The sequence below is a fragment of the Salmo trutta genome, chromosome 24 (genome assembly GCF_901001165.1).
Source record: "Salmo trutta chromosome 24, fSalTru1.1, whole genome shotgun sequence".
Classification (NCBI taxonomy): Eukaryota; Metazoa; Chordata; class Actinopteri; order Salmoniformes; family Salmonidae; genus Salmo; species Salmo trutta.
The window spans coordinates 45,939,758-46,083,936 of NC_042980.1; the positions used below are offsets into that span (position 1 = coordinate 45,939,758).

The 144,179-nt window shown below is 42.2% G+C and overlaps 1 protein-coding gene and 1 pseudogene across 1 annotated transcript; one reads left to right on the top strand and one right to left on the bottom strand.

The window, feature by feature from the left end:
* The first annotated feature begins 36,750 nt into the window (after positions 1–36,750).
* On the top strand, positions 36,751–118,378 carry LOC115161393 (interferon-induced GTP-binding protein Mx-like; annotated as a pseudogene).
* Positions 118,379–134,327: 15,949 nt separating this feature from the next.
* Positions 134,328–139,368, bottom strand: LOC115161398 (interferon-induced GTP-binding protein MxB-like). The gene is made up of 3 exons (XM_029712356.1): positions 138,789–139,368; positions 138,247–138,441; positions 134,328–134,967 (listed from the first exon to the last, which is right to left on the bottom strand). Exons 1-3 carry the CDS (start codon positions 138,906–138,908, stop codon positions 134,746–134,748), a joined length of 537 nt encoding a protein of 178 aa, XP_029568216.1. The 5' UTR covers positions 138,909–139,368; the 3' UTR covers positions 134,328–134,745.
* Positions 139,369–144,179: the final 4,811 nt, after the last annotated feature.

Here is a 144,179-nt window from a genome sequence, read left to right on the forward strand (position 1 = left end):
ATATCCATCCTCCATTTTGTTTGACACGTTATGAGTTACAATTCATCCAGATTGTTACGGATTTGCAGTATGATATATTACGAATTCAAATTTGTTATGGCTAACACTGGCTAGGTGGCTAACGCTAACATCAGCTAGGTGGTTAAAGTTAGCTAGTCAAGTGGTTAGGGTAAGGGTTAGGTTTAGTGTTAGGGTTACCTACAGTGCCTTCAGAAAGTATTCAGACCCATTGACTTTTTCCACATTTTGTTACGTTACAGCCTCATTCTACTTTTTTTTTTATAGTCCGCAATCTACACAGAATACCCCAAAATGACAACGTGAAAAAGGGTTTTCAGAATTTTTTGCTAATGTATAAAAAACAAAACAGAAATACCTTGGATTGTATACATATTCAGACCCTTTGCAATGAGACTGGAAATTGAGCTCAGGTGCATCCTGTTTCCATTTATCACCCTTGAGATGATTCTACAACTTGATTGGAGTCCACCTGTGGTAAATTCAATTGATTGGACATGATTTGGAAAGGCACACACTTGTCTATATAAGGTCCCCCAGCAAAAATCAGCCATGATGTCAAAGGAATTGTCCGTAGAGCTCCGAGACAGGATTGTGTAGAGGCACAGATCTGAGGAAGGGTACCAAAAAATGTCTGCAGCATTGAAGGTCCCCAAGAACACAGTAGCCTCGATCATTCATGAATGGAAGACGTTTGGAACTACCAATAACTCTTCCTAGAGGTGGCCGCCCGGTCAAACTGAGCAATTGGGGGAGAAAGGCCTTGGAAAGGGAGGTGACCAAGAACCCAATGGTCACTCTGACAGAGATCTAGAGTTCCTTTATGGAGATGGGAGAACCTTTTAGAAGTACAACCATCTCTGCAGCCCTCCACCAATCAGGCCTTTATGGTAGAGTGGCCAGACGGAAGCCACTCCTCAGTAAAAGGCACATGACAGCCCGCTTGGAGTTTGCCTAAAGGCACCTAAAGACTCTCAGACCATGAGAAACAAGATTCTCTGGTCTGGTGAAACCAAGATTGAACTTTTTGGCCTGAATGCCAAGCGTCACGTCTGGAGGAAACTTGTCACCATCCCTACGGTGAAGCATGGTGATGGGGATGTTTTTCAGCGGCAGGGACTGGGAGACTAGTCTGGATCGAGGGAAAGATGAACAGAGCAAAGTACAGAGAAATCCTTGATGAAAACCTGCTCTTGAGTGCTCAGAACCTCAGACTGGAACGAAGGTTAATATTTCAACAGGACAACGACCCTAAGCACACAGCCAAGACAATGCAGGAATGGCTTCGGGAAAAGTCTCTGAATATCCTTGAGTAGCCCAGCTGGAGCCCGGACTTGAACCTGAACGAACATCTCTGAAAATAGCTGTGCAGCGACGTTCCCCATCAAACCAGACAGAACTTGAGAGGATCTGCAGAGAAGAATGGGAGACACCCCCAAATAAAGCTTGTAGTGTCATACCCAAGAAGACTCGATGCTGTAATCGTTGGCAAAGGTCCTTCAACAAAGTACTGAGTAAAGGGTCTGAAAACTTATGTAAATGTAATGTTTCACTTTTTTATATTTCATAAATTTGCCCCAAAATACAAACTGTTTTTGCTTTGTTATTATTGGGTATTGTGCGTAAATTGATGAGAGAAAAAAAAACATGTCACGACACCTATGGAAGGTGGCGCCCCTCCTCGCCCGGGCGGCGCTTGGCGGTCGTTGTCGCCGGCCTACTAGCTGCCACTGATCTATGTTTCACGTTCTGTTAGTTAGGTCTAGGTTAGTTACGCACCTGTTTTGTATTAGTTGTTAGTGGGGAGGGGTATTTAGGCTAGCTAGTTAGGTTTGTGGGTTGTGCGGAATTGTTTGTTGTCAGGGTTCATGTTGCTGATGAGGGTTTGCATTTTTTCTTCTTGGGGTTACGAGGAATTATATTTGGGCTGCGTCCCTGGGTTTCTTTCGTTGAGGGTAGTGCCTTTTATTTTGCACATCCTGCACTCCGTTCTTGTGATTTTTTTCAGTGCGAATATTTATTAAAGTTTATTCCCAGAATCATCTGTCTCCTGCGCCTGACTCCACCTCTCCTGATTACTCAAGCCACCCATTGTGACAAAACAATTTAATCAAATTTAGAATAAGGCTGTAAGGTAACAAATGTAGAAAAAGTCAAGTGGTCTGACTACTTTCCCAAAGGCACTGTATATATTACTCTATATATTACTGTAAATATTACTGTATATATTACTGTAAATATTGATCACATTCCTATATTTTTATACATTGAATGTTAATATTGTTATGTATGTTATGTATTTTTTTTACCTCCTGTTTCAGGAAGTGATGTCACTGAGTACTGCCCCTATATATAGGACTTTCCACCCCCACCTGGGATATGGATGCCTGATAAAGACCTAAGGGTCGTAAAGTTTATATAAATAAATATCACCTGGGATCATAAGCAGCAGTGTGCAACGTTTTTTATTTCTGTTTTCCTTGCATGGTTCTTGCCATTCTCCTTCGACCTCTCATCAACGAACTGTTTTCGCCCACAGGACTTCCGCTGACTAAATGTTTTTGTTTGTTGCACCATTCTAGGTAAACCCTGGACACTGTCGTGCATGAAAATCCCAGGAGGCTGTCCGTTTCTGAGATACTGAAACCTGGCACCGACAATCATACCACACTCAAAGTCGCTTAGGTCACTCGTTCTGCCCATTCTAACGTTCAATCGGACACTAACTGAATTCCTCAGTGGCTGTCTGCCTGCTTTATATAGCAAGCCTCTGCCACGTGAATCACTGGCTGTAGGAGCAAACCATTTTTGTGAACGTGGTGGTATATGTCTAGAGGTAGACTGTCTGTCTAGAGGTAGACTGTATGTCTAGAGGCAGACTGTATGTCTAGAGGTAGACAGTCTGTCTAGAAGTAGACTGTATGCACAGAGGTAGACTGTATGCACAGAGGTAGACTGTCTGCACAGAGGTAGACTGTATGCACAGAGGTAGACTGTCTGCACAGAGGTAGACTGTCTGCACAGAGGTAGACTGTATGCACAGAGGTAGACTGTCTGCACAGAGGTAGACTGTCTGCACAGAGGTAGACTGTATGCACAGAGGTAGACTGTCTGCACAGAGGTAGACTGTATGCACAGAGGTAGACTGTATGCACAGAGGTAGACTGTCTGCACAGAGGTAGACTGTCTGCACAGAGGTAGACTGTCTGCACAGAGGTAGACTGTCTGCACAGAGGTAGACTGTCTGCACAGAGGTAGACTGTCTGCACAGAGGTAGACTGTCTGCACAGAGGTAGACTGTATGCACAGAGGTAGACTGTATGCACAGAGGTAGACTGTCTGTCTCACTGATCATGTAGAGAATTATTTATAGCATTCACTAAATCAAAATAAATCGGTTTAACTTCTGGCTGAGTTACACATACAGAATGTAATCCCCATAACCCACAGTCACAAAAACGTAAAATATAACATATAGTAGGGTACATTCTGCCAGAGTAACGGAGGAGGTTTGATGAAACATGTACATGCCTTGTCTCAGAACAGAAGACTTGCATCAGCACGCTGAACCTAGGCTTTTGCTCAGTGGGCTAACATATTTTTGTGTCTTTATTTGGTTGGAGGCAGTTGGTTACATCATTCTTACATCATTCAGCGCCAATATAATCAACTAACACACTGTCCAGGTACTGTCAACTAACACACTGTCCAGGTACTGTCCAGGTACTATCAACTAACACACTGTCCATGTACTGTCCAGGTACTGTCCACTAACACACTGTCCAGGTACTGTCCACTAACACACTCTCCAGGTACTGTCAACTAACACACTGTCCAGGTACTGTCAACTAACACACTGTCCAGGTACTATCATCTAACACACTGTCCAGGTACTATCATCTAACACACTGTCCAGGTACTATCAACTAACACACTCTCCAGGTACTGTCCACTAACACACTGTCCAGGTACTGTCCACTAACACACTGTCCAGGTACTGTCCACTAACACACTGTCCAGGTACTGTCATCTAACACACTGTCCAGGTACTGTCAACTAACACGCTGTCCAGGTACTGTCCAGGTACTGTCAACTAACACACTATCCAGGTACTGTCAACTAACACACTGTCCAGGTACTGTCATCTAACACACTGTCCAGGTACTGTCCAGGTACTGTCCACTAACACACTGTCCAGGTACTGTCAACTAACACACTGTCCAGGTACTGTCCAAGTACTGTCCACTAACACACTGTCCAGGTACTGTCAACTAACACACTGTCCAGGTACTGTCCAGGTACTGTCAACTAACACACTGTCCAGGTACTGTCAACTAACACACTGTCCAGGTACTGTCCACTAACACACTGTCCAGGTACTGTCCACTAACACACTGTCCAGGTACTGTCCAGGAACTGTCCACTAACACACTGTCCAGGTACTATCAACTAACACACTGTCCAGGTACTGTCCACTAACATACTGTCCAGGTACTGTCAACTAACACACTGTCCAGGTACTGTCCACTAACACACTGTCCAGGTACTGTCAACTAACACACTGTCCAGGTACTGTCAACTAACACACTGTCCAGGTACTGTCCAGGTACTGTCAACTAACACACTGTCCAGGTACTGTCCACTAACACAGTGTCCAGGTACTGTCCACTAACACACTGTCCAGGTACTGTCCAGGTACTGTCCACTAACACACTGTCCAGGTACTGTCCACTAACACACTGTCCAGGTACTGTCATCGAACACACTGTCCAGGTACTGTCCAGGTACTGTCCACTAACTCACTGTCCAGGTACTGTCATCTAACACACTGTCCAGGTACTGTCCAGGTACTGTCCAGGTACTGTCCACTAACACACTGTCCAGGTACTGTCATCTAACACACTGTCCAGGTACTGTCAACTAACACACTGTCCACGTACTGTCAACTAACACACTGTCCAGGTACTGTCAACTAACACACTGTCCAGGTACTGTCATTTAACACACTGTCCAGGTACTGTCATCTAACACACTGTCCAGGTACTGTCATCTAACACACTGTCCAGGTACTGTCCAGGTACTGTCCAGGTACTGTCCACTAACACACTGTCCAGGTACTGTCAACAAACACACTGTCCAGGTACTGTCATCTAACACACTGTCCAGGTACTGTCATCTAACACACTGTCCAGGTACTGTCCAGGTACTGTCCAGGTACTGTCCACTAACACACTGTCCAGGTACTATCATCTAACACACTGTCCAGGTACTGTCAACTAACACACTGTCCAGGTACTGTCCAAGTACTGTCAACTAACACACTGTCCAGGTACTGTCCACTAACACACTGTCCAGGTACTGTCATCTAACACACTGTCCAGATACTGTCAACTAACACACTGTCCAGGTACTGTCATCTAACACATTGTCCAGGTACTGTCCAAGTACTGTCAACTAACACACTGTCCAGGTACTGTCAACTAACACACTGTCCAGGTACTGTCATCTAACACACTGTCCAGGTACTGTCCAGGTACTGTCAACTAACACACTGTCCAGGTACTGTCAACTAACACACTGTCCAGGTACTGTCAACTAACACACTGTCCAAGTACTGTCAACTAACACACTGTCCAGGTACTGTCCAGGTACTGTCCACTAACACACTGTCCAGGTACTGTCAACTAACATGTACATGCCTTGTCTCAGAACAGAAGACTTGCATCAGCACGCTGAACCTAGGCTTTTGCTCAGTGGGCTAACATATTTTTGTGTCTTTATTTGGTTGGAGGCAGTTGGTTACATCATTCTTACATCATTCAGCGCCAATATAATCAACTAACACACTGTCCAGGTACTGTCAACTAACACACTGTCCAGGTACTGTCCAGGTACTATCAACTAACACACTGTCCATGTACTGTCCAGGTACTGTCCACTAACACACTGTCCAGGTACTGTCCACTAACACACTCTCCAGGTACTGTCAACTAACACACTGTCCAGGTACTGTCAACTAACACACTGTCCAGGTACTATCATCTAACACACTGTCCAGGTACTATCATCTAACACACTGTCCAGGTACTATCAACTAACACACTCTCCAGGTACTGTCCACTAACACACTGTCCAGGTACTGTCCACTAACACACTGTCCAGGTACTGTCATCTAACACACTGTCCAGGTACTGTCAACTAACACGCTGTCCAGGTACTGTCCAGGTACTGTCAACTAACACACTATCCAGGTACTGTCAACTAACACACTGTCCAGGTACTGTCATCTAACACACTGTCCAGGTACTGTCCAGGTACTGTCCACTAACACACTGTCCAGGTACTGTCAACTAACACACTGTCCAGGTACTGTCCAAGTACTGTCCACTAACACACTGTCCAGGTACTGTCAACTAACACACTGTCCAGGTACTGTCCAGGTACTGTCAACTAACACACTGTCCAGGTACTGTCAACTAACACACTGTCCAGGTACTGTCCACTAACACACTGTCCAGGTACTGTCCACTAACACACTGTCCAGGTACTGTCCAGGAACTGTCCACTAACACACTGTCCAGGTACTATCAACTAACACACTGTCCAGGTACTGTCCACTAACATACTGTCCAGGTACTGTCAACTAACACACTGTCCAGGTACTGTCCACTAACACACTGTCCAGGTACTGTCAACTAACACACTGTCCAGGTACTGTCAACTAACACACTGTCCAGGTACTGTCCAGGTACTGTCAACTAACACACTGTCCAGGTACTGTCCACTAACACACTGTCCAGGTACTGTCCACTAACACACTGTCCAGGTACTGTCCAGGTACTGTCCACTAACACACTGTCCAGGTACTGTCCACTAACACACTGTCCAGGTACTGTCATCGAACACACTGTCCAGGTACTGTCCAGGTACTGTCCACTAACTCACTGTCCAGGTACTGTCATCTAACACACTGTCCAGGTACTGTCCAGGTACTGTCCAGGTACTGTCCACTAACACACTGTCCAGGTACTGTCATCTAACACACTGTCCAGGTACTGTCAACTAACACACTGTCCACGTACTGTCAACTAACACACTGTCCAGGTACTGTCAACTAACACACTGTCCAGGTACTGTCATTTAACACACTGTCCAGGTACTGTCATCTAACACACTGTCCAGGTACTGTCATCTAACACACTGTCCAGGTACTGTCCAGGTACTGTCCAGGTACTGTCCACTAACACACTGTCCAGGTACTGTCAACAAACACACTGTCCAGGTACTGTCATCTAACACACTGTCCAGGTACTGTCATCTAACACACTGTCCAGGTACTGTCCAGGTACTGTCCAGGTACTGTCCACTAACACACTGTCCAGGTACTATCATCTAACACACTGTCCAGGTACTGTCAACTAACACACTGTCCAGGTACTGTCCAAGTACTGTCAACTAACACACTGTCCAGGTACTGTCCACTAACACACTGTCCAGGTACTGTCATCTAACACACTGTCCAGATACTGTCAACTAACACACTGTCCAGGTACTGTCATCTAACACATTGTCCAGGTACTGTCCAAGTACTGTCAACTAACACACTGTCCAGGTACTGTCAACTAACACACTGTCCAGGTACTGTCATCTAACACACTGTCCAGGTACTGTCCAGGTACTGTCAACTAACACACTGTCCAGGTACTGTCAACTAACACACTGTCCAGGTACTGTCAACTAACACACTGTCCAAGTACTGTCAACTAACACACTGTCCAGGTACTGTCCAGGTACTGTCCACTAACACACTGTCCAGGTACTGTCAACTAACACACTGTCCAGGTACTGTCATCTAACACACTGTCCAGGTACTGTCAACTAACACACTGTCCAGGTACTGTCATCTAACACACTGTCCAGGTACTGTCCACTAACACACTGTCCAGGTACTGTCCACTAACACACTGTCCAGGTACTGTCCACTAACACACTGTCCAGGTACTGTCAACTAACACACTGTCCAGGTACTGTCCAAGTACTGTCAACTAACACACTGTCCAGGTACTGTCAACTAACACACTGTCCAGGTACTGTCCACTAACACACTGTCCAGGTACTATCATCTAACACACTGTCCAGGTACTGTCCACTAACACACTGTCCAGGTACTGTCCAGGTACTGTCCACTAACACACTGTCCAGGTACTGTCCAGGTACTGTCCACTAACACACTGTCCAGGTACTGTCATCTAACACACTGTCCAGGTACTGTCCACTAACACACCGTCCAGGTACTGTCATCTAACACACTGTCCAGGTACTGTCAACTAACACACTGTCCAGGTACTGTCAACTAACACACTGTCCAGGTACTGTCCAAGTACTGTCAACTAACACACTGTCCAGGTACTGTCCAGGTACTATCAACTAACACACTGTCCAAGTACTGTCAACTAACACACTGTCCAAGTACTGTCCACTAACACACTGTCCAGGTACTGTCAACTAACAAACTGTCCAGGTACTGTCCAGGTACTGTCATCTAACACACTGTCCAGGTACTGTCAACTAACACACTGTCCAGGTACTGTCAACTAACACACTGTCCAGGTACTGTCAACTAACACACTGTCCAGGTACTGTCCACTAACACACTGTCCAGGTACTGTCATCTAACACACTGTCCAGGTACTGTCCAGGAACTGTCCACTAACACACTGTCCAGGTACTATCAACTAACACACTGTCCAGGTACTGTCCACTAACATACTGTCCAGGTACTGTCAACTAACACACTGTCCAGGTACTGTCCACTAACACACTGTCCAGGTACTGTCAACTAACACACTGTCCAGGTACTGTCAACTAACACACTGTCCAGGTACTGTCAACTAACACACTGTCCAGGTACTGTCCACTAACACACTGTCCAGGTACTGTCCACTAACACACTGTCCAGGTACTGTCCAGGTACTGTCCACTAACACACTGTCCAGGTACTGTCCACTAACACACTGTCCAGGTACTGTCATCGAACACACTGTCCAGGTACTGTCCAGGTACTGTCCACTAACTCACTGTCCAGGTACTGTCATCTAACACACTGTCCAGGTACTGTCCAGGTACTGTCCAGGTACTGTCCACTAACACACTGTCCAGGTACTGTCATCTAACACACTGTCCAGGTACTGTCAACTAACACACTGTCCACGTACTGTCAACTAACACACTGTCCAGGTACTGTCAACTAACACACTGTCCAGGTACTGTCATTTAACACACTGTCCAGGTACTGTCATCTAACACACTGTCCAGGTACTGTCATCTAACACACTGTCCAGGTACTGTCCAGGTACTGTCCAGGTACTGTCCACTAACACACTGTCCAGGTACTGTCAACAAACACACTGTCCAGGTACTGTCATCTAACACACTGTCCAGGTACTGTCATCTAACACACTGTCCAGGTACTGTCCAGGTACTGTCCAGGTACTGTCCACTAACACACTGTCCAGGTACTATCATCTAACACACTGTCCAGGTACTGTCAACTAACACACTGTCCAGGTACTGTCCAAGTACTGTCAACTAACACACTGTCCAGGTACTGTCCACTAACACACTGTCCAGGTACTGTCATCTAACACACTGTCCAGATACTGTCAACTAACACACTGTCCAGGTACTGTCATCTAACACATTGTCCAGGTACTGTCCAAGTACTGTCAACTAACACACTGTCCAGGTACTGTCAACTAACACACTGTCCAGGTACTGTCATCTAACACACTGTCCAGGTACTGTCCAGGTACTGTCAACTAACACACTGTCCAGGTACTGTCAACTAACACACTGTCCAGGTACTGTCAACTAACACACTGTCCAAGTACTGTCAACTAACACACTGTCCAGGTACTGTCCAGGTACTGTCCACTAACACACTGTCCAGGTACTGTCAACTAACACACTGTCCAGGTACTGTCATCTAACACACTGTCCAGGTACTGTCAACTAACACACTGTCCAGGTACTGTCATCTAACACACTGTCCAGGTACTGTCCACTAACACACTGTCCAGGTACTGTCCACTAACACACTGTCCAGGTACTGTCAACTAACACAATGTCCAGGTACTATCATCTAACACACTGTCCAGGTACTGTCCACTAACACACTGTCCAGGTACTGTCCAGGTACTGTCAACTAACACACTGTCCAGGTACTGTCAACTAACACACTGTCCAGGTACTGTCCAGGTACTGTCAACTAACACACTGTCCAGGTACTGTCATCTTACCCACTGTCCAGGTACTGTCATCTAACACACTGTCCAGGTACTGTCAACTAACACCGTAACGGTCATCGTTCATAATGGATCAAGGCGCAGCGGGTTGAGTGCTCATCTTAACTTTATTTGAACACAAACGGGTGAAACAGGGCTACCTAAGTATGACTCTCAATCAGCAACAACGATGTACAGCTGTTCCTGATTGAGAGCCATACCAGGCCAACACAAAGAAATACACAACCTAGAAAACCATAGAAATACAAAACAAGAACATTACCCAAAAACCCCGGAAAACATAAATCAAACACCCCTCTTACATAAATACACATCCCATTAAAACCCGAACCACATAAATCAAATATCCCCTGCCATGTCCTGACCAAACTACAATAACCAATAACCCCCTATACTGGTCAGGACATGACAGTACCCCCCCTCCCCCAAAGGTGCAGACCCCGGATGCAACTCACACAAAAATAAACACAAAATAAACCCCCCAAACTAAAGGGAGGGAAGGGAGGGTGGCTGCCATCACTGACGGTTCCCGTTCTACACCACCCCTCCCCAATCTTCCTACTGTGGAGGTGGCTCTGGCCTTAGTCCACCACCTAACCTTTCCACCCTTGCTGAATACCTCTGGCTGAGGCACGTCGCTGTAGACCTCGGGCTGAAGCACTTCGCTGTAGACCTCAGGCAGAAGGATGATTCTGGGAGCTCCGGACTGTAGGGAGACTCTGGGAGCTCCGGACTGTAGGGAGACTCTGGGAGCTCCGGACTGTAGGGAGACTCTGGGAGCTCTGGACTGTAGGGAGACTCTGGGAGCTCCGGACTCTAGGGAGACTCACTCGGTTCCGGACTGTAGGCCGTCTCACTCGGTTCCGGACTGTAGGCCGTCTCACTCGGTTCCGGACTGTGGGCCATCTCTAGACGGGGCACTGTCGCCAGACACTCTGGACGGGGCACTGTTTCCGGACACTCTGGACGGGGAACTGATGCCGGACACTCTGGACGGGGCACTGTTGCCGGACACTCTGGACGGGGTACTGTCGTCGGACACTCTGGACGGGGTACTGTCGTTGGAAGCTCTGGATGGGGACTGCGCACTGAAAGCCTGATACGTGGGGCTGGTAGTGGAGGTACCAGACTGGAGACACGCACCCCAAGGCTAGTGCGAGGAGCAGGAACAGGACGAGTTGGACTGGGCTGACGCACTGGAGGCCTGGTGCGTGGTGCTGGCTTTGGATGTGCCAGACTGGAAACACGCACCTCAGGGCTATTGCGAGGAGCGGGAACAGGATACACTGGGCCGTGAATGCGCACTGGCGGTATTGAGCTCAGTATTGGCACCACCCTTACTGGCTGGATGCCTGCTTCCTCATGGCAAATGCGGGGTGCGCAAATGCGCACACCAGCCTGTGAATGTTCGGCCTTGAAGACGTGCGCATCACCCCATAGCACGGGGCCTGACCAGTAACAAGCTGCCTCCGATAAGCACGGGGAGTTGGCTTGGGGCTTAACCCTGGCCCAGCCAAAGTACCCGTGTGCCCCCCCAAAACATGTTTTGGGCTGCCTCTCATGCATCCTACGTTGGGCCCGCTCTTTGCTCCACTTTCACCATTCCTCCCTCGCTGCCTCCACCTGTTTCCATGGCAGGGTCTTGTCCAAAATGTCCTCCACTCCATTCTCTCCCTGGCCCAGGATCCTTCCTCTTCCTGGGCCCGCTGCTTGGTCCGTTGGTGGTGGGAAGTTCTGTAACGGTCATCGTACGTAATGGACCAAGGCGCAGCGGGTTGAGTGCTCATCTTAACTTTATTTGAACACACACAAAACAAGAAAACGATCTAAAGAACAGTATTGCAGGCTACACAAACAGCTATGCAACAACAACTTCCCACAAAGGGACAGGTGAATCAGGTCTACCTAAGTATGACTCTCAATCAGCAACAACGATGTACAGCTGTTCCTAAAATAAATCAAACACCCATCTTACATAAATACGTATCCTATTAAACCCTGAACCACATAAAACAAATACCCCCTGCCACGTCCTGACCAAACTACAATAACCAATAACCCCTTATACTGGTCAGGACGTGACAAACACACTGTCCAAGTACTGTCAACTAGCGTACTGTCAACTAACACACTGTCCAGGTACTGTCAACTAAATCACACCAAACAATTATATTAAGTCAACAACTAGTCACAGAAAAACACAGCCATTTTTCCAGCCAAAGAGAGGAGTCACAAAAAGAAGAAATAGAGATAAAATGAATCACTAACCTTTGATGATCTTCATCAGATGACACTCATAGGACTTCATGTTACACAATACATGTATGTTCTGTTCGATAAAGTTCATATTTATATCCAAAAATCTCAGTTTACATTGGCGCGTTACGTTCAGTAATGTTTTGCTTCCAAAACAGCTGGTGATTTTGCAGAGAGCCACATCAATTTACAGAAATACTCATCATAAATGTTGATGAAAATACAAGTGTTATGCATGGAACTTTAGATAAACATCTCCTTAACTTCTCTAGGGTAGGAGGATGAAAAGTGTGCCCGTAGTAAACTGCCTGCTACCCAGACCCAGAATGTAGGATATGCATATTATTAGTAGATTTGGATAGAAAACACTCTCAAGGTTCTACAACTGTTTGAATGATGTCTGTGAGTATAACAGAACTCATATGGCAGGCAAAAACCTGAGAAAAATCCAACCAGGAAGTGGGAAATCTGAGGCTTGTAGTTTTTCAAGTTATTGCCTATCTAATACACAGTGACTTAGGGTTCATTTTGCACTTCCTAAGGCTTCCACTAGATGTCAACAGTCTTTAGAAAGTTGTTTGAGGCTTCTATGGTGGACAGAGAGCGAACAAAGGAAGTTGGAAGTTGTTGACTCAGGAAAGGACATGAGTTCATTGGCGCACATTCACAGAGGAGGTAGCCGTGTTCCATTACATTTTTCAAGACATAGGAATCGTCGGGTTGGAATATTATTGAAGTTTTATGTTAAAAAGGCCCTAAAGATTGATGCTATACATCGTTTGACATGTTTCTACGAACGTAAATATAATTTTTTTCGACTTTTCGTTGTGAAATTTTTGGCGCACTTCCTACATTTGGAGTAGCTTACTGAACGCGCCAACAACAAGGAGGTATTTGGACATAAATTATGGACTTTATCAAACAAACAACATTTATTGTGGACCTTGGATTTCTGGGAGTGCATTCTGATGAAGATCGTCAAAGGTAAGTTAATATTTCTAATGCTATTTATGATTTTAGATGACTCCAAAATGGCGGGTATCTGTATTGCCTGCTGTTGTCTGAGCGCCATACTCAGATTATTGCAAAGTGTTCTTTCCCCGTGAAGCTGATTTGAAATCTGTCACAGCGGTTGCATTAACCTGCCTGGGCAAGGTGGGACGTTTGCGTCCCATCCTAGTCAACAGCCAGTGGAATCGCGTCGCGCGAAATACAAAACCTCATAAATGCTATAACTTCAATTTCTCAAACATATGACTATTTTACACCATTTTATAGATACACCTCTCCTGAATCGAACCATGTTGTCCGATTTCAAAAAGGCTTTACAGCAAAAGCAAAACATTAGATTATGTTAGGAGAGTACCCTGCCCAAAAAAATCACACTGCCATTTTCAAAGCAATTAGATGCATCACAAATACCCAAAACACAGCTAAATGTAACACTAACCTTTGACAATCTTCATCAGATGACACTCCTAGGACATCATGTTACACAATACATGCATTTTTTGTTCGATAAAGTTCATATTTATTTATAAAAACAGCATTTTACATCAGCGCGTGACGTTCAGAAAATATTTTCCCTCAAATGCTTCCGGTGAATCAGCGCTACAATTTACAAAATTACTATTCGAAAACATTGTTAAAATTTAATATTGTCATTCAAAGAATTATAGATTAACATCTCGTGAATGCAACCGCATTGCCAGATTTAAAAATAACTTTACTGGGAAAGCACACTTTGAAATAAACGACGTGGTATTCTCAGAAAAATAGGTTAGGCGATACATGTTAACGCCATCTTGGAACCATCTAAAATCAAAAATACTATCATAAATATTCCCTTACCTTTGATTATCTTCATCAGAAGGCACTTCCAGGAATCCCAGGTCCACAACAAATGTAGTTTTGTTCGAAAAAGTTAATAATTTATGTCCCAATAGTTCCTTCTTGTTTGCGCGTTCTGAAGGCTACTCATAATGTACTGAAGCGCGCAGGACTTGTCATCACGAATGTGCATTTTTTTTTTATTTACGTTCGTTCAAACATGTCAAACATTGTATAACATAAATCTTTAGGGCCTTTTTCAACCAGAGCTTCAATAATATTCAAGGCGGACGATTGCATTGTCTTACTAAACGTTTTGAAAGGGGAGGGTAGCCATGGGCACCCGCGTCATAGTAGTAAATGGCCCTCCCCCTGTGACCAACTTCCCAAGCCTCTCTTTGGGTCAGTTTCTACCATAGAAGACTCAAACCACTTTGTAAAGACTGTCGACATCTAGTGGAAGCCTTAGGAAGTGCTAAATGATTAATAAGTCCCTGTGTGTTTCAATGGCAAAGGTTTGAAGTTATTCCACACATCAGATTTCCATTTCCTGTTAGGATTTGTCTCAGGGTTTTGACTGCCATATGAGTTCTGTTATACTCACAGACGCCACTCAAACAGTTTTAGAAACTTTAGAGTGTTTTCTAACCAAATCTACTAATTATATGCATATTCTAGTTACTGGGCAGGAGTAGTAACCAGATTAAATCGGGTACGTTTTTTTATCCGGCCGTGCAAATACTGCCCCCTATCCCCAACAGGTTTTAAGGAGATGTTTGTCTATAATTTGTTGAATAACAGTTTAATATTTTATCAACGTTTATGATGAGTATTTCTATAAATTGATGTGCTCATTCACCGGAAGATTTTGAAGGAAAAACATTTCTGAACATTATGGGCCAATGTAATTTAAAAACAAAAATATAAATATGAACTTTATTGAGCAAAACATACATGTATTGTGTAACATGAAGTCCTATGAGTGCCATCTGATGAAGATCATCAAAGGTTAGTGCTTAATTTTAGCTGTATTTCTGGTTTTTGTGATGCCTCTCCTTGGTTGAAAAATGGCTGTGTGGCTTGAATTTTTTAGGCGCTGTCCTAACATAATCTAATGTTTTGCTTTTGCCGTAAAGCCTTTTTGAAATCGGACAATGTGGTTGGATTAACGAGAGTCTTATCTATAAAATGGTCTATAATACTTGTATGTGTGAGAAATTTGAATTTTGAGATTTTTGTCGTTTTGAATTTGGCGCCCTGCTATTTCACTGGCTGTTGAATAGTGAGTCCCACAGGTGGGACGGTCACGTCCCACATACCCAAGTGCGGTTAATGCAACCGCTGTGTCAGATTTCAAAAAGCTTTACCGAAAAAGCACACCATGCAATAATCTGAGTATGGAGCTCAGACACGAAAACAAGCCATACATATATCCGCCATGTTGGAGTCAACAGAAGTCAGAAATAGCATTATAAATATTCACTTACCTTTGATGATCTTCATCAGAATGCACTCCCAGGAATCCCAGTTCCACAATAAATGTTTGTTTTGTTCGATAACGTCCATCCTTTATGTCCAAAAACCTCCTTTTTGTTCGCGCCTTCAGTTCACAAATCCAAATTCACGACGCGCAGGCCAGACGAAAACTCAAGAAATTCCATTACAGTTCGTAGAAAGATGTCAAACGATGTATAGAATCAATCTTTGGGATGTTTTTAACATAAATCTTCAATAAGGTTTCAACCGGAGAATTCCTTTGTTGTTAGAAATGCAATGGAACTAAAAAAATAAATTAAAAAAAAGCTACCTCTCACAGGTGCGCACATGACTGAAGCTCATGCCCTTCTGGCAGACCCCTCACTCAATCAGCTCTTATTCTCCCCCACTTCACAGTAGAAGCTTCAAACAAGGTTCCAACGACTGTTGACATCTAGTGGAAGCCTTAGGAAGTGCAATATGACCCCACAGACACTGTATATTGCATAGACCAAGACTTGAAAAACTACAAACCTCAGATTTCCCACTTCCTGGTTGGATTTTTTCTCAGGTTTTTGCCTGACATATGAGTTCTGTTATACTCACAGATACTCACAGACATCATCCAATGTTCACTATTAATTCGAGTCAACATTCACTATTAATATTAGTCAACATTCAGTCTTTATTCACTATTGATGCAAGTCAACATTCACTATTAATATGAGTCAACGTTCACTATTAATTTGAGTCAACATTCACTATTAACATTTTAGTCATTTTGCAGATGCTCTTATCCAGAGCAACTTACAGTAGTGAGTACATACATTTTTCATACTGGTCCCCCATGGGAATCAAACCCACAACCCTGGCATTGCAAGTGCCATGCTCTACCAAGCGAGCCACACGGGCCTACAATACGAGTCAACATTTACTCTTTATTCACTAATAATTCGAGTCAACATTCACTATTGATACAAGTCAACATTCACTATTAATAAGAGTCAAAATTCACTATTAACACAAGTCAACATTCACTATTAATGTGAGTCACCATTCACTCTTTATTCACTATTTAGATGAGTCAACATTCACTATTAATATGAGTCAGCATTCACAATTAATACAAGTCAACATTTACTCTTTATTAATTTTTAAGATGAGTCAACATTCACTGTTTATTCACTATTAATTTGAGTCAACATTCACTTTTGATACAAGTCAACATTTACTATTAATATGGGTCAACATTCACTCTTTATTCACTATTTAGATGAGTCAACATTCACTATTGATTAGTCAACATTTACTCTTGATTCACTATTAATACGAGTCAACATTCACTCTTTATTCACTCTTTAGATGAGTCAACATTCACTATTAATATGAGTCAACATTCACTATTAATACGAGTCAACATTCACTCTTTATTCACTCTTTAGATGAGTCAACATTCACTCTTGATTCACTCTTGATTCACTATTAATACACGTCAACATTCACTCTTTATTCACTATTAAGATGAGTCAACATTCACTCTTGATTCACTATTAAGATGAGTCAACATTCACTTTATGAGTCAACATTCACTCTTTATTCACTATTAAGATGATTCAACATTCACTATTTATTCACTATTAAGATGAGTCAACATTCACTTTATATGAGTCAACATTCACTATTTATTCACTATTAAGATGAGTCAACATTCACTTTATATGAGTCAACATTCACTCTTTATTCACTATTAAGACGAGTCAACATTCACTTTATATGAGTCAACATTCACTATTTATTCACTATTAAGATGAGTCAACATTCACTCTTGATTCACTATTAAGACGAGTCAACATTCACTTTATATGAGTCAACATTCACTCTTTATTCACTATTAAGATGATTCAACATTCACTATTTATTCACTATTAAGATGAGTCAAAATTCACTCTTTATTCACTATTAATAGGTGTCAACATTCACTATTAATATGAGTCAACATTCACTATTAATACGAGTCAACATTCACTATTAATAGGTGTCAACATTGACTATTAATATGAGTTAACATTCACTATTGATTAGTCAACATTCACTCTTTATTCACTATTTAGATGAGGCAACATTCACTATTTTTTCAATATCCTGCCGTGACCTTTTGGTAGTCAGGATCGCAGGCCAAACTCTGGACCGTACTTGAAGAATCATGACTGTTGCAATACAAAGCATGCCATAAATCAGCTTACCCTCATGACACACACACACACACACACACACACACACACACACACACACACACACACACACACACACACACACACACACACACACACACACACACACACACACACACACACACACACACACACACACACACACACACACACTCCATAAATCTGACGTGGCGTGATACACACTTGTGTGATGGATAGGTTCTATAACAAGGTTTAGAGCGAGAGAGACCCTGACCTGTCCATTTAACTTCTGTGTTCCCCCTGTCCACCGTCCTTGCCCTGGACTGCCTTATTTATGTTTCCTTCAATATGGTTTGACCTCTCAACTTTAAACCTCACTCTTAATCAATGTCTGCTTACCATTGTACACTGGGCACAACTCCTCCCTTCAGGATAGAAAGAAGGGATCAGCTTAATTTCAATGTCTTCCGTTTCTGAAACACACAAACATCTATTTTAATTGATAGTACGAGGATGTTCTTTTCTTTTAGTTTGATATTGATGCAGGGTCATGCTCCATTGATCTCTTCATTGATCATTATGGATGGACAGCTGCTGGGTTAATTGGTTGATTACATACAAAACCTGTCCAATCAAATCTAATACTCCTAATTCCCACATCTAATTCCTACTAAACCTTATTGGCTATTCAGCTACACAGACCATTGAATCAATAAAATGTATTTTATAAAGCCCTTTTTACATCAGCAGTTGTAACAAACTGCTTTACAGATACCCAGCCTAAAACCCCAAAGACAAAGTAATGCAGAATCACAGTGGCTAGGATAAACTCCCTAGAAGGCAGGAACCTAGGAAGAAAATCTAGAAATGAAACAAGGGGTTGGTCAGTCCTCTTCTGGCTGAGACCTCAATCACATGGCAAAGATAATAGGAACATGAACAATAAACATCATTCCTATGTTTTTTCCGATCATGCATCAGTTAGCGTTGAAACCGCTTAGGAACTAAATATTTGATTCCTTTTTCCCTTCTCTTTCCCATACTGAACCTGACCATTACTAACTCATACTAATGATGATGAGATCTGATAATGCCATGTCTGCCTGCCTGCCTGCCTGCCTGCCTGGTGGATGGCAGGCAGATGGAAGTGTTCCTGCAAGCAGTATTCTATCCTTGGGGTCCCAGGGAGCAGCCATGTGGCAGAGCCGTTGGGAAGCGTCTGTCTCCAGCCTGTCTCAAGCCTGTCTCCTGCCATTCCCCCAGTCTGGCTCTGGATCCACTCAGCCATAGAAAATCAGGGAGGAGAGGCCCAGCCCGCGCCCAGAGGAGGGAACCTGTAGAGGGAATAAGATATGGAGGGAAGCATGGCTGTATATGTGGTATTGCTTAAAGATAGGTGTCTGTGAGGTGCAATGAAAGGCGTTTTGTTTGCTGGATGCAGCTGGTCGGTGCATAGCATGCCAATGAAGCCGGTTAGCCACCGGACTACATGTTAGCAGTAACTGTTGTCCGGTTAGCTACAGGGCTAAATGTCAGCAGTAACTGTTGTCCGGTTTGCTACAGGGCTAAATGTTAGCAGTAACTGTTGTCCGGTTTGCTACAGGGCTAAATGTTAGCAGTAACTGTTGTCTGGTTTGCTACAGGGCTAAATGTTAGCAGTAGCTGTTGTCTGGTTAGCTATGTGAATAAATGTTAGCAGTAACTGTTGTCCAGTTAGCTATGGACTAAATGTTAGCAGTAACTGTTGTAGTAGTCTGGGTATCATGCTACATCATAAAGTATACAGGAACTTGTACAAAACTGAGATTGGGTAAAACTTTCAAACTAATTGCGAATTACTTCTAGCCACAAACCACTCATTGATCAGGACATCGATTCACTTTTAATGAGGTAGGATTAATTAGATCATTTTATTAACAGAGAGCAAGCTCACACTTTCAAAACAAGACTTCATCAGAAAGGACACTGTTGAGAACATTAGGTGTCATGCTGAAGTACTAATCGCTCTACGTTGTTGACGTTTGCGAAGATTAAACTGTGTTTTCACAGGCCACTCCTACAAAGGTTGGTCTTTGATTAGAATCAGCCAAAAAGTCAAGCAATGTATCATCCTATGCAAAAGACCTGTGGCTAATAGAATAAAACAATGTGAGAGACCTGCTAGCTTAATGAGAAACGCCAGGAAAACGAATGAGTCAGACACAAATTAATTGGTCGTTTCTCATTCGGCCCGGAGACAGTGTCAGGCAGGCAGGGTACAAACAAACAAGTCCCTGCGTCCGCAAATCCCTGGGAGCCTCTCGTCAACCACACCAACTCCCTGGGAGCCTCTCGCTAACCAAACCAACTCATGTGACTTTCCGAGCAGGCCAGAAGAGGAGGAGGAAGGAGGAGGAGGGAGTGGAGGTCTGAACCAACAGGAGCCAAATAAAGTAAATAAAAAATGAAACATTCAAAAGACGGAGGCAAGACCTCTAGATTACTACACCTTGGCAAAACCATCTCTCTCCTCCCATCTCTCTCCTGCCATCTCTCTCCTTCAGCTCTCTCCTTCAGCTCTCTCCAGCAATCTCTCTACTGCCATCTCTTTCCTGCAGCTCTCTGATGCCATTTCTCACCATCTCTCTCCTGCCATCTCTCGCCTGCATCTCTGTCCTCCATCTCTCTCCTTCGTCTCTCTCCTCCATTGCTCTCCTGCCCTCTCTCCTCCACCTCTCTCTTTCAGCTCTCCTTCAGCTCTCTTCCTCAGCTCTCTCCAGCATCTCTCTCCTCCATCTCTCTCCTCCATCTCTCTCCTTCATCTCGCTCCTGCCATCACTATCCTCCCATCTCTCTCTTCCATCTCTCTCCTGCCATCTCTCTCCTTCAGCTCACTCCTTCAGCTCTCTCCAGTCATCTCTTTCCTGCCATCTCTCTCCTGCCATCTCTCCTGCCATCTCTCTCCAGCATCTCTCTCCTCCATCTGTCTCCTGCATCTTCTCTCTCCTCCCATCTCTCTCCTCCCATCTCTCTCCTGCCATCTCTCTCTTCCATAGGCCTCATCATTATCCATATCTATCTATCTATCTATCTATCTATCTATCTATCTATCTATCTATCTATCTATCTATCTATCTATCTATCTATCTATCTATCTATCTATCTATCTATCTATCTATCTATCTATCTATCTATCTATCTATCTCTTCCACTTGGCTGCATGGCTCTCTTTTCTCCTCTCTACTTGTGTTATTTTTCCTCTCAGAGATGAAATCATCCTGATCTGTGACATTTCAGCTGCATTGTGACATTTCAGCTGTACTTTGACATTTTAGCTGCCCAGTGACATTTCAGCTGCCCAGTGACAATTCAGCTGTACTTAACGTTTCAGCTGCATTGTGACATTTCAGCTGTACTTTGACATTTTAGCTGCCCAGTGACATTTCATCTGTACTTAACGTTTCAGCTGCATTGTGACATTTCAGCTTCCCAGTGACACATCAGCTGCACTGTGACACATCAACTGCAGGCTGTCAAGGCAGATGTTTGTGAACTAAAAATAATGTTTCTCTCCGTTGAGCTTCAAGGCAGGCAGAGGGGGCTGGGACCAGTTCAGACTGATAGACACAGGGAAGGTGAGAGGCTCCAGCCTCAACTTCGTTAACAAGGGATTCATGATCCCTGACCATAGACAGCCTAGATTTATTACACCATTTTATTAGTGTAGGCTACTTAAACGACGGAATCAGAGAGCCCTCAGTGGGAACAGACAAACAAAGGCAGCTTATCATTGACAATTTGATGAGACATTGTTTCACGATGGAATACAAAACGGGGCTAAGCTTGATCCTGAACACTTTATTGAATGGCTTATTGTAACATCGAGAGTTCATTAACGAAACATTTCCATTCTTTGCTCTTTGATCCAAAGTGGTCACGTTGAGCATGCCGTGACATCCTGAACAATGCTGATAGAAATGTCTGGTATAGCTGACCATAGATCTGACATGACTGTATCCCACCGACTGAAAGCAACCCGGGAAATTTGATGCATGGGAGAGTGGATCACTATGAATCTCATCCGCCATGTTGGAAATCTATCCAACACCGCAATTCCTCATGGGAAGGAACGGATTATAATGATACTAATGGTATGGGATGGATACTAACAGGAGGGCAGGAGGGTATAGTAGAGAGGACAGGAGGGTATAGTAGAGAGGACAGGAGGGTATAGTAGAGAGGACAGGAGGGTATAGTAGAGAGGACAGGAGGGTATAGTAGAGAGGACAGGAGGGTATAGTAGGGAGGACAGGAGGGTATAGTAGAGGACAGGAGGGTATAGTAGGGAGGACAGGAGGGTATAGTAGAGAGGACAGGAGGGTATAGTAGAGAGGACAGGAGGGTATAGTAGAGAGGACAGGAGGGTATAGTAGAGAGGACAGGAGGGTATAGTAGAGAGGACAGGAGGGTATAGTAGAGAGGACAGGAGGGTATAGTAGAGAGGACAGGAGGGTATAGTAGAGAGGACAGGAGGGTATAGTAGAGAGGACAGGAGGGTATATAGGGAGGACAGGAGGGTATAGTAGAGAGGACAGGAGGGTATAGTAGAGAGGACAGGAGGGTATAGTAGAGAGGACAGGAGGATATAGTAGAGAGGACAGGAGGGTATATAGGGAGGACAGGAGGGTATATAGGGAGGACAGGACGGTATAGTAGAGAGGACAGGAGGGTATAGTAGAGAGGACAGGAGGGTATAGTAGAGAGGACAGGAGGGTATATAGGGAGGACAGGAGGGTATAGTAGAGAGGACAGGAGGGTATATAGGGAGGACAGGAGGGTATAGTAGAGAGGACAGGAGGGTATAGTAGAGAGGACAGGAGTGTATAGGGAGGACAGGAGGGTATATAGGGAGGACAAGAGGGTATAGTAGAGAGGACAGGAGGGTATATAGGGAGGACAGGAGGGTATATAGGGAGGACAGGAGGGTATAGTAGAGAGGACAGGAGGGTATAGTAGAGAGGACAGGAGGGTATAGTAGAGAGGACAGGAGGGTATAGTAGAGAGGACAGGACGGTATAGTAGAGAGGACAGGAGGGTATAGTAGAGAGGACAGGAGGGTATAGTAGAGAGGACAGGAGGCTATAGTAGAGAGGACAGGAGGGTCTAGTAGAGAGGACAGGAGGGTATAGTAGAGAGGACAGGACGGTATATAGGGAGGACAGGAGGGTCTAGTAGAGAGGACAGGAGGGTATAGTAGAGAGGACAGGAGGGTATAGTAGAGAGGACAGGAGGGTATAGTAGAGAGGACAGGAGGGTATATAGAGAGGACAGGAGGGTATAGTAGAGAGGACAGGAGGGTATAGTAGAGAGGACAGGAGGGTATAGTAGGGAGGACAGGAGGGTATAGTAGGGAGGACAGGAGGGTCTAGTAGAGAGGACAGGAGGGTATAGTAGAGAGGACAGGAGGGTATAGTAGAGGACAGGAGGGTATAGTAGAGAGGACAGGAGGGTATAGTAGAGAGGACAGGAGGGTATAGTAGAGAGGACAGGAGGGTATAGTAGAGAGGACAGGAGGGTATAGTAGAGGACAGGAGGGTATAGTAGAGAGGACAGGAGGGTATAGTAGAGAGGACAGGAGGGTATAGTAGAGAGGACAGGAGGGTATAGTAGAGGACAGGAGGGTATAGTAGAGAGGACAGGAGGGTATAGTAGAGGACAGGAGGGTATATAGGGAGGACAGGAGGGTCTAGTAGAGAGGACAGGAGGGTATAGTAGAGGACAGGAGGGTATAGTAGAGAGGACAGGAGGGTATATAGGGAGGACAGGAGGGTATATAGGGAGGACAGGAGGGTATAGTAGAGAGGACAGGAGGGTATAGTAGAGAGGACAGGAGGGTATAGTAGAGAGGACAGGAGGGTATAGTAGAGGACAGGAGGGTATAGTAGAGAGGACAGGAGGGTATAGTAGAGAGGACAGGAGGGTATAGTAGAGAGGACAGGAGGGTATATAGGGAGGACAGGAGGGTATAGTAGAGAGGACAGGAGGGTATAGTAGAGAGGACAGGAGGGTATAGTAGAGAGGACAGGAGGGTATAGTAGAGAGGACAGGAGGGTATATAGGGAGGACAGGAGGGTATAGTAGAGAGGACAGGAGGGTATAGTAGAGAGGACAGGAGGGTATAGTAGAGAGGACAGGAGGGTATAGTAGAGAGGACAGGAGGGTCTAGTACGGAGGACAGGAGGAGAGGAGGGTATAGCAGAGAGGACAGGAGGAGAGGAGGGTATAGCAGAGAGGACAGGAGGTTATAGTATAGAGGACAGGACGGTATAGTAGAGGACAGGAGGGTATAGTATAGAGGACAGGAGGGTCTAGTACGGAGGACAGGAGGAGAGGAGGGTATAGCAGAGAGGACAGGAGGGTCTAGTAGGGAGGACAGGAGGAGAGGAGGGTATAGCAGAGAGGACAGGAGTTTATAGTAGAGAGGACAGGATGGTCTAGTAAGAAAGTCAGGAGCAGTGGCGGATTTACTGTATCTATAGGCGACATGGTCAGCCGCCCAGGGCCGTATCTTACCATTGGCGGCATTTAGCGGCTGCACAAAAAAACTCGGAATGGTGACATTTGCGCGATCGGTTTTCTATCACTCGTTTGCTCGTCACGTCAATGATATCATGTCACTGTGTGGGACTGTGGGTCAATTAACCTTGTCGGAGTGGGCGCCCTGATTCTAGTTTGTGAGCTAGGCAGGCTACTGCCTGGGAAGGTACCTAAATTAAACTGCCTACTACTCGGGCCCAGAAACTAGAATATGCATATTATTAGTTCGATTTTTCTCAGGTTTTTGCCTGCCATATGAGCTCTGTTATACTCACAGACATCATTCAAACAGTTTTATAAACTTCAGAGTGTTTTCTATCCAAATCTAATAATAATATGCATATTCTACTTCCTGGGCCCGAGTAGTAGGCCGTTTAATTTGGGTACGTTTTTCATCAGGCCGTGCAAATACTGCCCCCTACCCTAAAGAGATTAATCCATGCTTTTGTTACTTCCAGGTTGGACTACTGCAATGCTCTACTTTCCGGCTACCCGGATAAAGCACTAAATAAACTTCAGTTAGTGCTAAATACGGCTGCTAGAATCCTGCGTCACTTGAGTGGGTTGAGTCACTGACGTGGTCTTCCTGTCTGGGTTGGCGCTCCCCCCCTTGGGTTGTGCCGTGGCGGAGATCTTTGCTGGCTATACTCGGCCTTGTCTCAGGATGGTAAGTTGGTGGTTGAAGATATCCGTCTAGTGGTGTGGGGGCTGTGCTTTGGCAAAGTGGGTGGGGTTATATCCTTCCTGTTTGGCCCTGTCCGGGGGTATCGTCGGATGGGGCCACAGTGTCTCCTGACCCCTCCTGTCTCAGCCTCCAGTATTTATGCTGCAGTAGTTTGTGTCGGGGGGCTAGGGTCAGTCTGTTATATCTGGAGTATTTCTCCTGTCTTACATTTACATTTACATTTTAGTCATTTAGCAGACGCTCTTATCCAGAGCGACTTATGCTGTGTGAATTTAAGTATGCTCTCTCTAATTCTTTCTTTCTTTCTCTCGGAGGACCTGAGCCCTAGGACCATGCCTCAGGACAACCTGACATGATGACTCCTTGCTGTCCCCAGGTCACCTGGCCGTGCTGCTGCTCCAGTTTCAACTGTTCTGCCTGTGGCAATGGAACCATGACCTGTTCACCGGAGGTGCTACCTGTCCCAGACCTGCTGTTTTCAACTCTCTAGAGACAACAGGAGCGGTAGAGATACTCTCAATGATCGGCTATGAAAAGCCAACTGACATTTACTCTTGAGGTGCTGACTTGTTGCACCCTCAACAACTGTGATTATTATTATTTGACCATGCTGGTCATTTATGAACATTTGAACATCTTGGCCATGTTCTGTTATAATCTCCACCCGGCACAGCCAGAAGAGGACTGGCCACCCCTCATAGCCTGGTTCCTCTCTATGTTTCTTCCTAGGTTTTGGCCTTTCTAGGGAGTTTTTCCTAGCCACCGTGCTTCTACACCTGCATTGCTTGCTGTTTGGGGTTTTAGGCTGGGTTTTTGTACAGCACTTTGAGATATCAGCTGATGTAAGAAGGGCTATATAAATACATTTGATTTGATTTGATTTGGACAGGCTTTCATTGGAAAAACAGCCATTTCAAAATAATGGCACTTCCTGGATGGATTTTCCTCAGGTTTTCGACTGCCATATCAGTTCTGTTATACTCACAGACATTATTTTAACAATTTTGGAAACGTTAGTGTTTTCTATCCAAATCTACCAATTATATGCATATCCTAGCTTCTGGGCCTGAGTAGAAGGCAGTTTTCTGTGGGCACGCTTTTCATCCAAAATTCCGAATGCTGCCCCCTATCCCAAAAAAGTTTATTCTGCTCTGTTCTTCAGCTACAGGAACAGGAAATAATTCACAGTGTGTGTGTGTTTGTGTGTGTGTGTGTGTGTGTGTGTGTCTTTGCTAGTACTCAGGGACTAGGAATGCAATGGTTATAGAGCAGCTCTATAGTCATGTTGGAACGTAAAGCTGCTGTAAAGCTGCTGTAAAGCTTTCTACAGTACTACAGTACAAGCTCCACTCAGATCCAAGATTCAGGAGGTTGCAGTATAGTTTTTGCTCACAGAAGGGTTGGCTCCCTATAATAAGCTCTGCCATTACACATATTTTTTTTACTACCTGAAAATTGAGACACACCATATCATTCTCTCCTCAGCCTTTTGGGGTAGTCGCTTGGTTCCTTGATCTGATCTACAGGCCATAAAGTATCCTATTTTGCATTGATGAACAAATATCATCTCAGCTACTGTTCAAATGGTAAACCAAACAACAAGAATCCACCCCAAAAAGGTATTTTTGTTTAGAAGTAACAACTTGTAATTACAGGCTATTGTGAAATGATAGAACCTGACAACTAGCTAGCCATGTGCTTTTTTTCTCCTTGACCAAAATATGATGATGTTCATTTTTACCTGATAAAGGAATGAATACACCAGCAGCATATCAAACTGTGATAGTGTTTTAGGTTACACTGGCAAGTATAACAATAAACTGAGTATACCAGACATTACGAACACCTTCTTAATATTGAGTTGCACCCGTTCCAGTCCCATCCCCCCACACCCCCGCATCCCCATTTGGCATCAATTTGTTGGGGCATGGACTCTACAAGGTGTCGAAAGCGTTCCACAGGGATGCTGGCCCATGTTGACTCCAATGCTTCCCACAGTTGTTTCAAGTTGGCTGGATGTCCTTTGGGTGATGGACCATTCTTAATACACACAGGAAACTGTTAACCAAGATAACCCAGCAGCGTTGCAGGTCTTGAAACAAACTGTGTGCCTGGAAGCTATTACCATACCCCTTTCAAAGGCACTTTACATTCATCCTCTTAATGGCACACATACACAATCCATATCTCAACTGTCTCAAGGCTTAAAAATCATTCTTTAACCGGTCTCCTCCCTTTCATCATTCTACACTGATTGAAGGGAATTTAACAGGTGACATCAATAAGGGATCATAGCTTTCACCTGGATTCAACTCGTCAGTCTATGTCATGGAAAGAGCAGGTGTTCTTAATGTTTTGTATAATCAGTGTATTTTCCAGGGCATATTTTTTTATTATAAATCTGATTATTTCACATGAATGTGTGGGAAGCTATGTTTTTATCCAGGCTAAAGCAAGCTAGCCAGGCTGTCATCTAGCTACTACTAGCAAGGAAAGGTGACTTCCTTGCTTTCACAAAATAAACAAATAAAAAATACTATTGCCCCCTTGTGAATGAGAGTGGGACTAGCAAGTATACGTATTATGTTTACAAAAAATCTCACACCATGTGCTCACACACACGTAGAGATACAAAATGAAGCTTGCAGTAACCTTAATACAGGGAGGAAGGGCCTTCTGAATGGTGCAGTGGTTTAAGGCACTGCATCTCAGTGCTAGCTGTGCCACTAGAGACACTGGATCGAGTCCAGGCTCTGTCGCAGTGTACAATTGGCCCAGCGCCGTCCCGGGTTAGGGGAGGGTTTGTCCCATCACGCTCTAGCAACTCTTGTGGCGTGTCGGGCGCATGCACACTGACATGGTCACCAGGTGTACGGTGTTTCCTCTGACACATTGGTGCGGCTGGCTGGTTAAGCGAGCAGTTTGCCAAGAAGCAGTACGGCTTGGGTGGGTCGTGTTTTGGAGGACGCACGGCTCTCGACCTTCTCCTCTCCCGACTCCATACGGTAGTTGCAGCAATGAGACAAGACTGTAACTACCAATTGGATACCACGAAACTGGGGAGAAAAAGGGATACACAAAAGGTAAACATAGTGATCACTAAGTAGTAAGGTTAAGGTAAGATGTTTCTGATTGATGTGTGATCTCAGGCCAAGTCGAAGCGGCAGGAGCCCAGATGGGCGTGGTTGTAATTGGCGGCGGCCAATCAGACGAAAACCTGGAAGTGATGCACGCTTTGCTCATCCACGACAAGAGGCTGGCAGGAGGCGGAGCCATAGCAGCATGCCAGTGTCAAAAATATTATTTTATTTATCCTTAATTTATTTTCCATGTGTGTTATTTCATAGTTCTGATGTTTTCACTATTATTCTACAATGTAGAAAATAGTACAATTCTTGAATGAGTAGGTGTGGCCAACTTTTGACTGGTACTGTATGTGTGAAATTAATTTTGATTTAGAAACGTCCATTATCATGCACCTATCTTGGAAAAGTGGCAGAGGGAAAAAATACATCTCATCTATGCACTTAAATAGTAGATCTAGTCTATTGAAAGTTGATGGGATCCTTCACTTTTTAATAGAGGCCATCAAAACTTCCTTTTCTCACACAATTGCATCGCCTGTAGTGTTGCACAACATCCGCTCATGGGCTCTCATGAAGTGTTTGATTACATTTTTGATTACATTTGCATTGATGTCAGAGTGATTAGAGGGACAATCGAGTGTGCTGAGTACCAGACAGTTAGCATGTTTGGTAGGCTACTAATGACCATCAGCAGAATCAGAGCTTAGAAAAACCTAATTACTGTGACTAAATGGTCACGAGTTTAAATTATGTAACATTGTAGCATGGGACAGTAGCATGGGACAGTAGAGTTAACAGTGTAGCATGAGACAATAGAGTTAACATTGTAGCATGGGACAGTAGAGTTAGCGTTGTAGCATGGGACAGTAGAGTTAACAGTGTAGCATGAGACAATAGAGTTAACATTGTAGCATGGGACAGTAGAGTTAACATTGTAGCATGTGTAACCGATGTGAAATGGCTAGTTAGTTAGCGGTGGTGCGCGCTAATAGCATTTCAGTCAGTGACGTCACTCGCTCTGAGACTTGAAGTAGGGTTTCCCCTTGCGTTGCAAGGGCTGCGGCTTTTGTGCCGCGATGGGTAACGATGCTTCGTGGGTGTCAGTTGTTGATGTGTGAAAGGGTCCCTGGTTCGAGCCCGGGTTGGGGCGAAGAGAGGGACGGAACCTACACTGTTACACATGGGACAGTAGAGTTAACATTGTAGCATGGGACAGTAGCATGGGACAGTAGAGTTAACATTGTAGCATGGGACAGTAGAGTTAACATTGTAGCATGGGTAGGTAGCATGGTAGAGTAAAGTTAACATTGAATCATGGGACAGTAGCATGGGACACTAGAGTTAACATTGTAGCATGGGACAGTAGCATGGGACAGTAGAGTTAACATTGTAGCATGGGACAGTAGAGTTAACATTGTAGCATGGGACAGTAGCATGGGACAGTAGGGTTAAAACTGTAGCATGGGCCAGTAGCATGGGCCAGTAGAGTTAACATTGTAGCATGGGCCAGTAGCATGGGACAGTAGAGTTAACATTGTAGCATGGGACAGTAGAGTTAACATTGTAGCATGGGACCGTAGCATGGGACAGTAAAGTTAACATTGTAGCAAGTGACAGTTGCATGGGATAGCAGAGTTAACATTGTAGCATGGGACAATAGTATGGGGCAGTAGCATGGGACAGTAGGGTTAACATTGTAGCATGGGACAGTATGGTTAACATTGAAGCACGGGACAGTAGAGTTAACATTGTAGCATGGGACAATAGTATGGGACAGTAGCACGGGACAGTAGAGTTAACATTGTAGCATGGGACAATAGAATGGGAAAGTAGCATGGGACAGTATAGTTAACATTGTAGCATGGGACAGTAGAATGGGACAGTAGAATGGGACAGTATAGTTAACATTGTAGCATGGGACAGTAGAATGGGACAGTAGCATGGGAGAGTAAAGTTAACATTGTAGCATGAGACAGTAGCATGGGACAGTAGCACAGGACAGTAGCGTTAACATTGTAGCATGGGAGAGTAGCCCGGGATAGTAGGATTGACATTGAAGCACAGGACAGCAGTTTACAATGGCACTTGTGAACTTGAACACTTCAGGGGATGACAGAAAGGAGGGAGAGACAGTTAACTGCATAGAACGGGACAGTAGCATGGGACAATAGCACCGGAAAGCAGCACAGGACAGTAGTTTACAATGAACTTGAAAACAGAGTTGACAATGTTCCATTTCACTAATAACAACAGATAAAAGGGTTTAATCTGTAAATCTGTAAAAATTTACAGGACTAGCTCAGTGGTAACAGAGCAGTTTATTGTTGGACTGGTAAACATGAAGACGGGGTGGAGCTTACCTCCGTTAGAGGGCGGGGATCTTGGCAGGCTCGGGCTCCAGCAGGTCATTTGACGTCCTTGGTCTCACTCAGCAGCACGTAGATGGGCTCGATCTGTTTGTTGAAACTGGCCACCAAGGTCCTAGCATCCTTCTTAGGCACTGCAGACTCATCCTCCTCTACCTCTGTCTGACAGAACGTACAGCGGAATGTCTCTGAACGGGGGGGTGAGGAGGAGGGAGAGAAGAAGGGAGGGAGGGCGGACTAAAAGGAGAGAGAGGAGAGCTGACATGAACCAACTCTGGCTGACAAACAGAAAGTCCCTGCAAAAAGAAAACAATTCAATTGAAAAGCTTAAATAGCCAGACAGCAACACAGCCAGACAGCCAGACAGCCAAACAGCAACACAGCCAGATAGCCAGACAGCAACACAGCCAGACAGCCAGACAGCAACACAGCCAGACAGCCAGACAGCCAGACAGCCAGACAACAACACAGCCAGACAGCCAAACAGCCACACAGCCAGACAGCCAGACAGCAACACAGCCAGACAGTGTCGTGGACGAATCAGAATTAGTTGGGTAACATAGATAATTAAGATGTTTTATTAGTATAATATGCTTATTTGAGGTACTTGTCATTAGAAAGTGTCCATTGGACTCTGGTGTCTTTTCAGTTGCATGTCTACCTTAGCTGGGGCTCAGACACTTGGGGCCCAGAGAGGGGAGAGGTCAGACTTGTCGTCATGGGAATGTGTCTTTACCTATTTCTTAAACCATGTGAAGGGATGGCGTGATTAATGGGGAACCAATGACTTGTCTCCACAATGTCTGTGAGCCAGTCACTCCCTCCTTTTCTTTATTGTGGGGAGGATTATGGCAGTAAATGGACCCTTGTATGTCCTCTCTTAGATCTCACACTTATCCTGTGATAATATATGGCCTAGAGGCTCACTCCCCAGTGAGCCTGTCCAGGAGTAGGGTCAAGAGGGGGTTTGCTTGAGATGGGAGTAGCTAGAGTTGACAATTGATATATGCCATTGGATGAAATAGTTCTGTTCAATACCGTACCAGGGAGGGACGGTTCTAAGGAGACCAGATACTGGGCTATACCATTAATCCTGTTGACATAGCAGTTACTGTCTGATGTGTTTTATTGATATCTGTCATACAAAACGTAACCTTTGTGAACTGTTACTAAGTATCTGTGGTTTGTCAATGTACGTTGAAGGGTCTGTATCGTTGCTATAAAAGATCCCTGAGCCATTCTGTAACCACCTCATTAAATGATTCATTCGAGAGAATGCATTATTGGGGTCAAGAACTTTTGCAAAAGTATCTTAAGTATTAAAGATGTAGTTTTAACTCGGACTGGTGTGTTTGTAAATCCTCATTTGGTAATGCGGAAATTAGCCACCACAACAGCCAGACAGCAACACAGCCAGACAGCCAGACAGCAACACAGCCAGACAGCCAGACAGCAACACAGCCAGACAGCAACACAGCCAGACAGCAACACAGCCAGACAGCCAGACAGCAACACAGCCAGACAGCAACACAGCCAGACAGTTATAGAGAATGGAGTGATACAACAACACTGCCTGTCCTGGTGTAGCTACTGTCTGAGAGAGAGACCACTGTAGTCTGGTACAGTTATCAGCCTCTGTTCACTAAGTGTAGCTCACAGTCCCACTCAAACACCAGGGTAAATCGAATCAAATCCAATTGTTTTTGTCACATGCACTGAATACAGCAGGTGTAGACTTTACTGTGAAATGCCCTTCCCAGCCAGCCAGCCCTTCCCAGCCAGCCCTTCTCTACCAGCCAGTCCTTCCCAGCCAGATAGCCCTTGGCCAGACGCTGGCCCATCCCACTTTAACCTCGCTTTTAATGTCAAGTACAAGGAGAGCGAAAGAGAGAGACAGAGAGAGAATGAGAGAGGGGGTGGAGAGAGAAGTGAGCTCAGAGACCATAGAGAGAGAACCCAGAGAGAGAGAACTCAGGGAGAGAGAACACAAAGAGAGAGACCAGAGAGAGAGAACCCAGGGAGAGAGAACCCAGGGAGAGAGAACACAAAGAGAGAGACCAGAGAGAGAGAACCCAGGGAGAGAGAACCCAGGGAGAGAGAACACAAAGAGAGAGACCAGAGAGAGAGAACCCAGGGAGAGAGAACCCAAAGAGAGAGACCAGAGAGAGAGACCAGAGAGAGAGAACCCAGGGAGAGAGAACACAAAGAGAGAGACCAGAGAGAGAGAACCCAGGGAGAGAGAACCCAAAGAGAGAGAGAGATAGACCAGAGAGAGAGAGAGACCAGAGAGAGAGAGAGACCAGAGAGAGAGAGAGACCAGAGACAGAGAGAGACCGAAGAGAGAAACCAGAGGCCCTCCATTTCAAAGAGAGAAGACACTTAGAAGTCAGTCAAAACAAACGTGGTGGCGACATTGACAAACACTGAAGTTCCAGGGAGATGTTCTGGATCCATTCCTTGGACACTTTAGTACAGAGGTCTTAATCTAGAGAAGGACTATAGTATGCTTTTGTGAAGGGCCCCATCCCTTTGTTGTCGACCCCCCCCCCCCCCCCTATTTCTACTTCCTGTTTACATACGGAAGGAGCTTACTAGCTCAAAAACTGTTGTCCAAACCAGTTGCTAGATCTCTTTGCCCAAGCTGTACATGTTAATTGATGTTATCCCTAGTTTCCCCGTTGTTTCTTTTTCAATACAAAAAATATTCACACAGGTATTATATAGTAGTGGTTATATGTTACTACACCTACTGTAGTTGAAAAAAAAGCTTGTCCAGTTTTTCCAATTGTTGTTTACTGATTTCACTTCTGTATTTCAACGCCAGGTGGAGACATTGACCACAGAGCACCATGCAACTTGTGTGGTCTGCCACACTCTCTCATTAGCACCACGAGCTGAAGAGAGTTTTGTTCCTAACTGTCTTCCACATGCCCAATATGAACTTGTCCATTCCCTTTGTGATTATTCTGAAGAAGGCCATTGAAGGCCGAAACATCGAAATGTTTAACTTATCTAATAATACTATGTATTTTTAATGGTGAGCGAGTGTTGCACCTTTTCCTGCCAAACAATAATACATATAAATAACCTTGGGGGGGGGCTAAATAACGTTTGGGACAGTTTGGGACAGCTGGGACAGTTTGGGAACCCTGACCATTTTGGACATTCCGTTTTCCTACATGACTTCAAACCCCATTGGGTTTTTTCTGCAGACAGCTCGGCTTCACGTCATCGTTGTTTTGAGCATTTGTAACTGGATTTGCACGCAGGCTGACTTGTGTGACTATCACTGACTGTCTTCCGCACTGCGTATCCTAAAAACAGCTCTGGTTCGCTGTCTCGATTCACAATGTCAATAGCAGTGTATCAGTCGACACACACCACACACACACACACACACACACACACACACACACACACACACACACACACACACACACACACAAAGACGTAATGGATAGCTCCCAGTGCAGCAGGCGGAAGACATCATCCGTTTTGCATTAGTGCTCCCTGGATAGGTGCCAGTCCTCCAGGGGAACAAAGGAATGAGAGAAGAAGTTAATAAACATTGCATAGATAAATCAGCCTCTCCCTCTCTCCGTCACTGAGCCTCAGCCACTCTGTCAGCACAGAGGAGGACCTTGCCTCAGGCCGTGTGGCCACAGACAGACAGAACATCACTGGTGTTGTGTAGGACTCTGTGAAATTAGGCTATACTTTGGGAGCCCAGTTTCTCAATTAGCTTATTACTAGCTTGATACCGTTGCACAAATGGACTCCAGCTTAATATTTTTCTTGGCAGCTTTGATTCGCAAGGCGTGCAAATGGAGAAAAGATCTGCATGGCTTGCTGTTGCCTAATTTGATGAAATAAAGTCCACCTGTGTGCAATCTAAGTCTCACATGATCTGTCACATGATCTCAGTATTTATACACCTGTTTTGAAAGGCCCCAGAGTCAGCAACACCACTAAGCAAGGGGCACCACCAAGCAAGCGGCACCATGAAGACCAAGGAGCTCTCCAAACCGGTCAGGGACAAAGTTGTGGAGAAGTACAAATCAGGGTCGGGTTATTAAAAAATATCCAAAACTTTGAACATCCCAAAGAGCACCATTAAATCCATTATCCACAACAACCCAGCCAAGAGAGCCCACCAAAACTCATGGACCAGGCAAAGAGGGCATTAATCAGAGACAACAAAGAGACCAACGATAGCCCTGAAGGAGCTGCAAAGCTCCACAGCAGAGACTGGAGTATCTGTCCATAGGACCACTTTAAGCTGTACACTCCACAGAGCTGGGCTTTACTGAAGAGTGGCCAGAAAAAAAGCCATTGTCTAAAGAAAAAATAAGTGGTTGGGGTTCACCAAAAGGCATGTGGGAGACTCCACAAACATATGGAAGAAGGTACTCTGGTCAGATGACACACAATTTAGCTTTTTGGCTATCAAGGAAAACACTATGTCTGGTGCAAACCCAACACCTCTCATCACCCTGAGAATACCATCCCCACAGTGAAGCATGGTGGTGGCAGCATCATGCTGTGGTATGTTTTTCATTACCAGGGACTGGGAAACTGGTCAGAATTGAAAGAATGATGGATGGCGCTAAATACAGGGAAATTCTTCAGGGAAACATGTTTCAGTCATCCAGAGATTTGAGACTGGGACAGAGGTTCTCCTTCCAGCAGAACAATGACTCTAAGCATACTGCAAAAGCAACACTTGGGTGGTTTAAGGGGAAACATTTAAATGTCTTGGAATGGCCTAGTAAAAGCCCAGACCTCAAAGATTGCTGTACACCAGCGGAACCCATCCAACTTGAAGGAGCTGGGGCAGTTTTGCCTTGAAGAATGGGCAAATATCCCAGTGACTAGATGTGCCAAGTTTATAGTGACATACCCCAAGAGACTTGCAGCTGTAATTGCTGCAAAAGGTGGCTCTACGAAGTATTGACTTTGGGGGATGAATAGTTATGCACACTCAAATGTTCTGTTTTTTTTACATTTCTTGTTTGTTTTACAATAAAAAATATTTTGCATCTGCAAATTGGTAGGGGGGTTTGTATCAATTGATACAAACCCCCCCAAAAATACATTTTAATTCCAAGTTGTAAGGCAAAAAAATAGGAAAAATGCCAAGGGGGGTGAATACTTTCGCAAGCCACTGTAATAGAGTGGTCAATTGCATTTTGTTGTAAAGAAAGAACTACGTTTTTTGCTAATGCACTTCACAACCAAAATGACTCTACTAGTTGTATCTGCTTGGCTGGGAATTAGCCTACTAGTTTATCAAACTGGGTATTTTCAACACAACCTTTCAAATATACATAACCAGATACATAACCATCAGTCTATTGGCTAGCTACCAGTATACTCACCACCACCACACTGTGGACCAATGAACTCCAACCACCTATTCATGATAGGGTGCAAACCGTAGTTGGTCAATATGTATAGGGCTTTTCATTTGGGGGCGATGAAACAACAGAGCCCCTTTCAATGAAGGGAAGTGAAGTGTACGGTGGGGCACAATAAGAGCTAAGATACTAATATGTGTGTAAACTGTACATAGTTCTGTGAGTGTCACTGAGTAGGTTGATACCCATTTCATGGGTGCACAATCTCTAGTTTAGACTGCACAGTCCAATCTATGTTCAATATGCACAATAGGCTGTGTAGTGAGCTGATTTCGCACGGTCAAAGTCCTGCAGCTAAAACACTAATATTTGTGTAATTTCTACATAGTTGTGTTCTGTTAATAACACTGAGGAGATAGCCCATTTCATGGGGACACAATCCCCCTTATACTGTGCAGTATAAGTAATCCCCCATTGTAAAGTCTATTACATCCACAGTGGGCTTTCATCAAATTTTTTGTGGTAGTATGCACTTTGAGAAACAACCTTGGTTTCAATTTACTTTCTTGGAAATCATGTGACCCTTAAGAACCAATGAGGTTGTATCTGAGATGTGATTAGGCACTTTGTAACAGATGGAGTATAATGGTATGCTTTCCGGTAATGGACCACCGTTTCACTTTCATTTTACCTTCTATAAAAGGTGTTAGACTCAAGCTACCCTGACTCAACACGCAACCCCAACACGCAACCTACTTGTCCGAAGGCATCACCGATTTCAAAGTAAGTGTGCATTTAATTAATGGACTAGATCAGGGTTTCTTTCAAACTATGGGTCGGGATCAAAAAAGGGTCTTGAGTGTGTGATAGTTGAGTCGCAAGATTATTAAAATAAATATATAGTCGCACAATACTCCCTCTTAATTTGAGTCATTGGAGGATGATTTGGGTTATGGGATGACGGTCAATTTCTAATTTGGGTCTCTAGCTGAAAAAGTTTAATACCCCAGGATTAGATCGTTAGCTCTGTACAGTTCCATTGGAAGTGGTGGTGTTATAATCTAAGGCAGGGTTTCCTCAATCTACATCGAAAGGACTAAAACCAAATTGAAACTGTAGAAATAATGGACCACATTTATTCCAGTGGTTTCCAAACTGTGGGGTGCGTGGTCGGCGGGCGCGGGGGGGGCATTTGGGGAGTGCATCACCAGTTTTCCTCTTGTCATGTCGATCATCGCAGACCTTAGAGAGCTATTTATGACTTGTCAGAAATGTCCAGATCAACTAGCCCATGTCAGCTAACGTATTTTAGCTAGTATTTAAATCACAGTAAAATCACAGTATTTTAAATCTGAAAATGTATTTACTGAACAAGAGAGCTCAGAGGTTGAAGGCTGGGTCTGTTTTCAAGTGTGTGTTCTTTAGAATAATTGCAGCACATTGTGAGCTCTGACATATAGTCCAACGCTGTACATTTGATAATTGGGGAAATTGCTTACCAACATTTTGGCTAACACTAGCTTTGAACATGTCATAACATGTCATAATCATGTTGTAAAGATTCATAACGCATGTCATAAGCTGTCATAAATATGTAATGATTGTGTTATGACAAAGATATTGCTGTATTTTCTAGCCTTATGACATCTTATGACACACCCACAGCCTGATACCATATAACGCAGCATAATAGTGGCCGTATTACGATGTTATTACAGTAATACGATGCAGAACATTTTATGTCTGTCTGAAATTCAGTGAAACCCATTGCCCTTTTATAACCCTATAATAGGTATTGATCGGGCAATGCAAGTTAAAGTGTGTCTTCCCCACTTTTCTCTATCAATACCCCATCTTCCGTAAAACCATTAACAACATTTGGGGCGTTGGCTGTGTTGTGGGTCTTTGGCAACGGACAAGGGCGCAACTCTCACTGTGGACGGGGGGGACATGTCCCCCCCCACATTCTGAAATTGCATTTTTGTCCCCCCCAGTTTTATCATTGGAATGTGATACAAAACTAGGCATGGGTTTGCTTTAAGACCATGCGGACGCCTCCAAGTGGTCGGTAGGCTGTTTGGAGTGTTTATCCAACTGAATAAAAAAAACATAAAACAAAGTTGCTCCCCTGGCTATTCAAGATAATTTATAAATTATACAAGTCATACAGTATATAATTTTAAAATATTGTCACTTGTTTATATTTTGCTAACATTATAAAAGCAATATGAACAAGATGAGACTGTGCTTTAACTTTTCAATGTTTTATTCCAGGTCATCAGTTTACATTGTGTTGCTTTGTCCTACCCGTCTCTCCTGTCACTTCTCCAAGGCTAACACCCAAGACTATCTAACATAATACTAGAAATCTCTGCTGTCATTTAGTTACATTTAGAAAATGACATATGTTTGGAACTTTAAACAAATCTACAACCCCAAACTATTTCTGGGTCCTTTTATTCTTCTTAAATCACTGAAAACAAATTGTTTTGATAACTCGGAGAAACATGGTCAGACTGGGCTGTTTTCTGCAGGGAGGTCGTACTCCACATTAGAAACATGGTCAGACTGGGCTGTTTTCTGCAGGGAGGTCATACCCCACACTAGAAACATGGTCAGACTGGGCTGTTTTCTGCAGGGAGGTCGTACGCCACATTAGAAACATGGTCAGACTGGGCTGTTTCCTGCAGGGATGTCACGCCCGTCGTACTGATGAGACCAAAATGCAGCGGGAATGTGAATACTCATCTTTAATGAAGGAAACCGTGAACACTTAACAAAATAACAAACAAACAACGGAAACAGTCCTGTCAGGTGCAACAAACACAAGACAGGAAACAACTACCCACAAATCCCATGAAAAAACACCCCTACTAAATAGGACATTCAATTAGAAGCAACGAGGAGCAGCTGCTTCCAATTGAAGGTCAACCCAATTAACCAAACATAGAAATAGACATACTAGACTAAACATAGAAAGAGACTAACATAGATCATTACCCCAAAAAAACAAAAGACACTAAACAAACACCCCCTGCCACACCCTGACCAAACTACAATAACAAATAACCCCCTTTACTGGTCAGGACGTGACAAGGGAGGTCATACCACACATTAGAAACATAGTCAGACTCGGTTGTTTTCTGCTTTTCTGTCGTATGCCACATGAGGAGCATGCTGATTTAATTTTTTTACATTTTTTTTGTTACATTTTTGTCATTTAGCAGACACTCTTATCCAGAGCGACTTACAGTAGTGAATGCATACATTTCATTTCATTTCATACATGTTTTTTTTCTTTTTCGTACCTGCCCCCGTGGGATTTCAATAGCTTCTGTGTAATGAGACAACGGGCGTGTTACTTTCGCCCTGTTACTTTCGTCCCGGCTCTCCCCTAGTGACAGTTGTCTTAATAGACAAGATACAAATGTAATGCAGTACAATCATTGGCATGAGAAACACTACAGATCAACTGAATAGACTTACGGACTCATCTGCAGATTTGACAACACTTTAACTGGATTTTGGAATAGTGGGAAATTCTTATACGTGCAAACAAGAGCTATTAAAGACAGCCTACATTAGTAAGGTTACACCATGGTTCGCCAGTGGCTAGGCTATCTGTTCGCATACAAATGGGTAAAATGCAATATTCATTGTGATATATAATTAAGACTAACTGTGTTTTACAATACTCAGTTACTTCCACTACCATATATTTACATGAATTTTAGCTGTGTTGTCTGGTCCAGTTGGGAGAGATGGCAGAGTGGTAGACCAGGAAAAAGGTCTATGGTCCCGGCGTTTGGAGCTTTTGATCAAAGAAGCTTTTCACTCGTCGGAGCTCAATTATAGGCTCTCTTGTTTCTTGGTTCAGTTCACATGAATAAAGTTTGTGCATACACTGGGGTTAGATATAATGTTCGGGCCTCTTCTGGGAGAGGTGAGACTCAGCGGTTCATCGTGTGTTGTTCAGAGAAAGTTCCTCTCAGGTGATTGTTTAAATTAGGGGCGTGCCGAGTAGCCGATCAAAACGAGTATCGTAATGGATATAGGCAATTTTCTGGATTAAGATCAGAGTCTTTTTTGTCATTTTCTGTGATCCCCTCCCAAATATTCAGGTGCCAACACGTATCTTTCTCATGTCAGTCAGTCATGCGCGAGGTTCTACCTTGTCTAAATAAATCTGTTGTCACGTTCACTATCTTCAAACTCCCGATCATAAGTATGATTCCCAATCAGAGACAACGATAGACAGCTACCTCTGATTAGGAACCATACTCGGCCAAAAACAAAGAAATGAACAACATAGAATTCCCACCCCACATCACTCCCTGACCTAACCAAATAGAGAAATAAAACCTCTCTAAGGTCAGGGCGTGACATCTGTAAAGAGAAGGGCGGGCTGTATGTTGTTCCCACTGCTCTGATTAGATAGAGTGAAGCTGTATATCTCCATCCACTGGCTTCATAATTTCACCCGATAAGTTTTCCTCGCATGTTTTCGGTCAGATCATTTAGGTTCCTGCTACCTGCTACTATGATAAAACACATGGCGAGGACGTTTGCTATCAAGCTATCAATGTGCTTAATATCTAACAAGTGGGGCAAGGGTAGGGAAAAAAATATGAAACACTGATGTGCATTCTGACTGAGTGAGCAAATTTGGCTGTCAGCTGCAAGTTGAGGACACACACATCCCTCAGCGCATTGCTCCTAATCAGCAGCTTTTTTGCAGTGAGAATGTGCAGGGAGGTATTTTGCCACCATCTATTTAGGCATATTATAAAACTTACCGATCATGACTTTCATCCGATCCAATCCGACTATCAACTGTCAATTTATGGATATGATTATGAGTATAACCATGTTGTCACACCCCTAGTTTAAATGTGCTTTTAACCAGCTCAGGAACTGAGCCAAAGCTGCCATTTTAGCACCAGAATCGTCCGAGCAATTGCCCAAATCAACTCGATTCCACCCCCCCACCCACCACAAATCTTTTTTATATACATTTATATATTTATATTAAATGTAGGTAGTAATTGTAATATATGGAGCTCTACACCTTTAATAGTAGTCCTTAATTCCCTTGTGTTTAACAGCCAATCAGTATTACTCTTGAGGGAGAAAGACAAGGGGATATGTAAATGAGCTGTCTTGCAGTTTGAAGTGTGTCTGCGTGCACAGTGTTAATCGTTACCCTGCTTCAGATATAGAGCTAAAAATAATAGTACTTCAGTCTCCACTGTCAAGTGATTTCTACCGTGCCATCTAGAGCACAACATGGTGTCAAAAGTGGTTAAAGGTTAAACAAAAATTTGAGGAAAAATGTCCAGTGCTAGCTGCATAAGTGAGAACGTGGACTTCACCAGCAGGCTACTAAAATGAGTGGCTAGTTAGCAGACTAACGCTAACAAGAGTGAAACAACATACTTTGATATTTTTTGCTATCAAGCTTGGGATTAGCACCAATGCAGTCATTTACACCACCATCTCCATTGTTGTTGACTGGAAACCTCGCAGAATATTGGCAGAAATGGGAACAAAGACTGACCTTGTATTATTTAGCCATTGGGCTAAATGACAAGCCAGACAATAGCAGTTTTGTTACACTGCATCGGCGAAGACGTGCTGGAGATATACACCACGATGGAGATCACATATGCCGACCAGGAAAACAAGAAACTGGCCAAGCTTTTGAAAACTACTGTTCACAACTCAGGAATACTGTGTCCCAGAGACATATGTTTTGGGCACACAAGTTCAATGAACAGGCAGGTATTGACAAGTTTATAACCAAACTGAGACTGAGAGCACATAGCTTTGAGTTCAAAAACATTGAGGATCTAATTCTAAGGGACAAAATTGTGCTAAGCGTCAGATAGTGGACTAAGAGAGAAACTACTTTCCATTTCAGATTTAACCCAAACTAAGGCCACAGATGTTTGACGTGCAAAATAAGTTACATCAGCTCAGGCTAAAGCTATGTCAGCTAGCAATAGCACGGAACAGTTTTATTTAACCTTGATTTAACTAGGAAAGTCAGTTAATTAACACATTCTTATTTTACAATGACGGCCTACATACCGAGACATTCAAGAACAGAGAGGGTGTGGTCACCAAAGTAACAAAACCAACAGCGTGGGTGAGAAGCCTGGTCATAACATAAAATAAAAATTGCTCTCTTAGGGTGTTTCTGGGTCCCAAGGACACCATACATTGGATCCTAAGGACCTGAACAAGGCCATACAGTGGATCCTAAGGACCTGAACAAGGCAAGACAGTGGATCCTAAGTTCCTGAACAAGGCCAGACAGTGGATCCTAAGGACCTGAACAAGGCCGTTCAGTGGATCCTAAGGACCTGAGCAAGGCCATACAGTGGATCCCAAGGACCTGAACAATGCCAGACAGTGGATCCTAAGGACCTGAACAATGCCAGACAGTGCCAACACTTCTCCATTCCCACCTCAGAGGATGTGCAATGCAAATTAGTAGGCAATAAGATCTTCAATATCCAAGATGAGAAGGAGAGGTATTGGCAAATCAAGCTGGATGAGGAATCAGCTGATCTCTGCACATTCAATACCCCACATAAAAAGTGTCAGCAAGGTATTTCAGCAGATGATCTCAGAGAGTTTTGGTGACATTGTTGATGTCTATGTAATTACAGACGACCTGATAATTGCAGCAGCCTCCAAAGAAGATACATGGCCACATTCTACAGCAGGTGATCGACAGATCAATCCGTCTTAATGTGAAGTTCAATGCTGACAAAGATACATTACATGGTGAGTGAAGTGAAGTATATGGGGCACGTCATCAGCGCAGACGGGGTTAAATTAGACAACTCCAAGGTGACAACAGTCACACAGATGTCCCCCACTTGAAGACAAAAGACAGGGTTAATGCAGACAACTCCAAGGTGACAGCAATCACAGATGTCCCCAACTTGAAGACAGAAGACGGGGTTAAAGCAGACAACTCCAATATGACAGCATTCACACAGATCCCCCACCTGAAGACAGAAAAAGGTCTATAAAGGTTACTGGATATGACACGTTTCCTATCCCAGTATATCCAAGATGAAGCCATGCCCACTGCACCACTCAGAATGCTCCTCAGGAAGGGCATGACATGTCAGTGACACCCAAAAAAACAAGCAGCACTGGAAAGTCTGAAGAAACCATGTTAAATAAGCATGACCCATTCAAAAAATGTTGAACCAGGAACAGATAAAGCCCTTGGTTCACTCCAGACCTGACTGCCCTTGACCAGCGTCAAGGGCAGTCAGGCGTACTGCATTAGCATCAAAGAGCCCCCGCGAAATGCAACTTTTCAGGGAAGTTAGGAACCAATATACACAGGCAGTTAGGAATGCAAAGGCAGGCTTTTTCAAACTGAATTTGCATCCTGTAGCACAAACTCCACATAGTTCTGGGACACTGTATAGTCCATGGAGAATAAGAGAACCTCCTCCCAGCTGCCCACTGCACTGAGGCTAGGAAACACTGTCACCACCGATAAATCCACGATAATTGAGAATTTCAATAAGCATTTTTCTACTGCTGGCTATGCTTTCCACCTGGCTAACCCTACCCCGGTCAACTGCCCTGCACCTCCCACAGCAACTTGCCCAAGCCTCCCCCATTTCTCCTTCACCCAAATCCAGATTGCTGATGTTCTGAAAGAGCTGCAAAATCTGGACCCCTACAAATCAGCTGGCGTAGACCATCTGGGCCCTCTCTTTCTAAAATTATACGCCGCAGATGTTGCAACCCCTATTACTAGCCTGTTCAACCTGTCGTTCGTATCGTCTGAGATCCCCAAAGATTGGAAAGCTGCCGCTGTCATCCCCCTCTTCAAAGGGGGAGACAATCTAGACCCAAACTGTTACATACTGATATCTATCCTACCATGCCTTTCTAAGGTCTTCGAAAGCCAAGTTAACAAACAGATCACCGACCATTTTGAATCCCACCGTACCTTCTCTAATGACTGCCTTGTCTGGTTCACCAACTACTTCCCAGACAGAGTTCAGTGTGTCACATCAGAGGGCCTGTTGTCTGGACCTCTGGCACTCTATGGTGGTGCCACAGGGTTCAATTCTCGGGCCGACTCTTTTTTTTGTATATATCAATCGCTATATATCAATCAATTGCTCTTGCTGCTGTTGATTCTCTGATCCACCTGTATGCAGATGACACCATTCTGTATTCTTCTGGCCCTTCTTTGGACACTGTGTTAACTAGACACTGTGTTAACTAACCTCCAGACGAGCTTCAATGCCATACAACACTCCTTCCGTGGCATCCAACAGCTCTTAAATGCAAGTAAAACTAAATGCATGATCTTCAACCGATCGCTGCCCGCACTTGCCCGCCCGTCCAGCATCACAACTCTAGACGTTCTGATATGTGGACAACTACAAATACCTAGGTTTCTGGTTAGACTGTAATCTCTCCTTCCAGACTCACATTAAGCATCTCCAATCCAAAAGTAAATCTTGAATCGGCTTCCTATTTCACAACAAAGCATCCTTCACTCATGCTGCCAAACATACCCTTTTAAACCTGACTATCCTACAGGTCCTTGACTTCGGCGATGTCATTTACAAAATAGCCTCCAAGACTCTACTCAGCAATTTGGATGCAGTCTATCACAGTGCCGTCCGTTTTATCACCAAAGCCCCATATACTACCCACCACTGGCCCTCGCTTCATATTCGTCGCCAAACCCACTGGCTCCAGGTCATCTATAAGTGTTTGCTTGGTAAAGCCCCACCTTATCTCAGCTCACTGGTCACCATAGCAGCACCCACCCATAGCACGCGCTCCAGCAGGTATATTTCACTGGTCAACCCCAAAGCCAATTCGTCCTTTGGCCGCCTTTCCTTACAGTTCTCTGCTGCCAATGACTGGAACGAATTGCAAAAATCACTAAAGCTGGAGACTCATATCTCCCTCACTAACTTTAAGCATCAGCTGTCCTAGCAGCTCATAGATCATTGCATTTTTACATAGCCCATCTGTAAATAGTCCATCCAACTACCTCATCCCCATATCTTTTTTTTGCTCCTTTGCACCCCAGTATCTCTACTTGCATGTTCATCTTCTCCACATCTATCACTCAAGTGTTTAATTGCTAAATTGTAATTATTTTGCATCTACGGCCTATTTATTGCCTTGCCTCCCTAATCTTACCTCATTTGCATACACTGTATATAGATTGTGTTATTGACTGTACGTTTGTTTATTCCAAGTGTAACTCCGTGTTGTTGTTTTTGTCGCACTGCTTTGCTTTATCTTGGCCAGGTCGCAGTTGTAAATGAGAACTTGATCTCAACTGGCCTACCTGGTTAAATAAAAGGAGATATGAAGTAATAATAAAAATCACCAAGCCTGTCTTCAAAGGATCATGCTTCAAATAAAGAAATATGACATATTTGACATTCACATAGACATGTTAATAGCAGACACGCTCTCCAGGACTGTACCCCAGACCACCACAAATGAAGAATGTGACGTAAGCGATGAGGAAAAATCATTTATGCAGTAAAAGAAAAAAATCTAAAATTGAAGTTTATTTGTCACTGTAAGATCTACACCGAATACAACAGGTGTAGATCTTACAGTGAAATGCTCACTTACAAGCCCTAACTAATATTGCAATTTTTAAGTAAAAAATAGGTATTAGGTAAAGAAAAGAAATTTAAAAAAACTGTAAAATGATGTTGAAAATAACAGTAGCGAGGCTATATATAGGTGATACCGGTACAGAGTCAATGTGCTTGGGCACCGGTTAGTCGGCAAATTGAGGAAATATGTAGGTATAGTTAAAATGACTATGCATAGATGATAAACAAAGAGTAGCAGCAGCGTAAAAGAGGGGGTTGGCGTGTGGGAGTTGGCGGGACACAATGCAAATAGTCCGGGTAGCCAATGTGTGGGGGCACCAGTTTGTCGGGCTAATTGAGGTAATATGTACATGAATGTATATTTAAAGTGACTATGCATAGATGATAAACAGAGAGTAGCAGCAGCGTAAAAGAAGGGTTGGCAAATAGTCCGGTGGCGATTGTATTACCTGTTCTCGATGTTGCTGCTGTAAAACCTTTTGAGGATCTGAGGACCTATGCCAAATATTTTCAGTCTCCTGAGGGGGAATAGGTTTTGTTGTGCCCTCTTCACAACAGTCTTGGTGTGTTTGCACCATTCTAGTTTGTTGGTGATGTGGACACCAAGGAACTTGAGGCGCTCAACCTGCTCCACTACAGCCCCGTCAATGAGAATGGGGGCGTGCTCGGTCCTCCTTTTCCTGTAGTCTACAATCATCTCCTTTGTGGTGATTACGTTGAGGGATAGGTTGTTATTCTGGGACCAAACAGCCAGGAATCTGACCTCCTCCCTATAGTCTGTCTCATCGTTATTGGTGATCAGGCCTACCACTGTTGTGTCGTCTGCAAACCTAATGATGGTGTTGGAGTCGTGCCTGGCACATCAGCCACTGGAGGGTGCTGTTATGCAACAGCTGAGAGCAGTCAGATATGCATACAGTGAGATGCAACTGCTGAGGAACCTGCATAGAGATGGATGGCCAGACAAGAAGAAAAGTGCTCCACTGAAAGCGCAACCCTACCGGCACATCAGAGACTCTCTTTACGTTGAAGATGGACGACTCATGGTAAACAAACGCATTATCATTCCCAAAGTCTTTGGAGCTGAGGTACTTAAGAGGCTCCACATAGCTCATTTATTGGCCTCACTGATGATGTCCAAATGATGGTCGAATCGTGCACTTCCTGTCAAGAAAAACTACCCAGCAACCAAAAGGAACCACTCCTACCACACAAAGTGCATGACACTCCATGACAATAGAATCACAGTTGATATCTTTGAGTTCCAAGGATGCTCATTCCTTCTGATAGTGGACTACTACTCCAAATATCCAGAGGCGCTGAGGCTGTCGGACAAGACATCAGGTTCTGTTGTAGCAAAGTTCAAAGCTATGTTTGCTAGACATGGTATTGCAGCTGAACTGAATGCAGATCATGTAGCCTTTGCAAGAGCTGAGATGGCCTAGTTTTCAAAAGAGCGGAGTTTCAAAATCAATCATTCTAGTCCAGTGTTTCCCCAGTCAAACGGAATGGCTGAGAGGACCATTCAGTCAGTGAACAGCATGCTCAAGTCGACAGCACAGACAGGTGTTGACTCTCACACAGCTCTCCTGAACCTGAGAAACACACCTGTCATGGGTCTGCAGCACTCCCCTGCTCAGCTACTCATGGGACGTATCCTACACTCCAAACTACCTACAAGTAAAGCAGCCCTTCAGCCAGTGACTCCCAAAAATGCCCAGCATGGACCGCACGAGCTCACAAAAAGCATCTCAGACCTGACAGAACAGCCAGGTACAGGGACAATGAAGTAGTCACAATCACTGACTTTGATTCGAACCAGGAGGTCGAAGAGGTGACACAAAGAGACACAAATGAACAGAACATGACAAATGACAGAGCACCAGAACCCTCTGTCATAGACACTCACACCAGTCAGTGCACCAGAACCCTCTGTCATAGAGACTCACACCAGTCAGTGCACCAGAGCAGCCAGGTTTATTAAACTACCAGCGAGCCTACAGGACTATGTACTTGAGTGAGTCAGAGGTAAAACCTGGTATTGTAAGTGAAAGTAGACCACCACCTACCTTTTGGCTATTCAGCAGTATTAAAAATGCTATATTTTTGTTAAAAAGTTATGTTTATTTGGAAGCTCTAGCTAAGAGGGGGGGTGTAATATATGGAGCTATACACCTTTAATGATAGTCCATAACTCCCTTGTGTTTAATAACAGCCAATCAGTATCACTCTTGAGGTTGAAGGTCAAGGTGATATATAAATGAGCTGTCTTGCAGTTTGAAGTGTGTCTGTGTGCACAGTGTTAATTGTTACATAGCATATAATGTCACAAAAACCCAGAAGACAGCTAAATGCAGCACTAACCTTTGATGATCTTCATCAGATGACACACCTAGGACATTATGTTATACAACACATGCATGTTTTGTTCAATCAAGTTCATATTTATATCAAAAACCAGCTTTTTACAATAGCATGTGACGTTCAGAACTAGCATACCCCCGCAAACTTCCGGTGAATTTACTAAATTACTCACGATAAACGTTCACAAAAAGCACAACAATTATTTTAAGAATTATAGATACAGAACTCCTCTATGCACTCGATATGTCCGATTTTAAAATAGCTTTTCTGTGAAAGCACATTTTGCAATATTCTCAGTAGATAGCCCGGCATCACAGGGCTAGCTATTTAGACACCCAGCAAGTTTAGCACTCACCAAAGTCAGATTTACTATAAGAAAAATGTTATTACCTTTGGTGTTCTTCGTCAGAATGCACTCCCAGGACTTCTACTTCAATAACAAATGTTGGTTTGGTCCCAAATAATCCATAGTTATATCCAAATAGCGGCGTTTTGTTTGTGCGTTCAAGACACTATCCGAAAGGGTAAATAAGGGTTACGAGCATGGCGCATTTCGTGACAAAAAAATTCTAAATATTCCATTACCGTACTTCGAAGCATGTCAACCGCTGTTTAAAATCCATTTTTATGCCATTTTTCTCGTAAAAAAAGCGATAATATTCCGACCGGGAATCTGCATTTAGGTAAACAGACGAAAGAAAATAAAGCATGGGGTCGACTCGGGCACGCGCCTAAGCCCATAGTACTCTGATCGGCCACTTGCCAAAAGCGATAATGTGTTTCAGCCAGAGGCTGCCTCGATATCGTTCAGCTTTTTCCCGGGCTCTGAGAGCCTATGGGAGCCGTAGGAAGTGTCACGTTAGAGCAAAGATCCTCAGTCTTCAATAAAAAGAGCCCAGATGAACAACAACTTGTCAGACAGGCCACTTCCCATATAGAATCCTCTCAGGTTTTTGCCTGCCATATGAGTTCTGTTATACTCACAGACACCATTCAAACAGTTATAGAAACTTTAGGGTGTTTTCTATCCAAAGCCAATAATTATATGCATTTTCTAGTTACTGGGCAGGAGTAGCAACCAGATTAAATCGGGTACGTTTTTTATCCGGCCGTGTCAATACTGCCCCCTACCCCCAACAGGTTAAATCTAATACCAATTAATTATAACAAATAAACTCTAAACTTGGTTTTAACAAGGGTATTACACAATCAATTTGCAAAAATGTCAACATTTCAAAAGTTTCTATTGTATCATTCTCCACATTTAATTTCAGTTTCATTGTGGACTTTTTTCCATAACAGTAGCACGCGAGGGAGTTCCATAACTTCCATTTCACAAAGCGATCTTCTGTCTGATGTGAATGAAAAGCAGGCTAATGTGGTCAACAATCTTATGAAAGCAAAGCAAATCTGCTGTGGGTTTGAGATAAATATATGCACAATTTACTTTTGTAAAGCGTTCAGTGTAAATTAAGTTTGATGATTTTAGTTGAATGATGATGTAATGATTAGGACGTTAGGCTTTTATTTGAGGAGAGAACTATGAGGGTGCATCTAGTGATAACAGTATTTTTATGGTAGTTAAATAACTACAGTACATGAGCAAAAGTGTATTGACACCTCCTCGTCAAACATCTCATTCCAAAATCTTGGGCATTAACACGAAGTTTGTCCCCTCTTTGCTGCTGTAACAGCCTCCACTCTTCTGGGATGACTTTCCACTAGTTGTTGGGAACATTGCTGCGGCGACTTTCTTCCATTCAGTCACAAAAGCATTAGTGAGGTCGGGCACTGATGTTAGTTCAAGTAGGCTTGGCTCGCAGTCGACATTCCAATTCATCCCAAAAGTGTTAGATGGGGTTGAGGTCAGGGTTCTGTGTAGGCCAATCAAGTTCTTCCACACCGATATCAACAAACCATTTCTGTATGGACCTCGCTTTGTGCACGGGGCATTGTCATGCTGAAACAGGAACGGGACACAAAGTTGGAAACCCAGAATCATCTAGAATGTATGCTGTATGCTGTAACGTTAAGATTTCCCTTCACTGGAGCGAAGTGTCCTAGCCCAAACTATGAAAAACAGCCCCAGACCATTATTCCTCCTCCACCAAACGTTACACTTGGCACTATGCATTAGGGCAGGTAGCGTTTTCCAGGCATCTGCCAAACCCAGATTCGTACGTCGGACTGCCAGATGGTAAAGTGTGATTCATCACTCCAGAGAGCACTGCTCCAGTGTCTGATGACGGAAAGCTTTACACCACTCCAGTCGATGCAACCTCTTCGCGGGCTGAGCTTTTGTTGCTTCCACTGTCGTGGTAATTTATTTTGTCTGACCAGAATGACGTATCAACTCACTGACACTACCGGAAGGTCCGAGCCGTGTCCCTCTCTGCTCCGTTTTAGTCAGAGTGTGGGCTAACCTGAGCCACGTCTAACGGAGCCCATGCACACAGTTTAACCTCTGTCTCCCAGGAGCAATCAGCAAGCAGAGTTAGCATCCCATCCTCGTCGCCAACTGTCGTGGTAATTCTAACCAGAAGGAGAGAGACTGTATTCTTTAAAACAACTTTACTATAAGATATGCACAAACAAGATATGCACAAATCATCAGGAAAGCCCAACGAACAGAGTTGTCTCTCTCCTCTTCTAGAAAAAGTACAACCTATTTTGTCTACGTGGCAGTTTAGCAGATGGGTGGAAACAGGGACGGAACATGGTGTGTAAAAGCTGATTTAGCTTGTCTGTGCAGATTAAGATAGCTGACGTTGCCACCATTATCTGTTCCTTCCTGCATGTTTCCACCCATCTACGTTCCTGTAGATTGTTAAAACAGGATGTCACATACTGAGGTTGCACCTAAAAGGCTCTTATCTGTATGCCCAGACTTATGACTAAGTCACAAAAGACAATCCTGTATCAGCAAAAAATACTAACATATAACAATGGACAATTCTCAAGGTAAAAACAGCATAGTAGGTCTATTTAAACAGTATTGTAGGTAATTCAATAATTTTCTAAGCAAACCATTTACAGTTGACCAGAGCTGAAATTTTAAGAACTTACTTGTTGAAGGAAAAAAGGAAACCGCACACTGTTCTTGATAGTATCACTGATATTTAATAAGCTTACGTATCGGCCTCACGGCCTTCGTCAGAGCTTTTGTGAATTTTCTAAAACAGCACCTCTATGTAGACCTAGCCCCACCCACATCCGTTCCACGTATGGAAAGGAGTTGGAGGCAAAGGAAAAATAAATAAGTGCTACCAAACATAACAATATGTATTTCACAAATATAACAAAAGTGTATAGACAAGACGCACCGAACACGTCCATAAAATCACAACAAGGACATAGCAAGTTTTCATTAATCATTGGGTACATCATGCGAAAAAACAAAGTGATCTTAAATAGGAGCATATTTTAATTCACAACATAACATGCATAGTGTAACGGATTGGCAGTCGTGGTGAAGGAATGAGGCACAGGAAGCAGCGAGCACAGGGTAGTGGCGTATTTAATGTAGACTCACTACTGAAACAAAATATTCCCAAACACAGGGGAGAAAGTACACACGGCGTAGACTAGCGCCGACACGAACATGAAACGTTAACATGAAATAATCCCGCACAACACGGAAGCGGACCAGCTCACATAAATAGCCCCGCTAATTAACCACACTCAAACCAGGTGCACAAAACCAAAAAAAAGGGAAAACCAAAAAGGGGAATCAGTGGCAGCTAATAGGCCGGTGACGACGACCGCCGAGCGCCACCCGAGCAGGAGGGGGCGCCACCGTCGGTGGGAATCGTGACAGTACCCCCCTCCTGACGCGCGGCTCCCGCAGCGCGCCGACACCGGCCTCGAGGACGACCCGGAGGGCGAGGCGCAGGGCAATCCGGACGGAGGCGATGGAAATCCTTCAACATGGATGGGTCCAAGACGTCCTCCGCCGGCACCCAGCACCTCTCCTCCGGGCCGTACCCCTCCCAGTCCACGAGGTACTGCAGGCCCTTCGCCCGGCGTCTCGAGTCCAGAATGGCCCGTACGCTGTACGCCGGGGACCCCCCGATGTCCAGAGGGGGTGGAGGGACCTCCAGCACCTCACCTTCCTGCAGGGGACCAGCTACCACCGGCCTGAGGAGAGACACATGAAACGAGGGGTTAATACGGTAATAGGAAGGGAGTTGTAACCGATAACACACCTCGTTTATCCTCCTCAGGACTTTAAATGGCCCCACACACTGCGGCCCCAGCTTCCGGCAGGGCACGCGGAGGGGCAGGTTCCGGGTCGAGAGCCAGACCCTGTCTCCCGGTACGAACACGGGTGCCTCACTGCGGTGGCGGTCAGCACTCCTCTTCTGCCGTCCACTGGCCTCCTTTAGGGAGTCCTGGACGGCTCTCCAGGTCTCCTTGGAGTGCTGTACCCAGTCCTCCACCGCAGGAGCCTCGGTCTGACTCCGGTGCCATGGTGCCAGGACCGGCTGGTAACCCAAAACACACTGAAAGGGTGACATGTTAGTAGAGGAGTGGCGAAGTGAGTTCTGGGCTAACTCCGCCCAGGGAATGTACCTCGCCCACTCCCCTGGCCGGTCCTGGCAATACGACCTCAGAAACCTGCCCACCTCCTGGTTCACCCTCTCCGCCTGCCCATTGCTCTCGGGGTGAAAACCGGAGGTCAAACTGACCGAGACCCCCAGCCGCTCCATAAACGCCCTCCAGACCCTGGATGTGAACTGGGAACCTCGATCAGAGACAATGTCCTCCGGCACCCCGTAGTGCCGGAAGACGTGGGTAAATAGGGCCTCCGCAGTCTGCAGGGCCGTAGGGAGACCGGGCAATGGGAGGAGACGGCAGGACTTAGAGAACCGATCCACAACCACCAGAATCGCAGTGTTCCCCTGAGAGGGGGGAAGATCTGTCAAGAAATCTATAGACAGGTGCGACCATGGCCGTTGTGGAACGGGGAGGGGCTGTAACTTCCCTCTCGGTAGATGCCTAGGAGCCTTACTCTGAGCGCACACCGAACAGGAAGAGACATAGGACCTCACGTCCTTAGCCAAGGTGGGCCACCAGTACTTCCCCCTGAGACTCCGCACTGTCCTCGCCACACCAGGATGACCCGCCGTAGGTAGCGTGTGCGCCCATCGAATCAAACGATCACGAACACCGAGCGGCACATACATGCAACCCACGGGAACCTGCGCAGGCGCAGGTTCCAACACTAATGCCCGCTCGATGTCCGCGTCCACCTCCCATACCACCGGTGCCACCAGCCTAGACGCTGGAATGATGGGAGTTGGATCGATGGACCGGTCCTCCGTGTCATAGAGACGGGACAGCGCGTCGGCTCTAGTGTTAAGGGAACCCGGTCTATAGGAGATAGTGAACCTAAACCGGGCGAAGAACATGGCCCACCTTGCCTGACGCGGATTCAGTCTCCTCGCTGCCCGGATGTACTCCAGGTTTCGGTGGTCGGTCCAGATGAGAAAGGGGTGTTTAGCCCCCTCAAGCCAGTGCCGCCACACCCTCAAAGCTTTTACCACCGCTAGCAACTCCCTGTCCCCCACATCATAGTTACGCTCCGCCGAACTGAGCTTCCTCGAAAAGAAAGCGCAGGGGCGGAGTTTCGATGGCGTACCCGAGCGCTGTGATAGCACGGCACCCACCCCAGCCTCGGATGCGTCCACCTCCACTATGAATGCTAGAGACGGGTCCGGGTGCGCCAACACGGGTGCGTCGGTGAACAGGGTCTTCAACTTCTTGAAGGCTCCCTCCGCCTCCGTCGACCATCGCAAACGCACCGGCCCCCCCTTCAGCAGTGAGGTAATGGGAGCCGCTACCTGGCCAAAACCCCGGATAAACCTCCGGTAGTAATTGGCAAAGCCTAAGAACCGCTGCACCTCCTTCACCGTGGTTGGAGTCGGCCAATTACGCACGCCCTTAACGCGGTCACACTCCATCACCACCCCCGTGGTGGAAATGCGATAACCCAGAAAGGAAACGGCTCGTTTGGAAAACACACACTTCTCAGCCTTAACGTATAGGTCATGCTCCAGCAGTCTACCAAGCACCTTGCGCACCAGGGACACATGCGCGGAGCGGGTGGCGGAATATATCAGAATGTCATCGATATAGACTATCACGCCCTGCCCGTGCAGGTCCCTGAGAATCTCGTCAACAAAGGATTGAAAGACGGCTGGAGCATTTTTCAACCCATACGGCATGACGAGGTACTCATAATGGCCCGATGTGGTACTAAAGGCTGTTTTCCACTCGTCTCCCTTCTTGATACGCACCAGGTTATACGCGCTCCTAAGATCCAGTTTTGTGAAGAACTTTGCTCCGTGAAATGATTCCACCGCCGTAGCGATGAGAGGTAGTGGGTAACTAAACCCCACCGTGATAGCGTTTAGACCTCTGTAATCAATGCACGGACGCAGACCTCCCTCCTTTTTCTTCACAAAAAAGAAACTCGAGGAGGCGGGTGAGATGGAGGGCCGAATGTACCCCTGTCCCAGGGATTCAGTGACATATGTCTCCATAGCCGCTGTCTCCTCCTGTGACAAGGGGTACACGTGACTCCTGGGAAGTGCAGCGTTAACCTGGAGGTCTATCGCGCAATCCCCCTGTCGATGGGGTGGTAATTTAGTCGCCCTCTTTTTACAGAAGGCGATCGCCAAATCGGCGTACTCAGGGGGAATGCGCACGGGGGACACCTGGTCTGGACTCTCCACCGACGTGGCACCTATGGAAACTCCTAGACACCTCCCTGAACACTCCTCTGACCACCCCTGGAGAACCCCCTGTTTCCACGAAATACGGGGATTGTGACCAGCCAGCCAGGGGACCCCCAGCACCACCGGAAACGCAGGCGAATCAATAAGGAAAAAACTAATGCGTTCCTTATGATTCCCCTGCGTTACCATGTCCAGTGGCACCGTAGACTCCCTGACTAGCCCTGACCCTAATGGTCGGCTATCTAGGGAGTGCACGGGGAAGGGGGAATCTAACGGCACCCGCGGAATGCCCAGCTTAATGGCAAGTCCACGATCCATAAAGTTCCCAGCTGCGCCTGAATCGACTAGCGCCCTATGCTGGGAAGAGGGAAAAAAATTAGGAAACAAAACAGGTAAGAACACGTGACCAACAGGGGGTTCTGGGTGAATCTGGTGCCGACTCACCTGGGGTGACCGAGAAGTGTTCTGCCTGCCCTCTCGACTCCCAGACTGGCTCCTCCAGCACCGGTCGGCCGTGTGTCCTCTCCGACCACAGCTGGGGCAGGAGGAGCCAGCTCCTCCGGTGTCCCTTGGCACGGCCCCCCCCACCTCCATAGGGGTAGGGGCGGGGGTGCACGAAGGTGGAACGGGCAGGACACTCTCCGAACGCCCGCGGGCAGCCAGCAGATTGTCCAAACGAATGGACATGTCGATGAGCTCGTCCAGGGATAGAGCTGCATCTCGACAGGCCAGCTCCCTACGGACGTCCGCCCGGAGACTGCATCTATAGTGGTCTATGAGGGCCCTGTCGTTCCACCCCGCCCCAGCAGCCAAGGTCCTGAACTCCAACGCGAAGTCCTGAGCGCTCCTCGTCTCCTGCCTGAGGTGGAACAGCCGTTCACCCGCCGCTCTTCCCTCCGGAGGGTGATCGAACACGGCCCGAAAGCGGCGGGTGAACTCTGGATAATGGTCCCTCGCCGAGTCTGGGCCATTCCAGACCGCATTAGCCCACTCCAGAGCTCGGCCCGTCAGGCAGGAAACGAGGGCACTCACGCTCTCCTCTCCCGAGGGAGCAGGTCTGACGGTGGCCAGGTACAGCTCGAGCTGGAGCAGAAATCCCTGGCACCCAGCCGCCGCCCCATCGTACTCCCTCGGGAGCGCCAGACGAAGCGCGCCTGAGCCAGACGTAGTGGGAGGAGGAGGTGGCTGCATCGGAGGAGCCGGAGGTGGAGAGAGGAGACCACTTCTCTCCCATCTGTCCATCCTCTCCATCATCTGGTCCATCGCGGATCCTATGCGGTGGAGGACCGTAGTGTGGTGGAGGACGCGTTCCTCCATCGAGGGGACAGGGGTGGCCGCTGCTCCTGCTGATTCCATGCCTTTTTAGGTGGTGCGGGATTCTGTAACGGATTGGCAGTCGTGGTGAAGGAATGAGGCACAGGAAGCAGCGAGCACAGGGTAGTGGCGTATTTAATGTAGACTCACTACTGAAACAAAATATTCCCAAACACAGGGGAGAAAGTACACACGGCGTAGACTAGCGCCGACACGAACATGAAACGTTAACATGAAATAATCCCGCACAACACGGAAGCGGACCAGCTCACATAAATAGCCCCGCTAATTAACCACACTCAAACCAGGTGCACAAAACCAAAAAAAAGGGAAAACCAAAAAGGGGAATCAGTGGCAGCTAATAGGCCGGTGACGACGACCGCCGAGCGCCACCCGAGCAGGAGGGGGCGCCACCGTCGGTGGGAATCGTGACACATAGGCATTTCATCATTAAGTCCTTTAGGAAATAATGTCTGGAGGGTGAAAATCCAAAAACATTCTCTTTTGCTGAGAGTATTATTAATATCACCTCCCCTGTCTGATATCTTGACTTTCTCTATACCACAAAATCTAAAGGTAGAAATGTCATGCTTTAGGTCATTAAAGTGTACTGCGACTGGATAATCCCTGTCGTTTCTCCTGATTGAACTTTTATGTTCACTGATTCTCTGTTTGAGAGAGCGGGAGGTTTTACCGACATAGCAGAGCCCACATGGACATTTAATAATGTAAATAACATGGGTGGTGGTACACGTGATGATATCGTTAATTTGAAACCGTTTTCCTGTGTGGGGGTGGCAGAAATATTCACATTTCATCATATTGTTGCACTGAGCGCATCCTCTGCATTTATAGCTACCATTTGGTAGAGGGCGTAAAAGAGCCTGGCTGATTTTCTTTCGTGGCTGGCAGTTGGCATGAACCAATTTATCGCGTAAATTGCGACCTCTCCTAAACACAATAAGTGGTGGATTTTTAAATTCAGCCGGCAAAGCTGGATCCAATGATAGAATATGCCAGTGTTTCTTAACCACACCTCCCACTTTACGCGAATTCAAAGTATATGTGGTTGTGAACATAACGGAGTGTTCTTTTGCTTTAGCAGGTCTTTTTTGTAACAATTCATCTCGTGTTTTTCCCAATGCCAAATGAAGAGCTTCATCCACACATTGTGGCGAATAGCCTCTTCTAAGAAACCTAGTGCGCATCTCCGCTGCTTTTTCTAGATAATCATCATTGGAGTAGCATATACGGCGCAGTCTGAAAAACTGGCTTCTTGGAAGTCCTCTTTTTAATGGCTCAGGATGGAAGCTGTCCCCCTGTAATAGAGTATTTCTGTCTGTTTCTTTTCGATACAGAGTTGTAAACAGGGTTCCATTTGATTTCTCAATCCACATATCGAGGTAATGAACGCGTTGAGAGTCACTTTCAATAGTGAATTTGAGATTGGGGTCAATGTCATTGAGTAGTGACATAAAACCTGACAGCTCTTGTTCAGTTCCTTCCCATATGCAAAAAATGTCGTCAATATATCGATACCACTTCAGGATTTAATTCAAAAATGGATAAATAAATACTCTATTACAGGGGGACAGCTTCCATCCTGAGCCATTAAAAAGAGGACTTCCAAGAAGCCAGTTTTTCAGACTGCGCCGTATATGCTACTCCAATGATGATTATCTAGAAAAAGCAGCGGAGATGCGCACTAGGTTTCTAAGAAGAGGCTATTCGCCACAATGTGTGGATGAAGCTCTTCATTTGGCATTGGGAAAAACACAAGATGAATTGTTACAAAAAAGACCTGCTAAAGCAAAAGAACACTCCGTTATGTTCACAACCACATATACTTTGAATTCGCGTAAAGTGGGAGGTGTGGTTAAGAAACACTGGCATATTCTATCATCGGATCCAGCTTTGCCGGCTGAATTTAAAAATCCACCACTTATTGTGTTTAGGAGAGGTCGCAATTTACGCGATAAATTGGTTCACGCCAACTGCCAGCCACGAAAGAAAATCAGCCAGGCTCTTTTACGCCCTCTACCAAATGGTAGCTATAAATGCAGAGGATGCGCTCAGTGCAACAATATGATGAAATGTGAATATTTCTGCCACCCCCACACAGGAAAACGGTTTCAAATTAACGATATCATCACGTGTACCACCACCCATGTTATTTACATTATTAAATGTCCATGTGGGCTCTGCTATGTCGGTAAAACCTCCCGCTCTCTCAAACAGAGAATCAGTGAACATAAAAGTTCAATCAGGAGAAACGACAGGGATTATCCAGTCGCAGTACACTTTAATGACCTAAAGCATGACATTTCTACCTTTAGATTTTGTGGTATAGAGAAAGTCAAGATATCAGACAGGGGAGGTGATATTAATAATACTCTCAGCAAAAGAGAATGTTTTTGGATTTTCACCCTCCAGACATTATTTCCTAAAGGACTTAATGATGAAATGCCTATGCATGTTATGTTGTGAATTAAAATATGCTCCTATTTAAGATCACTTTGTTTTTTCGCATTATGTACCCAATGATTAATGAAAACTTGCTATGTCCTTGTTGTGATTTTATGGACGTGTTCGGTGCGTCTTGTCTATACACTTTTGTTATATTTGTGAAATACATATTGTTATGTTTGGTAGCACTTATTTATTTTTCCTTTGCCTCCAACTCCTTTCCATACGTGGAACGGATGTGGGTGGGGCTAGGTCTACATAGAGGTGCTGTTTTAGAAAATTCACAAAAGCTCTGACGAAGGCCGTGAGGCCGATACATAAGCTTATTAAATATCAGCGATACTATCAAGAACAGTGTGCGGTTTCCTTTTTTCCTTCATCCTGTTTCAACTGTTGCCATGCACCTGCAACAAGATTGCTCAGATGTGCGAGTGCCTTTTTGAATTTTGTAAGAACTTACTTGTTGGAAAGGTGGCATCCTATGACCGTGCCACGTTGGAAGTCACTGAGATCTTCAGTAAAGCCATTCTTCTGCCAATGTCTGTCTATCGCGATTGCATGGCTGTGTGCTTGAACTTATACACCTGTCAGCAACGGGTGGGGCTGAAATAGCCAAATCTACTCATTTGAATGGGTGTCCACAAACCTTTGTGTATATATAGTGTACCAAGTTATGCTCCAATAGACATTGACCAAGGGAATAAATACATTCTAATCTAATAGTCAAATCAAATCAAATCAAATGTATTTATATAGCCCTTCTTACATCAGCTGATATCTCAAAGTGCTGTACAAAAACCCAGCCTAAAAACCCAAACAGCAAGCAATGCAGGTGTAGAAGCACGTTGGCCAGGAAAAACTCCCTAGAAAGGCCAAAACCGAGGAAGAAACCTAGAGAGGAACCAGGCTATGAGGGGTGGCCAGTCCTCTTCTGGCTGTGCCGGGTGGAGATTATAACAGAACATGGCCAAGATGTTCAAATGTTCATAAGTGACCAGCATGGTCAAATAATAATAATCATAGTAGTTGTCGAGGGTGCAACAAGTCAGCAACTCAAGAGTAAGTGTCAGTTGGCTTTTTCATAGCCGATCTTTGAGAGGATCTCTACCGCTCCTGCTGTCTCTAGAGAGTTGAAAACAGCAGGTCTGGGACAGGTAGCACGTCCGGTGAACAGGTCAGGGTTCTATAGCCGCAGGCAGAACAGTTGAAACTGGAGCAGCAGCACGGCCAGGTGGACTGGGGACAGCAAGGAGTCATCATGCCAGGCAGTCCTGAGGCATGGTCCTAGGGCTCAGGTCCTCCGAGAGAGAGAAAGAAAGAAAGAGAGAAAGAGAGAATTAGAGAGAGCATATTGAAATTCACACAGGACACCGGATAAGACAAGAGAAATACTCCAGATGTAACAGACTGACCCTAGCCCCCCGACACATAAACTACTGCAGCATAAATACTGGAGTCTAGTGTAATGTTTAAAATCATAAAAGGATTTTACTTATTCAGTTACTGCCCTACACTTTCATTTTTACAAGATTCTGATCTAGTAACTCAACATTAGGAAGTTGTTCTTATTAATGTTTGGTATACCCAGTGTATTACAGTTGGCAAATTGTAAGATTACGAACTGGGCATTTGAGACTGTATCTCCTCTTATGTTATATTTATGTTATGATTTAGATTATAAAAACTTCAGTTCAAAATACAGATGCATTGCTGTTATTCTGTATTTTCATCTAAATGGTTTAGCTTTCATTCTCTTTTATTTCAGCGGAAGACAGACATGTCTTATGACGATGGACCGAGGTGGGACAACATTACTTCAGTAAAAGGCCTCCATTTTCCACTTGTTATTGCACACTTGCAGTACTACTCTGTACTACGCTGTACCACAATACTATAATCCTATTATTCAGAATTGTATGGTGATGGTGATTATTTATACAGTGGTGACTATTGATACAGTGGTGATTATTTATACAGTGGTGATTATTTATATAGTGGTGATTATTGATACAGTGGTGATTATTGATACAGTGGTGATTATTAAAACAGTGGTGATTATTGATAGAGTGGTGATTATTTATGCAGTGGTGTTTATTTATATAGTATGGATTATTTATGCAGTAAATAGTGTGACATTTTGTTACACATGGTGTAGTATTAACATTTTTGGGGAATACATTTTCTCATCTCATGTAGTTCAAATGATATTAATTAAGCTACTAACTATAAAAACTGTGTCAAATAATAAATTTAGCCATGCATGTCTATCAACAAATTAACCATTCATAATGGCATTGTTTTTTTCCCCCTGACATTCCATCAGCATGTTCCAAGACCAGCTGGCGGAGAAGGTCCGGCCCTTCATAGACTTAGTAGACAACATGAGATCCATAGGGATAGATAAGGAACTACCACTGCCAGCCATTGCTGTAGTGGGAGACCAGAGTTCAGGGAAGAGCTCTGTGCTTGAGACCCTTTCTGGGGTGGCGCTACCCAGAGGGACTGGTGAGATTCTGTAATGTTTTCTGAACACACAAACAAACTATATTAAATCAATATTAGCATTTTAAATTTAATGCCCAAATCACCCAAAGTCTCCGAAAGTGGTTGTGTAACTTAAACATGATTTGGGCATTGACAAGTTTTTGGTTTGAAAATGCTGAAGTTGGCGATTAATGCCAGTGGCTAGGTAAACAACCCTGAAGCAGGATTTCACACTGTCCTTGTCCATAGACGAGGTCAGGCAACAGACAGTACAATAGGACCACAGAGACACGGACATTACTGAAATGTTTAGAACCTTCAAATTAATTTGATAACCGCAGCCAACCTTTTCAGAAAATGTTCGTTGCAAGTTGACTGTACATGAGTTTTCTCAACATTTAGTCAGACATGTCTGACATGCTTTCAGAACATTAGAGCTACATTGTTGTCTGTAGTCTGCAGAAGTTAAATATTTATCATGAAATTCATGTCCTGGTCCGTTGTTGACTCTACTGTCATATTGTATTGTATTGATTGTTCTGTAATATAGTATAATGATCTGTCATTGGTACTTCCTTGTTTCCAGGTATTGTCACCAGGTGCCCACTGCTACTTCAACTCTGTAATGACAGGACAGTGAAATGGGCGGCTGTCATCTCATACGGAGAGAAAGTCTTTGAATTTGATGAACCTTCAGAAGTCGTGAACCACGTTGAACAAGGTCAGATGGGAACGAACACAGACACAAACACACAGACATATTATTCTACACTGTACATTAACCTGTGGAGGCTCCTCAGAGGAGGAAGGGGAGGACCATCCTCCTCAGTGAATTTCAGAAACATTTAAATAACGAAATATTTATAAAGTTATATTTTCTAAATAAAACTAAACTAAATATATTCACATGACCAAATAATTGATTAAAACACGCTACTTTACAATGAAGGTCTACAGTAGCCTCAACAGCAATCTGTTAGGTAGCACCAATGTGTAGCCGGAGGACAGCTAGTTAACATCTTCCACTGGGTATATATATAGATATATATACACGATAATCAATAATTTCAATATGCATTTTTCAATAAGCATTTTTCCAGAGCAATTTTCTACAGCTGGCCATGCTTTCCACCTGGCTACCCCTACCACGGCCAATAGCTCTGCACCCCCTGCAGCAACCAAGTTAACAATCAGATCACCGACCATTTCGAATCCCACCGTACCTTCTCCACTATGCAATCTGGGTTCCGAGCTGGTCATGGGTGCACCTCAGCCACGCTCAAGGTCCTAAACGATATCATAACCGCCATCGATAAAAGACAGTACTGTGCAGCCGTCTTCATCGACCTGGCCTAGGCTTTCGACACTGTCAATGACCGAATTCTTATCGGCAGACTCAATAGCCTTGGTTTCTCAAATGACTGCCTCGCATGGTTCGCCAACTACTTCTCAGATAGAGTTCAGTGTGTCAAATCGGAGGGCCTGTTGTCCGGACCTCTGGCACTCTCTATGGGGGTGCCACAGGGTTCAATTCTCGGTTCAAATCTTTTTTTCTATATATATCAATGATGTCGCTCTTGCTGCTGGTGATTCTCTGATCCACCTCTAAGCAGACGACACCATTTTGTATACATCTGGCCCTTCTTTGGACAATGTGTTAACCTGTTGGGGATAGGGGGCAGTATTTGCACGGCTGGATAAAAAACGTACCCGATTTAATCTGGTTACTACTCCTGCCCAGTAACTAGAATATGCATATAATTATTGGCTTTGGATAGAAAACACCCTAAAGTTTCTACAACTGTTTGAATGGTGTCTGTGAGTATAACAGAACTCCTATGGCAGGCCAAAACCTGAGAAGATTTCAAGCAGGAAGTGGCCTGTCTGAGAAGTAGTGTTTCATCTTGGCTCTTTTTATTGAAGACTCAGGATCTGTGCAATAACGTGACACTTCCTACGTCGTCCATAGGGTCTCAGAGCCCGAGAAAACGTTGAACAATATCGAGGCAGGCTCTGGCTGAAACATTTTATCGCTTGTGGCAAGTGGCCACTCAGAGTACCATGGGCTTAGGCGCGTGCCCGCTTCGACCGAATGGTTTCTTTTCCTTTGTCTGTTTATCTAAACGCAGATTCCCGGTCGGAATATTATTGCTTTTTTATGAGAAAAATGGCATAAAAATTGATTTTAAACAGCGGTTGACATGCTTCGAAGTACGGTAATAGAATATTTAGAATTCTTTTGTCACGAATTGCGCCATGCTCGTCACCCTTATTTAGCCTTTAGGATAGTGTCTAGAACGCACGAACAAAACGCCGCTGTTTGGATATAACGATGGATTATTTTGGACCAAACCAACATTTGTTATTGAAGTAGAAGTCCTGGGAGTGCATTCTGACGAAGAAAACAAAGGTAAGAACATTTTTCTTATAGTAAATCTGACTTTGATGAGTGCTAAACCTGCTGGGTGTCTAAATAGCTAGCTCTGTGATGCCGGGCTATCTACTGAGAATATTGCAAAATGTGGTTTCACCGAAAAGCTATTTTAAAATCGGACATATCGAGTGCATAGAGGAGTTCTGTATCTATAATTCTTAAAATAATTGTTATGCTTTTTGTGAACGTTTATCGTGAGTAATTTAGTAAATTAACCGGCAGTGTTCGGTGGGAATGCTAGTCACATGCTAGTCACATGCTAATGTAAAAAGCTGGTTTTTGATATAAATATGAACTTGATTGAACAAAACATGCATCTATTGTATAACATAATGTCCTAGGGTTGTCATCTGATGAAGATCATCAAAGGTTAGTGCTACATTTAGCTGTGGTTTGGGTTTATGTGACATTATATGCTAGCTTGAAAAATGGGTGTCTGATTATTTCTGGCTCGGTACTCTGCTGACATAATCTAATGTTTTGCTTTCGTTGTAAAGCCTTTTTGAAATCGGACAGTGAATTTACTAAATTACTCACGATAAACGTTCACAAAAAACATAACAATTATTTTAAGAATTATAGATACAGAACTCCTTTGTTCAATCGAGGTGTCCGATTTTAAAATAGCTTTTCGGTGAAAGCACATTTTGCAATATTCTGAGTAGATAGCCAAGCCATCCCGGCTAGCTATTTAGAGACCCACCAAGTTTAGCCCTGACCAAACTCCGATTTACTATTAGAATAGTTTGATTACCTTTGGTGTTCTTCATCAGAATGCACTCCCAGGACTGCTACTTCAATAACAAATGTTGGTTTGGTTCAAAATAATCCATAGTTATATCCAAATAGCGGCATTTTGTTCGTGCGTTCAAGACACTATCCGAAGTGTAAATAAGGGTCACGCGCACAACGCATTTCGTGACAAAAAATTCTAAATATTCCATTACCGTACTTCGAAGCATGTCAACCGCTGTTTAAAATCAATTTTTATGCCATTTTTCTCATAAAAAAAGCGATAATATTCCGACCGGGAAATCGTTTTTTTATTACAAAGAGAGTGAAAGTAAAAGCATAATATCCCCTCATGCACGAGCCTCAGTTTGATGGCCCTCTGATAGAGCACTTGCCAAACGCAATAATGTGTTTCAGCCTGGGGATGGAATTACATCGTTCAGCTTTTTGCCGCCTTCTGAGAGCCCATGGGAGCCGTAAGAAGTGTCACGTCATGCCAGAGATCCCCTGTATTTGTTAGAGATGATCAAGGAGGGCAAGAAATGGTCAGACAGGCCACTTCCTGTAAGGAGTCTTCTCAGGTTTGGGCCTGCCAAATGAGTTCTGTTATACTCACAGACACCATTCAAACAGTTTTAGAAACTTTAGGGTGTTTTCTATCCAAAGCCAATAATTATATGCATATTCTAGTTACTGGGCAGGAGTAGTAACCAGATTAAATCGGGTACGTTTTTTATCCGGCCGTGCAAATACTGCCCCCCAGCCCCAACAGGTTAAACAGCAATTATGACAACTTCCGGAGGATGTCCTCCAACGTATCAGATCTCTTGCAACATGAACTGACATGTTGTTCACATAATCAAAGGATCAGAGAATGAATCTAGTACAGAAAGCATATGCTACAGCTAGCTAGCATTGCAATACATCAAATGTGGTGAGTAGGTTACTCAAATAGAGAGAAAGACAATTGGAACAGTTTTGAACAAATGTAATTCTTCAAAAATTAAGGAGAAGCAGGAAAGAGAGAGAGTACTAGCTATATTTCATATTTTTTTCACTTTCACTGAATTAGCTAGCGAAGGCCGCTAGCTAGTTTAGCCTACTCAAACACCAGGCTCAAACAGAGATGGATGCTATGTTAGCTAGCTGGCTATGGCTATCCAACAAAGTAACTCTTCCAAGTCAAGGTACGTTTTTAGGTTTTATAAATTGTTAGCCAATGGGGCCCGCCGGTGTAACTGCTAAACTGCTTGCTGCTGACTGAACACTGTACTGCATGATTGTAGCAGGCTTACTAATGTGTTAGCTCTAGTAGCTATGTTGACTATGATGATATAATATGGTGACAACGATGTAGGCTGTGTGTAGAGCTGATATGAAGGTTTGGCTTGGGAAGGTTTTTTCGTCTTATCACAGAGAGCTGATGTGTTGTGCACTGAAGTCCACAAGCGAAGGGTAAAGGTGAGAAGAGAGGAGCGTGTAGATGGGAGGAGGAATTATAAAAACAATGATCAAAGACATCATACTTTTTGTATTTGGTTGCTATGATAGTGAACTTTGAATGCGTGTGTTCAGATGTGTATTCATTTCACAAATTCTGTTGAAAAATGTTTCTTTAACGGAAAGAAGCAGGGATAAACATACCTGAATTTGTCCAATAGAAACTCTTGTTTGCAACTGTTGGACTAATGATTACACCCTAGATCAACTAGATGCAGGCAAGAGTGTGCAAGGTGGTTTTGAATGTGTGTCAACTTGATTACAAAAAAAATTCTCAACGTCTGCACCTATGCTGTAAACATTCATTAATAGGCGAGGTTGTAGCAACCTCATGGTGAGTGTCGTCACGTTGTATTAGTTCATGTGACGACTGTTGCTCATCAAATGATTAAAGGTTTCTAATTGCGTGATTAAATGAATCAAGCAATTATTAACTCATTAACCTGGGGCACCATGGGAAAATTAGTTTTATTGAGTTTCTATTTCCCAAATTAACTTAAAGAATATCAGAATATCGATTTTAAAACTGTCGCTAATTAATCAATTTCCTCTACAGTCTCATTCTGAACGTCGCATAATCCGGGAATCTGCACGGACCCGGCTCCCACCAATGAGTTCGTACCAAACCAATTTTAGTTGATTATTTATTTACTAGAAAGCTAAAATGATGATGAAAGATACACATACACAAAACTCAGTCTAGGGTATTGATTAGGACTTAGTATAACGGGCCAACACATTATGGCACGTGTTACCCAAAATGGGGATTTAACCTCTTACATCTAGACGTTCCGCTAGCAGAACACCTGCTCCAATATCCAATGATAGGCGTGGCGCGAATTACAAATTCCTCTAAAATACAAAAACTTCCATTTTTCAAACATATGACTATTTCACAGCATTTTAAAGACAAGACTCTCCTTTATCTAACCACACTGTCCGATTTCAAAAAGGCTTTACAGCGAAAGCAAAACATTAGATAATGTCAGCAGAGTACCCAGCCAGAAATAATCAGACACCCATTTTTCAAGCTAGCATATAATGTCACAAAAAACAAAACCACAGCTAAATGCAGCACTAACCTTTGATGATCTTCATCAGATGACACACCTAGGACATTATGTTATACAATACATGCATGTTTTGTTCAATCAAGTTCATATTTATATCAAAAACCAGCTTTTTACATTAGCATGTGACGTTCAGAACTAGCATACCCCCCGCAAACCTCCGGTGAATGTACTAAATTACTCACGATAAACGTTTGTGCAATCGAGGTGTCCGATTTTAAAATAGCTTTTCGGTGAAAGCACATTTTGCAATATTCTAAGTAGATAGCCCAGCCATCACGGCTAGCTATTTAGACACCCACCAAGTTTAGCCCTGACCAAAGTCAGATTTACTATTAGAAAAGTTTGATTACCTTTGGTGTTCTTCGTCAGAATGCACTCCCAGGACTGCTACTTCAATAACAAATGTTGGTTTCAAAATAATCCATAGTTATATCCAAACAGCGGCGTTTTGTTCGTGTGTTCAAGACACTATCCGAAGTGTAAATAAGGGTCACGAGCATGGCGCAATTCGTGACAAATGATTTCTAAATATTCCATTACCGTACTTCAAAGCATGTCAACCGTTTAAAATCAATTTTTATGCCATTTTTCTCATAAAAAAGCGATAATTTTCCGACCGGGAATCTGCGTTTAGGTAAACAGACGAAAGAAAACAAAGCATGAGGTCGACGCCGGCACGCGCCTGAGTCTCACAGTACTGTAACCAGCCACTATCCAAACGCGCTACTTTTTTTCAGCCAGAGCCTGCAAAGCCACGATTCAGCTTTTTGCCGCCTTCTGAGAGCCCATGGGAGCCGTAGGAAGTGTCACGTAACAGCAGAGATCCTCTGTAATGGATAGAGATAATCAAGAAGGGCAAGAAATTGTCAGACAGGGCACTTCCTGCATGGAATCTTCTCAGGTTTTGGCCTGCCAAATGAGTTATTTTATACTCACAGACACCATTCAAACAGTTTTATAAACTTTGGAGTGTTTTCTCTCCAAAGCGAATAATTATATGCATATTCTAGTTTCTGGGCAGGAGTAATAATCATATTAAATCGGGTACGTTTTTTATCCGGCTGTGAAAATACTGCCCCCTAGCCATAACAGGTTAAAAGAGAGAGAAAAAGGGAAAGTACACGAGAGAAATATACATTTGGGTGCATTTGTCAGATATGTTTATTTTAACCCTAACCTTGCCCCAAACTGCAGCTCTTATGGGTCAGAATATAATGATGTAATTACGTATTGGAGGTCTCAGATGGGATGCTCCGCGTGGGTCATTTAGGCTTCTCAATGACGCACTTCTCCGGCGCAACTCTCTGGTTGTCCTCACAATGTCAGTGTTGTTTTGGCTTAGTGGTCCGATTCCTCGTCCTTGCTCGGATAGGGGTTGTCTGAGGACAGACAGCTCTGTAGCTCAGAGCTCACAGCGTAGGAATGAAACAGCGTAGATACCACGATTCGATGGGGAGTGTAGGCCAGGTGTTCCGGCTTGAGTTCATAAAACAGGTCGTCATAAAACCCCCACATCTTCAGACCCCTAGATCTCTCCTCCTCTGTTGGGGGTTGAGAGATAATCTGTAGGGTTGTGGTCTCCTGTAACCTGACCTGATCAGGACAGTCATGACATGGGTATAGGGGAAATTCCAGAATCACGTAGTAGCCTAAACCTATCGATGTAACATTGAGCTGGGTGAATGGAATATGAATGACAGTCATCCAATATGCTGTAATAGAAATAAGGCCATGCTCATAAAAATATGTTGTTCTCCCTTATCTTAAACGGTACCTGACCACCATTGACAAATGTATTATAATTTATTGTGGAAAAGTTTGTATGGTATTTACCACAGACAACTACAGAATACATAATATATTATAAATAGAAGAGTTCTGTCAGGGTATAAGACAGACAAACAAACAAATAATATATAAACAAACAGATCTTAAATGGCACATACTCCTACTGACATTGACATATCTATTCAAATTTAATGTGGAAAAGTTTGTATGGTATTTACCATAAACAACTACAGAATATATATTATATTATGATAAGAAGAGTTCTGCCGGGGTATAAGACAGACAAACAAACAAATAATAGACACATCTGTTATTTCATCAATATTTTCCCATTGATTTAACAGCTCAGAACGAGTTAGCTGGAGAGGGATTGGGGATATGTGAACACCTGATCACTCTAAAGATCACATCCTCCACGGTGTGTGACCTCAGTCTGATTGACTTACCAGGGATTGCCAGGGTGGCTGTGAAAGGACAACCAGATGACATTGGAGCCCAAGTAAGTCTAACGTTATTGTGTATAGCTTTTGTACTTTGTCCAGTACAGTGCTTGGTTATCTCATGACACTTGTTTCTCATCTTATGATTCACTAATGATGAATTGTTTTAGACAGGTGTAAATACTTTTTACCATAATTGCTAGCAAGGTAGCTATGATGGTTGAATCTGGTGTGTTGATTTTGAGGAAGGTTGAGCTTCAGAACCATAAAGAAAAGAGTGCCCCACACAGGGCAATATCACGGTAAAAAGCGGTCTGATACCCTCTCACAGATTAATCAAATAACTCGGTCAAAGGCTTGCATCCTGACTGCTTGGTCACATTCCTCTTCCTTTTTTGCTAGATCAAGAATCTCATTTTGAAATTCATAAAGAATAAGAGAACCATTATTTTGGTGGTGGTACCATGTAATGTTGACATAGCAACAACAGAGGCCCTGAAAATGGCACAAGAAGTGGATCCTGAAGGCACAAGAACTCAGGGTAAAGACATTATATAGATTAATTTATTTTTAATTGGGTTTTTATATTAGCAGTTATCATAATGCTTTTCATTTGTTTTCAAGCCATTCTGACAAAGCCAGACCTGATAGACCCGGGAGCAGAGAAGAATGTGTTGGAAATTGTCCACAATAAAGTCATCTTTCTCAATATGGGCTATGTCGTTGTGAAATGTCGTGGTCAGAAGAATATTGATGAAAACATGTCCATTACTGATGCGATTGAGGAGGAGTTGGAATTCTTCCAAAATCACGAGCACTTCAGGTAAAATGTGTTCATGCCATGTGTTAAGTGAACTTGCATCTTTGATTTTGATGGCTTCACATCTGAAAATGTTCAGGTCCCCAAACTGTTGATTTCAGGATTTTATGAATATAATTTTTTTTCAACATATCCTTTGAGAGTAGTTCCATATAGTATTCATGAATGGTCTTTCCTTATGAGTCCCTCCCCTCCCTTCTCTTACATTTCTGAGTATTGTACATTTTAACATTCAAAATCAAATGACTAAAAGATCCTTGGAATACTCACAAAAAAACTTTTCCATATGTTAGCTTCGCACATATCTCTAGCTTAAACAGATTGATTTTGATGGGGATTTTTTATTATGTTATGTAGATATCCGTGGGACTATTGTAGGCCAAGGGTTAACTGACATCTGTATTTGACAGTTTTAATAAAAAAAATGCATGTGTTAAATGTGTCGGACAATTTCTGGGATGAAATTCTGCGTTTGTGTCACAACCTGATCTGTTTCACCTGTCTTGTGATTGTCTCCACCCCCCTCCAGGTGTTGCTCATTATCCCTGGTGTATATATCTCTGTGTTTCCTGTCCACCTGTGCCAGTTTGTCTTGTACGTTTTTCAAGTCAACCTGTGTGTTTTCACGAACTACTGCTTCTATTTTCTTTTGCCAGTCCTCCTGGTTTTTGAACCTTGCATGTTTTGTGGACTCTGTACCCGCCTGCCTGACCGTTACCCCTGACCCCTGCCTGCCACTCTGTTCCTCATGGACTCTGAACTGGTTTGACCTTTTGCCTTTCCACGACCATTCTCTTGCCTACCCCTTTTTGGATTGATTAATAAATATCAATCCAATACCTTCTGCCTCCAGTGTCTGCATCTGTGTCTCGCCTTGTGCCCTTAGTTTGTTATTTCTCTCCCTTTCAATTTATAGATCCCTCTTGCGTGAGGAGAAGGCATCCACCAAGTGCCTAGCCACCAAGCTCAGCAATGCCCTGGTCAAACACATCAAAGTTAGTCCAACCAGATACCCTATGGTTATCTGTTCTCCCTACACCCAGTGCACACTGGAAAACATGTGGTCTGGTACCTATTAACTTGTTGTGTGTTTGCTCCTGGTCAGAAATCCTTGCCCCAGATGTCAGCGACGATAAAGGAGCGGCTGGTGGAGGTAAAGCATTTATTGAGTCAAATAGAGGACAGGCCTCCTCCCCTGGAACCTGCAGAGAAGAGGAAGTACCTCATTCAGGTGAGCACATCTTTCTATCTTTCAGCTTCGTAAACTTCTTCTGTACAAAATTTCAATACAAATGTCTGTGGGGTTGGAAGCCATACTGTTGCACAGTAGTCCAGGTGTGTTATAGTCATGGTTCAGTAAATTGTCAGGATAATGTCCTATAGAGAATTTGGGCAATGGTACCTGATGTAAAGGCATCAGCTCTGTTGCACAATCTCTGCCATTTGGATTGGTCAAATTTGCCACACATGTTTAAGAGTTGACATACTGTCCAGAAAGATAAATTAAATAGCATTAACATTTTCTCCACACTCCCACTTAACAATCCCACTTCCTCCACTCTCTTTCCTTAATTTCCAGCTGATTAGCTTTGTCACTAGGTTAAACAATACTTTGCCTTGACAGCTGATTTTACAAAAACACTTGGACAAGCCAATGTAAGATAGTTCTTGTTTAATATCTGTAGAGAACATAAGGATGGATGGGTCTTGTGGAGCAATTTCATTAAACAGTAATCTAAAAGGACTAAATATTAAACATTTAAACAGGTATGTTTTATAATGTTTCCTTCTTCAGGTCATAACAGATTTCAATGATCAGATTACCCAACTGTCCAATGGAGATATTATCGTTGAAGAAAATCTGTTTGATCTCATGCGAAAGGAATTTACAGAGTGGATGATATGTTTGGAAAATGCCAAATCACATTGTAGGTACAATTTTGAATAGCCCAGGTATTGCTCATCATAATACCATGTCTGACCAATGAAAATATGTCTCTAATCATTCCTAATATTTACTGATATAATTATTATACTTCTAATAGTTATGTCATACAACAGTGATTATAATCTCCAATAAATTATTAACATTGTTTTCCTGAATTTAGACCACGAAGTAGTGCAACAAGTGGTGGATGAATATGATCAGAAGCACAGGGGAAGTGAGCTGCCAGGATTCACTAACTACAGGGTATTTCAACATGTTGTTCAGAAACTAGTGGCTGAACTTAAGAGACCAGCTATGATGACACTACAGACAATCAGAGGTAAGTGACCAAAAGCCCTTGTGTCATCTACTCCTTCTCTCCTACTCTCTGGTGCTTGTTGTTGCCAGTTTAATCATTATTACACACACCTGTCACCATCGTTACGCACCTTATTGTTTCTGTTCTGTGTTTCATGTCTGTATTCTACTCGTGTCTCTTGTTTTGTTTAATTTGTTTATTTATTAAACTTACTTCCTGTACTTGCTTCCAGATTTAATAGCGTACACGTTACAGCCCTAGGTTCGATGTAATTTTCCAAAAGCCCCTTTATTGAACATTATGTACGGGTCTGTATGGTAGTAATGACAAAACAAACATGCCTATTATACTAAGCAGTAAGCCCCCAAGAAAGCAGGTATTGGTGAATCACACCCCAATCCACATTGTCAGGGCTGAAGTGGAGCGGGTCTAGAGCATTAAGTTCCTCGGTGTCCAAATCGCTAATGTTCACACACGTGCGCACAGTTGTGAAGAAGGCGAGACAGCGCCTTTTCCCCCTCAGGAGGTATAAAAGCTTTGGCATGGGCCCTCAAATCCTCAAAGAATTCTACAGCTGCACCATTGAGAGCCTCTTGACTAGCTGCATCACTGCTTGGTATGGCAAAATCACCACCCTCAATCGTATGGATTTACAGAGGGTGGATCGGACAGCCCAGTACATCGCTGGGGCAGAGCACTGTGCCATCCAGGACATCTATATCAGGCGGTGTGAAAGGAAGGCCCGGAAAACTGTTAGACCCCAGCCACCCAAATCATAGATTGTTCTTTCTGCTTCTGCATGTGTTAAAATAATTTTATATCTTAATGATAACAATCAATAATCAATAAGCCTTGACTAATTCCCAAGGTTTGTAAGACAATGGGTTAAATAATTAGGCAAGGACTCAGCTTTCTGCAAAAGGTTCATTCAGCTTTATTCAGTGAACGTTCTGAGGTCAAGATAACAAAACGGTCATTATATAGTTCCTTCTTTACTTACGCACATGCATTTACACAAGGTTAGGTTTTCCCTTCTGTCCCCTGCTCTCTACACTAATTACACACACACATTTCTCTCCCTCTCCAGTGGTTCCTGGACTTTCTGGGACTAATCGATCATTACATTGATTATTCATTAAACATACTACATGACTTATAATTCATAATGGTTTATTGATTAATTCACCTTTATTAGATAATTCTCTTATCAGCATGACAAACAGCTCCTGAACAGGCTCCAGAACAGCTTCTATCCCCAAGCCATGAGACTGCTAACTAGATAACAAAATGGCTACCTGACTATCTGAGTTGACCCCTTTATTCATTTGTATCTTTGCACTGTCTCTATGCACACTGTCAGAACTCTACACACACTCACTGTAACTCCAACACACACACACTCACTTCATTTGGTCAACCACATAACATCTACACACATTTATACTGACTCTAAACACACACACAAGCACACGCAATCATCATATTTATTTATTTTTTTATTTCACCTTTATTTAACCAGGTAGGCAAGTTGAGAACAAGTTCTCATTTACAATTGCGACCTGGCCAAGATAAAGCAAAGCAGTTCGACAACATACAAAAACACAGAGTTACACATGGAGTAAAACAACATACAATCAATGATGCAGTAGAAAAAAATAAGACTATATACAATGTGAGCAAATGATGTGAGCTAAGGGAGGTAAAGGCAAAAAAGGCCATGGTGGCAAAGTAAATAAAGTATAGCAAGTAAAACACTGGAATGGTAGATTTGTAGTTTGAAGAAAGTTCAAAGTTAAAATATAAATAATATGGTGCAGAGGAGCAAAATAAATAAATACAGTAGGGGAAGAGGTAGTAGTTTTGGCTAGATTATAGATGGGCTATGTACAGGTGCAGTGATCTGGGAGCTGCTCTGATAGCTGGTGCTTAAAGCTAGTGAGGGATATAAGTGTTTCCAGTTTCAGAGATTTTTGTAGTTCGTTCCAGTCATTGGCAGCAGAGAACTGGAAGGAGAGACGAGCAAAGGAGGAGTTGGCTTTAGGGGTAACCAGAGAGATATACCTGCTGGAGCGCGTGCTACAGGTGGGTGCTGCTATGGTGACCAGTGAGCGGAGATAAGGGGGGACTTTACCTAGCAGGGTCTTGTAGATGACCTGGAGCCAATGTGTTTGGCGACGATTATGAAGCGAAGGCCAGCCAACGAGAGCGTACAGGTCGCAATGGTGGGTAGTATTTGGGGCTTTGGTGACAAAACGGATGGCACTGTGATAGACTGCATCCAGCTTGTTGAGTAGGGTATTGGAGGCTATTTTGTAAATGACATCGCCGAATTCGATAATTGGTAGGATGGTCAGTTTTACGAGGGTATGTTTGGCAGCATGAGTGAAGGATGCTTTGTTGCAAAATAGGAAGCCAATTCTAGATTTAACTTTGGATTGGAGATGATTGATGTGAGTCTGGAAGGAGAGTTTACAGTCTAACCAGACACCTAGGTATTTGTAGTTGTCCAAATTCTATGTTAGAACCGTCCAGAGAGGTGATGCTGGACAGGCGGGCAGGTGCAGTCAGCGATCGGTTGAAGAGCATGCATTTAGTTTTACTTGTGTTTAGGAGCAGTTGGAGACCACGGAAGGAGAGTTGAATGGCATTGAAGCTCGTCTGGAGGGTTGTTAACACAGTGTCCAAAGAAGGGCCAGAAGTATACAGAATGGTGTCGTCTGCGTGGAGGTGGATTTGAGATTCACCAGCAGCAAGAGCGACATCATTGATGTATACAGAGAAAAGAGTTGGCCCAAGAATTGAACCCTGTGGTACCCCCATAGACTGCCAGAGGTCCGGACAGTAGGCCCTCCGATTTGACACACTGAACTCTGTCAGAGAAGTAGTTGGTGAACCAGGTGACGCAATCGTTTGAGAAACCAAGGCTACTGAGTCTGCCGATGAGGATGTGGTGATTAACAGAGTCAAAAGCTTTGGCCAGGTCAATGAATACGGCAGCACAGTATTTTTTCTTATCGATGGCGGTTAAGATGTCATTTAGGACCTTGAGCGTGGCTGAGGTGCACCCATGACCAGCTCTGAAACCAGATTGCATAGCGGAGAGGGTGCGGTGGGATTCGAAATGGTCGGTAATCTGTTTGTTGACTTGGCTTTCGAAGACCTTAGAAAGGCAGGGTAGGATGGATATAGGTCTGTAGCAATTTGGGTCAAGAGTGTCACCTCCTTTGAAGAGAGGGGATGACAGCTGCTTTCCAATCTATGGGAATCTCAGACGACATGTAAGAGAGGTTGAACAGGCTAGTAATAGGGGTTGCAATAATTTCGGCAGATAATTTTAGAAAGAAAGGGTCCAGATTGTCAAGCCCAGCTGATTTGTAGGGGTCCAGATTTTGCAGCTCTTTCAGAACATTAGCTGAATGGATTTGGGAGAAGGAGAAATGGGGGAGGCTTGGGCGAGTAGCTGTGGGGGGTGCAGTGCTGTTGAATGCAGTAGGGGTAGTTGGGTGGAAAGCATGGCCAGCCGTAGAAAAATGCTTATTGAAATTCTCAATTATAGTGGGCTTATCGGTGGTGACAGAGTTTCCTATCTTCAGTGCAGTGGGCAGTTGGGAGGAGGTGTTCTTATTCTCCATGGACTTTACAATGTCCCAGAACTTTTTAGAGTTTGAGTTGCAGGAAGCAAATTTCTGTTTGAAAAAGCTAGCCTTGGCATTTCTAACTGCTTGTGTGTATTGGTTTCTAACTTCCCTGAAAAGTTGCATATCGCGGGGGCAGTTCGATGCTAATGCAGAACGCCACAGGATATTTTTGTGTTGGTTAAGGGCAGTCAGGTCTGGGGAGAACCAAGGGCTATATCTGTTCCTGGTTCTAAATTTCTTGAAAGGGGCATGCTTATTTAAGATGGTGATGAAGGCATTTAAAAAAAATAACCAGGCATCCTCTACTGACGGGATGAGGTCAATATCCTTCCAGGATACCAGGGCCAGGTCGATTAGAAAGGCTTGCTCGTTGAAATGTTTCAGGGAGCGTTTGACAGTGATGAGTGGAGGTCGTTTGACCACTGACCCATTACGGGTGCATATACTGAGATGCTACTCTAATCATCATATATCCTGATACCTAGTCAACTTACGCCATACATACAGTATCTAACCATACCACTTCAGTATCCCTCCACATTGTACATATGGTACTGGAACTGACCCTGGAACTGTTCATGTATATAGCTACTGACCCTGGAACTGTCCCTGTACATAGCTACTGACCCTGGAACTGTCCCTGTATATAGCTACTGACCCTGGAACTGTCCCTGTATATAGCTACTGACCCTGGAACTGACCCTGTATATAGCTACTGACCCTATTAATTACTACTGACCCTGGAACAAACAGTAGCTACTGACCCTGGAGCTGACCCTGTATTTAGCTTACTGACCCTGAAACTGACCCTCTATATAGCTACTGACCCTGGAACTGTCCATGTATATAGCTTACTTACTTTCTCGCGTTCTTATTTCTCTAGTGTTTTTGTTCTACCTTAAGTTATTTTTAATTCTTCATTGTTGGGTTTAGAGTTTGCAAGAACGCCATTTCATTGTACTTGTGCAAGTGACATTTGAACTTTAATTGACTAAATAGGACATGCTGAAGGAATATTTCACTCAAATTACAAAATTACATATTGGTTTCCTTACCCTGTAAGCAGTCTATGGACAAGGTGTGACATCAATCCATGCTTTGGTTTAATTTACCTGTTTTCATTTTTTGCTCTTCATATCCAAATGATCCTAATGTATCTCAAATTGATTGTGTAGCTCAATGAAGTTACTCAATGATTATTTGGACATGAAATATTAATATTGGGACTATTGACTTGTAATTTGGATGTAATATTCCTTTAAATAATAACATTTTGTGGAATATCTCTTCACCAAATACATTTGTTTTTGTTTTTCAGACATGGTGCAGAAGCAATTTGATCATTTGTCCAGAGAGAGCTTTAAGAATTATCCTTATCTTCATCGGGTCTCAATGGTAATGACAATTGTAAACTGTTAAGCGCTCTGACATGATAATCATACAATTCTCTATTCTGTGATTTTGGCTGAAATTGAAATCTTAGTTAGTGGCACTAGCAAGAAGACAGGAATACATGAGGCAAAGTAGCACTTAAAATCACAATATATTTTTATGAAGAATTCCAATTTACATGTTGTCCATTGTAGGATCGTAGCTTGAAATGTTCAAAATAAAACACCACAAGATATTTAGAGCATATCGAAATGAACTTTTATCTGAAACAGTAAGAGTATTTTACTGCCTCCCTGCATCTAAGGTTCTTTATGTCCTCATGGAATCTTAATCTTTGTTTAAACTCAGAGAATAAATGAAACAGTCCAGGAGAAGCAGTCAACCATAGTGAAGGAGAGGATCGTGGAGCAGTTTGAGATGGAGATGCAGGTCTACACACAGGATGAAATCTTCAACAAACATAGTCGAATGGAGGGAACAGCAGGAGGCTCAGTTCACGACACCAGGAGCAAGTACCCTGAGCTGCTCAAGGCATACTATGAGGTACAATGCAACACATCTACTCTGCAGTATGTATAGAGTGTTCCAGATATTAAATCTAATTAACTAAACCTGCAGCTAACATAAGCACACTACATAACATGCCAGTTTTATCAACAAAGTCACACACTTTCTCATCAGTGCCTTCCACACATTTTTGGAGATCTCAACGTGTATGTATGGACTACATCTAGCCTGGTACTCCATGCCAGAGACATATATTGTATTCGTCCATACACAGTTCACAGCTGGTATAAAAGGTGTAGCAAAATGCTTATATGCTAGCTCCATTAACCTCTTATGGCTAGGGGGCAGTATTTTCACGGCTGGATAAAAAACGTACCCAATTTAATCTGATTATTAGTCCTGCCCAGAAACTGGAATATGCATATAATTAATAGCTTTGGAGAGAAAACACTCCAAAGTTTCTGAAACTGTTTGAATGGTGTCTGTGAGTATAACAGAACTCCTATGGCAGGCAAAAACCTGAGATGCTTCTGTTCAGGAAGTACCCTGTCTGAACATTTCTTGCCCTTCTTTATTATCTCTATCGTTTACAAAGGATCTCTGCTCTTACGTGACACTTCGCACGTCTCCAATGAGGTCTCATAGCCCTGGAAAAACAGGAATGACGTAATTCAAAGCCCTGGCTGAAACAAAGGAGAGCAAAAGCTAAGTGGTCACTCAATGGACTAAGCCTTAGGCGCGTGACACGCCCCGCCCCCGGCTTTCGGTTTTTTCCTCAGTTTACAGACAGGCAGATTCCCGGTCGGAATATTATCGCTTCTCTACGAGATAAATTGGATAAAAATTGGTTTTAAACAGCGGTTGACATGCTTCGAAGTACGGTAATGGAATATTTAGAAATTTTTTGTCATATTTTGCGTCATGCTCGTGGCCGAGATTTAGCGTTGGGATAGTGTCTAGAACTCACGAACAAAACGTCTTGATGGAACATAACGATGGATTATTTGGGACCAAACCTACATTTGTTATTGAAGTAGAAGTCCTGGCAGTGTATTCTGACGAAGAACAAGCAAGGTAAGAACATTTTTCTTATAGGAAATGTGATTTTGGTGAAGGCTAAACTTGCAGGGTGTCTAAATAGCTAGCCCTGTAATGCCGGGCTATGTACTTAGATTATTGCAAAATGTGCTTCATCCGAAAAGCTATTTTAAAATCGGACATATCGAGTGCATAGAGGAGTTCTGTATCTATAATTCTTAAAATAATTGTTATGCTTTTTGTGAACGTTTATCGTGAGTAATTTAGTAAAATCACCGGAAGTGTTCGGTGGGAATGCTAGTTCTGAACGTCACATGCTAATGTAAAAAGCTGGTTTTTGATATAAATATGAACTTGATTGAACAGACATGCATGTATTGTATAACATAATGTCCTAGGTGTGTCATCTGATGAAGATCATCAAAGGTTAGTGCTGCATTTAGCTATGGTTTGGGTTTATGTGACATGATATGCTAGCTTGAAAAATGGGTGTCTGAATATTTCTGGCTGGGTACTCTGCTGACATATTCTAATGTTTTGCTTTCGCTGTAAAGCCTTTTTGAAATCGGACAGTTTGGTTAGATAAAGGAGAGTCTTGTCTTTAAATAGCTGTAAAATAGTCATATGTTTGAAAAATGGAAGTTTTCGATTTTAGAGGAGTTTGAATTTCGCGCCCCGCCCATCATTGGATATTGGAGCAATCGTTCCGCTAGCGGAACGTGTAGATGTAAGAGGCAGTACCGTGCTGATGTACCATGTATTATAGGGAAATAATGCATGCTCTAGAATGCCCTTCAAGCCAATCAGTAACGAGTATTCAACTATGCAATGGTATAATCAATAATAGAATTATGATGCATTTACATTACACAGTATAATCAACAATGTCCATATGTCAGCCATGTTGACAATATTGACCAATAGCAATTCATGGCATTTACATTTTTTTAAACAATGCTGCGTAACTGAAAGTCTAGAATTAGAATCTACATACTTGTCATGACTGGATAAATGGAATGCTCAAAGGTGTCCGTTCTAAAAGTTTTCCAACTCTCTATATACACTGCAGTTCAAAAGTGTTGGGTCACTTAGAAATGTCCTTGTTTTTCAGAGAAAATCTAAATATTTATCCATTAAAACCTGTTATGGACAGACGTTCCACTAGCGGGACCCCTCGCCAACAGCCAATGGAATAGCAGGGCGCGAAATACAAAACAACAAAAATCTCATAATTCAAATTTCTCAAACATACAACTATTATAACCCATTTTAAAGATACACTTCTCGTTAATCCAACTACATTGTCTGATTTCAAAATGGCTTTACGGCAAAAGAATAACATTAGATTATGTAAGGACATCACCTTGACAAGAAAAACCACACAGCCATTTTCCAAGCAAGGAGATGCATCACAAAAAACAGAAATACAGCTAAAATGAATCACTAACCTTTGACGATCTTCATCAGATGACACTCCCAGGACTCAATGTTACACAATACATGTATGTTTTGTTCGATAAAGTTCATATGTATATCCAAAAACCCCATTTTACATTGGCGTGTGATGTTCAGAAAATGTTTTGTCTCCAAAACTCCGGTGAATGAGAGCATCAATTTACAGAAATACTGATATTAAAATTTACAACAGTTATTGAAAGAATTATAGATACCCTTCTCCTTAACTTCTTTGGGCTATGTGGGACGTTAGCGTTCCCCCCGTGGCGCACCCTATCAACAGCAGGTGCATTTCAAGAGCGGCAAATTTGAAACCAAATAAATGTTCAAATTCAAATTTCTCAAACATACAACTAACTTACAGCCTTTGAAAGATAAACATCTTCTTAATCTAACCACGTTTACCGATTTCAAAAAGGTTTTACGGGGAAAGCATAAAGTTAGGTTATGTTAGGAGAGTACATTGACAATAGCTGTGTGCAATGCATTGTCGATTCAAAGACATGCGTCACCAAAACCATACAATCAGCTAAAATTATGCACTAACCTTTTACAATCTCCATCAGATGACACTCCTAGGACATTATGTTAGACAATGCATGCATTTTTAGTTCTATCTAAAAACAGCGTTTTACTATGGCGTTGATGTTCAGGAAATCGTTTCCCTCCAATACCGGCAGTCAAGTCATGACAACAAAATAATTAATTAATATTAGAAAACATTGCTAAAATATTATATTGTCATTCAAAGAATTATAGATTTACATCTCTTGAACGCAATGGACTTGTCAGATTTAAAATTAACCTTACTGGGAAATCACACTTTGCAATAATCTGAGCACTGCGCCAGAAAAATACGCATTGCGATACAGACTAACCGCCATGTTGGAGGAATCTAAAATCGAAAATACTATGTAAATAATCCATTACCTTTGATTCTCTTCATCAGATGTCACTTCCAAAGAGTCCCAGGTCCATAACGAATGTAGTTTTGTTCAAAAAAGCTCATCATTTATGTCCAAAAACCTCCGTGTTGTAGCGCATGATCTAAGCCAGCCGGACTTCACTTCACTTCAAGAACGGAAAAAATATATTTCCGTTCGTTCAAACATGTGAAACGTTGTATCGCATAAATCATTAGGGCCTTTTTTAACCAGAACATGAATAAAATTCAAGGCGGACCATTGGGTTTTCTTTTAAAACGTTTCGGAATGAGAGTACCCACCATCAAATCGCGCGCCAGGGGTCTAATGGACCATCACGTTCCATGGTTCTTATTCGGTCAGATCTCACTGTAGAACACTCAAAACACTTTGTAAAGGCTGGGGACATCTTGTGGAAGCAATAGGAAGTGCCAGAATATTCCTATCCCCCTTTGTTTTTCAATGGCATAGGCTCAAAGTCAATTCAACACATCAGGTATCCACTTCCTGTCAGAATCTGTCTCAGGGTTTTGCCTGCCAAATGAGTTCTGTTATACTCACAGACACCATTCAAACAGTTTTTGAAACTTTAGGGTGTTTTCTATCCATATATAATAAGTATATGCATATTGTAGTTACTGGGTAGGTGTAGGAGGCAGTTAAAAATTGGCACATATTTTTTCAAAAAATTCTCAATACTGCCCCCTATACCCTAACAGGTTAATGCAACCGCTGTGTCAGATTTCAAAACAGCGAAAGCACATTGTTCAATATTCTGAGTACAGAGCTCAGCAATCAAAGCAAGCTATACAGTTACCCGCCAAGTTCTGGAGTCAACAAAACTATAAATCTTCACTTACCTTTGCTGATCTTCGTCGGAATGCACTTCCAGGACTCCAACTTCCACAAGAAATGTTAGTTTTGTTCGCACGTTCAGATCACTATTCCAAAGGCACCTTGTGCGAGCGCAAGACCCTAGACGAAAAGTCCAAAAGTTCCATTACCGTTCGTAGAAACATGTCAAACGATGTTTACAATCAACCCTTAGGGTCTTTTTAACGTAAATCTTCGATAGTATTCCAACCAGACAATAGCAAATCATTACAGAGGAAAAAGAAGGAACGTCGCGCCCGCGTGACTGCGCAGTAAACAAATCATTGGCCTCAGGCAGGCCACTTGTTCAGTGAGATCTTATTCTCTCCCTAGTAACAGTAGAAGCATAAAACAAGGTTCTAAAGACTGTTGACTGTGGAAGCCTTAGGAAGTGTAAAATGACCCCACAGACACTGTAGTTTGGATAGGCAATCACTTGAAAAACTACGAACATCTACGAAAAAAACTAAAAAGATTTCACACTTCCGGGTTGGATTTTTCTCAGGTTTTTGCCTGCCATATGAGTTCTGTTATACTCAGACATCATTCAAACTGTTTTAGAAACTTCAGAGTGTTTTCTATCCAGATCAACTAACAATATGCACATATTTGACTCTGAGCCCGAGTAGCAGGCAGTTTACTCTGGCTACGCTTTTCATCCGAACGTGAAAATACTGCCCCCTATCCCAAACAAGTTTTAAAATAACATCAAATTGATCATAAATACATTGTAGACATTGTTAATGTTGTAAATTACTATTGTAGCTGGAAACTGCAGATTTTTTTATGATACAGTGGGGCAAAAAAGTATTTAGTCACCCACCAATTCTGCAAGTTCTCCCACTTAAAAAGATGAGAGGTCTGTAATTTTCATCATAGGTACACATCAACTATGACAGACAAAATGAGAAACAAAATCCAGAAAATCACATTGTAGGATTTTTAATGAATTTATTTGCAAATTATGGTGGAAAATAAGTATTTTTGTCACCTACAAACAAGCAAGATTTCTGGCTCTCACAGACCTGTAACTTCTTCTTTAAGAGGCTCCTCTGTCCTCCACTTGTTACCTGTATTAATGGCACCTGTTTGAACTTGTTATCAGTAAAAGACACCTGTCCACAACCTCAAACAGTCACACTCCAAACTCCACTATGGCCAAGACCAAAGAGCTGTCAAAGGACACCAGAAACAAAATTGTAGACCTGCACTAGGCAGGGAAGACTGAATCTGCAATAGGTAAGCAGCTTGGTTTGAAGAAATCAACTGTGGGAGCAATTATTAGGAAATGGAAGACATACAAGACCACTGATAATCTCCCTCGATCTGGGGCTCCATGCAAGATCTCACCCCGTGGGGTCAAAATGATCACAAGAACGGTGAGCAAGAATCCCAGAAGCACACGGGGGGACCTAGTGAATGACCTGCAGAGAGCTGGGACCAAAGTAACAAAGCCTACCATCAGTAACACACTACACCACCAGGGACTCAAATCCTGCAGTGCCAGACGTGTCCCCCTGCTTAAGCCAGTACATGTCCAGGCCCATCTGAAGTTTGCTAGAGAGCATTTGGATGATCCAGAAGAGGATTGGTAGAATGTCATTTGGTCAGATGAAACCAAAATATAACTTTTTGGTAAAAACTCAACTCGTCGTGTTCGGAGGACAAAGAATACTGAGTTGCATCCAAAGAACACCATACCTACTGTGAAGCATGGGGGTGGAAACATCATGCTTTGGGGCTGTTTTTCTGCAAAGGGACCAGGATGACTGATCCGTGTAAAGGAAAGAATGAATGGGGCCATGTATCGTGAGATTTTGAGTGAAGGCCTCCTTCCATCAGCAAGGGCATTGAAGATGAAACGTGGCTGGGTCTTTCAGCATGACAATGATCCCAAACACACCGCCCGGGCAACGAAGGAGTGGCTTCGTAAGAAGCATTTCAAGGTCCTGGAGTGGCCTAGCCAGTCTCCAGATCTCAACCCCATAGAAAATCTTTGGAGGGAGTTGAAAGTCCGTGTTGCCCAGCGACAGCCCCAAAACATCACTGCTCTAGAGGAGATCTGCATGGAGGAATGGGCCAAAATACCAGCAACAGTGTGTGAACCTTGTGAAGACTTACAGAAAACGTTTGACCTGTGTCATTGCCAACAAAGGATATATAACAAAGTATTGAGAAACTTTTGTTATTGACCAAATACTTTTTTTCCACCATAATTTGCAAATAAATTCATTAAAAAATCCTACAATGTGATTTTCTGGATTTTGTTTTGTCATTTTGTCTGTCATATTTGAAGTGTACCTATGATGAAAATTACAGGCCTCTCATCTTTTTAAGTGGGAGAACTTGCACAATTGGTGGCTGAATAAATACTTTTTTGCCCCACTGTATATCTACATATGTGTACAGAGGCCCATTATCAGCAACCATCACTCCTGTGCTTCAATGGTTTCTCAAACTAGACCCTCTAATGTACTTGTCCTTTTGTTCATTTGTGCACCGGGGCCTCCCACTTCTCTTTCTATTCAGGTTAGAGCCAGTTTGTGCTGTTCTGTGAAAGGAGTGGCCATTTTGAGCCTGTAATCAAACCCACAAATGCTGACGCTCCAGATACTCAACTAGTCTAAAGAAGGCCAGTTTTATTGCTTATTTAACCTGTTTAATCTAGGGGGCAGTATTGAGAATTTTGGAAAAAAATATGTGCCCATTTTTAACTGCCTCCTACACCAACTCAGAAGCTAGAATATGCATATTATTGTTCAGGTTTGGATAGAAAACACTCTGAATTTTCTAAAACAGTTTGAATGGTGTCTGTAAGTATAACAAAACTCATATTGCAGGCAAAAACCTGTGAAAAATAGATTTTAAAAAAATGAGAATTTTGTGACTGTACTATTTAGTGTCATTGTTTTATAGATACCATAGTGAGAAAGGATTCAGTTCAACTCCTACTGCTTCCACTAGATGTCAACGATCTTTAGAAAGTTGTTGGAAGCATCTGTGATTAATACAGACCGAATTAGAATGCTTGTAAGTTGACACGTCATCACTTCATTTTTTGCGCCTGCGCATAAATCTGAGAAGAGTGTCTTTGTCATAATCGTTTATTCTAGACACTTGATAGGTTGTGTGAAAATATTACTGATGTTTACTGATGTTTCACGTTAAATGGACCAAAAGATTAATGCTAAACAACGTTTGACATTTACAACATTAACAATGTCTACACTGTATTTCTGATCAATTTGATGTTATTTTAATGGACAAAATAATTGCTTTTCTTTAAAAAAAGGACAAAACTAGGACCTCAAACTTTTGAACGGTAGTTATATTATAATAAATACAGCAAGAATCGCAGCACAGAACAAAGAAATATAATCACACTAAAATGTGTATTGGTTAGTTTCACCACTGTTGTTAGGGAAAATAAATATTATTATCTTAACTCCCGACCAATCAATACATGTCTAAGATTTCTTCCTGAATATGCTATAATAGGTCATATATATATATATATATATATATTTATATTATATAGCTCTGCTCCAGCCTGTACAATGAATCCATGATATCATTAATGGGATGATCAGATCTCTCATTAATGCTTTTTGACAAATGTTTCAAACATACATTGTTGTGGCAGGGTTGATTTGTGGTATATTGCATTTTACAGACCTATCCAACTCTGAAGTCTATAGTTCACCTTGCGGAGCCTTGGTTGTCGTTTGGCAATCTTTTGGTTGCCTTGTGGCCATCTCATCACTTTGGGCCCTTACTCTCCGTCCCACCTCACCTCTCTCACAGATTGTGGTGCAAAGACTGGCTGACCAGGTGCCCATGATGATCGGTTACTTCATCCTGAAGCAGCCAGCCAAGATTGTGTGCAGTGAAATGCTGGATCTGCTACACAGAGATGACATTGATAACATCCTACAGGAGGATTCAGAGATTAAACAGTATCGTGCAAAGTTGCAGGCCCAATTGGATCGCCTTATACTGGCCAATGACAAAATCAGCAGCCTGTGAGAGTTTGATGTATTGTCAGTTACAAAATTCAGAGATGTTTCCAAAAACAGAATCATGTCAATATAAGTATAACCAGATTTTTGGAAAGGGCAGTAACGGCCAAATGTTATTTATTTTAAATAATGAGTAAAATAAGATATAATTTGTATATTTGTGTTCAACAAACGTATGAGATCGGCTAAAATCAGTGAGATGCTGTAATGACGACACCAGTGAAATCCTACAGGAGGAACAAGAGGTCGGCTGGAAACATAAAATGTTGCAGGACCAAGCGGATTGACTTGGACTAGACAATGACAAGATTAGTAGACAGTGCTTGACAATTTCTCAATGCAGAAATTCTGAGATATAGTCAATGTCGTGTCTGTGACTATCATTAAATGTGAAGACTGTTATTTTATCAAACTAATTCTCTTTGAAATTATTGTTACTTGATTAAACTAATCTTGTAAACTTTAGTTAACTAGGAAGTCGGGGCACCACAGGAAAATGTTTAGTCTCTATTTCCCGAATTGACTCTCCAGATATTTTCATATCTTATCGATTAGTCATTCTCATTAACCTCTATGGGACCGGCGGGACGAATTCGTCCCACCTACGTAACAGCCAGTTGAATCCTGTGGCGCGATTTTCAAAACCTTTGAAATGCTATTACTTCAATTTCTCAAACATATGACTATTTTACAGCTGTTTAAAGACAAGACTCTCGTTAATCTAACCACACTGTCTGATTTCAAAAAGGCTTTACAACGAAAGCAAAACATTAGATTATGTCAGCAGAGTACACAGCCAAAAATAATCAGACACCCATTTTTCAAGCTAGCTTATAATGTCACAAAAACCCAGAAGACAGCTAAATGCAGCACTAACCTTTGATCTTCATCAGATGACACACCTAGGACATTATGTTATACAAAACATGCATTTTTTGTTCAATCAAGTTCATATTTATATCAAAAACCAGCTTTTTACATTAGCATGTGACATTCAGAAAAAGCATACCCCCCGCAAACTTCCGGGGAATTTACTAAAAATTTACTAAATTACTCACGATAAACGTTCACAAAAAGCATAACAATTATTTTAAGAATTATAGATACATTACTCCTCTATGCACTCGATATGTCCGATTTTAAAACAGCTTTTTGGATGAAGCACATTTTGCAATATTCTGAGTAGATAGCCCGGCATCACAGGCTAGCTATTTAGACACCCGGCAAGTTTAGCCTTCACCAAAATCCAATTTACTATAACAAAAATGGTCTTACCTTTCCTGTTCTTCGTCAGAATGCACTCCCAGGACTTCTACTTCAATAACAAATGTTGGTTTGGTCCCAAATAATCCATCGTTATATCCAAACAGCGTCGTTTTGTTCGTGAGTTCTAGACACTATCCGAAATGGTAAATAACGGTCGGGCGCATGGCGCATTTCGTGACAAAAAAAATCTAAATATTCCATTACCGTACTTCGAAGCATGTCAACCGCTGTTTAAAATCAATTTTTATGCCATTATTCTCGTAAAAAAGCGATAATATTCCAACCGGACGACGTTGTTTTCATTCAAAGGCTGAAAGAAAAGATGGAGAATTCTCATGAATGCGCATATCCAGTGTCACTGTCCCCAGCCTGACCACTCACAAAATCTGCTGCAGTTCTTCGCCCAGAGACAGCAGACGCCCCAATCCACTTTCTGGCACCTTCAGACAGCCAATGGAAGCCTTAGAAATTGTCACGTTACAGCAGAGATACTGTATTTTCGATAGAGATGCCTCAGAAGGACAACAAATGGTCAGACAGGGCCTTCCTGTATGGAATCTTCTCAGGTTTTGGCCTGCCATATGAGTTCTGTTATACTCACAGACACCATTCAAACAGTTTTAGAAACTTTAGAGTGTTTTCTATCCAAATCTACTAATTCTACATATTCTAGTTACTGGGCAGGAGTAGTAACCAGATTAAATCGGGTACGTTTTTCATCCGGCCTTGAAAATACTGCCCCCTAGCCATAACAGGTTAAGTTAATTTGGGAAATAGAATCTCAATAAAATAATTTCCCCATTTTCCCCTAATTTTCCCATTTCCCAAAGTTCTTAGACATATTGGTAATTTGAATCAATGAGAAGGCAGAATGACGATAAGGGTACAATGACTTTTCTTTGTGGTATTGTTCAGATTAGTCATTTGGATCTGATTATGTTATTTGAATATCTTTTGACCAGTAGTAGTATTTATATACATTATTTAGATAATTATTTTCCTTTATGTAGTCAGCTGTTGTTGTATTCAGTGGAAGAGATTTAACCTGTCTGGGCTAGGGGGCAGTATTGAGAATTTTTGAAAAAATATGTTCCCATTTTTAACTGCCTCCTACACCAACTCAGAAGCTAGAATATGCATATTATTGTTCAGATTTGGATAGAAAACACTCTGAATTTTGTAAAACTGTTTGAATGGTGTCTGTGAGTATAACAGAACTCCTATGGCAGGCAAAAACCTGACAAGGTTTCAAGCAGGAAGTACCCTGTCTGATAAGGAGTCGTGCGTCTTACATCTTTTTATTGAAAAGTAAGGATCTTAGCTGTAACGTGACAATTCCCAGGGCTCCGATAGGCTCTCAGAGCCCGGGAAATAACTGAAGGTTTACGAGGGAGTCTCAGGCTGAAACACATTATCACCTTTTGTAAGTGGCTGCTCCGAGGACCTTTGAATGAGGCGCGTGCATGAGTCGCTCCTGAGGAGAAATTTTATTCGGCTGTTTAGGCTCAATGCATACTCCCGGTCGGAATATTATCACTTATCTACGAGATAACTGGCATAAAAATTGGTTTTAAACAGCGGTTGACATGCTTCGAAGTACGGTAATGGAATATTTAGACATTTTTGACACGCCAATGCGCCATGCGCGGGACCGTGAAGAAGCATTCTGATAGTGTCTAGAACTCACGAACAAAACGTCGCTGTTTGGATATAACGATGGATTATTTGGGACCAAACCAACATTTTGTTATTGAAGTAGAAGTCCTGGCAGTGTATTCTGATGAAGAACAAGCAAGGTAAGAACATTTTTCTTATAGGAAATGTGATTTTGGTGGAGGCTGACCTGGGTGGGTATCTAAATAGCTAGCCCTGTAATGCCGGGCTATGTACTTAGATTATTGCAAAATGTGCTTCATCCGAAAAGCGATTTTAAAATCGGACATATCGAGTGCATAGAGGAGTAATGTATCTATAATTCTTAAAATAATTGTTATGCTTTTTGTGAACGTTTATCGTGAGTAATTTAGCAAACTGTTAGTAAATTCCCCGGAAGTTTGCGGGGGTTATGCTTTTTCTGAACGTCACATGCTAATGAAAAAAGCTGTTTTTTGATATAAATATGAACTTGATTGAACAGACATGCATGTATTGTATAACACAATGTCCTAGGTGTGTCATCTGATGAAGATCATCAAAGGTTAGTGCTGCATTTAGCTGTGGTTTGGGTTTATGTGACATGATATGCTAGCTTGAAAAATGGGTGTCTGATTATTTCTGGCTGGGTACTCTGCTGACATAATCTAATGTTTTGCTTTCGTTGTAAAGCCTTTTTGAAATCGGACAGTGGGGTTAGATTAACGAGATTCTTGTCTTTAAATAGCAGTAAAATAGTCATATGTTTGAGAAATTGAAGTAATAGTATTTCTAACGATTCAAAAATCGCGCCACTGGAATTTCAGTAGCTGTTACGTAGGTGGGACGAAATCTAACTAACTAACTAACTAAATTCGTCCCACCTGCGCCAGAGAGGTTAAACCACTGCCTTTGCCATTAGAAAGCTGAGAGAGTCACTTGGGTCCACGTTACCCACTGCAAGAAGGTATGTACACATATGAGCACTGCTGATCACACACAGAGTTAAGAGAAGAACCGAGTACCAACAGGGTCCGGGGGTTACCTCCTTAACGAAGATTCCCTATCCCGACCGTACTTCACTGTGTGTGCTCCTAGAGGTGTGAGTATGGGGTGGTACCTAGCAGATCAACTAAGGGCAGGAGAGGGTTGACGGTTTTTGGGAAGAGTAGAGACTCTGAGCTGCATCATAGTCTTGGAAATCTTTCTGATACATTCAGATCCACCACCTTCCGGTACTAATCATACGACACTGTTGTCATTTATAAGAATGAAAAGATAAACCTTAGAATAATAATAATTGTATTAATGCAACAGAGATTCATAAATGAAACCGGGGATGCAGTAAAGAGGTTCTCTGACCAATTAACCGCCACCTCCCTCGTGACCTAGTAAAATAGACTGACTCTCAATATGTTATTGGTAGAAGAGGGCGGTGTAGGTAGAATGATTAGGTTCATTGCTGCAATTACATTCCTGATAACACAGCTCATATTTGGGAAATGGAAAAGTGTTGTAAGAACTGAATTATGGGCTGCTTTCACTTGTATGAGTGTGTTGGTATTGTGTTGTGTGGATGTTGTCTTGTCCCATGTGTGAGAGGTTTAATCCACAGAACTTTAGAGAGATCGAAGACGCAGCAGATGGTGAGATATGGACCGATTCCGCCCTCCGACCAGTGGGAGGACAAATTCTGGCTTCCAGGCCTGGAAGATGACTCCGTTTCTTTTAACCATGAGGAGCTAATGTTTGATGAGACTGTTTTCAATGTTTAGATTGACTGTTCCTTTTATGATGGAAATCCTGAAACAAAGTGTCATAATTTGGGATAGGCCTAGGACAGTCATTGATGAGTATTGGATGTATATACATGTATTGGTTTTGTTAATTCTTGTAATCACAATTATGTTTCCATATAGCGTTTGATTATCAAAGTGTATTATTGAATCATTTAGGGGTGGAATGAAAGTGAAATAATCCATTATAAGTAAATGAATAAAGAATCCACTCTGAAACGTATCTAATGAGTAATTAGTAGTTGATGTAGCATGTATAATGAATAATTAAAGTACTAATCGACTGGCCCATAAGGTCTAGTAGAGGACAGGGACAAAATGTGCATGTGTGTTTTAGTGGGCCTAAGATAACAACAAGTAGACTGTGATTGACCCGGCAGCTGAGGAACTTGGAGTAACTTAGAGGAGAAAGGGAGTGACCCTCAAGGTTTCTCTAATCTCGGGGGAAAGGAACAGACAGCGCTGGGTAGTGATTAACAGTGATGGGAACTCCAGGGAGGGATACTATTCACCTACTGTTTGTGTGGAGGTGTGTGCGTAAGCGGAGAGAGAGGATGAAATGAACTTCTTTGTTAATGTTGAGCAGAATGTTCTCTGAATAAACCGTACGAACCTTTTGCAGATGCTGAGTCTTTGCCTAATTATTAACCCATTGTCTTACAAACCTTGGGGATTAGTCAAAGTTTATTGATTGTTAATTATTATCATTAGGACAGAAAATTCCTATGACAACTCCTCAATGCCATTTGAAAAATCCTGGAACATATTCCAGTCTGTGCTTGCAAAACAGTCCTGTAGTTTAGCATCTGCTTCATCTGACCACTTTTTTTGATTGACCGAGTCACTGGTGCTTCCTGCTTTAATTTTTCCTTGTAAGCAGGAATCTGGAGGATATAATTATGGACAGATTTGCCAAATGGAGGGCAAGGGAGAGCTTTGTACGCTTCTCTGTGTGTGGAGTAAAGGTGGTCTAGAGTTTTTTTTCCCTCTGGTTGCACATTTAACATGCTGGTAAAGATCAGGTAAAACTGATTTAAGTTTCTCTGCATTAAAGCCGTTTACAGCTCATTGAGTGCCAGCATCGGTTTGTGGTGGTAAATAGACAACTACGAAGAAGATAGATGATAACTCTTTAGGTAGATAGTGTGGTCTACAGCATATCATGAGATACTCTTCCTCAGGCGAGCAAAATCTCGCGACTTCTTTAGATACCGTGCACCAGCTCTTGTTTACAAATATACATAGACCTCCACCTCTTGTCTTACCAGAGGCTGCTCTTCCAACCTGCCGGTACAGTGTATAACCTACCAGTTGTATGCTGTTCATGTAATTGTTCAGCCACGACTTGGTGAAACATAAGATATTCCAGTTTTTAATTTACCGTTGGTAGGATATACGTGCTTTTAGTTCTTCCATTTTATTATCCAGTGATTGTACATTGGCCAATAGTACCGATAGCAAAGGCAGATTAGCCACTCGTCGCCTGATCATCACAAGACACCTTGATCTCCTTCCGTGAAAACTCTGTCTCTTTCTCCTGTGAATGGTAGGAATGAGGGCCTGTTCGGGTGTCTGGAGTAAATCCCTCTCGTCCGACTCATTAACCTCTTGAGGCTATGTGGGACGTTAGCGTGCCCCCCGTGGCGCACCCTATCAACAGCAGGTGCATTTCAAGAGCGGCATATTTGAAACCAAATAAATGTCAAAATTCAAGTTTTTCAAACATACAACTATCTGGCACCCTTTGAAAGATAAACATCTCCTTAATCTAACCACGTTTTCCGATTTCAAAAAGGTTTTACGGCGAAAGCATAAAGTTAGGTTATGTTAGGAGAGTACATTGACAATAGCGGTGTGCAATGCATTGTCGATTCAAAGACAGGCGTCACCAAAACCATACAATCAGCTAAAATTATGCACTAACCTTTTACAATCTCCATCAGATGACACTCCTAGGACATTATGTTAGACAATGCATGCATTTTTAGTTCTATCTAAAAACAGCGTTTTACTATGGCGTTGATGTTCAGGAAATCGTTTCCCTCCAATACCGGCAGTCAAGTCATGACAACAAAATAATTAATTAATATTAGAAAACATTGCTAAAATATTATATTGTCATTCAAAGAATTATAGATTTACATCTCTTGAACGCAATGGACTTGTCAGATTTAAAATTAACCTTACTGGGAAATCACACTTTGCAATAATCTGAGCACTGCGCCAGAAAAATACGCATTGCGATACAGACTAACCGCCATGTTGGAGGAATCTAAAATCGAAAATACTATGTAAATAATCCATTACCTTTGATTCTCTTCATCAGATGTCACTTCCAAAGAGTCCCAGGTCCATAACGAATGTAGTTTTGTTCAAAAAAGCTCATCATTTATGTCCAAAAACCTCCGTGTTGTAGCGCATGATCTAAGCCAGCCGGACTTCACTTCACTTCAAGAACGGAAAAAATATATTTCCGTTCGTTCAAACATGTCAAACGTTGTATCGCATAAATCATTAGGGCCTTTTTTAACCAGAACATGAATAAAATTCAAGGCGGACCATTGGGTTTTCTTTTAAAACGTTTCGGAATGAGAGTACCCACCATCAAATCGCGCGCCAGGGGTCTAATGGACCATCACGTTCCATGGTTCTTATTCGGTCAGATCTCACTGTAGAACACTCAAAACACTTTGTAAAGGCTGGGGACATCTTGTGGAAGCAATAGGAAGTGCCAGAATATTCCTATCCCCCTTTGTTTTTCAATGGCATAGGCTCAAAGTCAATTCAACACATCAGGTATCCACTTCCTGTCAGAATCTGTCTCAGGGTTTTGCCTGCCAAATGAGTTCTGTTATACTCACAGACACCATTCAAACAGTTTTTGAAACTTTAGGGTGTTTTCTATCCATATATAATAAGTATATGCATATTGTAGTTACTGGGTAGGTGTAGGAGGCAGTTAAAAATGGGCACATATTTTTTCAAAAAATTCTCAATACTGCCCCCTAGCCCGTAGAGGTTAAAGAAAAATTATTTGTCCAATTCAAGGTGAGTAATCACTGTTCTGATGTCCAGAAGCTCTTTTTGGTCATAAGAGACAGTAGCAGCAACATTATGTACAAAATAAGTTACAAACAATGACGAAAAACGAACAAAATAGAATGGTTGGTTAGTACCCCATGTGCCTAATTTGCTCCCTTTCCCTCTCATAACTTAGCCTACTGTTCTGACTTGGTGGTGCACATGTAGCCTATAGCCTGTTTTAGAGAAATGTCATCATCAAATATTGTAAGAGCTTTCATATTCTGCTTATATGCCACCTTTATTTATCCTTCGGTTCTGACTCCCTTGTGTACAGGAAGAATACTGTAAGAACGGACCATGTTCTGAATTCTGTCGCTGTCAATTTCAAAAGTGCTGAACAAATAGTTATATTGACTACGTCCATCCTAGCTCGCTCGTCCCACCCACTCAACAGCCAGTTGAATCCTGTGGCGCAATTTTCAAATCCCTTAGAAATGCTATTACTTCAATTTCTCAAACATATGACTATTTTACAGCTATTTAAAGACAAGACTCTCGTTAATCTAACCACACTGTCCGATTTCAAAAAGGCTTTACAACGAAAGCAAAACATTAGATTATGTCAGCAGAGTACCCAGCCAGAAATAATCAGACACCCATTTTTCAAGCTAGCTTATAATGTCACAAAAACCCAGAAGACAGCTAAATGCAGCACTAACCTTTGATGATCTTCATCAGATGACACACCTAGGACATTATGTTATACAATACATGCAGATTTTGTTCAATCAAGTTCATATTTATATCAAAAAACAGCTTTTTACATTAGCATGTGACGTTCAGAACTAGCATACCCCCCGCAAACTTCCGGGGAATTTACTAACAATTTACTAAATTACTCACGATAAACGTTCACAAAAAGCATAACAATTATTTTAAGAATTATAGATACAGAACTCCTCTATGCACTCGATATGTCCGATTTTAAAATAGCTTTTTGGTGAAAGCACATTTTGCAATATTCTAAGTACATAGCCCAGCCATCACGGGCTAGCTATTAAGACACCCGGCAAGTTTAGCCTTCACCAAAATCAGATTTACTATAAGAAAAATGTTATTACCTTTCCTGTTCTTCGTCAGAATGCACTCCCAGGACTTCTACTTCAATAACAAATGTTGGTTTGTTCCCAAATAATCCATTGTTATATCCAAACAGCGGAGTTTTGTTCGTGCGTTCTAGACACTATCCTAAATGGTAAATCAGGGTCGCGCGCATGGCGCATTTCGTGACAAAAAAATTCTAAATATTCCATTACCGTACTTCGAAGCATGTCAACCGCTGTTTAAAATCAATTTTTATGCAATTTATCTCGTAGAAAAGCGATAATATTCCGACCGGGAATCTGCGTTTCTGTAAATAGAGGGAAAAACGGAAAGGCGGGGGCGGCCAGTGCACGCGCCTAAGCCCTTTGTCCTCTGATAGACCACTTAGCAAAAGCGCTCATGTGTTTCAGCCAGGGCTTTGAATTACGTCATTCAGGTTTTTCCCGAGCTCTGAGAGCCCATTGGAGCCGTAGGAAGTGTCACGTAACAGCAGAGATCCTTTGTAATGAATAGAGATGACAAAGAAGGCCAATAAATGGTCAGACAGGCCACTTCCTGTAAAGGAATCTCTCAGATTTTTGCCTGCCATATGAGTTCTGTTATACTCACAGACACCATTCAAACAGTTTTAGAAACTTTAGGGTGTTTTCTATCCATATCTAATAAGTATATGCATATTCTAGTTACTGGGTAGGAGTGGTAACCAGATTAAATCGGGTACGTTTTTTATCCGGCGGTGTAAACACTGCCCCCTAGCCCTAACAGGTTAATGTCTTAATCGAAATGACGGATTGCCTCTTATCCCCTCATCGTTCCCTTATACCATAGTTTGTACATCTCAATTGTCAGTAGAAACCACATTTGTTTAACTTCTTGGGGCTATGTGGGACGTTAGCGTGCCCCCCGTGGCGCACCCTATCAACAGCAGGTGCATTTCAAGAGCGGCAAATTTGAAACCAAATAAATGTCAAAATTCAAATTTCTCAAACATACAACTAACTTACAGCCTTTGAAAGATAAACATCTTCTTAATCTAACCACGTTTACCGATTTCAAAAAGGTTTTACGGGGAAAGCATAAAGTTAGGTTATGTTAGGAGAGTACATTGACAATAGCTGTGTGTAGTGTATTGTCGATTCAAAGACAGGCGTCACCAAAACCATAAAATCAGCTAAAATTATGCACTAACCTTTTACAATCTCCATCAGATGACACTCCTAGGACATTATGTTAGACAATGCATGCATTTTTAGTTCTATCAAGTTCATATTTATATCTAAAAACAGTGTTTTACTATGGCGTTGATGTTCAGGAAATCGTTTCCCTCCAATACCGGCAGTCAAGTCATGACAACAAAATAATTAATTAATATTAGAAAACATTGGTAAAATATTATATTGTCATTCAAAGAATTATAGATTTACATCTCTTGAACGCAATGGACTTGCCAGATTTAAAATTAACCTTACTGGGAAATCACACTTTGCAATAATCTGAGCACTGCGCCAGAAAAATACGCATTGCGATACAGACTAACCGCCATGTTGGAGAGATCTAAAATCGAAAATACTATGTAAATAATCCATTACCTTTGATTCTCTTCATCAGATGTCACTTCCAAAGAATCCCAGGTCCATAACGAATGTAGTTTTGTTCAAAAAAGCTCATCATTTATGTCCAAAAACCTCCGTGTTGTAGCGCATGATCTAAGCCAGCCGGACTTCACTTCAAGAACGGAAAAAATATATTTTCGTTCGTTCAAACATGTCAAACGTTGTATCGCATAAATCATTAGGGCCTTTTTTAACCAGAACATGAATAAAATTCAAGGCGGACCATTGGGTTCTCTTTTAAAACGTTTCGGAATGAGAGTACCCACCATCAAATCGCGCGCTAGGTGTCTAATGGGCCATCACGTTCCATGGCTCTTCTTCAGTCAGATCTCACTGTAGAACACTCAAAACACTTTGTAAAGGCTGGGGACATCTTGTGGAAGCAATAGGAAGTGCCAAAATATTCCTCCTTCCCTTTGTTTTTCAATGGTATAGGCTTAAAGTCAATTCAACACATCAGGTATCCACTTCCTGTCAGAATCTGTCTCAGGGTTTTGCCTGGCAAATGAGTTCTGTTATACTCACAGACACCATTCAAACAGTTTTTGAAACTTTAGGGTGTTTTCTATCCAAACCTGAACAATAATATGCATATTCTAGCTTCTGAGTTGTTGTAATAGGCAGTTAAAAATGGGCACATATTTTTTCAAAAATTCTCAATACTGCCCCCTATACCCTAACAGGTTAAGCAAGTCTGCCATATCAGCTATGTTTTTTTAAAAGGCAGCAAATGAGGATGAATGAATGAACTGCTTCGCTGCCAAATGAGACTTCGCTGATAGCGTAGCGGTGGAAAGGAATCCCTCCATGGTGCTGAAAAGAAAGCTGTTAAGACAACTTTATGTAGGGTCTTACAGTTTGTGGGAACCGTTTGTCACTGTTATAGTGCAATTAGTTTATTGTTTAGTGTTGTGTAGTGGCTTTGCTGGCATGCATCTAACAAAATATGTTTTTAGTTTTCCCCAGAAAGATTTACAAGCTAAAATCGCCACTAGTTAAAACTGTGTATTGTAAATAAAATCAAAATGACCTTTTATTTATGCTGAGTTGCAGACAAAACAGGTCATGAAAGTATGTCAGTGGTATGATTTCTTAGTAGAACTGTAACACAGAAACCAGCTACCCTCTGAATGTATGCGTAGTGCTGTATTGGTGGTTTTCACCGAAAAATAGTTATTTCACGGGAAATTCCTATATATTCCTAAATATTGTATATGTGCAACTAGTTATGGTATGTGGGTTGCTATGACATTTGGTTTGAAGTGACTGAGGATTTTGGGCATGCTTTTTGTAGCATGCTACCATAGGCCATACCACTTCCATTGTTTCACAAGCAGCGATGCTAATGTTGGCTTTGGCATGAGTAAAACATGGAAATAAGCCATATTTGTTATTATTGTCTCTCAGGATCAATGGATGTGTCACTTTTTGTCTTTAAAATTAAGTATATTTCTAAATTTGGTGTACCGCCCCTTTAAATTACCCCTTTAAATTACAACAATTTGATTTACTTAAAATGTCTTATAACTAATTGGTACTATAATCAAATGATGGTAAATCAGCTTTTCAGTACTTATGTGGATTGTACTTAGAACAAATGCTGCACATTATTTAAGGAAACATTTTATATTTTCGTTTTACAGAATAGGCAAATTAACTGTCATTTTGCGTAAATAACACTTTTTTAATTTGAATATTAGATAACAATATTTCTATATCATGATGTTTTTATAAGAATGTTGTCACTTGGAATGTGTGGTTTGTTGTCACTATCAACTCCATTATAACCATATAATTCCGGAACATTGCCACTATATAATGAATCCCTATATAGGGAAAAGGATGCCATTTGGGAAGCAGACACATGTCTCCCCATGTTCCTAATAACCAGTATTATGGTGTCTCTGTCACTAGCCAGCCACTCTGACAGAAGAAATATAGCCTTTGAGGACTATACTGTGCTGTCATGTACACTTCAAGCACTCAAGATTAGTTTAATTGAGTGTATGAGTTGTGTAATAAAGGAGATTGTGTGAAAGTTCTGAGGATTTGAATTAGGTTTTTCTAAAGCTCTCTCTAAAATCTTGACTTATTCAAAAGTCTTACCTGAACCCTAAGTGGTTCTCAAGTAGATTACTAAGAAAAGCTCATCCATTGTTTAAAAATGGCCTTGTTGCGTTTGCAGATTGCCATGTCTCATTTTTGATTATTTGAAAATGATACTTTTTTCAAAGTATCTCTATTTTTCAAACAAGCATTGCAGAGCTGGCTACAATTTCAATTTCATCCCTTTGAAAAGATAGAACAAATATTATGGGTGAACTCAAATGTACTGGTTGATAAAATACCTTCGATTATGGGAAACATTTTTGTATTTTGTTCTTAAATTATGTTGCAAATTGGAATGGTAGAGTTATGTATTTCATGGAGTTATCAGAATTGTACGGGAAGGTCTGCTCAATCCAAGAGTACAACCAATTGATTACAGCATTACCACAAAAATGGGGAGGCAAGTAACACCGGGAGGAGGTAGGAAACTGGTCTGTCTGCCCAAAATAAAGGATCAAAACTGGTGGAGGAACAATAGGAAATGATACCAGTTTCATCTGAGGACCAGAATGTTGACCACCGTGCAATACAGATTGCAAAATAGTTGGGAAGTGTCACGACTCCCGCCGAAGTCGGACCCTCTCCTTGTTCGGGTGGCGTTCTGCGGTCAACGTCACCGGTCTTCTAGCCATCGCCACTCCACCTTTCATTTTATATTTGTTTTGTCTTGTTTTCCCGAACACCTGGTTTTACATGCCCTCATTACTCTACGTGTATATTATCCTCTGTTCCCCCCATGTCTGTGTGTGGAATTGTTTGTTCATTACGTGTGTGTCGCTTCAGGCTGGTTTTGCGCCGGGGTTTGTTGTAACCCGTGGTTTGGTTATTTGTACCATTTTTGTGTAATTTGTGCACTGTTTTCCTCTGCCTGAATAAAGTGTGCCTGTTCACTCATCTCTGCTCTCCTACACCTGACTTCCTTTGACCAGCTGCGCACACTCTGACTGAATTCCACACCCTGTTATGGAGTCAGCAGGAGCAGGTACCCCTGTTGTAGGGGTCGAGGAGCATGTCCGAGAGCATGCGGTGATGCTCCACCATCTCGGCACCATTATGGACCGCGTTGTTCAGAGAATGGACCGCTGGGAGAGACAGGGAGTCCCTCCAGCGCCTCCACCAGCACAACAGGGGTTACCACTACTTGCCCTCCTGCACCCGGTCCTAGTGGGATTCGTCTCGCCCCTCCCGGGGGAGTATGATGGGAAAGTGGCACACTTCCAGGGTTTCCTGCTGCAGCTGGACCTGTACCTGGCGACCGTCTACCCGGCTCCTACGGGACGTGAGAGGGTGTGCACCCTCGTCTTGTGCCTCTCGGGGAAAGCCCTGGAGTGGGCTAACGCCGTGTGGGTAGAAGGAGATGCGGCACTGGACCACTTTGAGGAGTTCACCCGGCGGGTGAACGTCTCTTCCACCTGAGGCAGGTGACAAGGAGCGCCCAGGAGTTCGCCCTGGACTTTCGGGCCCTGGCCGCCGTAGCGGGATGGAACGACAGGGCCCTTATCGACCACTATCACAGCAGCCTGTGCGAGGATGTCCGTCGGGAGTTGGCCTGCAAGGATACCACCCTCACCTTTGACCAGCTGGTGGACCTGTCCATTCAGCTGGATAACCTGCTGGCCACCCGTTCAGAGAGGGCTCTGTCGGTTCCCTCTCCCAGCACCACCACTCCGGTGCCTATGGAGCTGGGAGTTGCTGCGCTCAGGGAGGCCGGAAGAGGGGCCTTCCCGTGCACCATCTGTGGCCGTAGAGGTCACACTGCCGGTCGGTGTCGGTTGGTTCCTCTGGGGGTCGAGGAAGCAGGCAGGGAACTCTGGCGTCACCCCAGGTGAGACTGCAACATTCTCATCCAGAGCCTTCTGTTGCACACCTGGGGGAGTGCATCACCAGTTTTCCTCTTGTCATGTCGATCATCGCAGACCTTAGAGAGCTATTTATAACTTGTCAGAAATGTCCAGATCAACTAGCCCATGTCAGCGAACGTATTTTAGCTAGTATTTCAATCACAGTAAAATCACAGTATTTTTAATCTGAAAATGTATTTTCTTAACAAGAGAGCTCAGAGGTTAATAAAGGCCGGGTCTGTTTTCAAGTGTGTTCTTTAGAATAATTGCAGCACATTGTGAGCTCTGACATATGGTCCAACGCTGTACATTTGATAATTGGGGAAATTGCTTACCAACATTTTGGCTAAAACTAGCTTTGAACATGTCATAATCATGTTGTAAAGATTCATAACGTATGTCATAAGCTGTCATAAATATGTAATGATTGTGTTATGACAAAGATATTGCTGTATTTTCTAGCCATATGACATCTTATGACACACCCACAGCCTGATACCATAAAACGCAGCATAATAGTGGACGTATTACGATGTTATGACAGTGATACGATGCAGAACATTTTATGTCTGTCTGAAATTCAGTGAAACCCATTGCCCTTTTATAACCCTATAATAGGTATTGATCGGCCAATACAAGTTAAAGTGAGTCTTCCCCACTTTTCTCTATCAATACCCCATATTCCGTAACACCATTAACAACATTTGGGGCCTTGGCTGTGTTGTGGGTCTTTGGCTACGGACAAGGGCGCAACTCTCATTCTGAAATTGCATTTTTGTCCCCCCCAGTTTTATCATTGGAATGTGATACAAAACTAGGCATGGGTTTGCTTTAAGACCATGCGGACGCCTCCAAGCGGTCGGTAGGCTGTTTGGAGTGTTTATCCGACTGAATAAAAAAAACATAAAACAAAGTTGCTCCCCTGGCTATTCAAGATAATTTCTGAAGTAATTACTGGAGTAATTTATGAAGTAATTACTGGAGTAATTAATTGATCTAATTTATCGTAATTCATTTGGTTATCCAATCGAAATTCATCAAGTAGTGGAACCATTACTTTTTTTAGAGGTCCCTTGAATTAACTCTACCACAGTAATCATTAAATAGTTTAACCTTTAATACTTGTATCAAAAGTAGTCTTAATCAACAGTCAGTTACTATATTCTCATTCTGAAAGGTTGTTGAGCTCTTAGACTTCAAGAATCCAAATACTTGTTTCAGGACTTCAAGAGAACAAAATATTCACTTAAAGGTTTTATTTACTAGACTCAATAAGTTGGAAAATGAGGTAGGGGAGTACCGGGACAAAAGTAACACATAGCTTTTTTCCTAATTACTCAAGAGATCGATAGAGCTAGAGACACCATATTTTATGACAACCAACTTATATATGTCCTCTACCATTAGCAACTGTAATTTCATTTCTAGGGTAAATGAGTCCAAATTAAATAGACCGATAACAGAAGTACCGTTACTTTTGTATCTGTCAGCAGGGAGGGAGTAACACAGACTTGGGACAGAACTAACAGCTGGTAAGAAGTGGAGAATATCTGTCTTACCTCCATTTGTCTGGTTTGTAACACTACTTACTTTCAACAAATGTACTGTCGGCCATCAGTTCATGTCAATTAATGCTATAGGTTAAAAATGTATGAATATTAACCATGCGTCAACATCGCAATGTTGTGCAACCAGAATATTTTGCCTTACGGCCAGAGCAACAGTAGGCCTAGAACGTGCATCATCAACTAAGTCAAATACAAGTCATACAGTATATCATTTTAAAATATTGTCACTTGTTGATATATTGCTATCATTATAAAAGCAATATGAACAAGATGAGACTGTGCTTTAACTTGTTTTATTATGTTTTATTCCAGGTCATCAGTTTACATTGTGTTGCTTTGTCCTACCCGTCTCTCCTGTCACTTCTCCAAGGCTAACACCCAAGACTATCTAACATAATACTTTAAATCTATGCTGTCATTTAGTTACATTTAGAAAATGATATATGTTTGGAACTTTAAACAACTCAAAACTATTTCTGGGTCCTTTTTTTTCTTAAATCACTGAAAACAAATTGTTTTGATAACTAGGAGAAACATGGTCAGACTGGGCTGTTTTCTGCAGGGAGGTCGTACCCCACATTAGAAACATGGTCAGACTGGGCTGTTTTCTGCAGGGAGGTCATACGCCACATTAGGAACATGGTCAGACTGGGCTGTTTTCTGCAGGGAGGTCATACCCCACATTAGAAACATGGTCAGACTGGGCTGTTTTCTGCAGGGAGGTCATACCCCACATTAGAAACATGGTCAGACTGGGCTGTTTTCTGCAGGGAGGTCGTACACCACATTAGGAACATGGTCAGACTGGGCTGTTTTCTGCAGGGAGGTCATACCCCACATTAGAAACATGGTCAGACTGGGCTGTTTTCTGCAGGGAGGTCATACCCCACATTAGAAACATGGTCAGACTGGGCTGTTTTCTGCAGGGAGGTCGTACGCCACATTAGGAACATGGTCAGACTGGGCTGTTTTCTGCAGGGAGGTCATACCCCACATTAGAAAAATGGTCAGACTGGGCTGTTTTCTGCAGAAAGGTCGTATGACACATTAGGCACATGGTCAGACTGGGCTGTTTTCTGCAGGGAGGTCATACCCCACATTAGAAACATGTTCAGACTGGGCTGTTTTCTGCAGGGAGGTCATACCCCACATTAGAAACATGGTCAGACTGGGCTGTTTTCTGCAGAAAGGTCGTATGACACATTAGGCACATGGTCAGACTTGGCTGTTTTCTGCAGAAAGGTCATATGACACATTAGGAACATGGTCAGACTGGGCTGTTTTCTGCAGGGAGGTCATACCCCACATTAGAAACATGGTCAGACTGGGCTGTTTTCTGCAGGGAGGTCGTACGCCACATTAGAAACATGGTCAGACTGGGCTGTTTTCTGCAGGGAGGTCATACCCCACATTAGAAACATGGTCAGACTGGGCTGTTTTCTGTAGAAAGGTCGTATGACACATTAGGAACATGGTCAGACTTGGCTGTTTTCTGCAGAAAGGTCATATGACACATTAGGAACATGGTCAGACTGGGCTGTTTTCTGCAGGGAGGTCATACCCCACATTAGAAACATGGTCAGACTGGGCTGTTTCCTGCAGGGAGGTCATACCCCACATTAGAAACATGGTCAGACTGGGTTGTTTTCTGCGGGGTGGTCGTACGCCACATTAGAAACATGGTCAGACTGGGCTGTTTCCTGCAGAAAGGTCGTATGACACATTAGGAGCGTGCTGATTTCACTTGCTTCTGTGTTATCTGAGAAAATGGGCGTGTTACTTTCGCCCTGTTACTTTCGTCCCGGCTCTCCCCTAGTTACAGTTGTCTTATTAGACAAGATACAAATGTAATGCAATACTATCATTGGCATGGGAAACACTACTGATCAACTGAATAGACTTACGGATTCATCTGCAGATTTGACATCACTTTAACTGGATTTTGGAAGAGTTGGAAATTCTTATTCGTGCAAACAGGAGTTTTTAAAGAGAGGCTACATTAGTAAGGTCACACAATGGGTCGCCAGTGGGTAGGCTATCTGTTCGCATACGAATGGGTGCAATGCAATATTCATTGTGATATATAATTAAGACTAACTGTGTTTTACAATACTCAGTTACTTCCACCACGTTTACATGGACACAGTGTCACACAAAAGGGAAATTCATTGCAATGAGATATATTTACATGAATTTTAGCTGTGTTGTCTGGTCCAGTTGGGAGAGATGGCAGGTGGTAGGCCAGGAAAAAGGTCTGTGGTCTCCACGTTTGGAGCTTTCGATCGAAGAAGCTTCTCACTCGTCGGAACTCAAGTATAGGCTCTCTTCTTTCTCGGTTCAGTTCACATGAATAATGTTTGTTCAGGGGTTCGATATAAAGTTTGGGGCTCTTCTGGGAGAGGTAAGACTCAGCGGTTCATCGTGTGTTGTTCAGAGAAAGTTCCTCTCAGGTGATTGTTTAAATTAAGGGTTTGCCGAGTAGCCGATCAAAACGAGTATCGTAACAGATGTACGCAATTTTCTGGATGCTATTAAGATCAGAGTATTTTTGGTAATTTTCCGTGATCCCCTCCCAATAGTCAGGTGCCAGCAGGTGTCTTTCTCATGTCAGTCACTCATGCGCAAGGTTCTGCATTGTCTAAATAACTCTTTAAAGAGAAGGGCGGGCTGTATGTTGTTCCCGCTGCTCTGATTGTATAGAGTGAAGCTGTATTTCTCCATCCACTTGCTTCATAATTTCACCCGATCAGTTTTCCTTGCATGTTTTCGGTCAGATCATTTATGTTCCTGCTGCCTGCTACTATGATAAAACACATGGCGAGGAAATTTGCTATCAAGCTATCAGTTTGCTTAATATCTAAGAAGTGGGGCAAGGGTAGGAAAGAAATAAGAAACACTGATGCGCATTCTGACTGAGTGAAAGCAAATTTGGCTGCCAGCTGCAAGTTGAGGACACACACCCCTCCACATGTTGCTCCTAATCTGCAGGGTTTTTTTCAGTGAGAATGTGCAGGGAGGTATTTTGCCAAAATACATTTAGGCATTTTAAAAAACTTCAGTTTTTGCCGATCACAACTATCATCCGATCAAATCCAACTATCAACTGTCAATTTACGGATATGATTATGAGTACAGCCATGTTGTCACACCCCTAGTTTAAAGGTGCTTTTAACCAGCCCAGGTACAGTAGTACAAACATCTGAATCCGGCATGCCAGATTTAAAACTGCTGGCCCAGGTCTGTCAGCCGGATCTGGCCTGATTCCCGTAATGAATGACGATACATTCATATAGTGGATCCTAAGGACCTGAACAAAGCCAGACAGTGGAACCTAAGGACATGAACAAGGCCAGACAGTGGATCCTAAGGACCTGGACAAGGCAATACAGTGGATCCAGAGTTCTGTGTGGGGCAGACAAAATTATGCCCAGATAGAAACTCCTGGCAATCATGTTCGCACTGAAGAGGCTTCATCAGTATGTCTATGGTGTCCCGGTCAGAGTTCAATCTGACCACAAACCACTTGAGGTTATTTGTATCCAAGATGGCGTAGCATTTCAGATGTTTTTGTCTTTGTCTTGTCGTGTCCCGTGTATATATATTTTTTACGTTGTGTATATTTCGTATATATTTTATATATTTTTAACCTCAATTTCATCATACTCTCCTGAACCCGCCTCACCTAATGTGGTATGGATCTGCTATTTTCTATACTTTAGAACCGGAACCCCCAACAGAGGCTAGCCAGCTAACAAGCTAATAGCTAGTAGTCAGTTAGCCACTGCTAGCGGTCATCAGCTAACCTTAGCACGGTCAACTTCTGCCAGTCTGCACAGAGCAATTCAACCCAGAGCATACCGGATTGCTTTTTCTCCACAATCTCCACATCTCCGGATTCCTACCGCAAGCTCTGAACCTTTTCACCTGGATCATCGCAGCTAGCCAGCCAATTTCTTGGGCTACAATACCTATTTTGCCAATTGGCCTGGACCCTTTTACTGTCTACACGGAGCCCTGCCAATCCATCACGACTGGTCTGCCAACGTAACGGTGAGAGGGGGCTACAATAGACTCTTCCATTGCGACGTCCCCCTAAGGCCCTTCTTCCAGCTTGCTAGCCCCGGCCCACTAGCTCTTTAAATCACTGTGTCTCCAGCTCGACTAGCTACTCACTGGTCCCTATGATCACTCGGCTTCGCATGCCTCTCCCTAATGTCAAAATGCCTTGTCCATTGCTGTTTTGGTTAGTGATTATTGTCTTGTTTCACTGTAGAGCCTCCAGCCCTGCTCAATATGCCTTAGCTAGCCCTTTTGTTCCACCTCCCACACATGCGGTGACCTCACCTGGTTTAAATGGTGTCTCTAGAGACAAAACCTCTCTCATCGTCACTCACATCCTACCATACCCTTGTCTGTACATTATGCCTTGTATCTATTCTTCCGCACCCAGAAACCTGCTCCTTTTACTCTCTGTTCCGAACGCACTAGATGACCAGTTCTTATAGCCTTTTGTCGTACCCTTATCCTACTCCTCCTCTGCTCCTCTGGTGATGTAGAGGTTAATCCAGGCCCTGCAGTGCCTAGCTCCACTCCCATTCCCCAGGCGCTCTCATTTGATGACTTCTGTAACCAAAATAGCCTTGGTTTCATGCATGTTAACATTAGACGCCTCCTCCCTAAATGTGTTTTATTCACTGCTTAAGCACACTCTGCCAACCCGGATGTAATAGCCGTGTCTGAATCCTGGCTTAGGAAGGCCACCAAAAATCCTTAAATTTCCATCCCTAACTATAACATTTTCCGACAAGATAGAACTGCCAAAGGAGGTGGAGTTGCAATCTACGACAGAGAAAGCCTGCAGAGTTTTGTCATACTATCCAGGTCTGTGCCCAAACAATTCGAGCTTCTACTTCTAAAAATCCACCTTTCCAGAAACAAGTCTCTCACCATTGCCACTTGTTATAGACCACCTTCAGCCCCCAGCTGTGCCCGGGACACCAAATTTGAATTGATTGCCCCCCCATCTATCTTCAGAGCTCATACTGTGACCTAAACTGGGACATGCATAACACCCCGGCCGTCCTACAATCTAGGCTAGATGCCCTCAATCTCACACAAATTATCAATGAACCTACCAGGTACAAACCCAAATCCGTAAACATGGACACTCTCATAGATATAATCCTGACCAACCTGCCCTCTAAATAACCCTCTGCCGTCTTCAACCAGGATCTCAGCTATCACTTCCTCATTGCCTGCGTCCGTAATTGGTATTCGGTCAAACGACCACCCCTCATCACTGTCAAACGCTCCCTAAAACACTTCAATTAACAAGTTTTCTAATCGACCTGGCCCGGGTATCCTGGAAGGATATTGACCTCATTCCGTCATAGAGGATGCCTGGTTTTTCTTTAAAAGTGCTTTCCTCACCATCTTAAATATGCATGCCCCAATCAAAAAATGTAGAACTTGGTTCACTCCAGACCTGACTGCCTTTGACCAGCACAAAAACATCCTGTGGCGTACTGCATTAGCGTCGAATAGCCTTCGCAATATGCAACTTTTCAAGGAAGTTAGAAACCAATATACATAGGCAGTTAGGAAAGCAAAGGCTAGCTTTTCCAAACAGACATTTGCATCCTGTAGCACAAACTCCAAAAAGTTCCTGGACACTGTAAAGTCCATGGAGAATAAGAGCACCTCCTCCCAGCTGCCAACTGCACTGAGGCTAGGAAACACTGTCACCACTGATAAATTCATGATAATTGAGAATTTCAATAAGCATTTTTTCTGCGGCTGGCCATGCTTTCCACCTGGCTACCCCTACCCCGGTCAACAGCCCTGCAACCCCCACAGCAACTTGCCCAAGCCTCCCCCATTTCTCCTTCACCCAAATCCAGATAGCTGATGTTTTGAAAGAGTTGCAAAATCTGGACCCCTACAAGTCAGCTGGTGTAGACAATCTTGACCCTCTTTTTCTAAAATTGTCTGCCGCAATTGTTGCAACTCCTATTACTAGCCTGTTCAACCTCTCTTTCGTATCGTCTGAGATTCCCAAAGATTGGAAAGCTGCCGTGGTCATCCCCCTCTTTAAAGGGGGAGACACTCTAGATCCAAACTGCTACAGACCTATATCTATCCTACCCTGCCTTTCTAAGGTCTTCGAAAGCCAAGTTAACAAACAGATCACCGACCATTTTGAATCCCACCGTACCTTCTCCGCTATGCTATCTGGTTTCAGAGCTGGTCATGGGTGCACCTCAGCCACGCTCAAGGTCCTAAACGATATCATAACCGCCATTGATAAAAGACAACACTGTGCAGCCATATTCATTGACATGGCCAAGGCTTTCAAATCTGTCAATCACCACATTCTTATCTGCAGACTCATCAGCCTTGGTTTCTCAAATGACTGCCTCGCCTGGTTCACCAACTACTTCTCAGACAGAGTTCAGTGTGTCAAATCAGAGGGCCTGTTGTCCGGACCTCTGGCGGTCTCTATGGAGGTGCCACAGGGTTCAATTCTCGGGCCGACTCTTTTTTTATGTATATATCAATGATGTCGCTCTTGCTGCTGGTCATTCTCTGATCCACCTCTATGCAGATGACACCGTTCTGTATGCTTCTGGCACTTCTTTGGACACTGTATTAACTAACCTCCAGACGAGCTTCAATACCATACAACACTCCTTCCGTGGCCTCCAACTGCTCTTAAATACAAGTAAAACTAAGTGCATGCTGTTCAACCGATCGCTGCCCGCACCTGCCCGCCCGTCCAGCATCACTAGTCTGGAAGGTTCTGACTTAGAATATGTGGACAACTACAAATACCTAGGTGTCTGGTTAGACTGGTAACTCTCCTTCCAGACTCACATTAACCCCTGTGCGGCCTCCGTCCCGTATGCCATTAGCATAACAAAATGTAATAAAAAAAAAATCAATTTTTTTTTCAAATTATATTGTTTTATAGATACACCTCTCCTGAATCGAACCACGTTGTCTGATTTCAAAAAGGCTTTACAGCAAAAGCAAAACATTTGATTATGTTAGAGGAGTATATCGTAAAAGTAGCCACATAGCCATTTTCCGACCAACCACATGCATCACAAATAACCAAAAAACAGCTAAATGCAGCACTAACCTTTGACAATCTTCATCAGATGACACACCTAGGACATCATATTACACAATACATGCATTCTTTTGTTCGATAAAGTTCATATTTATATATAAAAACAGCATTTTACATTGGTGCGTAACGTTGACTAACTATTTTCCCTCAAATGCATCCGATGAAACAGCGCTACAATTTACGAAATTACTATTCGAAAACATTTTAAAAATGTTATATTGTCATTCTAAGATTTATAGATGAATATCTCTTGAAAGCACCTGTAATGCCAGATTTAAAAATAACTTTACTGGGTAATCACACTTTGCGATAAAAGGGGATGCGATACTCAGAACAATAGGCTAGCAATACTGGTCAGCGCCATCTTGGAACAATCGCATATCAAATCTAGTCTTGTATACTATTGTCAATAATCCCTTACCTTTGATTATCGTCATCCTTAGGCACTTCCAGGAATCCCAGGTCCACAACAAATGTATTTTCGTTCGAAAAAGTTCATCCTTTATGTTCCATTAGCTTGTTGTTGTTAGCGCGTTCTGAAGGCTGTACCAAAAGTTCCGACGTGCGCGGGGCTACTCTTTCAACAAAATGCATTTTTTTCTTATTTAGGTTCGTTCAAACATGTCAAACATTGTATAACATAAATCTTTAGGGGCTTGTTCAACTAGAGCTCCAATAAGATTCGAGGGGGACGATTGCATTGTGTTTCAAAACGTTTCGAAAGGGGAGGGTAGCTAGGGGGGCCGGCGTCATAATGGTGATGGCCCTCTCCGTGTGACCACGTTCCACAGCGTGTCATTCTGACAGTTTTCACAGTAGAAGGCTCAAATCACTTTGTAAAGACTGGGGACATCTAGTGGAAGCAATAGGAAGTGCTCAATGAACCATAGCTCACGGTGTGATTAATAGGCAACGTGATGAAGTTGAGTCCGCAATTCAGAATTCCACTTCCTGTTTCGATCTGTCTCGGGGTTTTGACTGCCATATGAGTTCTGTTATACTCACAGACACCATTCAAACAGTTTTAGAAACTTTAGGGTGTTTTCTATCCACAAGTATTAATTATATGCCTATCCTAGCTTCTGAGTTTGAGTAGTAGGCCGTATAAAATGGGCACGGATTTTTTTCAAAATGCGCTGTGGCGCCCCCTATCCTAGGCGACCGTCAAGAGGTTAAGCATCTCCAATCCAAAATTAAATCTAGAATCAGCTTCCTTTTTTGAAACAAAGCCTCCTTCACTCATGCTGCCAAACATTCCCTCATAAAACTGACTATCCTACCGATTTTTGACTTTGGCGATGTCATTTACAAAATAGCCTCCAACACTCTACTCAGAAAATTGGATGCAGTCTATCACAGTGCCATCCGTTTTGTCACCAAAGCCCCATATACTACCCACCACTGAGACCTGTATGGCACTCTCATTGACTGGCCCTCGCTTCATATTCGTCGCCAAACCCACTGACTCCAGGTCATCTATAAGTCTTTGCTTGGTAAAGCCCCACCTTATCTCAGCTCACTGGTCACTATAGCAGCACCCACCCGTAGCACGCGCTCCAGCAGGTATATTTCACTGGTCACCCCCAAAGCCAATTCCTCCTTTGGCCACCTTTCCTTCCAGTTCTCTGCTGCCAATGACTGGAAGGAATTGCAAAAATTGCTGAAGCTGGAGACGTTTATCTCCCTCTCTAAATTTTAGCATCAGCTGTCAGAGCAGCTTACCAATCACTGTACCTGTACACAGCCATTCTGTAAATAGCACACCCAACTACCTCATCCCCATATAGTTATTTATCTTCTTGCTTCTTGCCCCACTATCTCTGCTTGCACATAATCATCTGCACATCTATCACTCCAGTGTTAATGCTAAATTCTAATTATTTCGCCTCATTGGCCTATTTATTGCCTTACCTCCCTAATCTTATACATTTGCACACACTGGACATAGATTTTTCAATTGCGTTATTGACTGTACGTTTGTTTACGTGTAACTCGGTGTTGTTGTTTTTGTCACACTGCTTTGCTTTATCTTGGCCAGGTTGCAGTTGTAAATGAAAACTTGTTCTCAACTGGCCTACCTGGTTAAATAAAGGTGAAATAAAAAAAAATATGTTGACTTCAATATAAATTCTAGGAGGCTTGTGGTTCACATAACCCTTCCATAGACTAACACAGAAATTATGACAACTTCTGGAGGATGTCCTCCAATGTATCAGAGCTCTTGTAACATGAACTGACATGTTGTCCACATAATCAAAGGATCAGATAATTAATCTAGTACAGAAAGTATAAGCTACAGCTAGCTAGCATTGCAATACATCAAATGTGGTGAGTAGGTTACTCAAATAGAGAGAAAGACAATAAGAACAGTTTTGAACAAATTAATTTCTTCAAAAATTAAGGAGAAGCAGGAAAAAGAGAGGGAGTACTAGCTATTTTTCATATTTTTTTCACTTTCACTTAATTAGCTAGCGCAGGCCACTCGCTAGTTTAGCCTACTCAAACACCAGGCTCAAACAGAGAGGGATGCTATGTTAGCTAGCTGGCTATGGCTATCCATTAAATGAACTTTTCCAAGTCAAGGTAAGTTTATAGGTTTTATAAATTGTTAGCCACTGGGGCCCGCCAGTGTAACTGTTAAACTGCTTGCTGCTGACTGAACACTGTACTGCATGATCGTAGCATGTTTACTAACATGTTAGTTTTAGTAGCTATGTTGACTATGATGATATAATATGGTGACAACGATGTCGGCTGTGTGTAGAGCTGATAAGAAGGTTTGGACTTGTTACCATAATTGCTAGCAAGGTAGCTATGATGTTTGAATCTGGTGAAAGGTACTTTGAATGTGTTGGCTTTGAGGAAGGTTGAGCTTCAGAACCATAAAGAACAGAGTGCCCCACACAGGGCGATATCACGGTAACAAGCAGTCTGATACCATCTCGTAGATTAATCAAATAACTCGGTCAAAGGCTTGCATCCTGACTGCTTTGTCACACTCCTCTTCCTTTTTTGCTAGATCAATCATCTCATTTTGAAATTCATAAAGAATAAGAGAACCATTATTTTGGTGGTGGTACCATGTAATGTTGACATTGCAACAGCAGAGGCCCTGAAAATGGCACAAGAAGTGGATCCTGAAGGCACAAGAACTCTGGGTAAAGACATTATATAGATTAATTTATTTTTTAAATGGTTTTTGTATTAGCAGTTATCATGATGCTTTTCATTTGTCTTCAAGCCATTCTGACAAAGCCAGACCTGATAGACCCGGGAGCAGAGAATAATGTGTTGGAAATTGTCCAAAATATAGTCATCGTTCTAAATTTGGGCTATGTCATTGTGAAATGTCGTGGTCAGATGAAAATTGAGGGAAACATGTCAATAACTGATGCAATTGAGGAATCACGAGCACTTCAGGTAAAATGTGTTCTTGCCATGTGTTAAGTCAACTCGCATCTTTGTTTTTGATGGCTTCACATCTGAAAATGTTCACTGCCCCAAATTGTTGATTTCAGGATTTTATGAATATATATTTTATTTTCTCCCACATATCCGTTGAGAGTAGTTCCATATAGTATTTATGAATGGTCTCTCCTTATGAGTCCCTCCCCTCCCTTTTCTTACATTTCTGAGTATTGCACTTTTTACCATTCAAAAGCAAATGGCTAATTGATCCTTGGTATAATCATAAAAAAACTATTCCTTATGTTAACTTAGCACATATCTCTAGCTTAAACAGATTGATTTTGATGTGGAATGTTTATTATGTTATGTAGATATCCGTGGGGCTATTGTAGGCCAAGGGTTAAGTGACATTTGTATTTGACAGTTTTTATAAAAACGTAGGTGTAAAATGTGTCGGAAAAGTTTTGGGATGAAATACTGTGTTTGTGTCACACCCTGATCTGTTTCACCTGTCTTGTGATTGTCTCCACCCCCTGCAGGTGTCCCTTATTATCCCTGGTGTATATATCCCTGTTTCCTGTCACTCTGTGCCAGTTTGTCCTGTATGTTTTTCACGTCAACCAGCGGTTTTCCCGTACTCCTGCTTCTATTCTCTTTTGCCAGTCCTCCCGGTTTTTGAACCTTGCCTGTTTTCTGTACCCGCCTGCCTGACCATTACCCCTGACCTCGAGCCTGCCTGCAACTCTGTACCTCATGGACTCTGAACTGGTTGGACCTTTTGCCTTTCCACGACCATTCTCTTGCCTACCCCTTTTGGATTGTTTAATAAATATCAAGACTCAAACCTTCTGCCTCCAGTGTCTGCATCTGTGTCTCGCCTTGTGCCCTTAGTTTGTTATATTTCTCTCCCTTTCAATGTAAAGATCCCTCCTGTGTGAGGAGAAGGCAACCACCAAGTGCCTAGCCACCAAGCTCAGCAATGCCCTGGTCAAACACATCAAGGTTAGTCCAACCTACACACCGTGCACACTGGAAAACATGTGGTCTGGTACCTATAAACTTGTATGTTTGCTCCTGGTCAGCAATCCTTGCCCCAGATGTCAGAGACGATAAAGGAGCAGATGGGGCAGGTAAAGCATTTATTGAGTCAAATAGAGGGCGGGCCTCCCCTGGAACCTGCAGAGAAGAGGAAGTACCTCATTCAGGTGAGTACATCTTTCAGCTTTGTAAACTAATGTACAAAATTTCAATAAAAATGTATGATGTGGGGTTGGAAGCCATACTGTTGCACAGTAGTCCAGGTGTGTTATAGTCATGGTTTGGTAAATTGTCAGGACAATGTCCTATAGAGAATTTGGACAATGGTACCTGGTGTAAAGGCATCAACTCTGTTGCACATCCTCTGCCATTTGGATTGGTCAGATTTGCAACACTGGTGTAAGAGTAGACATACTGTCCAGAAAGATAAATAAAACAGCATTACAATTTTCTCCACTCTCCTTCCTTAATTTCCAACTGATTATGTTTGTCACCAGGTTAAACAATACTTTGCCTTGACAGCTGATCTTACAAAAAACACTTGGACAAGCCACTGTAAGATAGTTCTTGTTTAATATCTGTAGAGGACTTAAGGATGGATGGGTCTTCATTGAACAGTAATCTAAAAGACCTTAATATTAAACATTTAAACAGGTATGTTTTATTGTTATGTTTCCTTCTTCAGGTCATAACAGATTTCAATGAGCAGATTACTCAACTGTCCAAAGGGTATATCATTGAGGAGAATATGTTTGAGCTCATGCGAAAGAAAGTTAGAGTGGATGGAATGTCTGAAAATGCAAAATCACATTGTAGGTACAGTTTTGAATAGTCCAGGTATTACTCATCATACCATGTCTAACCAATAAATATTTGTTTCTAATAATTCCTAATATTTACTGATATAATTAATATACTACTAATAGTTATGTCATACAAGTGACTATAATCTCCAATAAATGATTAACATTGTTTTCCTGAATTTAGACCACGAAGTAGTGCAACAAGTGGTGGATGAATATGATCAGAAGCACAGGGGAAGTGAGCTGCCAGGATTCACTAACTACAGGGTATTTCAACATGTTGTTCAGAAACTAGTGGCTGAACTTAAGAGACCAGCTATGATGACAATACAGACAATCAGAGGTAAGTGACCAAAAGCCCTTGTTATGTCTACTCCCTCTCTCCCACTCTCTGGCGCTTGTTGTCGCCAGTTTATTCATTATTACGCACACCTGCCACCATCGTTACGCACACCTGCGCCTTATGAGAATCACCTGGACTCCATCACCTTCCTGATTACCTCCCCTATATCTGTCACTCCCTTTGGTTCTTTCCCCTGTTGTTTCTGTTCCTGTATTTGTCTGTACTCCACTCCTGTCTCTTGTTTTGTTTCATGTTCCTTTGTTTATTAAATTCACTCCCTGTACTTGCTTCCTCATTATTAGTGTACACGTTACAGGTGTGCTTCCCTCACCAAAGAGAAGCAACAGGTATTATTTACTGGTGACATCGGGTCCAAGTGCGGCTACCGAAGCAACCAGGGATGCCTCATCTGGCTCGTCAGGCTTCTATACCGAGATAGCGACTCTTCCCCCTCAGGAGGTTGAAAAGCTTTGGCATGGGCCCTCAAATCCTCAGTTCTACAGCTGCATCATTGAGAGCATCTTGACTAGCTGCATCACTGCTTGGTATGGCAAAAGCACCACCCTCGATCATATGGTGCTACAGAGGGTGGTGCGGACAGCCCAGTACATCACTGGGGCAGAGCTACGTGCCATCCAGGACATCTATATCAGGCGGTGTGAAAGGAAAGCCCGGAAAATTGTTAAAGACCCCAGCCACGTAAGCCATAGAATGTTCTCTCAGCTTCCGCACGGCAAACGGTTCCTGAACAGGCTCCTGAACCTCTTCTATCCCCAAGCCTTGTGACTGCTAACTAGCTAACAAAATGGCCACCGGACTATCTGACTTGACCCCTTTTATTTATTTTTATTTTTGCACTGTCTCTATGCACACTCACAGAACTCTACAGACACACAAACACACACACGCTCCATCTGCTCAACCACAACATCTACACACATTTATACTGACTCTAAACACACACCCTCAATCATCATATACACAGATGCTACTCTGTTTATCATATATCCTGATGCCTAGTCAACTTACGCTTATACATACAGTATCTAACCATACCACTTCAGTATCTTTGCACATATGTTACTGGAACTGACCCTGGAACTGTCCATGTATATAGCTACTGACCCTGGAACTGTCCCTGTATATAGCTACTGACCCTGGAACTGTTCATGTATATAACTACTGACCCTGGAACTGTCCCTGTATATAGCTACTGACCCTGTAACTGTTCATGTATATAGTTTACTTACATTCTCACGTTCTTAATTCTCTAGTGTTTTTGTTCTAACTTATGTTATTTTTAGAGCTTCATTGTTGTGTTTAGATCTTGCAAGAAAGGCATGTCATTGTACTTTTGCATGTGACAGTAACTTTATTAATTGACTAAATAGGACATGTTGAAGGGATAGTTCACTCAAATTACATGTTGCTTTCCTTACCCTGTAAGCAGTCTATGGACAAGGTGTGACATCAATCCATGCTTTGGTTTAATTTACCTGTTTCCATTTTTCTCGCTTCATGTCCAAATGATCCTAATGTATCTCAAATTGATTGTGTAGCTCAAAGTTACTTATTGATTTTTGGGACATGAAGCACAAACAAATTATAACATTGGGACTATTGACTTGTAATTTGGCTGTACTACACCTTTAAATAAAAACATTTTGTGGAACATCTATTTACCAAATACGTTTATTTGTTTTTCAGACATGGTCCAGAAGCAATTTAATCATTTGTCCAAAGAGATCTTTAAGAATTATCCTTATCTTCATCAGGTCTCAAAGGTAATGACAATTGTAAACTGTTAAGCGTTCTGACATGATAATCATACAATTCTCTATTCTGTGATTTTAGGCTGAAATGGAAATCTTAGTTAGTGGCACTAGCAAGAAGGCAAGGAAACATAAGGCAAAGTAGCAATTAAAAATCACATATTTTTATGACGAATTACAATTTACAGGTTGTCCATTGTAGGATTGTACCCTGAAATGTTAAAATTAAAACACCACAACATATTTAGAGCATGTCAAACTGAACTTTTATCTGAAACAGTAACAGTATTTCACTGCCTCCCTGCATCTAAGGTTCTTTGTCCTCATGGAATCTTAATCTTTGTTTAAACTCAGAGAAAAAATGAATCAATCCAGGAAAAGCAGTCAACCATAGTGAAGGAGAGGATCGTGGAGCAGTTTGAGATGGAGATGCAGGTCTACACACAGGATGAAATCTTCAACATAGTCGAAAGGAGGGAACAGCAGAAGGCTCAGTTCACGACACCAGGAGCAAGTACCCTGAGCTGCTCAAGGCATACTATGAGGTACAATGCAACACATCTACTATGCAGTATGTTTTGCTTAAAGAGTGCAGGAGATGTTCCAGAAATAAAATCTAAACTACATACAGTTATGTAGTGTACTTATCAACAAACTCACACACTTTCTCATCAGTGCCTTCCACACATTTGTGTAGATCTCAACGTGTATGTATAGACTACAACTAGCCTGGTACTCCACCCTAGAACCATATATTGTATTCGTCACATACAGTTCATAGCTGGTATAATAGGTGCAGCGAAGTGCTTATGTGCTAGCTCCTTCAACAATTATATACCATGCGTCATAGAACGTCCTTCAAGCCAATCAGAAATGAGTATTCAACAATGCCATGGTATAATCATTAATAACATTATGATGCATTTACATTACACAGTATAATCAACAATGTCCATATGTCAGCCATGTTGGCAATATTGACCAATAGCAGTTCATGGCATTTACATTTTTTTTAAACAATGCTGTGTAACTGAAAATATAGAATTAGAATCTACATACTTGTTATACCTGGATAAATGGAATGCTTAAAGGTGGTAACATGGCGTCTGTTCTATAAATTGGCCCAACTCTATAAGCTGTCCCACCCTCTACAATGAATCCATGACATCATCAACGGGCATGATCAGATCTCTCATTAATGCTTTTTGACAAATGTTTCACATTTACATTGTTGTGGCAGCGTTGCTTTATGGTTTATTGCATTTTGGTTGGCTTGTGGCCATTTCATCACTTTGGGCCCTCACTCTCCCTCTCACCTCTCTCACAGATTGTGGTGCAAAGACTGGCTGACCAGGTGCCCATGATGATCTGTTACTTCATCTTGAAGCAGTCAGCCAAGATTGTGTGCAGTGAAATGCTGGATCTGCTACACAGAGATGACACTGATAACATCCTACAGGAGGATTCAGAGATCGGACAGTATCGTGCAAAGTTGCAGGCCCAAGCAGATCGCCTTATACTGGCCAATGGCAAAATCAGCAGCCTCAGAGGGTGACATCTTGACGGTTAAAACATTCTGAGATGTTGTCAAAAAAAGAAACAGGTTAAAACAGGATCCAACCCTTTTTTTCAATTTTCATCTAAAATGACATACCAAAACTTAACTGCCTGTGAATGTGAAATTAATATAGGAGAATAAAGCAAAGTAGATCTGGTAAAAGATAATACAAAGAAAGAAATGTGTTCATTTAAATCTTAAATGCAAGAGAAGGGTCACAATGTATTATTCCAGGTTAGACACAATTTTTATGTTGGCCGCTAGATGGCAGAAGTGTACGTGCAAAGTTTTAGACTGATCCAATAAACTATTGCATTTCTGTTAAAATGTATCAAGTTTGACTAAATGTGCCTAATTGGTTTATTGATACATTTTCAAGTTAAAAACTGCGCTCTTCTCAAACAACAGCATGGTATTATTTCACTGTAATTGTAAATTGGACAGTGCAGTTAGATTAACAAGAATTTAAGCTTTCTGCCATATCAGATATGTCTGTCCTGGGAAATGTTCTTGTTACTTACAACCTCATGCTAATCACATTAGCCTATGTTAGCTCAACCGTCCCGTGGGGAAGACACCGATCCCGTAGAAATATAACCAGATTTTTGGAAAAAAAATGTCCAAATGCAACTTTTAAAAAATGTGTAGAATAAGCGAAATGTTTACATTTACATCATTTAGCAAACACTCTTATCCGGAGCGACTTACAGATTGGTGCATTCACCTTATGATAACCAGTGGAACAACCACTTTACAATAGTACATCTATATCTTTTTTTGGGGGGGGGGGGGGGTTAGAAGGATTACTTTATCCTATCCCAGGTATTCCTTAAAGAGGTGGGGTTTCAGGTGTCTACGGAAGGTGGTGATTGACTCCGCTGTCCTGGTGTCGTGAGGGAGCTTGTTCCACCATTGGGGTGCCAGAGCAGCGAACAGTTTTGACTGGGTGTTGTATATTTGTCTTCAACAAATGTATAAGATTGGCTAAGATCAGTGAGATGCTGTAATGACGACACCAGTGAAATCCTACAGGAGGAACAAGAGGTCGGCTGGAAACATAAAAGGTTGCAGGACCAAGCGGATTGTCTTGGACTGGCAGTTGACAAGATTAGTAGACTGTGGTTGACAATTTGTCAATGCAGAAATTCTGAGATGTAGCCAACAAAGATATCATCACATATCTGCATTGTTTTTATGTTTTCATCTCAAAATGTCCTCAGGAAATATGTGAAGATGGTTGATAATATTATTTAAAGTGACAAATTACATGTATCCACTTTCTGATTGGTCAGAGCGCATCAATGTAGAGAATAATTGTATGATGGCATTATAATAACTTGATGCCTGTTTTATTAAAAGTGAATAACAATAATGATAATGTCAGGTTCCTCTTTAAAACTGGAATGGTTTAGTTATAAATGATGTTTAAGGAGATTTGTTTAGTACTTTTAAATGAAGGAGATAAAGACCTAGTCAAAAGAGATATTAAACAGAGAAGACAATAGCAGACCCTTACCCTAACCTACGTCTTCATTTGGACAGTGAAGCTAAATTGTGTATATTTGGCCCCAAAAAATGTATTTTCACAAAGTAAAATGAATGTATTGTTACATGTTTCATGATGCTTGTCTCTAAAACAAAGTATATCATTTTTAAATTGTTCCCAATTGAACATCTCTGGAGAGACCTGAAAATAGCTGTGCAGCAACACTTCCCATCCAACCTTACAGAGATCTGCAGAGAAGAATGGGAGAAAGTCCACAAATACAGGTATGCCAAGCTTGTAGTGTCATACCCAAGAAGACTTGAGGCTGTAATCGCTTCCAAACGTGCTTCAACAAAGTACTGAGTAAAGGGTCTGAATACTAATGTCAATGTGATATTTCTGTTTTTTATTTTTAATATATTTACAAAAGTTTCTAAAAAAACAGCTTTTGCTTTGTCGTTATGGGCTATTGTGTGTAGATTGATGAGGGGAAAAAACAATTTCATCCGTTTTAGAATAAGGCTGTAACGTAACAAAGTCCGAATGCACTGTAAAAGTCTGCCAATGATATAAATACCAAAGGAAACTGCAATCCAGAACTCAGATATGCTGTAAATCTACACTGAGCTGTTTGGTGTGTGTTATGGGGCCAATCCAAAAAAGGCTTAATTTGAATCCAGCTGTCTCTATAGCTATTACCAGAGGGAGGGGGACCTGTATCGATGATCTTGACCAGATAGATCACCTGCAGAGATGGAAAACCTTATATTTCACCAGGGCTGTAAACAGGGTTTGAGTTTTACTGAGGTCTGGAAGGACATTGTTTTACTGCCTTTCTATTCAATGAAAACACATTCAAATGCTATTTGTAGAACAGCAAAAACAATTAAAAATGACCCCAGCCATTATTGCCATGGCTGCTGTAGGTTCATTCACCTCAGTCCATCTACAAACACACAGCATATTGTGACGACCCTCCCACTCTGTCTGCTGTATTTTCTCTCTTTGCTCTTGTTCCTTATTAGGATGCCAGTGGGCGGAGTTGGAAGGGTCGTCAGCTAGATGGGAAACACCTGGGCTCGGGTGTGGCACAGGATAAAGACACCTCTTCCACAGTCATTGGGGAGACTCTCCATGCAGACACCTTGTTGTTTTGGTTGTGCTAGTTGTGGAATCTAATAAATATATATTTTTGATACTACTTGTCTCCACGTTGTCTCCCTTTTGTTGCGAACTCTGAGCCGGTTCGTAACAATATTAGCTATACAATTGTAATGTTATACTCCTGAAAGGGGGTAATCTGATTAATTATTCACACTGACATGTAGGATCAGCGAAGAAATGAAAACGTAGGACATATTTAGAACTGCATTGTTTGCATGTTGATAACATTTTAATGTCGGCCTATAGGGAAGGCCATGTGGAGATGTTCATTTTGAAACATACAGTGGTTGTATTTTAATGTCGGCCTATAGGGAAGATAGGTCCTGTGGAGATGTTCATACTGAAACATACAGTGGTTGTATTTTAGTATCGGCCTATAGGGAAGATACGTCCTGTGGAGATGTTCATATTGAAACATATCTTCTTTTTAAGAAGTTTGAGAAAATTAGTACAGATGTTCTTAGGGGACCATACATGGCCACCTACCCCAAGTCTGGGATCCACTGTACTAACCACTCTCTCTGCTTGCTTAATTTCTCTTTCCATCTCCTCTGCTTCCTCCTGCATGCATTGCAGCCTGCCTCAGCCTCACAACTGAGTGCCACATGACTGTCTATCTCAGTAGCCTACGCTCTGTAAAAGAACGTTACTATGAGAACTTAGTGTCATATTTTTTCCTCCTGCTGAGGTAGGCTCTGTTTAACATTAGCTTCTTACTTCATCCTTCTAGCTGGCTAAGTGATACTATCCAGAGCCCTTCAATGTTACTGCAATAGAAGTCTCTGCCGCCTGCTAGTCACCTGACGACTGGCATATCTATAAGCAACTATTTATCAGTTGTCTGCTCATTCTTCAAGAGTCGTTTTTTGTTTGTTTGGGGGATGTCTGTAGACACGGCAGGAGTCACAGGATGCATTTAAATGGCCTTTTGTCCGGCATCTCGCAGATACGACTGTGAGCTGTGACAGTTCATTTCACGTTTCAACCGTTTGAGAGAGTGGTGAATGTGCTGTTAAAAAGCAAATCAAGGAGGCAATCAAGGATGCAGGCAAACATAACGCACAAACCTGTCACGTCCTGACCATAGTAAGTTGTTATTTTCTATGGTAGAGTAGGTCAGGGCGTGACAGGGGGTGTTTGTCTATATTTTGTATTTCTATGTTCAGTTTCTAGTTTTGTATTCATATGTTGGTTTTGTTTGGTGGAATTACGAACACGCTGCGTTTTGGTCCGATCCTTCAGAAAGCCGTGACAAAACCACTGTTCATGATTCCACTCTTTCACAAAGAGGCAGGCGGTAATAGAACTCAGTCAGATCAATAACATAAGTGTTCTGAGCTTTGATCAATGCTGTGAGAAATAGCCTATTTAGATGTTGAACCATAATTGATTTTCTTGATTGTGTACAAAATATATATTTGTATTACTATTATTATCTTCAAATTAGAAAAATGATATTGACCTCGGTGTCCTCATATGTAGTTAAGGCCATGCTACTCGCCTATGTTATAACTGGTTATAACCAATGGCGACCCATCATTCAGGGCAGGTGGGGCAGAGCCTGTTTTGCATTTGACATAGTGTAAAATACAGAGCGTAGGGGTTTGCAATCTTCTCTAGATTTACATTAGACGTGTCCATCCAAGAAAGCTCAAGGTCATTGGCTACACATAGAATGACGTCAAAACACGTTATATCTACCGAAGCTTTGATTGGAATGATCATGTAAACGTCATACTTTCAAAATCTTAGCCAGCCTCTACAGGATCGGTGTCCCCTTGCTGGACGGTTGAGCTAAAGTAGGCTAATGTGATTAGCATGAGGTTGTAAGTAACCCAAAAAATTCCCAGGACATAGACATATCTGATATGGGCAGAAAGCTTAAATTCTTGTTAATCTACCTGCTCTGTCCAATTTACAGTAGCTATTACAGTGAAATAATGCCATGCTATAGTTTGAGGAGAGTGTACAGTTAGTGTACAGAAAATATCTTAGTTTTCCTCAATCGCTTTGGCTCAATTCCCGAATGAGAACATATATTTTTGAAACAATAAGTTAAAATCTCTGAACAATTATTTTCTTGTTCACACCAGATTTGAATTTCTTATTCATTTAAGCAAATTGCACGTGTTTTGGAACGTGTGCAAAAGAGTAAGTACAATTGTCTACAATTTGCACAATAACTACATGCACATGGCTGATCCAAACTGATGAGTTGACTGTCAGTGAAATTGTCATACTCTTCACAACTTCACAACATTCTTTCATCGTGTGAGCCATCACATGCAAAATTATCCATTCAACTATCAAAATCTGTCAGACATAGATGTGTATTCCATAAATATCTATGACATGGAATGTTTGTGATGTCTGCTAAATTGGCAAATTACCTGCCTGGTGACATAGTAATGAAATAGCAATCACAATCTTACCAATCAACCAATCAAGTTTGGAAGCATATACAGGCAAAGTCAGAAGTTTACATACACCTTAGCCAAATACAATTAAACTCTGTTTTTCACAATTCCTGACATTTAATCCCAGTAAACATTCCCTGTCTTGGGTCAGTTAGGATCACCACTTTATTTTAAGAATGTGAAATGTCAAAATAATAGTAGAGAGAATTATTTATTTCAGCTTTTATTTATTTCATCACATTCCCAGTGGGTCAGAAGTTTACATACACTCAATTAGTATTTGGTAGCATTGCCTTTAAATTGTTTAACTTGGGTCAAACGTTTCAGGTAGCCTTCCACAAGCTTCCCACAATAAGCTGGTGTAACTGACTCAGGGTTGTGGGCCTCCTTGCTTGCACATGCTTTTTCAGTTCTGCCCACAAATTTTCGATAGGTTTGAGGTCAGGGCTTTGTGATGGCCACTCCAATAACTTGACTTTGTTGTCCTTAAGCCATTTTGCCACAACTTTGGACGTATGCTTGGGGTCAATGTCCATTTGGAAGACCCATTTGCGACCAAGCTTTAACTTCCTGACATGTCTTGAGATGTTGCTTCAATATTTCCACATAATTTCCCTCCCTCATGATGCCATCTATTTTGTGAAGTGCACCAGTCCCTCCTGCAGCAAACCACACCCACAACATGATGCTGCCACCCCCGTGCTTCACGGTTGGGATGTTGTTCTTCGGCTTGCAAGCATCCCCTTTTTTCCTCCAAACATAACAATGGTCATTATGTCCATACAGTTCTATTTTTGTTTCATCAGACCAGAGGGCATTTCTACAAAAAGTACGAATTCTGGCTTTTTTATGGTGGTTTTGGAGCAGTGGCTTCTTCCTTGCTGAGCAGGCTTTCAGGTTAAGTTGATATAGGACTCGTTTCACTGTGGAAATAGATACTTTTGTACCTGTTTCCTCCAGCATCTTCACAAGGTCCTTTGCTGTTGTTCTGGGATTGATTTGCACATTTCGCACCGAAGTAAGAAGGCGAAATAGTTGAGACCCAATCACTGGTCAATTTAATAAATGGATCACTAGTCACTTTAAACAATGGCACTTTAATAATGTTTACATTACTCATATCACATGTATATACTGTATTTTATACCATCCATTGCACCTTGCCTGTGCCGTTCGGCCATCGTTCAGCCGTATATTTATATATACATATTCTCATTCACCCCTTTAGATTTGTGTGTATTAGGTAAATGTTGGGAGAATTGTTAGATTACTTGTTAGATATTACTGCACTGTCAGAACGAAAAGCATAAGCATAAGCATTTCGCTATACTCACATTAACATCTGCTAACCATGTGTATGTGACCAATAACATTTATTTGAATTTTATTTGATTTGACTTTACAGAATTTAAAATTACAGTTCTTGTCTTTCATAAATTGGTCAGAAATACTTGGATGTGTAGTGTCAGCGTTTGTTGCTGGTATGTCATGCCTAAGTTTGCTAATCTTGTCAATAAATAAAACATAAAAAATAAGTCATTAAAGTAGTTGGCAATATCTGTTGGTTTTGTGATGAATGAGCCACCTGATTCAATGAATGATGGAACTGAGATTGCCTATTTCCCAAAATGTAATTTAAGGTGCTCCAAAGTTTTTTTTACTATCAATCTTTGTCATTTATCTTTGTTTCATAGTGTAGTTTATTCTTCCTTTAATTGAGTTTATTCACATGATTTCTCAATTTGCAGTGTGTTTGCCAATCGGTTGTGCAGACAACCAGACTTACTAGCCATTCCCTTTGCCTCATCCCTCTCAACCATAAAATGTTTTTAATTCCTCATCAATCCAAAAGGGATTTAACTGTTTTTACAGTCATTTTCTTAACGGGTGCATGCTTATTAGTATCTGGAATAAACAATTTCATAAAGGCGTCAACTGCAGCTCCTGTTTGCTCCTCATTACACACCACAGACCAACAAATATTAATTACATCAACAATATAGGTATCAATACAAAACTTAATGCATGACCTCTTATATTAGGCCCTTTGCTTTTCCTAGATTTGTGCTACTATATTGTGATCACTACATCCTATGGATCTAGATACTGCTTTCAAGCTAATTTCTGCAGCATTAGTAAAGATGTTATCAATACATGTTGATGATTTCATTCCTGTGCTGTTTGTAACTACCCTGGTAGGTTGACTGATAACCTGAACCAGGTTGCAGACACTGGTTACAGTTTGAAGTCTTTTCTTGAGTGGGCAGATTGATGAAAGCCCGCCAATATTTAAATCACCCAGAAAATATACCTCTCTGTTGATATCACATACATTATCAAGCATTTCATACATGTTATCCAGATACTGACTATTAACACATGGTGGTCTAAGCAGCTTCCTACCTAAATGGGCTTTAGGTGAGGCAGATGAACCTGTAGCCATATTACTTCAACAGTATTTAACATGAGATTGTCTCTAAGCTTTACAGGAATGTGGTTCTGAATATAAACAGCAACACCTCCACCATTTCTATCTATTCTGTAAATGTTATAACCTTGTATTGCTACCACTGTATCAGTGGAGGTATTATCTAAGTGAGTTTTAGAGATAGTCAGAATATGAATGTAATCTGTTATTAGCAAATTATTGATTTCATTTATTTTACCATTATTTAACTAGGCAAGTCAGTTAAGAACAAATTCTTATTTTCAATGACGGCCTAGGAACAGGGGCAGAGCGACAGATTTGTACCTTGTCAGTTCGGGGATTCAAACTTGCAACCTTTCGGTTACTAGCCCAATGCTCTAACCACTAGGCTACCCTGCCTCCCCTCATGAACCTTGTTTCTTAAACTACATATGCTAACGTGGGCTACTTTGAGCACTTTTCTTCTGGGATGCTTGCTTGTTTTCATTCCTTTACTGGGACACTTAGCAGAAGCAGATATGTTCATGTTATTTATGTTAGTGCAGGGTGAGCTGCACACAGTGGTCTTCCTCCTAGGGCAGACCGCCTCAGTACAAATGTAGTTGATAGGCACATGATTACTGCATACAATAGCTGTAGGATCAGCAGAGGCATTCAGGGCAGTTAGGTTATGTCACACCCTGATCTGTTTCACCTGTCTTTGTGATTGTCTCCACCCCCTCCAGGTGTCACCCATCTTCCCCATTTTTCCCAGTGTATTTATTCCTGTGTTCTCCGTTTGTTTGTTGCAAGTTTGTCTTGTCAAGCTTACCAGTGTGTTTTTCCAAGCTCCTGTTTTCTCTTAGTCTCTGTTTTTCTAGTCCTCCCCGTTCTGACCTCTTGCCTGCCCTGACACTAAGCCTGCTTGCCTGACCACTCAGCCTGCCCTGACCTCGAGCCTGCCTGCCGCCCTGTACGGTTTGGACTCTGACCTGGTTTAGGAACTTTTGCCTGTCCTCGACCTGCCTCTTGCCTACCTGTTGATGTTTAATAAATATCAGAGACTCTAACCATTGCCCTCCAATGTCTGCGTCTGGGTCTCACCCTGTGATGTTATAGGTTACTTACATTGTGTCTACCAACGCCCCTGGTGTAATGTACATTTGCTGAAGCATTATGACAACTCTACATCACAATGGTAGGGATTAGCTGAGCTGGGCTTTGGTCATTGATAAGTCATGGTCGCAATGCAGCCTTATAACGCTGTGAAAGGATCCAGGAACCCAATTGATTTGGTTGACTCCCATCCTCTTCATAAAACGTGTTCTGTTTCCAAAAGGTATCGAAATTATCAACAAAAGTTACACCCATTGAGCTGCAATAATCGCGTAGCCAGTTGTGAAGAGAAAGAGTACTGCTAAAGCATTCAATGACACGATTCAGAGATCACAGGGCCAGATATGATGGGTCTTTTATTAGTGTCTAGCAGAGTACCAATCAGCTCTTTGAAATCCAGTTTCAACTGTTCAGAGCTGTCCTTCATAATGTCATTAAAACCCACATGGACTACGATAGAACCGATTTCCACGTCCTGATGTAGTACATTTGGGAGCAGCTTAGTAATGTAATTCACTCGAGCTCTGGCATAGGACATTGTTTTTGCACCAGGAATGTTCACATTTCTTACCATGGAGCTGCCCAAAATCACGGCTGGTGAGAAGGATCAGGAAATCCGCCCACTCCCACGCTTCACAGTATTCGGAGAACCATTTATGGACGGGCGAGAGGCAGGATAACTTGAGCCCATTGCTCCCGGCGCTGGCCTCCGACAGATGGAGAAGCCCCGCTCGATCCAGAGCAGGGATGTAAGGTTGCCGACGTCGACTTCGTAATCGTAGCAGTAGGCACTGCGGCTGCAGACACAGCAACTCCACTCCCACTCGTCTCCAATTCCAAATCTCAACCCTCAGCTTCCCTCAGTCCATCTCTGTATCTCTGCTGGCCACCCCCCTCGGATTTCTACCCAACATATCTTTCAACTATGCTGTGATGTTTAAGCCTCCTATTGTGTTCGTTTCATGTTAATTAATTATGTGTTCCCGGTCCAAAATGACTGCCCCATTATAGCTGATTATAAATCCATAATAATACATATATTCTCAGCTAATGTTGTGATAGATCTATTTATCAACTTAAGTTCTTGTAAACATTACAAATTTTGAACTTCTATTTGCTATTTATGGCCTGTAGGCCTCATTGACCTGAGATCACACAACTCGTTTTTTTGAGTAAATAAAGCATAATGTATGGATTATTTTTACTATAACAAATACTGAAACATATTGTGCTCTTTATCACAGACTACTTGTGTCAAAGTTTAACAAGGACTCTCTCCTCCTCACCAGTGTCATGATCAAATATATGATCAATAGCCTCACATACAGTATATTGTTTGGTCATTGTGTGCCACAGAATTAATTGTGAGCAAGGCTTCAAAAAAGCTTTATTTATTGCATCACTCATTCATCATTTAATGTAATCATACAGGTGCTATCCCCCAAAACAATGAATAAAGCGCACTGACCTTGTTATTTGCAGCTGAGGTTTCAATGTTGGCAGGATCTCGTCACCGCTTCTGTCGTATACCAATTCGCCACCGGCCTGTAAAGAACCCTCAGCAAGGGGCCAAATCTTTAATCTACGGATATTTCATCCGCCCATGCACGGTTTCGGTGTCTCCATGGAACGACAGGAGCGGATATTGAAATCCGGCTCAAAGGACCAAGCTGTCATAGGAATTTTCTATCCTAATGATAATAATTAACAATCAATAAACGTTGACTAATAACCAAGGTTTGTAAGACAATGGGTTAATAATTAGCCAAAGACTCAGCATCTGCAAAGGGTTTGTACGGTTTCAGAGAATGTTCTGCCCAACATTAACAAAGAAGTTCATTTCATCCTCTCTCCGCTTACGCACACACCTCCACACAAACAGTAGGTGAATAGTATCCCTCCCTGGAGTTCCCATCACTGTTAATCACTACCCAGCGCTGTCTGTTCCTTTCCCCCGAGATTAGAGAAACCTTGAGGGTCACTCCCTTTCTCATCTAAGTTACTCCAAGTTCCTCAGCTGCCGGGTCAATCACAGTCTACTTGTTGTTATCTTAGGCCCACTAAAACACACACCCACATTTTGTCCCGGGCCTCTACCAGACCTTATGGGCCAGTCGATTAGTACTTTAATTATTCATTATACATGCTACATCAACTACTAATTACTAATTAGATAAGTTTCAGAGTGGATTCTTTATTCATTTACTTATAAACATCTATTTCACTTATCAGGAGTACACCACATCAGTCACTGGCTTCATCAATAAGTGCATCAATGATGTTGTCCCCACAGTGACTGTACGTACATACCCCAACCAGAAGCCATGGATTACAGGCAACATCCGCACTGAGCTAAAGGGTAGAGCTGCCGCTTTCAAGGACTGGGACTCTAACCCAGAATTTTATAAGAAATCCCGCAATACCCTCCGACGAACCATCAAGCAGGCAAAGCATCAATGCAGGACTAAGATTGAATCGTACTACACCGGCTCCGATGCAGGTTGGATGTGGCATGGTTTGCAAACTATTACAGACTACAAAGGGAATCACAGCTGAGAGCTTCCCAGTGACACAAGCCTATCAGAGAAGCTAAATTACTTCTATGCTCGCTTCGAGCCAAGTGTCATGTCTTTGGCATCATTAAAGTGAAGACTGTTATTTTATCAAATCAATTCTCTGTATTTATTATTATGTGATTAAACTAATAATGTAAATGTAATTAACTAGGAAGTCGGGGCAACAAGGAAAATCTTCAGATTACAAAGTTATAATTTTCCTAATATAACCCTTCAGATATTTTAATATCTGATCAATAAATCTTCTAATTAATTAATTATTCTTTACCTCACGTTAGTCTCATTCCAAGCGTCAGCCTTTACTATGAATCATCCATACACCAATTGTCTTAATCATTTATTTACTAACTAACTAAATAATCACAGAAACAGATAAACAAACAACAGTTATAGTTACAAGGAAATGAGGTTCCCTAGTGGGCTAAGCCGATATGACGGCTTGGTGGACAAAGGGAAGTGGGTGTGGACTGAGAAGGGCGGGAAAGACAAAAGAGTCACTACACAGTTGATAATTACATTAATTGAAATGCAAATCCTTTGCACATGAACGCTCACTCATTCGGGAATAATTGCAATCAATATATATTTATGCCCAGTGTGGCATCATGATCTCTGTTGGAATCGTCAGTCCTTCTGTTGGAAAGTTCATCCGAGCGTCTCTCTGCTTCCCTGAAGTCTTTTGTGGTTAAAATGGATACTTCAGAGTCCCATTCAGAAATGTTCTTATAGATTAGATGTTTCAGCAGTTGTCGTCTTCACATCCCAGGTTGACATAATTTCTAGCTACAGACTAGTAATTAGTATCTAAGATTTGTTCATTTTCTGTTGGGATCGATAGTCTCAGAGTTTAACCATTTCCACCCGTGTAGCCAATGCTCCACGTGGTATGGTTAGGAATTCAACAACCATTGTAACCTTAGCTTATACTGAGGTTTTTGTGGTCTCTACTCAAACCTTTGCCCCCTCAGCTGACCGATGTATGCGTGGTCTGAAGAGGATTTCTTCAGGAGGGGGTTTTATTCGTAACAGTAGAAAAGGGCTGTCCCATGAGCCAGATCATGTCTGTGCTCATTGGGACGGGCCAATGATTTAGTTAAACTTTAAAGGGAACATAATTTAAAGGGAACATTACACAATTTCACAAATAGTTTCATCTTTACTCATTAATTTTATACAATAATTAGACTCAAACCTCACAATGGAGGCACCTGTATATAAACAGAGTTTTGGTAATGTGGCTGTGTTGTCTTTCATGAGGTAACAAACATGAAACAAAACGGATCGAGTCGTAGCTGACTTCTCCACCGACTGTTTACACATTCTCCAAAACATGGATATTGTTCAGATCTCAAGTTCTGTGATGTAGAAGAAGTTCCTTTTTTCTACTGTGAGACTCTCTCTCTATATGTATATACACTGCTTGGCCAGGAGGAGAGAGTCTCCTTCAGGAATTTACGACCTGCGATAACAGAACCTGGGTGTAGGAGAGAGTGTGAGAGAGAGAGTGAGGGGGATGCCATGATCTATACCCAGAAAGGGCCACGTCATGACACAAGTACCACTGAAACATGCATGAGAGCTTCAGCAGTTCCGGATGACCGTGTGATCACGCTCTCTTCAGGCGATGTGAGTAAGACCTTTTAAAAGGTCAACATTCACAAGGCCGCAGGGCCAGATTGATTACCAGGACCTGTACTCCGAGCATGACCAAATGGCAAGAGTCTTCAATTACATTTTTAACCTGTCCTGTTCCTGACCGAGTCTGTAATACCAACATGTTTCAAGCAGACCACCATAGTCCCTGTTCCCAAGATCACTAAGGTAACCTGCCTAAATGACTACCGACCCGTAGCCCTCACATCTGTAGCCATGAAGTGCTTTGAAAGGCTGGTCATGGCTCACATCAACGCCATTATCCCAGAAACCCTAGACCCACTCCAATTTGCATACGCCCCAACAGATCCACAGATGATGCAATCTCTATTGAACTCCACACTGCCTTTTCACACCTGGACAAAAGGAACACCTATTTGAGAATGCTATTCATTGAGTACAGCGCAGCGTTCAACACCATAGTGCCCTCAAAGCTCATCACTAAGCTAAGGACTCTGGGATAAACACCTCCCTCTGCAACTGGATCCTGGACTTCCTGACAGATGACTTACCACCCCAGGTGGTAAGGGTAGGTAACAACACGTCCGCCACGCTGCTCCTCAACACGGGGGTCCCTCAGGGGTGCGTGCTCAGTCCACTCCTGTACCCCCTGTTCACTCATGACCACACGGCCAGGCTCGACTCCAACACCATTAAGTTTGCCAATGACACAACAGTGTTTGGCCTGATCACCAACAATGACGAGACAACCTATAGGGAAGAGGTCAGAGACCTGACCATGTGGTGCAAGGACAACAACCTCTCCCTCATCGTGATCAAGACAAAGGTGAAAATTGTGGACTACAGGAAAAGGAGGGCCGAGTACACCCCCATTCTCATCGACGGGGCAGTAGTGGAGCAGGCTGAGAGCTTAAAGGTCCTCTGCTTCCACGTCACCAACAAACTAACATGGTCCAAGCACACCAAGACAGTCGTGAAGAGGGCACAACAAAACCTATTCCCCTCAGGAGACTGAAAAGATTTGGCATGGGTCCTCAGATCCTCAAAAGGTTCTACAGCCGCACCATCGAGAGCATTCTGACGGGTTGCAGCACTGCCTGGTATGGAAACTGCTCGGCCGATACCCTCTGTACATATTGCCTCGCTACTGTTATTTTACTGCTGCTCTTTAATTATTTGTTAATTTTCTTGTTACTTTTATTTAAAAAAAATTCTTGGTATTTTTCTTACAACTGCATTGTTGGCTAAGGGCTTGTAAGTAATAATTTCACTGACAGAACACTGAGCCAATCACGGCACAACTACAGAATATTAGCAACCCTTCCACGACAGAAAGCCCTGAGCTAGGCTGAAACACCTGCATTTTGGAGCTGCCTTACTCAGGAAAGCAAAAAAGAGACCATGTTTGTATGGAAGCTTTAGTAACTTAATGATTTAAAAAACTTGTTTGCATTGTTTTCAAATTATATATGTGACACATATTATTGCCAAAATAACATGGAAAACAGGCAACCCCCACCTGCCCTGAATTAACGGCACTTTAATAATGTATACGTATTCTACATTACTCATCCCATATGTATATACTGCATTCTATACCATCTACTGCATCTTGCCTATGCCGCACGGCCATCGCTCATCCATATATTTATATGAGCATATTTTTTATTCATGCCTTTACATTTGTGTGTAAGGTAGTCGTTGTGAATTTGTTAGATTACTTGTTACATATTACCGCACTGTCGGAACTAGAAGCACAAGCATTTCGCTACACTCGCATTAACATCTGCTAACCATGTGTATGTGACAAATACAAATTTATTTGATTTTATTTAAAATGTTTTGTATGATGATCAAATGTTGGTATAATTATTGTAGTCTTTGTTGGTGTAATAACTCCTGTGATGATCCGAAGGATCAGCTTACAGTGGGGCCACTACAGCATGCTCTCTCTCATAGAGGGGGAGAGAGGGAAGTCGGCTGTTTCATGGTCGGTCATAAAATACGCTGCCCCTATACTCACCTGTAGTGTTGGAGACCGGAATGTAAACTGTGGAACACAGAGTGACACTTGGACATCAAAAGCTTGAAAAGTTAAATCATATTTATATTTTTGAGAATGTAGGAGTGGTCCGTGGACACTTAAGGGACAGTCATGACAAGTGTGTTTCATTTGGTGATCTCATGAAGGACAGGAAACACACATAAGTACATTTCCCATCTGACAGGTTTACATCTAAATCTTGTGACACGTATGTGATTGAACATTAAACTATTTGTGGAAAGATGTTATGTGATGTTATCCTTCTAAATGAGAGTATGGATGTTCACATAAAGTTTAATTAGTCAATGGCCATGCCCCCGTGAACCCAGACGTCACATTAGGCGTCATAGAGCTGCCCCTTCTCAAACAGAGTAGAAAACCCACTTTCTTCAAAATGTACATTAAGTCAGAGAACGCCGGGATGGAGTCCCCACATTGAAATGGCTACAACTCTAAAGGTCATTGAACCTGAGAAAAAATGGTGCTGTCGCTACATGCTGGATTGGTTAAGAAATCTACAAACTGAAGTCAAACAACGCCGGGACGGAGTCCCCACGTTGAAATGGCTACCACTCTATAGGCCAAGGAGACCAGACAGCATGTAGTGTTGGCTACAAGGCTGGAAATGGTTAAACTCTGAGACAATCGATCCCTACAGAATAAGAGCAAATTCTAGATTTAGAATTACTAGTCTGCAGCTGGAAAATACGTAAGTCTCGTATGAGAATACCAACAACCGCGGAAGCATTTATACTCTATGCAACAACCATCTGTACGCCTGACATGTACAATAGATCAAACACTATCCATAGTCACTGAGAAAGCTCCAACCATAAAAGACATTGTGACTTCTGGGGAAGTTAACCAGAGACGCTCTGATGAACTGACTCTCCAGCAGACGGACTGGTGATTCCAACAGAGAGACAACAACGACATATGGGCATAAATATAAACATTGCAATTATTTTCAAATGAGCGGCCGTTCATGTGCAAAGGATTTGCATTTCAATGAATATAGTTATCAACTGTTTGAATTGAATCCATTTTGTCCTTCCTGCTCTTTATCCATCCCCACCCCTTTCCATTGTCTACCAAGCCGTCACACCGGTTTAGCCCACTAGGGACTGATCAATGCATTGTGTTCATAACCAATAACTACATTGTTTGTTTATGTACTTCTGTCATTTGTTTAGTTAGTAAATAAATCATTAAGCCAATTTGTATATCGCTGATTCATTATGGAGACTAGGGTTTGTGCAGATATCCAAGGGTTTGTGACATTCAGATATGAGACTGATGAGGTAATAATACATTAATGAGAATGACAATCGGTAAGATATGAAAATATTTGAAGAGTCAATTCGGGAAATAGAGACAAAACATTTTCCTGTGGTGCCCCGACTTCCTAGTTAATTAAAGTTTACAAGATTAGTTTAATCACGTAATAATAATTACAAAGATAATTAGTTTGATAAAATAACAGTATTCACATTTAATGATAGTCACAGACACGACATTGACTATATGTCAGAATTTCTGCATTGACAAATTGTCAACCACTGTCTACTAATCTTGTCAACTGCCAGTCCAAGGCAATCCGCTTGGTCCTGCAACCTTTTATGTTTCCAGCCGACCTCTTGTTCCTCCTGTAGGATTTCACTGGTGTTGTCATTACAGCATCTCACTGATCTTAGCCGATCTCATAAGTTTGTCTCATACGTTTGTTGAACACAAATAAACAAATTATATCTTATTTTACTCATTTTTTTAAAATAAATAACATTTGGCCGTTACTGCCCTTTCCAAAAATCTGGTTATACTTATATTAACATGTTTCTGTTTTTGGAAACATCTCTGAATTTTGTAACTGACAAGACATCACATTCAGAGGCTGCTGATTTTGTCATTGGCCAGTATAAGGCGATCCAATTGGGCCTGCAACTTTGCACGATACTGTTCAATCTCTGAATCCTCCTGTAGGATGTCATCAGTGTCATCTCTGTGTAGCAGATCCAGCATTTCACTGCACACAATCTTGGCTGACTGCTTCAGGATGAAGTAACCGATCAGCATGGGCACCTGGTCAGCCAGTCTTTGCACCACAATCTGTGAGAGAGGTGAGGTGGGATGGAGAGTGAGGGCTAGAAGTGATGAGATGGCCACAAGGCAACCAAAAGATTGCCAAATGACAACCAAGGCTCCACAAGGTGAACTTTAGACTTCAGAGTTGGATAGGTCTGCAAAATGCAATATACCACAAATCAACCCTGCCACAACAATGTATGTTTGAAACATTTGTCAAAACGCATTAATGAGAGATCTGATCATCCCATTGATGTCATGGATTCATTGTACAGGATGGAGCAGAGCTATACATATATATATATATATATATATGACCTATTATAGCAATCTCAGGAAGAAATCTTAGACATGTATTGATTGGTGGGGAGTTAAGATAATAATATTTATTTTCCCTAACAACAGTGGTGAAACTAAACAATAGAAATTTTAGTGTGATTATATTTCTTTGTTCTGTGCTGCAACTCTTGCTGTATTTATTATAATATAACTACCGTTCAAAGGTCCTATTTTTGTCCTTTTTTTAAAGAAAAGCAATTATTTTGTCCATTAAAATAACATCAAATTGATCAGAAACACAGTGTAGACATTGTTAATGTTGTAAATGACTATTGTAGCTGGAAATGGCTGATTGTTAATGGAATATCTCCATAGGCGTACAGAGGCCCATTATCAGCAACCATCACTCCTGTGTTCCAATACACCTTGTGTTAGCTAATCCAAGTTTATACATTTTAAAGGGCTAATTGATCATTAGAAAACCCTTTTGCAATTATGTTAGCACAGCTGAAAACTGTTGTCCTGATTAAATAAGCAATAAAAAACTGGCCTTCTTTAGACTAGTTGAGAATCTGGAGCGTCAGCATTTGTGGGTTTGATTACAGGCTCAAAATGGCCACTCCCTTCACAGAACAGCGCAAACTGGCTCTAACCTGAATAGAAAGAGAAGTGGGAGGCCCCGGTGCACAACTGAGCAAGAGGACAAGTACATTAGAGGGTCTAGTTTGAGAAACCATTGAAGCACAGGAGTGATGGTTGCTGATAATGGGCCTCTGTACACATATGTAGATATATCATAAAAAAATCTGCAGTTTACAGCTACAATAGTCATTTACAACATTAACAATGTATTTCTGATCAATTTGATGTTATTTTAAAACTTGTTTGGGATAGGGGGCAATATTTTCACGTTCGGATGAAAAGCGTGCCCAGAGTAAACTGCCTGCTACTCGGGCCCAGAGTCAAAAATGTGCATATTATTAGTTGATTTGGATAGAAAACACGCTGAAGTTTCTAAAACTGTTTGAATGATGTCTGTGAGTAGAACAGAACTCATATGGCAGGCAAAAACCTGAGAAAAATCCAACCAGGAAGTGTGAAATCTTCGTAGTTTTTTTCGTAGATGTTTGTAGTTTTTCAAGTGATTGCCTATCCAAACCACAGTGTCTGTGGGGTCATTTTGCACTTCCTAAGGCTTCCACTAGATGTCGACAGTCTATAGAACCTTGTTTTATGCTTCTACTGTTACTGGGGATAGAATAAGAGCTCACTGAACAAGTGGCCTGCCTGAGGCCAATGAGTTGTTTACTGCGCGGTCACGCAGGCGCGCCGTTCCTTCTTTTTCCTCTGCAATGAATACGCTATTGTCCGGTTGGAATACTATCGAAGATTTGTTAAAAAGACCCTAAGGGTTGATTGTAAACATCGTTTGACATGTTTCTACGAACGGTAATGGAACTTTTGGACTTTTTGTCTAGGGTATTGTGCTCGGCAATGTGCCTTTGGAATAGTGATCTGAATGCGTGACCAAAATTGAGGTATTTGGACATAAATATGGAGTTTATCGAACAAAACAAACATTTCTTGTGGAAGTTGGAGTCCTGGGAGTGCATTCCGACGAAGATCAGCAAAGGTAAGTGAAGATTTATAGTTTTGATGACTCCAGAACTTGGCGGGTAACTGTATAGCTTGCTTTGATTGCTGAGCTCTGTACTCAGAATATTGAACAATGTGCTTTCACTGTTTTGAAATCTGACACAGCGGTTGCATTAAGGAGAAGTGTATCTATAATTCTTTCAATAACTGTTGTAAATTTTGTCAACGTTAATGATGAGTATTTCTGTAAATTGATGTGCTCGTTCACCGGAAGTTTGAGGCAAAACATTTTCTGAACATAAGACGCCAATGTAAAATGGGTTTTTTGGATATACATATGAACTTTATCGAACAAAACATACATGTATTGTGTAACATTGAGTCCTGGGAGTGTCATCTGACGAAGATCGTCAAAGGTTAGTAATTCATTTTAGCTGTATTTCTGGTTTTTGTGACGACTCTCCTTGCTTGGAAAATGGCTGTGTGGTTTTTCTTGTCAAGGTGATGTCCTAACATAATCTAATGTTATGCTTTCGCCGTAAAGCCATTTTGAAATCGGACAATGTAGTTGGATTAATGAGAAGTGTATCTTTAAAATGGGTTATAATAGTTGTATATTTGAGAAATGTGAATTATGAGATTTGTTGTTGTTTTGTATTTCGCGCCCTGCAATTCCATTGGCGAGGGGTCCCGCTAGCGGAATGTCTGTCCATAACAGGTTTTAATGGATAAATATTTAGATTTTCTCTCAAAAACCAGGACATTTCTAAGTGACCCAACACTTTTGAACTGTAGTGTATATAGAGAGTTGGGCAAACTTTTAGAACGGACACCATGTTACCCCTTTGAGCATTCCATTTATCCAGTCATGACAAGTATGTTGATTCTAATTCTAGACTTTCAGTTACACAGCATTGTTTAAAAAAAATGTAAATGCCATCAACTGATATTGGTCAATATTGTCAACATGGCTGACATATGGACATTGTTGATTATACTGTGTAATATAAATGCATCATAATTATATTATTGATTATACCATTGCATTGTTGAATACTCCTTACTGATTGGCTTGAAGGGCATTCTAGAGCGTGCATTATTTCCTTATAACGCATGGTACATCAGCACGGTACTGCATTGTTAATGGAGCTAGCACATAAGCATTTTGCTACGCCTTTTATACCAGCTGTGAACTGTGTATGTGACGAATACAATATATGTCTCTGGTGTGGAGTACCAGGCTAGATGTAGTCCATTCATACACGTTGAGATCTTCACAAATTTGTGGATAGCCCTGATGAGAAAGTGTGTGACTTTGTTGATAAGCACACTACATAACATGCCAGTTTTATGTTAGCTGCAGGTTTAGTTAGATTTAATATCTGGAACACTCTATACATACTGCAGAGTAGATGTGTTGCATTGTACCTCATAGTATGCCTTGAGCAGCTCAGGGTACTTGCTCCTGGTGTCGTGAACTGAGCTTTCTGCTGTTCCCTCCATTCGACTATGTTTGTTGAAGATTTCATCCTGTGTGTAGACCTGCATCTCCATCTCAAACTGCTCCACGATCCTCTCCTTCACGATGTTTGACTGCTGTTCCTGGATTGTTTCATTTTTTCTCTGAGTTTAAACAAAGATTAAGATTCCATGAGGACATAAAGAACCTTAGATGCAGGGAGGCAGTGAAATACTGTTACTGTTTCAGATAAAAGTTCAGTTTGATATGCTCTAAATATCTTGTGGTGTTTTATTTTGAACATTTCAAGCTACGATCCTACAATGGACATCATGTAAATTGTAATTCTTCATAAAAATATATTGTGATTTTTAAGTGCTACTTTGCCTCATGTATTTCTGTCTTCTTGCTAGCGCCTCTAACTAAGATTTCAATTTCAGGCTAAAATCACAGAATAGAGAATTGTATGATTATCATGTCAGAGCGCTTAACAGTTTACAATTGTCATTACCTTTGAGACCCGATGAAGATAAGGATAATTCTTAAAGCACTCTCTGGACAAATGATCAAATTGCTTCTGCACCATGTCTGAAAAACCAAAATAAATGTATTTGGTGAAGAGATATTCCATAAAATGTTATTATTTAAAGGAATAGTACATCCAAAGTCATTTGTCCCAATATTAATATTCCATGTCCAAATAATCATTGAGTAACTTCATTGAGCTACACAATCAATTTGAGATACATTAGGATCATTTGGATATGAAGAGCAAAAAATGAAAACAGGTAAATTAAACCAAAGCATGGATTGATGTCACACCTTGTCCATAGACTGCTTACAGGGTAAGGAAACCAATATGTAATTTTGTAATTTGAGTGAAATATTCCTTCAGCATGTCCTATTTAGTCAATTAAAGTTCAAATGTCACTTGCACAAGTTCAATGAAATGGCGTTCTTGCAAACTCTAAACCCAACAATGAAGAATTAAAAATAACATAAGGTAGAACAAAAACACTAGAGAAATAAGAAGAGTGCGAGAAAGTAAGTAAGTTGTATACATGGACAATTCCTGGGTCAGTAAGCTAAATACAGGGTCAGTTCCAGGGTCAGTAGCTACTGTTTGTTCCAGGGTCAGTAGCAATTAACAGGGTCAGTAGCTATATACAGGGGCAGTTCCAGGGTCAGTAGCTATGTACATGGACAGTTCCAGGGTCAGTTCCAGTACCATATGTACAATGTGCAGGGATACTGAAGTGGTATGGTTAGATACTGTATGTATAAGGGTAAGTTGACCAGGTATCAGGTGTCATGACTGTCCTGATCAGGTCAGGGTACAGGAGACCACCACCCTACAGATTATCTCCCAAACCCCCAACAGAGGAGGAGAGATCTAGGGGTCTGAAGATGTGGGGGTTTTATGACACCTCATGCCCATAATAAACTTAGGCCACAGAGAAATTCCTTTGTCCTAACAATGGAGAACTGGCCTCAGAACATTAAACATGCAATAAAGGGACTTTGGAACAATGGTTTCCGTGGTTATGACGAAAAGTGGAATATTAAAATGTATGTAACTTTTGTATTTGTTTTTAAAGGTTAAGAGATGACGTTATTATGAAAACATTGTACCTTTAAGAGTTTTCCCAGTATATGCCTGATGTTTATACATTGTACGCTGTTTGGAAAATATCCAAATCAAACAGAATGTTTTGGTAAAGATGAAATGTGAAGTTAGTGTCTAAAATCGGATTTTTAGCCAAATCTAAGCCTTGCCCCCTTAACTTGGTCCGCCCAGAGAATTGCCCTAAAGGCGGTTACACCCACTTCTGACCCGAGGGTATAAGACAGGAGAGTGAAGAATTAACATAGGAGACTATTGACCACAAGCTGCAGCTAAGGTCTAACAAAGTCGACGAACCCCAAAACGAAACACAAGGTTGAAGACAAAGAAATATTTTTCTACACGAGCTACGGACGAGTAGCTGTGTCTAAGCGGGTGAATTCAAGCCGAATCACCCAGCCTCCACTCTCCATTGAATCGTGGTATCGACACCATTCGAGCCGAAGCTGTGAGCTCTGAGCTACAGAGCTGTCTGTCCTCAGAAGACCCCTTTCCGATCAAGGGTGAGGATCAGACCACTTAGCCAAGAAGGACACTGACATCGTGAGGACAACCAGAGAGCTGCGCCGGAGAACTGCGTCATTTAGAAGCCTAAACGACCACGCGGAGCTTCCCACCTGAGAACTCCAACACGTAATTACATCATTATATTCTGACCCATAAGAGCGGCAGTTCGGGGCAAGGCTAATTTTAAATAAGCATGGCTGACAAATGAACCCAAATGTATATTTCTCTCGTGTACTTCCTTTATTTCTCTCTCTTTAAAATCCCCATTTTGGGTAACAAGCGCCATAGTGTGTTGGCCCGTTATACTAAGTCCTAATCAATAGCTAGACTGTGTTTTGTGTATGTGCATTTTTATCATCATTTTAGCTTGCTAGTAAATAAATAATCAACTAAGATTGGTGTGGTAAATTCAGTGGTAAAGCCCGGGTCCGTGCAGATTCCCGGATTATACGACGTTCAGATTATGAGACTGTAGAGGAAATTGATTAATTTAGCGACTGTTGTAATCGATATTCTGATATCCTTTGAGTTAATTTGGGAAATAGAAACTCAATCAAAACAATGTTCCCATGGTGCCCCAGGTTAATGAGTTAATAATTGCTTGATTCATTGCTTAATTCATTTAATCACATAATTATAAACCGTTAATCATTTGATGAGCAACAGTCGTCACATTAACTAATACAACGTCACGACATATGGCGCCCCCTGTGAGGAATCTAAGATAGGACTAGGCCGCACTGTTGTGTTATTCCATATCAATTGTGTAGCAATATATATACATTCCATTAATAGCTATAGGCAGGACTAGTGCGGGAGAGAAGTGTGTGTGTGTCGTTCCATTTGACCCAGATACTGGTCGGGAGAGAACGACCCCTGTTGTATATCTGACCAAAGCCAGTGTGAAGGGGGTCTACTGAATGCTACGAGCTAGGGCATATGTACCAGCCGATGCAGGCATTCTGAGAAATACTACTAGTTGGGCCTAACGTAGTGTTATTTCTGTCGATCGCTTTCAGGAGTGATCTGACTCGGTCATAAGTAATTCCTAGAGCAGAGGACATATGAGCCAGCCATTACGGAAATTAGAGTAGATATATTCGTTTGACCGAAGCGAAGTTATTATCTCTCTACCTCTCGCGTTGGGTAACGGGGAGAGGTTAAGGGTTGAACGTGAGACGTCACCAAGTAAACCCGTTCCCTTGTTGGAGGGAACATCCCTTGTGCGGCGAGGGGGAAACCCCGCGCAAGGAAATCTAAGCATTGCGCCAGATGCTAAGCTAACAAAGGGGAGCCGCCATTTTTGTTTTCCTCTTTGTTCATAGTGAATTCCCGCGTTAGACGGGAATCCTGTGTGATCTCAGCTTGGGCTATCCGTAACCTCTGGCGAAGAAACGCCAGTCATTTTTCGTGAAATAAGTCAGGTTACGCTGTACGATATCTAACCAGTCTCAACTGATTGGATATCACTGTCTCATTCAATTTAATATACATTAAATTGCTACACTACCTGTGCAGGTTGGTTAGGGAATAATACACACACGAATGTGCCATAACCAATGAGACATTGTTAAACTGTTCCACGTTAACTTAGATATAGCAACTATTTCAGGTTAATTAAAGCTAATTCCTTTAGCCTATACAGGGTTGACTAATCATTCAAATTGATTAATAGATTAAAGCTGTTTTACCAGATTAATGGTGTTTAGGTAGACTTTTTAACAGTATTGTAAAATTCTATTTTCACTGGTACCCTGTCGATTTTAGCTGTGTTAACAGTGACCTCCGGTGGTGAAGAATCACCAGTAATTATTTTTAAATAATTCAGGTTATGCTGTACGATATCTAACCAGTCTCAACTGATTGGATATCATTGTCTCGTTCAATTTAATATACATTAAATTGCTACACTTACCGTTCAGGTTGGTTATTGGAATAATATGCAAACTAATGTGTTCTAACCAATGAGACCTAGTTAAACTTTTCAATGTTAACTTAGATATAGCAATTACTTCAGGTTAATTAAAGCTAATTCCTTTAGCCTATACGGGGTGACTAATCATTCAAATTGATTAATAGATTAAAGCTGTTTTACCAGCTTAATTGTGTTTAGGTAGACTTTTTTAACAGTATTGTAAAATTCTATTTCACCTGGTACCCTGTCGATTTTAGCTTGTGTTAACAGTGACCTCGGTGGTGAAGAATCACCAGTAATTATTTTTTTTTAAATAATTCAGGTTATGCTGTACGATATCTAACCAGTCGCAACCTGATTGGATATCATTGTCTCGTTCAATTTAATATACATTAAATTGCTACACTACCGCCCAGGTTGGTTATTGGAATAATACGCAAACTTTTAAAAGTTAAACTTTTCAACGTTAACTTAGAGATAGCAAACTCTTTCAGGTGAATTAAAATTAAAATTCCCAAATAGCCGATACAGGTTAGATTTATCATTAAATCGATTTAATCAATTTAAACCTGTTTTGGCAAGTTCAGTAATAACCAACTCACATTACTGACCCAGTCTTGATGATTCACTGACGTTTACAAACTGAGTTAAATCGTGTTTGCAGCCTCCAACTAAAAACCCCAAACATTACGTAAATTGAAATAACGGACAATCATAATAATGAGCAATCCATCAGATGGGTTTCCACCCATTTCCCCTCTAATCAGTGGACCTTCACCCACGGAAAGATTGATCGCGGACCTCAGCAACGATGCAATCCTAACTATGCGAGGGGCTGGAAAATGTTAGATTCCAATGCCATAAGCGAGAAAATGCAGACATTGCGACAGACGCTCTTCAAATAGACCATCAGGCGGAGGCCTTGTGAAGGTTCTCTCCAGTTTAGCCCTCAACTATGCCCACCAGCAGAGATGGACAGTGCACAGTACCTCAGTGCCCAGCAGAGGCACAGCAGGAAGCTGGGGAGTTCAAGGTAGAGGTGGAGAGAACCAGGGAGCTGGCATCGAAAGCCGAAAAAGATAAGCTTACTGCTAGCTGAGGAACTGTGTGTGTGAGAACAGATAAATTGGAAGATCTGTCTAACACTTATAACAAAGAACGCGAACAAACCTCTTGACCAAGTCCGTATTCTAAAAGAACAACTCGGTTTAGCCAAAAACTAAATACGATGAAGTCCACGCGAAACTAGATGAATCGGACGAGCTAGCTAGAAAACGGGGCGAGCAAATTGATGCCCTACAAACGGTTGTGAATGAAACCACTCAAAGCAATAATGCTCTATTCCAAAAGCTGCAGACCAAAGACGATCAGTTAATGAACACAATGACCAAGTTGGAGGACAAAACAGCAGAACTCATTGAAGTCGCTGATTTAATGAAGGATGAGAAAGACCAGGTGAGAAAGTTGGAAAATGTGACCTCTAAACAAAAGGAGGACATCGCATCACTGGATCTCTCACTCCACACTCGCGACCTCTCCCTGCAAACCATGACAGATAAGTATGAGGCCGAGCGGAAAAAGGGCGACACCTACGTGTCGAAAATAAACACCCTCAACTCCCAGGTGGACTCTGCGATGCAGCATAACACCACCCTTAGGTATCATCTGGAGGAACTCCAGAACAGTCACGCGCTATCGCGGGACAACCAAACCAAGCAACCTAGCTCACATCCGGAGCTAAGAGAACGAGGGAATGTAGATGACAGGAGATTCAGCTCTTTCTCTTGGCATTCGGCCCACAGTTGAATTGGGGCCTCCTCCCAACACAACCACAGCTTGACTTTTCCTCTTGGCCT

What these genes read in the sequence shown, in the direction of transcription:
- LOC115161398 (XM_029712356.1), bottom strand. Translation starts at nt 138,908, where the DNA reads ATGGAATATCTCTTCACCAAATACATTTATTTTGGTTTTTCAGACATG. An exon ending in ATCTTCATCGGGTCTCAAAG is followed by an intron (nt 138,442 to 138,788) that starts GTAATGACAATT and finishes GTTTAAACTCAG; the next exon opens with AGAAAAAATGAAACAATCCA. An exon ending in TGCTCAAGGCATACTATGAG is followed by an intron (nt 134,968 to 138,246) that starts GTACAATGCAAC and finishes CCTCTCTCACAG; the next exon opens with ATTGTGGTGCAAAGACTGGC.